Genomic DNA, 124,790 nt, shown 5'->3' on the forward strand with positions numbered 1-124,790 from the left:
GCCCTCTTCTCTTTTCTTCCCTCGGTGCTCTGATCTCTTCCCATGGCTTTAGGCTGAGAGGTCCAAGATCTCCATCTCTGCACCAGAAATGTCACCACAAATCTAGTCTCAAATCTCAGACTGCGTATCTGGCCTTGCTGCCTGGATGTCTTGCCATCACCTTAAACTTTATATGGCTAAGAGAGGACTTCTTATTCCCCACAAAAACCTGATTCCCTCTTTTCTGTCTCTGTGGATTATACGCTTATTCTCACTGTTCCCTCAAACCAGAACCTTAGGGGTCATCTTTGATGCCTCTCTCTCTCTCTCTCTCTCCTGCACACTCATCCAAAACACTGCTAAAGCATGTTAGTTCTTCCTCTATAGCATGGGTCCTCAATCCTGTCCTTGGGACACACCTAGCCAGGCAGGTTTTCAGGGTATCCACAATGAATATACATGAGACAGATTTGCATACAATGGAGGCAGTGCATTCCAATCTGTCTTATACTGTATATATTGACTGTGAACATCCAGAAAACGTGGCTGGCACGGCCGAGGACTGGGTTGAGAGTTCAGCTCTATAAATTACTAAAATCCATTCCATCCTTTCCGAGCATGCTACCAAAGTACTCATCCACTCTCTTATCACCTCCTACACTGACTACTACCAACTTGTTCTTTGTTGGCCTCTTTTATTTATATCTTCTATTTATCAATCACTCCATTTAGGGGTGCTCAAACTGGTCCTCAAGCACCTCCCCCAGCCAGTTGGGTTTTCAGGATATCCCTAATGAATATGCATGAGAAATATTTGTATACATAGGAGGTAGAGCATTCAAATACATCTCAAGAATATTCATTAGAGACATCCTGAAAACCTGGCTGGTTGGGGCAGGGGAGAGGGGGAGGTGCCGAGGACCAGTTGCACCCCTGGCCCCTTTCACAAAGCCTTGAAGCAATGTACAAATTCAACATATATATACTCAGGGGCAGATTGGCCTATTGGGGGATCGGGCATCCCCCGGTGGGCCGATCGCTCCATGGTCTGCCGTACATGGCCGTGAAAGAGCTACGCTCGGCAGACCACGTGATGTGTCCTGGGCCGTCCTGGGCAGCGAATACCCCGGGCTGGTCCGACATCGTGCATCTGCAGCTGTATACACTGTCAAAACACAGAACAAGCCATAAAATTTAACAAAACAAAATAAAACAATATGTCTTCAGTGCAATCTATTCAAGTTCAGCTGCACAAGTTCTCTTTCTTCAGAGAGACCCCTCTTCTCAAACCACTACATTGGCTCCCTGTCTGCTTCTGCACACAGTTCAAGCTTCTTGTACTCGCCTATAAATGCATTCACGCTGCCGCTCCTCATTACCTATTTTCTCCTCTCTTTCACTGCACCCTTCCTTGTGGATTCCGTTCGTAGAGCATATCGCTCTTATCTGCGCCCTTCTCCACCACCAGCTTCCGACTTGCTGCACCGTATGCCTGGAATAGACTTCTGAGTTGGTGCGTCATGCGTCCTTTCACCCCATATTCAGATCCAGTTCAAAAACAAATCCTTTTGAAGCTGCTTTTAAATCCTAAGCACTTCTCTAGAATAAATACCCTTCCCATAGAATCTTCTTTGTCTTGACTGAATTGTAAGCTCCTCGGAGCAGGGACTTTCTCTTTTGTGTGTGTTCAGCACTGTGAATGTTTAGTAGCACTTTATAAATGGTAAACAGTAGAAGTAGCAGCAGAATGCATTGGTAGGCAAGTAAGAGAAGAGAAAGGCAGTTAGAAACTGCATTTGCTCATTTTTATTGCCACTGTACAGGGCTAATGCACGCAACGTTAAGCACCCCTCATTTTCATAAACTCTATCCAAACTCCCCCCTTTTGACTAAAATTTGAAAATCTGCATTTGCATCTCGCCATTGCGTTATTTATCACACGTGTTATGGCGTTATCGCGGGCCCGAACGTATTTCGATAAATGACCCTGTTAGATTGTGAGCCAAGTGGGATCGGGGAAATACCTACAGTACCTGAATGCAGTCCGCTTTGATGTTCCTGAAAAGCGGACTAGAAATCAAATAAGGACTATGAACCAGGAGACCAGGGTTCGAGTCCTGCTGTCGCTCCTTGTGACCTTGGGCAAATCACTTTACCCTCCATTGCCTCAGGTACAAACTTAGATTGTGAGCCCTCTGGGGATAGAAAAATACCTACAGTACCTGAATGTAAACCGGTGTGATATCTCGATTGAGATCGAATGTCGGTATATAAAAATAATAAATAAATAATAATAAAAATAAATAAATAAATAAATGGTACCCCCCCCCCCCCCCCAAAAAAAAAAGAAATACACAGAACTTGAGATCTTATTTTTGGAGGTTTTAAAACATTTTTTGGGGGGGATTAAGAAAATGCCCAACAACTTGAGAATAAAATGAATGGATGTCACGGTCTGCACGCCTTACAAGTCTGAACTGGGTTTAAACTGTTGGCTAAGAGTTCAAACGCTGTGCACAGGAATGGACTCCCAGTCTCCATTAAAACTGCAATTACATGCTTGCATTTAATAAGTATGTATAGTGCCGTCGTTTCAGATGACTACTCCCTTTTTCTCTTTCTCCTCCACCCTTCCTCCCAAATTCCATGATTGCAGCAAGCCTCATGGCCATGTGTGCAATCCCTGAAAGTTCCAGCGAGGTCAGATTGGAGAACTCTGCCGGGCCAGTTTTTCCCCTGCAGACAGAAGATGTACGGAGATTACATCAGTGGCGCGTACCCTAACTTCAAAACACGCTTCAAATTTTCCAAGGCTTTAAGAAAAAATGTTCAAAGACTCCAGGTAAAAATAGAGTTAACCTTAGGGCTGGTGGAAGCATTAGGTGACGTAGGCTGTGGCCTAGGGTGTCAGAAGTGGGCAGGGCAGTGGTAAGGCCGGCAGTTTTGGAAAGACGGATGAGAGGAGATGTGGCACTGGTGAGGCACGGAGCTGGAGGGCATTTTCCTTTTCTGGGTATGTATTTCCTTGAGGAGCTGGGATTGTTGTGGTGTGTGATTTGAGAGAGAGAGAGAGAGATCATGTGACGACATCACTGCCTAGGGCAGCTGGACACCCTTCCACCGGCATTGGTTAACCTCCCTAAATTAGCCATGTCCGACTAAGTAGACATTTGGCCACTGGAGAACATACGCTTTGTTTCATATTGAGTGCAGTTTTGGCTGCATAGAAGGGAGGTGTTCCGGGTTGGTAAGTGCCTGTGTTTGAAAACTATAGGCCTTGCATTTTATTTATATAGATTTACATGTATAGTAGGTGTGCCACTAACATGCTTATTTTACTCCATCGTTCGACACTGTGTAAGTGTGCGTGTTCACTTTTAGCTGCTCATGTTACTTTCAAAAATCCATGTTTGTGAAAAATTGCCTCCCCCATCCCAGAATGGGCGCTGGTTCACAGAACTTTTTTCTGTACTCTACTAGTGGCTGACAAACAGAAGGACTGGGGTTTAAATCCCCTGCCAGTATTTGCATGAGATTTGGCAAGCTTACTTTACCTAACTAGAGGAGGACATTCAGAATCAGGAAGCTGCTATGTAGGTCTGAGAGGCTACGCACTTGCTGTACCTTTGACTACTTTTCCCGCTGGGGATCTGAACCCACAACTTGCTGGCTCTAGAACAAGGACACCACCGCTGAGCTAAAGAAGTGGTTCCCCCAGTGCAGGGGTAAGAGAAGTGCATGATCAAGGAGGAAAGGAAGACTGAAAACATCGGGACAAGCTGCTGGGAGGGAAAAGCATGAAAAACAACGATTATTTGTATTTGTAGAAAACTCTACAATAGCTAACAAGTTGAAAAGGCTGAAATCCCGAGGGGGAGTCCAAGGCCTTCTTTGCACCTGGAACTTTGCCTTCCATGTGAGCAGCGTCTTGCCTCTCGCCTTCTCTCTCCACGCGGCCTTTCATCATGTGCTGGGATATATGGGCGGCTCCTGTCTGCCGTTACATTGAGGCGCACCAGCTTCAGTGACCTCCTTCTGCCAGCATGGCGCCTTCTTCAGGCCACTGTCCCATTGCTCTCCGGCGCTTCTATACCTCTGCTGTAGCAATTGCACACCCATAACATGGCAATGCCTGCACCCAGAAAACTTCCCTTTCCTACTGGGGGGGGGGGGGGGATGTCCTCCCTGCCTGTTGCAACAACCCACCAAGGTCTATGGGAATCAGCCAAGACATTCTTGCACATGGTGGGGGAGGGGATGTGGTCACAAAAAGACAGACGGATGGTCATAACCTCCACTTAGCGTGTCCTTCTCACTTGCAGGCCGATTCAGTAAAGTCTGCGGGAGAGCGGACGAACGCCCGCTCTCCCGGCGCGTGCACAGGCCACTCGCCTGTGCGCGCGATTCTCTATTTAAATTAGGCCCGGCGGTAGAAACGGGCAAAAGGAGGTGCCAGGGACACTAGCACATCCCTAGCGCCTCCTTTTTGACAGGAGAGGCGGCTGTCAGCGAGTTTGACAGCCGACACTCAATTTTGCTGGTGTTGGTTCTCGAGCCCGCTGACAGCCACGGGCTCGGAAACCGGACGCCAGCAAAATTGAGCGTCTGGTTTTAGACCCGGCAGCCGCCGGCCCATTTTAAATTTTTTTTTCTTTTTTTTACCTTTCAGGACCTCCGACTTAATATCACCATGATATTAAGTTGGAGGGTGCACAGAAAAGCAGTTTTTACTGCTTTTCTGTGCACTTTCCCAGTGCCGGCAGAAACTAGTGCCTACCTTTGGGTAGGCGCTAATTTCTTAAAGTAAAATGTGCGGCTTGGCTGCACATTTTACCTTCTGTATCGCGCGGGAATACCTAATAGGGCCATGCATTTGCATGTTGAGGGTGCTATTAGGTTCCGCGGGTTGGTCGCGCGTTTTCCGCCCCTTACTGAATAAGGGGTAAGGGAAAATGCGCGTCCAAGGGCAGGTTAACAGTGCGCTCCGTCGAAGCGCACTGTACTGTATCGGCCTGCTGCTTTGTAAAGAATGCCTAAAGGAGCAGGAAGCTTGGCCTTGATGAATTGTTAAGTTTGTGGTATCAGATTCTGAGCTGAATTCCATTCTCTCGATGACTACTACAACTTAGCATAGGTAACAGAAACTCAGTCCTGTATGAGGCTCTTGCTCCTTTCCCAAGTCATTCAGTGATGTCACAAATGAGTGAAAAAGAAAAAAAAACCCCAAAACCCAAACAAAGCAGCCTGCTCCTTACCAGGGCAGAGACACTGATTCACCGGTAGGAGAGTATGACATCATGGGATGAATCAGGAAAAACGATGCTAGGAGTTTCTATCCAGTATGGAGAGACTTAGAAAAAATGACAGCAGAAACGATGGATAAAGAAAACAAAAGCATGGAGGCTTGTGAGCCATCGTGAGTGTGCATGGAACAGCCAGATTAGAATGAAGTCCGGTTCAGAGTTTTCAGTATTGCAAAACTAGGTGGAAAGGAGATGCTGCAGAGCTAGCAAATGCTTCCAATCAAGCCTGGGCAAAAAATATTTAATTTTACTGAATGTTTGTGAAACTCTTTGCTAATGAGACTTCAATAGGCCAGATATTGGACAAGTTATCTGGCAAAGTAAGCTAGTGGATAACTTGTCCCATATTGTCAGCAGGAGAAATATCTTGCTGTATATATACTTGCAGAAGGATAACTTAGAGGTCCATATTCAAACACATGGCTATAAACAGCCTGTATCCGGCTACATTCTAACCGGGTAATTAGTTAAATGGCTAAAATTCAACCAGATAAATCAGGGGCGTTCCAGGGAAGAGTGGAGTTAGCCAGATAAGTTAACTGGCTAATTCAGATATTTGGAGGTAGCCAGTTAACTTATCTGGCTAACTCTGGTCGGACTGTAGGGCTAACTTAAAATTAGCCAGTTATACCTAACTGACTAACTTTAAGACAGCCTGGTATATTCAGCAGTGCCTGCGCCACTAAATTTACATCGCTAGTTAGCCAGATAGGTATAACCGACTAACTAGCTCAGCCGCACAGCGGTTGAATATGGACCCCTTAAAAACCTAACCGGCTATGGTTCAATATAATTGTTTAGTTTTTAAGTTAACTGGCCTCATGTGGCCCGATAGCTTGCTACTTACCTGGATATCTTCAAAAGATGTGCAGGTAAGTAGCAGTTTGACATTTTTAAAAAAAAAGGAAGTAAAGGGACCTGTGGCTTGATCTATTCCTCCCCCCCTACCAAATTTCATCAATGGTTTGTTCTGTCGAGCTATGCACCCCCCACCCCACATATCCTCCCGAATGTCCAAAATGCTCCAGGGTCTACAGATCGGATCCCCTCTCCCACATTTACCCATTCTCTTTTTAGAAAAATCTCTTTTTCACCCTGATCACTGCCCACACCCATTTGTTGGGTATTAATAGTGAGCTGGCGACCCCTCACCCCCACCGCCTGGACCTGTTCGCAGACCTGCTATCACATACAAAATCCTGCTGGGAGGAAGCTACAGTAGTTATGCTTCTAGTGCTTCCCTCTCAGCTTATGGTAGAAGCGGCACTGTAAGCATGTATGTGTATATGTATAGGTGGGGGGGGGGGGGGGGAGAGAAACATGTATGTGTGTTTGTGTGAGTGTATGTGTATGGGGGAGTAAGAGAGCACATGTGTGGGTGTGTGTATGGGGGAGAGATAGCATGTATGTGTATGGTGGAGACAGAGCATGTATGAATGTGTGTGAATGTGTATGGGGAGAGAGAGAGCACATGTGTGGGTGTGTGTATGGGGGAGAGATAGCATGTATGAATGTGTGTGAGTGTGTATGGGGAGAGAGAGAGCATATATGTGCATTTGTGTATGAGAGAGAGGTGTGTTTGTGTATGGGGAGAGAGAAAGTGCACGCACGTGTGTTTGTCAATGGGGAGAGAGAAAGCACATGTGTGCGTGTGTTTGTGTATGTGTCATGGTCAGGCATGCTGGAATCAGGAAGCACCCCTGCAGAAGCAGTGCACAACGGTAGGGCTAGACTAAGGCTGGTCTTCTGCCTAACCAACCTTCTCCCCCGCAAGTTGATCCTTTGAGGTCGGTGGGCAGGTAGAACATCATGGTGCAGGCTGGTAGCAGAAGTCAGGCACTGGCTGAAGGCTGAGAGCAGGCACAGGCTGGACACAGGTATTGGCTTGGAGTTGGATACAGGTACTGGCTGAGAGCTGGGTACAGAGCATTGACTGGGGTCGTGCACAGAGCACAGACTGGGGCTGGATACAATGCACAGTGTCATGCTGGCTGGGGTTGGGGGACACCCTCTCAGGAGCAGGACAGAACTGCAGGGGTGGATTGGGGTTTATCTTCTGCCTAGCCAGCCCCCTCCCCCGCAGGATGAGCCCTTGGGTACTGGGGGCCAGTTGGGCTTGGCTTTGGCAGCAGAGCATCATGGTAAGGTAGGCTGGACAAGGTAGAGCAGGCACAGATAGGAACTGAGGTCAGACACAGGCTAGATGTTGTAGCAGGGACAGGCTAGAAGCTGAGGGCTGGATACTGGAGCAGGCTGGACAAACATAGGCTGGAACTGAGGGCTGGATACTGGGCATGGGCTAGGACTGTGTAACCATTTGTCCGGGGTTCAGACATTCCCTAAGGGCCATAAAATGCTTATTTACTGGGTCAGTTTCACCAATCATCTTTCCCCTTCTCTCCAGTTCCCAAAGAGTGAGTTCTTTCTATGGGGTTTGAAGGCAGTCCTTCTTGGCCCAGACGGTGATGAACAATTTGACAAGTGTGTGTATTACGCTCTGATCTCAAAAGGTTTGATGCTGGGTGTTCAAAATAAAGTTTACTGTTTTTCTCAAATTTAAATCAATGTCCAATCAATCCAAAATTGTGAGGTTATAGCTGTGTTGCTTACAGGTGTTGCCTCTTCTCTCTGGTTATGTATCCCTTCTCTCAGGTCCCTAGGACAGAATTTACCACTTCTTCAATCAGTGTATAATCTGCCCCAGAAGTTCTGGGAATCCTATGAGTGATGATATCCCCTTCGTTACCAAAAAAATCCTACCCGAGTCCAATATCTCCGTCTCTCAAACCCAGCCTGTGTCCTGGTCCCTTTGGGGTGGAGATCCTGTAGAAGGCCTCCAGATCTTGATTCTTCTTCCCACACTTCCTATTCGTTCAAGGTGACTTCTCAGAAGGAAAAGTCTAGTGTCTAAACTCTAGAACTGTGTTCTCAATTTCCTGGCTCCTGTTTGTGGGGAGGGGTGGAAAACAACACACTACAAAAATATTAGTCCAAAAATCCCATGCAGGATAATGATCTCACTGGTCTTGTTTCCTCTAGGTTTTAGAAGGATAGCTCACAGGTCTCCAGCAGCTGTTTCTGGACTGGGGCTTGTCCTCTCCAAAGGGTACATGGTGTTCCCCAGAACAAGAAAAAAACTAATCCAAAGCCTGATCAAAATTCCCCCCAAAATCTCTCTCTCTTCCCTAAAATGAGGCAGACCCTTTCAGATAGGGAATGTACTGATGAGGAATCTCCTCTAAATGGAAACAAAAACACCAAGTTGGGTTAATGGGCCCAACTCAACAGGGGAAAAGAAAAACAGCTTCTTCAAGAGCCAATTCAAAATGACTACACACTCTCTATACCACTATCTCCCCCAAGTGCCCTAAGATATAACCAATTGTGAAAATCTCAACAGGAGAGCCTATAATGGAATGGAAAATACTGCTAAGCTGCTAATGGACAGGAATCTAGGGCCATCTAGTGGCTGATCAGGGGATCTGCCACAACTGGATACAGACAGGCTGGCAGGATACTGAACAGAGACTGGGACTAGGTACAGACTGCTGCAAGACAAGGTAATGGTAAGGCAGAGAATGGATAGTAGGAACTGGGCTGGGCAGGGCAGAACCAGACAAGATAGACAAGGACAAGACCAGACAAGGACTAGACAAAACCAACACAGAACAGAGAACACTGTGGCCCGAAGGCAGCAAAATAGAAGGCCCATAGGCCACTAGGCATAAGGCCCGAAGGCCACTAGGCAAGGAAAGGCCTGGAAAGGCTGCAAGGCAAGGCACAAGATGAGAGGAGGCCCAGAGACCACAAGGCAAGGAAAGGCCTGAGTAGGCCACAAGACTAGGTACAAAGCAAGAGCAGACCTGGAGGCCAGAAGGCAAGGAAAGGCCTGAATAGGCCACAAGACAAGGTACAAGTCAAAAGCAGATCCGGAGATCTCAAGCCATAAAACAAGGTAAGCATGGTCAGGTCAGAAAGCCAAGGTATTGATGGACTGGACAGGTTGGCTTAAGTAGTGCAGAAACTGCTGAGTCAGATGGTCAGTGAGGAGGTGGCATGGATAGCTGGGAACAGAGCTCACTGGAGCCTCTGCTGGTGGGGAGGCATCATTGAAGGTAGAAGCAGGGCACAGTAAGGTTGCTCGGCAGTTGAAACCATGACACAAGGGCAGGGAGGTACTGAGGGCAGGAAGGGACTGTATACATATGGCGCTGGACCAGGGACAAGGGCAAGAACTAGGAAACACACAAGGAAATGGACAGGGCGGTGCAAGACAGAATAAGCACTGGACAAGGACAGAACTTAGACAAAGACTGGACTGGACTGGACTAGAGAGAACAGGGCCCAAGGCTGGTTAGGAGAACCTAGTGGGCCCAGAGGCCATAAGATAAGGCAGAGAGGCCTAGGGGGCCATAGAGCAAGGCAAGAAGCCATGAGAGACCATAGAGTAAGGCAGGAGGCCAAGAGAGGGAACAAGACAAGGCAGGAGGAAGTTCAGATAGGCCACAAGGCAAGGCAGAAGGCCTGAATAGGCTGCAAGGCAAGACAGGGTAGTGAGAAGGTGACCAGGTCAAGGAGCCAAGGTGACTCGATGAATAGGCACTGAGGCATTGAGCAGGTTGTGTTAAGTAAGGCTGAGGCTGAGGTTTGGTGTGACTACTGAGGAGTACTCTCATACACATGCTCACTGATTTACATGTGCTCAAAAATTAAAGTGAACGAATAGCTAAGTATTTTAAATATTCGTTCACTTTAATTTTTGATTGATCCTAGGATAAGGCTACTTTTTAAGTATAACTTTTTTTTTTTAAAAAGAACTTCTAAAAAATAAATTAAAGTGGACTTAAGCTTAAGAGCAGCCCTGATGTTATGAATTGACTCAGTGTCGGTCCCACATATTTTAATAATATCAAATCATTGGATCTATTGGTAATTAGAATTTTGAAACAGATGACCAGTGAACCATAACTTGTGTATTATTTTGAACTTGCTTGTTAACCAGAACTGTCAGTGCTGTAAAGAATTAATGAATTTATTAATTAGTTAACTGACCAAGTGACACATATTGTTGCAAACTTCAGTTTGATTCCTAAATCTGTCCTGAAAAAAATGGATCCATTTAGCAACCCTGTGCAAAAGAAGATCGCATGCATTTGGGGGGGTTCATATTCAAAAGTTATCCGTCTAAATGGGAAGTCTGGCATGTGGCTCTGCGGGCGTTCTGGGCTGTGATAAACGTATCTTTTTGAAACCCCTTTTATCCCCCTTAACCTTGTAACCTTGTATTTTTGTTAATCGTTATGATGGCGTTGTCATGATGAAACCGAATGACGGTATATAAAACCCGATAAATAAATATCCAGATAACTCGTCCGATTTTCAGAATAACCGGCTATGTTAGCTGGATAGCAAAGATAGCCGGCTTTGTGGGGCCGGATAATTGTACACTTAACCAGTTATATTCAGCAAAATATAGCCGGTTAAGTAACTTTCCTGGTTTAAAAAAAAAAAAAGTTTTGGGCCTACACCTGCCCAAATCTGTCGCCTGCCTCCCACCCACCCAAATTCCAAAAGGACCTCCAAGTCCGAACCTGCTGTCCCTGCCCAATCTCTAAAAAACTCTTAGTGCCATGAGTCATGGGAATTTCATCCCCCCTTCCCCCACCCCTTCCTTCCGATTCTTGTTTTGTTTTTAAATTCCATACTTTGCAGATGCCCCCCCCCCAAACCTTCCACCTACCCCAGCATTGCCCCCTCCCAATGGGAGCGAACCCATCATAGTAGCCTAGCAATGGCAGAACCGCCGGGCCTGGATCGCGGTAGGACGTTACCATGCAAACACACTTAGGTACCGGGTCATGGGTACGGGTGATGGATGTGAAATGGTTGGGGCGGGTGGAAGACGAGGGGCATCTGCAGAGCAGGGAAATGTTATGAAAGAGAAGGTCTTTGAGGGAAAGGAGAACCTGCCCAGAGTACCCTGGGCAGCCCTATCATACCATCCAAGGGAAAAAGATAAAGGGACCAGTTTATTGTCTTGCTTATGGATGTGACAAGAAGATAATTAATTGTTGCCAATTAATTCCCATTGACCCAGATGAACAGTGAACTTTACTTTTATGTCCAGCCAGCTTATTAGCACTTAGCAGTACAGAGGCAGATTGTGAGTTTATACCCTTTCGGATAATCCAGGGTTTTGATGCCCCTTCCTTCATAGCTACCTTAGAAGAGGGGCTACACATATATTTGAAAATGTATTATACTTGCATATTTACCACGTCTTCCAACCCAACAATGTCCGAGGGAATGTTTATTTTCTGAGTGGCTAAATATAACTCCCTAGTGCACTGATCAGTTAAATTTAGCCATTCAGATACGGTAGATTTTTCACTCCGAGGGTCTAGCCAGCTAGCTAAAGAGTTAGCAGTCCAGATCTCTCTTAAAATCTATCCTAGGTACATTGTCTGTATGCAGTTAGGATGATTAGGGATGGGCTGTCATTTTTAAATGACAGAGCAATAGCATTTGTTCTTTTGCTTTGTGTCATTCCCCTTCTGAAATTATGCAAAAAATACCAAAATGTTGCATTGCTTGGTTTGTGCAGTTACAGCATGTCGAACCCTGCATTCTGTCTATGACTGTGGCCAATATGGGTGATACGTAACCAGCAGGATCCCAAAATATATCCATTCCTTGTTGCTCACTTCCTGGGATAATTGGTGGCTTCCCCAAGTCTACCTGGCTGCTAATGATGGTTGGTATATGGACATTTCCAGTAACTGGCCCATACCTATTTAAACCTTGATGGCATCCTTCAACAACAAATTCCACAACGAGATTGTGCAATTTGTTCAAAGTCTGCCACCTGTTTGTTTCATGGAGTGTCTCCCCTAGTCCTAGTATTATTTGAAAGGGTAAAATAACTGTTCCCTATTTACCTGTCGTATCCCGATTAGAGATGTGAATCGTGTCCTCGATCGTCTTAACGATCGATTTCGGCTGGGAGGGGGAGGGAATCGTATTGTTGCCGTTTGGGGGGGTAAAATATCGTGAAAAATCGTAAAACCGTGAGCCGGCACATTAAAACCCCCTAAAACCCACCCCCGACCCTTTAAATTAAATCCCCCACCCTCCCGAACCCCCCCCAAATGACTTAAATAACCTGGGGGTCCAGCGGCGGTCCGGAATGGCAGTGGTCCGGAACGGGCTCCTGCTATTGAATCTTGTTGTCTTCAGCCGGCGCCATTTTCCAAAATGGCGCCGAAAAATGGCGGCGGCCACAGACCAACACGATTCCACGGCAGAAGGTCCTTCCGGACCCTCGCTGGACTTTTGGCAAGTCTTGTGGGGGTCAGGAGGCCCCCCCCAAGCTGGCCAAAAGTTCCTGGAGGTCCAGCGGGGGTCAGGGAGCGATTTCCCGCCGCGAATCGTTTTCCGTACGGAAAATGGCGCCGGCAGGAGATCGACTGCAGGAGGTCGTTCAGCGAGGGTTCCGGCGCCATTTTCCGTATGGAAAATGGCGCCGGCAGGAGATCGACTGCAGGAGGTCGTTCAGCGAGGGTTCCGGCACCTCGCTGAACGACCTCCTGCAGTCGATCTCCTGCCGGCGCCATTTTCCGTACGGAAAACGATTCGCAGCGGGAAATCGCTCCCTGACCCCCGCTGGACCTCCAGGAACTTTTGGCCAGCTTGGGGGGGCCTCCTGACCCCCACAAGACTTGCCAAAAGTCCAGCGGGGGTCCGGAAGGACCTCCTGCCGTGGAATCGTGTTGGTCTATGGCCGCCGCCATTTTTCGGCACCATTTTGGAAAATGGCGCCGGCTGAAGACAACAAGATTCAATAGCAGGAGCCCGTTCCGGACCGCCGCCGTTCCGGACCGCCGCTGGACCCCCAGGTTATTTAAGTCATTTGGGGGGGGTTTGGGAGGGTGGGGGATTTAATTTAAAGGGTCGCGGGTGGGTTTTAGGGGGTTTTAGTGTGCCGGCTCACGATTCTAACGATTTATAACGATAAATCGTTAGAATCTCTATTGTATTGTGTTCCATAACGGTTTAAGACGATATTAAAATTATCGGACGATAATTTTAATCGTCGAAAAACGATTCACATCCCTAATCCCGATTTGTAGGATTGTACTGTTTTCTGAGGATACACAGAAGAGAGAAGAATGTATTACTGGGGCTGACTCCACTGGCATACTCCCCCCTTAGCTTCATGTCCCAAGGTCTGGGTCCTTTCTGTGGAGGTGGGGGGAAGGCTGGCCTTCTTGGCCCAGGCAGTGGTGTGATTTTCCTTCCTCTGTGTATGCTGCAATATCTCTGTCTTTATGTGATGCTCTTCTGATGGGACCAGTTGGGGCACAGTGTTTGGGTGTTGAAAATACATTTTACTGTGATTTTTTTCAGAATAAATAATCAAGTAGAAAAACTATGTCCAAATGGGTGGTTTCTGTCCTTTGGGTGGTTTCTGTCCTTTGTCTCTTTCTGAATAGGTGATCTTTTTCTCAGGTTCCTGGGAGGAGGCTTATCACTCCCGTGCTGAGTGCACAAACTGATCCCCTAATACTATGAGTAGGAGATCCCCTAAATCCCATTAAAAAAATCCTACTTAAGTCCTCAACTTTCAGTCTTCTCTTCCCAGCCTATGTCCTATAGGGTGGAGATCCAGTGATGGGCCTCAAGATTTTTATCCCTCTCTCCAATCTCCTGATGACTATGACCTCTTTGGAGGAAAGGTCTGATGTTAACCAGGAAACAGGTTATCACAGTCCAGCTCCCCAGTGAGGAGGGGTGGTTCTAAACCTCCTTACGGAACCCAAAAGGGCAAACACTATCAGACAGGTAAGGAGTCATTGAAAGCCAGGGCCAGTGCAAGAATGCCCTAGGTGAACCTTCGGTCATGCACCCCTTCCCAATTTACCTCTAGCATAGCGCTCCTTCTCCTGGGAGCAGTGGCTCCAGAATAGTGCTCCATTTTTTGGCAGTATTTGCTCTGGCATAGCAACCCTTTGGGCCTCATGTTGCAGGATTTTGCTGCCCCAAAAACTCTGGCATTCTAGGTGAGGCACTGGCCTTCCTACAACCCCTTCCTTGTCCGGGCAAGGAGCACCCAGCTCTTCTCACCCCTAGCCACAGGCATTGAGGCTTGTCCCTCTCCACATGGCCAAGGTCTCACCAGAGGAAAATTCCAAAAGCCTCCTTTCAAACAACAGTCTACATAAAGAGGCAGATCCTTACAGGCAGGGCATGCACTGACAGGAATCTCCTCTTTACAAAAATGTCCAGTTAGGATGATAGGCCCTAACCAAGCAGAGAAACCAAAAAGAACTCCTCACTCCTCCAAAAGCGAAACCAAAAGACCATATAGTCTAAGGGCCTGATCACCCTACCTCTGACAAGGATCAACCTACCTCTGAAAACCTTAGAGAGAGGTGCTGTAGGGAATGGTCAATCCCTATTCAAACTAACTAAAGAGCAGGATTCTAGGGCCATGTAGTAAAGACCTGGAGGCCTCTACACCTTTTTCACTCTACTCATGGTTTATTAGGTTTAATAAACATATATCCTATTCCCTGTCTGTTGAATCCTTTTCAAGCTGAAAAGCTTTAACCTGTTTCACCTTTCTTCATAAGAGAGCCATCCCATAATGTCAACAATCAATTATTTAATTTTTTCGAATTTTCAATTTTCAAAACGAAGAACCCATTATTGATATATCGGGTGCTATGTTTTAAAGACTTTCATACCATCCCACGGTTTTTTTTTTGGCATCTCTGCTCTTTGCTTAAACCGCTTGTGGGATCCTCTTTAATCATTGGTCTTTGCTTCATCCATATCAAAATATTTTTCCGTTTTTTTCAAAAAATTGTTGTTTATGTTAAAATGTGCTGTTTGCTTTTTCAAAGCCAGCTATAGAATCCTCTCTTATCGTTTTGCTCTATGAAGAGGTAAAGTCAAAATACTTTCCTTTAGATGGTAACAGAGTGCAGTTCGACGTGATCACGTTTCGCGTCCAAAGCTGCCTCAGGTCGTCCCTGATATCGGGTTTACTCTCCGTGGTTGAATGGGACGTGCTTAATTACGTTTTAAATCATTAAACCGCGAGCGTATACATTGGAAATTCGACAAAATTAAATAATTGATTGTTGACGTTGTGGTTACATTCGTTTCGAAACAATCGGCAATTTTGGAAAAAAAAGGAGTATTCACAATATGAACATATACATATAATGGGGGACACCAACGCCATCTACAGAAACTGCTAAGAAAGGTCACAAGCAAAAGAATAACAAAGGAACCAGTAATTAGTTATCCTAAGCCTAATAGGGATGTGCTGTCCAAAAAAAATGGTTCAGTTTGGTTTTTGTTTTTTCATTTTCCATTTTTTGGTTACATATTTTTCAAACCGAAATAAATGTTTAAAAACCTCAAAACAAAAAAAATGAAAAGAAGGCCTGCCTGGGCCCTCTGAAATCTCCTCCCCACCCCCTCATGCCAAGAAACCTGCATGGCCAGGGCCTACCCAAATGGGCTGAGCCAAGCCCAGCTGGGGCTTCCCTAGACCTCCCCCCCGCAACCTCCCTTCTGAAACGTTTGCCATGACTGAGGACCTCCTCAGCCTCTACTTATCTCTTCCATGGAGAAAGAAAAGGGCCGGAGCGATGCCCACTGTTTCCTGTGCCATACTGCGATCCTTTTAAAAATGGACTCAGGCAACCTTGAGACCCACGCCAAAGTGACATATGAGGCCTCCTGGCACCATTATGTTGTACAGCCATGCATTTGTACAGCTATGCAATATTTATTTATTTTTATAAAAAGGAAAAATAATACAAGCCAAAATGCTTGGTAGCAAAAAATACCATAAGGGTGCTGGATGGCCCTACGACCAGTGCCAAAATGATTACTTTGGCTCTGGTCTCAGGGCCGCCTGAGTCATTTTTAAAAGGATCGAGGTGGGGCTGGAGCAAGTGGTATAACCCCTGCCCTTTTTTTTCTCAGAAGTGGTAAGTGGGGGGGAGGGGGGGGGGCTGGAAGGTGCCTGGGCCAAGCTATTTCTTTTTGGAGAGGGCAGGAGAGAGTTTAGAGGAGCCCAGGCTGGGCTTGGCTCAGTTCAACCTGATAGGCCTGAACCCTGCTGGTTTCATGGGCAGGGGTGCAGGAAGGGGATTGAAAGGGCTCAGGAGGCCCCAGGAAAGCCTTGGAAATCAGTGGCAGAACCTATGGGAATCCACGGAAGCCAGGATATATTTGGACAAGCTATTTTTTGTTCTATTCCATTTTGGAATGAACCAAAAATGGCTATTTTCAGTTCAGATGTACAATTCGTTTAAAATGAATGCACATCCCTAGTTGCTATTCCAGCAGTTCAGTGACCTCACAGCCAGTTGGGTTTTCAGAATATCCACACTGAATGCGTTATGAGATAAATTTGCCTTCATCGGAGACCCCATATATGCTGATACTACATCAGCTCATATATTCATCAGCGGGTCGGCTTTGGCCGATACTGTGATCGGTGGAGCAGTTTTCCTGGAGGATCTGGGTGCCATGACTGAGACTGCTAAGAAAGAGATCATACTGATTGCCACTGGGGTAGGAAAGTGAGTGGTTTGAGGACCCCTCTCTAGTAGTACCTTGGAGGAAATCTGGAAATCCATTTGCAAATCAGAGCTGGTTTCATGCGTTAAGAGTTCCCAATTTAACTGCTTCCAAGAAAGACGTGTACACTAGAATCTCCAGTCAGGCATCCAACTTGGAGGAGCATTCTGCTAAGCTATTAGAGGTGGACGATCAACTCGCTACCCTACAAACCTGTGATACAATTATTGTTAAGAACTAAATTCTGAATTCAGGGGTCAACTTCAGCTGAAATTACTTCTGAATGGTTTATGGATTTAACTCAGGTTCCAGAGTCTTCTGAAGAGAAAATTCTGGGAGAAGCTAAAATGCTGATAAGTTTTCTTCTCTATCCAGACAGGAACTGGGTTCAGAGACTTTCTTTTTTATTTTTTGTAAAAATGAACTCTTCGTATCTGAGTCAGAAAATTATTGTTTTCTGACGTCTCCTAAACTATCAAATTTGACTTAAAATGTTTCTACACCAAGAGATATTTTCTATAGGAGTTCTCTTTGAAGTATCCATGCAAATGTTGGATGAGCTACAGGGAGAATAATTATATTTTCTTCTTCCTGGATCAGCTTTTGTTTTTGAAAGATAAGATCCAAAGTGCCTTTAGTGAGCACTCCCAGTTTTCTCTCCCTGTCAGCGGTAATGTTTAAAAGGGAAAGTTTCAGAGCCATTTATGCACACAAAATCTGGTTTTATGCTTGTTGAACATGGCTGTACTAAACTAGCCTGGGGCTCTGAGCATGTGAAAGGGCCTGCATGCATTTTAAAGCAAATTGCAGACCAGGGTTCTTGAAGGTGGAGTTAGAACTTATATGCATATTTTTCTATTTTAAAAAGTATAGAGGTAAAACTGGGGCTTACACATGTAAATGCACTTTAAGTGGGCTTTTAAAAATTGCTGGGATAGCATTTTATATTTACGAACGTTAACTTCTTTGACCTCCAAAGAGAAGGTGTAACTTTATGCCAGGTTGTTTGTGTGTATTCTCGGCCAATTACCCAAGGATTTTCAAAGCAAAACGTGTGCGCAGAAGTTTGCTTTGAAAATCCTCAGTAACGGCAGTGTGCTCAAAGTACACCCAGACTTCACCTATGTTGCGAACTGTAAAATTACCCTCTACGTTGCACTGATTTCTCTTTCTCATCACATGCTGCCACTAATTGGTCTTAGGGTCTGCAAGTCCTGTTCAGACTGGGATGTTCATTTTGTTTTTAAATAAAATGACAAAATGTGATGAAACTGCCACATGTCCTTTTCTTTAGAAATTAAATAAAAAAAACCCTTAACAATTTTTTTGTTTCAGAAAGTCAACAAAAAAAAATATAGATCCACCTAATCAGCAATCGTACTCCCCCCGGACCTTCTTCATAAGCCCCCCCTTACTTCATTATACAATGGCTACATTATAGTCTATGGGATACCTTTATCTGTGCTGATTTTTATAGCCTTTGAATAGGGAGGTTGGCCCATGATTACTGTGTTCAATTTTAGGTTCTGAGGGTCCTATGGGGTCTGATTTTCTCCTGCTTTTTTCTAGTACTTCCTGTATTGGGGGGTGGGTAGTGGTTGGGCCCCATGGCAATTTACACGTGGTTTCTCCTAGTTGGAAATGTGGGGATGACAGGGGAGATGGGAGAGTACACTGTGGGTTGGGCTAGGGAATGGGGATGTGGATTGGTACATGGTTCTGTTGATTAGGTTATATGAAACAGGGGTACATATTTCTTGGTTCTGTGATGGACATTGGCGGTTTGGGGGTTCAAGTGGGAATCTGATCATAGGGTGGGGGGTTCCTTCTAGGCTTGCCGAGGTATTGGATATTAGGGATGTGAATCGGGCTTCGGATGATTGAAAATATCAGACGATATTTTCAAAATCGTCAGAAATCGGGGGCTCCCCCAAAACGATAGGAAAACCCCACGATATTGATCATGGGGGGTTCTCATCATTTTGGGGGAGGGCGGGAAAAACGGCACGCAAAAATAACCCCTAAACCCACCCCAACCCTTTAAAACTAATCCCTTAGCTTCCCCCACCCTCTCGACCCCCCCAAAATTTTTTTACAGGTACCTGGTGGTCCAGTGGGGGGTCCCTGGAGCGATCTCCCGCTCCCGGGCCATCGGCTGCCACTAATAAAAATGGCGCCGATGGCCTTTGCCCTTACCATGTGACAGGGTATCCGTGCCATTGGCTGGACCCTGTCACATGGTAGGAGCACTGGATGGCCCGCCCCATTTTTAAAGATGGCGCCGGCCATCCAGTGCTCCCTCCATGTGACAGGGGCCGGCCAATGGCACGGATACCCTGTCACATGGTAAGGGCAAAGGCCATCGGCGCCATTTTTATTAGTGGCAGCCGACGGCCCGGGAGCGGGAGATCGCTCCAGGGACCCCCACTGGACCACCAGGTACCTGTAAAATGTTTTTGGGGGGGTCGGGAGGGTGGGGGAAGCTAAGGGATTAGTTTTAAAGGGTCGGGGTGGGTTTTTTGTTTATCGGATCGGGCGCAGCCGATAAACAAAACTGCGATCGGGCCAGACGAAAAAAATCAGGATGTGAATCGGAACCAGAATCCGAACCGATTCCGGTTCTGATTCACATCTCTATTGGATATTTTTCTTCATGTTCTTCTGTTTAAGGATGGATGTTTGATCATTGCTGTTCAGGAATTCTGAAGAACAGAGGCCTGAGGGCACTAAATGTTGGAAGCAGAGTTTTCCAAGCATTAGTAGATAAGAACATAAGAACATAAGAACATGCCATACTGGGTCAGACCAAGGGTCCATCAAGCCCAGCATCCTGTTTCCAACAGTGGCCAATCCAGGCCATAAGAACCTGGCAAGTACCCCAAAAACTAAGTCTATTCCATGTTACAGTTGCTAGTAATAGTGGTGGTTATTATCTAAGTCAACTTAATTAATAGCAGGTAATGGACTTCTCCTCCAAGAACTTATCCAATCCTTTTTTAAGCACAGCCATACTAACTGCACTAACCATATCCTCTGGCAACAAATTCCAGAATTTAATTGTGCTTTGAGTAAAAAAGAACTTTCTCCGATTAGTTTTAAATGTGCCACATGCTAACTTCATGGAGTGCCCCCTAGTCTTTCTATTATCCGAAAGAGTAAATAACCGATTCACATCTACCCATTCTAGACCTCTCATGATTTTAAACACCTCTATCATATCCCCCCTCAGCCGTCTCTTCTCCAAGCTGAAAAGTCCTAACCTCTTTAGTCTTTCCTCATAGGGGAGCTGTTCCATTCCCCTTATCATTTTGGTAGCCCTTCTCTGTACCTTCTCCATCGCAATTATATCTTTTTTGAGATGCAGCGACCAGAATTGTACACTGTATTCAAGGTGTAGTCTCACCATGGAGCGATACAGATGAAGATCACAGGTTGGAAACTCTATGACTGGGAGTCCTCGTTTACTCTTTGCCACACTGAGTGCCCCGAGAAATCGAAATAATAGTGCTACTGCATGTGAATCCTGGGGTTGCAAATTTCTTACCATCTACTCAATCTACGAATCTCATATATTCTATGACCTCTACAGCAGACAGTGGAGCTCAGTGCAGGCAAGAGGAAAGTGTCACAATGCAACCCTTTGCAGTGGGCAGTCAGCATAGAAGAGGGCAGGAGGGCTTTTCTAGTCGGAGGCTGGAGTAACAATGATGGTGCACTTTCAGCAGCACCAAATATGAAGCTTAAAGGGATTATTTGTGCCCCTTAGAATTGAGTAAGGAGACAGGAAAATGAAATATGCGATGGATGAAAGGTTTGAAAATGTGCTTACAGTTTGCATGGAACAAAACTAATTCATCAATGTTAAAGTAAACTCCCTTGTTCAACAGTAACAATTCTTATTTCAGTGGGTGGTGTAGCTGCTTTCAGCAGCTGCGCAATTTGGTTATTGCAAGTAGGCACTTTGAACTGTTGCATTTGGGGAAACTCAGTCATCACTCACCTGCCACTCCATGGTTGCTTGGGGCACAGCCTACGTTTTGGCGGAAACCTCTGTGAGAACTGGGAGCAGTGCCCTCAGCTGGCAACGAGAATGATACCTTTGCGCCTTTCTTAGCAGTCGGATGGAACTCACTCCTAGCCCTCAGGGTATATTAGGTGAAGGTAAGGTATCGTGTGATGCATTGTGACAGACCTTCCCATCTCAAGTGACCAAAACCCATTGTTTCTTTTGTAAATGACCACATGACTTCCCTTAATGTGGGAAGATGGGAGAGGAAATGGAGATGAGGCCCAGGTTCAAACATTTTCATCATGTAAAGCATTTCCAAACTTCAGGATTGCAGCAGTCAATCTCTGGATTAATGATGTAATCTCTCAGGGGCTTTATAATGTCTTTCCATGCAACACATACATATCTGATGGCTCTGGTATCAGAAGCAATGCAGTTCCAAAGAAGACGCAGCCATGGATTTGTCAATAGGCAACCATTATGTCTGCGCCTAGGATGGCAAATATTTAGTGGCAGCAGGCTAGCTAAGATTTGCTACCCTGTAACAGAGCCCTTCAGAAGACAGAGGGATGAAAATATCGAAAGTGCTCAAAATGGCTTCCCCTGTCAGTTTCACTTGTCCTGCACAAAGATGTCTAGTGTTCTCAAAATTGAGAGAGAGAGCTTTTAGGGACTGTGATCATTTGCCACAATGAATACTTAGAATTTAAAAAAAATGTTCTGTGACACATTTCTACTAAGGTTTCCTGTTGTCCTTTTGTGCAGATACGCTGAACAGGAATTTACTTATGTCCTGTCAACCCTGATGTAGATTTCTCTGAGATTTTGAAACACTGCCAGTGGCAGGTGATACTTGCAGGAAAAGGACATTCTTTAGACCCTGAAAAAAAATGTTTTGTTCACATATTCTTTAAAAACATGCTTAAAAAATAAGACTGCATTGACCAAAAATTGTAACCATTTACGCCATATGGATCACTGCAATTTCTATTTGCAGCATTTGGTGTTTATATCAGTGGTTCACAACAGGTGTGTCACAAGGTCCCAGGAGGTGTCACAGAGCCAGCAGAAACTGATCTTTCCTCATCAGTCTGGGCAGGAGTTGGCTGACTTCTCTTTTATAGGGTATGACTGGAAGCTGCTCTTGCTTCCTTCTCCTCTTCCTGGCCAGTGGGAGGTTGTTCCCTCCTCCTTCACCCAGATCAGAGCGGGATATCACCATCTCCTGTTCATATGGGCCCGGCAGGACATCAACTTTATCTTCCTCTGCCTGGCCTGGCAGTGAGGCTGCTGATGTCCTCTTTACCCTATGGTCCTGGATGTGAAAGCAGGGAGGCGTGGGAAGATAGGAGTTTGAGTCTGCTGGGCAGGAAGGGGTGGGGGAAAGGAGGTTGGGGTTGCTGGGTAGGGAGAGGTGGAGAAGGGAGGGGTTGGGGGCTGCTGGGCAGGGAAGAAAGATGGAAGTGGAGAGAGATGGAAGTGGGGGGCTGCTGGTTTGGGAGAGAGGGGAGCGAGGAGTGGGGGATGCTGAGCAGGAAGGGGTAGAAAAGAGGTGGTCAGAGGTATTCAGGGTAGAGAAAGGGAGAAGGAAGAAAGAGTTGAGCTGGGAGAGAGGAGGCACTGAGAAGAGGATGTGGGGTGGGGGGTATTGGGAATGTTGCAGGGGTATGAGCATGTGAAGGGATGACTGAGTAGTTGGGAGACATGATGAGGCATGGAGGGGACTGGCTGGGTACAAGGTCCATACTACATCAAAAAAGGTTTGGATAAGTTCTTGGAGGAGAAGTCCATTAACGGCTATTAATCAAGTTTACTCAGGGAATAGCCACTGCTATTAATTGCATCAGTAGCATGGGTTCTTCTTAGTGTTTGGGTAATTGCCAGGTTCTTGTGGCCTGGTTTTGGCCTCTGTTGGAAACAGGATGCTGGGCTTGATGGACCCTTGGTCTGACCCAGCATGGAAACTTCTTATATTCTTATGTCTCGAGGACCTGTACTTGGACCAATGCATTTTAATATATTTATAAATGATCTGGAGAGAGGTATGATGAGTGAGGTTATCAAATTTGCGGACAATACAAAATTATTCAGAGTAGTTAAATCACAAACGGATTGTGATACATTACAGGAGGACCTTGCAAGACTGGAAGATTGGGCATCCAAATGGCAGATGAAATTTAATATGGACAAGTGCAAGGTGTTGCACATAGGGAAAAATAACCCTTGCTGTAGTTACACGATGTTAGGTTCCATATTAGGAGCTACCACCCAGGAAAAAGATCTAGGCATCATAGTGGATAATACTTTAAAATTGTCGGCTCAGTGTGCTGCAGGAGTCAAAAAAAGTAAACAATGTTAGGAATTATTAGGAAGGGAATGGTTAATAAAACGGAAAATGTCATAATGCCTCTATATCGCTCCATGGTGAGACCGCACCTTGAATACTGTGTACAATTCTGGTCGCCGCATCTCAAAAAAGATATAGTTGCGATGGAGAAGGTACAGAGAAGGGCAACCAAAATGATAAAGGGGATGGAACAGCTTCCCTATGAGGAAAGGCTGAAGAGGTTAGGGCTGTTCAGCTTGGAGAAGAGATGGCTGAGGGGGGATATGATAGAGGTCTTTAAGATCATGAGAGGTCTTGAACGAGTAGATGTGAATCGGTTATTTACACTTTCGAATAATAGGACTAGGGTGCATTCCATGAAGTTAGCAAGTAGCACATTTAAGACTAATCGGAGAAAATTCTTTTTCACTCAACTCACAATAAAGCTCTGGAATTTGTTGCCAGAGGATGTGGTTAGTGCAGTTAGTGTAGCTGGGTTTAAAAAAGGTTTGGATAAGTTCTTGGAGTAGTCCATTAACGGCTATTAATCAAGTTTACTCAGGGAATAGCCACTGCTATTAATTGCATCAGTAGCATGGGATCTTTTTAGTGTTTGGGTAATTGCCAGGTTCTTATGGCCTGGTTTGGCCTATGTTGGAAACAGGATGTTGGGCTTGATGGACTCTTGGTCAGATCCAGCATAGCAGTTTCTTATGTTCTTATGTCAGTTTTGAGAATATGTATTTCTTCTCTCTCTGAACTTTGCTTAGTGTAGGAGGAAATATATTTTTGTTTCTAGTCTCCTGTTTTGCACTGCATACAGAAAGTGATCTTGGCGTTTCCATTCCAGATTTTGTTTCCACATTTGTAATTTGTGATATTTTATTCTATATTTGCTGAAGGCAGGTCTGTCTATGTTCTGTGTGCATGTGACTGAGGTGAGGTACTCTCTGAGAGGTTTGTATCAGCCTTGTGTGTTGTATTTTCTCAATATTGCACTGGTGGTGAATTGCTGCATTTTCAGGGTAGGACTATTGCTGTTTCATTTTTTGGAGTTAGTGCTACTGAGGTATGGCAGGTATGAAAGACGTATACAGAGTGGGGTCTGTTTGTATTATTTTACAATGCACCTGGTAATTGAGGGAGTTTGTGATGCTATTATTGAGATGGCACCAGAATCAGAATATCTTTTTTTGTATGGTGAGTTGTACAGGGAAATGTCTTAGTTCTGCTCTGCACCCATTGTTAAGAAGCGGGGGACTCCTGTTTGATTTTTTTGATCACCACAGCACACTGAGCTGACAATTTCAAACCAGTATCAAATAGGACGCTCAGATCTTTTTCTTGGGTGGTAGCTCCTAAAATGGAATCTAACATCATGTAGATACAGCATGGGTTATTTTTCCCTATATGCATCACCTTGCACTTGTCCAACTTAAATTTCATCTGCTATTTTGATGCCCAATTTTCCAGTCTCACAAGGTCTTCCTGCAATTTATCACAATCTGCTTGTGATTTAACTACTCTGAATAATTTGGTGTCATCTGCAAATTTGATAACCTCACTCGTCGTATTCCTTTCCAGATCATTTATAAATATATTAAAAAGCAACGGTCCAAGTACAAACCCCTGAGCCACTCCACTGTTTACCTTTTTCCATTGTGAAAACTAAATCGCTTCTCTGCCTTTTGGCTAAGATCAAGTATAGTATAGTAGTGTAGTAACCATTTAATCCTACTCTCTGTTTTCTGGCTTTTAACCAGTTTGCAATCCACGAAAGGACATCGCCTCCTATTCTATAACTTTTTAGTTTTCCGGGAAACCTCTCATGAGGGACTTTGTCAAACGCCTTCTGAAAATCCAAATACACCACATCTACCGATTCACCTTTATCAACATTCTTATTCACCCCTTCAAAAAATGTTGCAGATTTATGAGGCAAGACTTCCCTTGGGTAAATCCATACTGGTTACATCCCTTTAAATCCTATCTATCTATATGTTCTGTGATTTTATTTTTTTATAATTGTTTCCACAATTTTCCCCAGCACTGAAGTCAGGCTCACTGGTCTATAGATTTGGGACTGGGAGAGCAAAAAAGAGAATTTAGAGGTGTGTTAGGATGGCCATGTCCTCCTACGCTGAACCCCTGTGAGGAAAACCCCTCCAAGCCAATGCAAGTGGATGTGATTCCCTCCGGGGATCTGGACTTGGGGAAGGGAACGGAATGGCCATGAACCTCTTGTCTGTGACTTTGCATTCTTGGACATTTCATGGCAGGATGCTAGGGGTGTGCATTTGTTTGCAACATATTTGTAATCCGCAACATATATGCTATATTTGTTGTATTCGTGGGGGTCGCGAAACGTATGGCGAACCCCCATGAATACAACGTATCACTAACGAATAAACCCCCCACCCTCCTGACCCCCCTAAGACTTGCCAAAGGTCTGTGGTGGTCCAGTGGGAGTCCTGGAGCGATCTCCTGCACTCGGGCTGTCGGCTGCCGGTATTCAAAATGGCGCTGATAGCCTTTGCCCTTACTATGTCACAGGGCTACCGGTGCCATTGGTCGGCCCATGTCACAATTAACTACAACCCCCCCTCCTGACCCCTGCAAGACTTTTGGCAAGTCTTGGGGGGGGGGAGGGGTTAGGAGGGGAGGGGTTGTAGTTAATTAAATTTAAAGGGTTGGGATGGGTGTTTTTTTTGGGAAATGAATACATCCTACAGGATGCTGCCCTCAGCAAGGAGTTGTATCATCTGGGGCAGAGGGATCTTGAACCCCCAAATAAAGAAGAACTGGGCTGCCTCAGAGGAGTGAGGAGACAGAATAGGAAGAACTGCCACTTATGGCTGAGGCCTGCATGTTGGAGGCGGAGGGAGAAGCTCTGTTGCTGCAGGGTGGGCCTGGACTCTGAACTGGAATACTGGTGAAACAACCTAGTATGATCAGACTTGGACTAACCATTCACAGTGAATAATGGATGGGGTCAACACCGGTTTTAAATAAACTCATGTCCTGTAATAAAAACCCTTGCATACAAGTACACAGGAGTACTGTGTTGTGTCCAGGGAGCCCTAACCTGACAGTTCTGCATATTTCTGCTGATTAGGGGTTATAGTGCCATTCCATAAAGTAGTTATACTACAGTCTGCTTACTGTCAACTCTGTTGAAGTCACGTCCCAAATGTTAAAATGCTTTCCTTAAATCCCAAACCACTAATACACCTGAGAAGTTAGCCCTGCTTGTATTAACTTATGACATCAACTTCTATTTGTGTTATATAAAGCTGAAATAATTTTTGTTTAAATAAAGTATTTGATCTAAATTAATTTCCCAGTATTGTCTGAAAAACAGAACTAAGTACATACTGTAGCTTGAGTATTATTTTGCATTTCTAATTTTGTTCTTACATATATGTATACTCAGTATCCTTATATTGCATTTAAGAACATAAGAAGTGCCATACTGGGACAGATTAAAGGTCCATCAAGTTCAACATCCTATCTTCGAAAATGGCCAATCCAGTCACAAGTACTTGTTAGGATCCCAAAGAAAAGATTCAATCCTTCTTGCCTATAACCAGGATAAACAGTGGCTTCTCCATGTCTACATGGCTAATAGTGATTTATGGGCTTTTCCTCCAGGAACTTGTCCAAACCCTTTTTTAAACCCATCTTTGCTAACTGCTTTCACCACTTCCTCTGGCAACAAATTCCACAGTTTAGTGGTTGGTAAATTTTGGCATCCAATCACATTGCAGGGATTCTTTTCCTACTATTTTGCAGTACAAAATACTAAAAAGAATGGAAATGTAAATAAAAGTGATGAAAAAAAGCAGCAGGCCATACCTTCTTATAGGATTTACTTGGTACTTTTGTGATTAGCTTTCGAGAGCTGCGCTCTCTTCATCAAGCCGGTGTGTAATTAGGTCGGGATGAGGTGGCTTGAAAATTGAGGTAAACTATAGGGTGGAGTACAGTAGATGTGATGGTTCAAAGCTGCAAAGAGCTGTATGGTAGAAGGATGGGGAGAGAGGGGTGCAAGGGATGTGTTTGGAGAGGGGTGAGAAAGGTGCGAGAGACAGCAGAAATAGTTCCTCTTTAGTCTTTCGGCCATGAAATGCCAGGCCTGTGAAGGTCATACTTTATTCACAGATGCGTCACAGATTTATTGTGCATCAAAATATTGGATTTCATAATGGACTGGGTCCCTTTTCTCAGGTGATGAAAGGGAAGACGGGGAGTCTCTACTTCTTTGATTGTTTTTCTTGAACGTTTGGTCTCCAATTTCGATAATAAGCACATAGACACTAATTTGAAACTGATAATGTGGCTGATAGCACAGTAAACATTCACAACTTGCTTGTGGCTCTGTTTCTTCTAATTTTTTCTTTCTTTCACATATTTTGTAAACATCCCCAGTGTAAGAATAAACCCTATTCCTTTGTAGACGGGATATGTCAGAGAACGCCGCAGGGTGGTTTCCTTTATTCAAATTCATTTCCACAAATACATCAGGCAAGTTCCTTCCAAACTTCTTTATTGCATTTGCAACGTCTATGAAAGCATTTTTCGCAGCAATAGAAAGGTAATGTGGCAAGTGATTTGACCCTGCTCTATTTTGCTGAGTAGAGGGGAAGGGAAGAGGGTCAGAGGTGGCGGGGATAGGTCTGATTTGCCAAAAAGTCAAATATTGATTGCTAGACTGCAACTGATCTGATTAACATAAGCAGTGATCACAAAATCAGGACTATGATGCTTACCAGTGACTTTGAAAAAGAAACAGAAACAAATGCTGTAGCCAATCATGCCATAAAATATAGTGGTATATTGGACCTAGAATAGCAAGGTTTACACAGACGTAGTTCTCGCATGACTTGCTGCTGTTAAGGTGCTGCCACCTGAATGGTCTTGAATCCCTTAATATTGGGGATCCTGCTGCATCTGAGACTGACCTGCAGCTGCTTGCTCCCTTTCTTGGAGGGAGTGAGTTCAAGCTGAACAGCGGTGCTTTCATTGGGCTTCAGAGCTGGCAGCCTAAAAAACACGAGGGAGCCAAACACAAATCAGACATTCATGCATTTAGGAAAGAAATATCCAGAACTGCAGTTTCACATTGGTGGCGACCCAGAATCTCATCCAGGTGAAGAGTGCTTACTTTTGGTTGAGCTGCCCTTTAATCAGGCCACTGCCCTCTGCCACCAGTTCGCAGTCTTCTACCTCCGTGGCGAGAGGATTGGTAAACGTGACTTCCACGGGTAGCCGCTTCTCTACAATGGCTTCTCCAAGAACCTGTGGCAAGAGAGAAAAGAAAGTTACCGATCGTTAGGGATGTGCACTTGTTTTACCAGAATGGGTTAAAATGCACTGAATGAGTTGAATTTTGGTTCAATTTGTTGGAACCAACCAAACTATTGAGCCCATCTGAAAATCCTTCAGGTATTTTTTTTCATTTAGCAAACAGCATACGTGATTTGCAAAAGGGGCAGAACTGATCACCAATCACTCCTGCTGGGGCAGTCCCAGCTTCAAAATGGCACTGCCAGAGTTTAGACAGCACCGTCTTGTTTTACAGCGGTGATATGCTTCACAGTCATAAAACAAACTGGTACCGCTCTCAGGGCTGGCTGGCGGGGCTGTGGAACCAGGAGCCGCTGGGTCAGGAGTGACTGGAACTCCTGCCCCTTTCTCCTTCGGAGACCCCCATTGAAAGGGTAAGTGTGGGCTAGTCAAAGGCAAGCATGGGAGGCTTTTCTGTTTTTTTTCTTCCTTTTTGTAATGAGGAGAGCAATTTTCCGCAGCCGCACTATTGAATACACAGGCATCTTGAAGTTATCCGGGTAACTTTAAAACAGCTCTTTGGACCAGCCAGATTTAGCCAGATAAGTTAGACTGCTAACTTTGAATATTGGAGTCAGCCAGATAATTTAGCTGGCTAACTCCTTCCAGTTACGCCCCTGGAATGCTCCTAACTTAGGCCTAGAGGCAATAAGCCGTGATTTTTTTTTTTTTTTTTTTGCAGGAGGGATCTCACTATCACAAGTGGGGGGGGGGGGGGGGGTTGTCACCACAATAGTGGGGCCCCCTCCCCCCCAAAAAAATATTGCAGCTCTAATGTGCAAGATAATTGCGGCCAAACACAGTGGGACAAAAAAAACCGTGGCTAGCGGCCCTTTAACCTGATAGGGGCTCCAACCAGAAGGGACCCTGCCAAAACAAAAACAAGTGCTGTGGCAAAATGGAGAAGCTGAGCAGGGATCAGGATTGTCCTGTGGCCTCAAGTGTGGCCCTGATACCCCAAAAGGTAAAAAAATAGAACAAGTGCCATGCATAGTGACAGCCCCCCCAACCATGTCAGTAATAAAGGGACAACCCCCAACCCCTTCCATTGAACTAATGCATGCAAGGACCCCCTCCCACCATAAAAGCACCTGAAATATTTGGGGATACAGTGATCCCTTCCCCCCTTCTCCCCAGCCCCAAAAAAGGTATATGAAAAATGATTGGGGTTAGTGTTCCCCTCCTGCACCCCCACCCTCCTGCATTCCCAATGCCCTCCCCCCCCCCCCATCCCAGAACCTTAAAAACCGGTTGTGGATACCTGAAAGGGGCTCTGGGTGCCTCCTAGCCCCAGGACCAGTCGGCACCATTTTTCAAAATGACGCCAATCTGACCTTGCCCCAGCCATGTGACTGGGGCAAGGATCGGGGATTGGACCTCGGCCACGTGGTGGGGTACTCTTGCGGTTGGAGGTTGGGGATGGGTCTTTGCCTACATTAATTCAATGGGAAGGAGGGGTTGGGGGATTGCACTTTATTGCCGACAGGGTTGGGGGATGGGGCTGTCGCTGCATTTGGCCCTTATTCTATTTTTTTACCTTTAGGGGTGTTGGGGCCGCTTCTAGTGGCAGTCCTTGGATTGAGCTGGGGGTCAGCCCTGACCCCTGGCTCAACTTCCCAATTTTGCCGCAGCCCTTGTTTTGATTTGCATTGCCCAGTAAATGTAATACAGGAGCTTCGGGATCCGCGTTAGGATCCAGGGGCTTTAACGTTACATTTACCAAAAATTGAAAAGATTTTATTTTATTGTGGCTGACCAATTTCTCGGTTGGCCGTGGAAAAATATTTGCATTGAATATGCAAATCACATGCAAAGCAGGTCATTGTAATTGGGGAGGGTACCTGGGCTGGACCATGCAGATTATCGAGAATATTGTGCAATATACGCTGTTTAACGTGTTAGAGCATTACTGCGGCTTGATTCATCGCCTAGTTAGCCAGATAAATTCTTGATGCATCACCTAGTTAGCTAGCTAGAATTTAGCCAGATAAGTTCCCAAATCTTCATTTACCTGGCTAACTTCTGATTTATCTGGCTAAATGCTAAATGCTTTTGAATATAGATCTCAACATGCGTAATTGAGTTACAAGCATATTTTTCTCCTCACAGCCCACAGGCTAATATTCAAAAGCTGATTTACAATTGGGGTCTAGGTGTGTAAATCCTTTTGAAAATAACCCCTTAATGTATTTGTTTTGATTCAAGAAATGAACCAAAGCAAAATAAACATTAAAGAAACCTAAACTCGAAGAATAAAAAAATCCATTATGGAAAAAACCCCCAAATCAAACCACACATTTTTCCCATGTACATCTCTACCAATTCATTCAGAATGCCTCCCGTCTCAGGCCAGCCCAGTGGCACTGCTGGGTACTGCCATACGGAGGGACCTGGGTTTGTTCCTGGTTTCAATCTTCTGCTCCCTGGGTCTGCTGGGACTTGGGATGCAAAAGGGCAGAAGGAAACTGCTGGGCTAATATTAACAATAATAAAAACGGACTGTACAGGAATTGTGAAATAAAATCATAGGGAGCTGTGGAAATATTTTCTGAGCTCTAATACACAAGCTAGATCAAATTTCTTCTCAACCACCTTCTTTTTGGCAGTATTAAGGATTCTTGAACTCATTCCATGTTAATTTAAATGCAAATTGGACTGTATTTGCTCATTAGAATTAATTAATGTGTTGCTCAAACCTTTCCAGCCTGCACCTATTTCTTGCCTAGAGGGAAGATAAGAGTAGTGGGAGGGAGGATAGATGAGGTGGTAATGAAGAGGATACATGGGTCAACAGCTTGGAGATTACTCAGAGCGTTGGTGGTGACTGGACAATGCTGTAGGGGAGGGTGGTTCAGTGTGAAAGTTATCAGATGATGGACGTAGACAGGAGGAATTGAAATGTAGAAGTCTGAGAGATATCAGTAGGCAGTGGCCATGCATGTGAGCAGGGTGATAGAGCAGAGTTGGAGATCAAATGAGGAGGTTAAGAGAAGGAATTTTGAGCCATAAGAGGTTAATGTCCCCAAGAATAAGGGAAGGGGAAGATGATTCAGGGAAGGAGGAAACCAGGAATCAAAGTCACTGAGAAAGAAGGAGGGGACTTTATCAGGGGATCAATAAATCACAGCTATTGAGAAAGTTAGTGAGGAGAATAGGTGGATGAAGTGGGCTTCAAAGGAAGAAAAAGAGTAGGATTGGGATGGAAGAAGGGGTTGAAACCTACAGGAGGGGGAGAGCAGAAGTCCAACAGCACCACCACCATGGCCTACTGTGCAAAGTGTATGGGAGAAAAGATAACCTCTATGACAGCAGCAACTGAAACAGAGTCCTGAGGGAAAGCCAAGTCTTGGTCAAAGCAAGAAGATGAAAAGTATGAGAAATAAAGAGGTCATGAGCTTGCTGGAAATAGAGCAGGCATTCCACAGGGAGCATGAGAAAGGAAGGGAAGGAGGAGAGGAATAGGAATAAGATTGGAGGGGTAAAGGTTTGATATGAACAGATGGGTGAAAGTTGCCTTGGAGGTCCAGGAGTGTGATTAATATCCACAATCTAGAGTAGGAGCAGGAGAATACGGAGAACAGAGGTGGAGGTGTGATGACAGTGATGAGGATGCAATGCTGTCAAGGAGAGTGGAAATGGCTGGATGAGAGAAGGAAACTTTGAATCTCAGGAGCAGTGGACAGAGCAGAAGACAAAATAGCAGGCAAGGTAAAGAATGGGAACAATAGACGTGGGGTTAGCAGTAGTTTGTAGCAGGAAATCAGATTGAGGAGGATGAGTATCAGGAAGAGTAGATGTAGTAGAGCTATTTGAGATAAAGAGGGGAAAAAAATCTACTGATTAGAGGTAATGCAATGGCATGTACCTTCTAGCCATCTATTGGAAACTCAAGGGGGTTGGACTATTCTTCAAGTTGGGAGAGGTATGCAGATATGCAGTAACCTCCCTAGTTCTTGGCCAACTGATTGAAAAGCACAGGATGGGAGCAGCTCAGACCTAAGGTGGGTTGTGGTGACTTCTGGAGTCGACCACCAGTGCAGTTGGGAGAAGTATGTAGGTGGGCTGCAACCTCCACAGTACCTCTTCAGCACTGGAATTCTACTGTTCTTTTGTCTTTGCTCAAGAAAGCAGACCCTCCATGGTAATATTTGGTTTCAGGAAATATGCCTTCCAATGAATCTCTGCCTTTGTCCACAATGACATGGGTTCTTTACCTTGATTCTGAGAGCAGGTGTCTCCAACACGATGTTCTGTGTCACCAACATTTTCATCCCCTCATCAATCTCACACAGGGCAGTCATTTCAATCGCATTATCTTCAGTCAAACATTTTTCATATTGAGCATAAGGTATCTGCACCGGAATCTGTCTCGCTGGCAAGTGAAGTACATACGGAAAGCTTACCATTAGAGATGATCAATGTTTTAACTTGTGTCAGTAAAAAGAAAGATGCTATGTTTCCATTTCCCTTTCTTTGCAGTGGTTTCTGCTGGATTAAATTCATATGTATGCCTCTCTCTTTAGAAGTCTGGAAATGATACCACTTTCTGCAGTTGAGAGTTCAGCAGAGGGTCCCCCTCATGTGTGAAATATAAGCTGAACTTCATATTTTTTGTTTGTTTGAAAAAATTGTGAGAATTTGCATTTATTTTCTAGGAAAAGGTATTATGAAATTTTAGCAAATCCATTTTATACATCCAGATCAAGCTCATCCTAAAATTCACAACCCTTGCCGAGCACTGCCAGATTATCTTTGCTTTCACATGCACAGCCCTGTATTGCATACCCTGCAGTGTACTTCACTGGCTAGGTTAGATATGCTTGCATTCTCCCTTTACTACTCTAAAAAGGCATAACGAGATCAATTTTCCGAGTCATTTATGCCGCTAAATAGCAATTTCTGCACACAAATTAGCCTTCCTGAAAATTTGACCTCCGTCTTTACGTCTAAAAGCTGTGCAGGGATCCACAACATGTACATGCATTAAGCCTCATTCAGTGGATGCCTTCAAAGGGGTGTGTGAGTGAGATCGGAGAATAATGCACGCCGATTGTGTTCTCAAATCTATGTATGTTATTTGCAATAGGAAATCCCCCTGCACAAAAAACAGAGGCAAACGTCTATGGGTACTTTTTTTTTTCTTTACCTGCATCTAGTTTAAAAATGAAAGTACTGTCACTACTGTGCATAATACTTTCTCTTCGTAACTTTGTGCAACGTCCATGAGTACAAAGTACACATGGACTTAGTCTCTTCCCTCCCAAAGTGATCTAATTCTTGCATATGTGTGTGTATGAGAATAGATACCTAAGAATGCATTTGATTAAACAGAGAGAACGTGCATGAGGCATTTCTTGTGCATTCATAAGGAATTCCTACTTTTGTTTGGTCCCAGAGTAAGAGCCTTGGCATCTTTCATAATCTCTTGCATCCGTTTCCGGGTGTAGAGGGTAGCAACAGCGTTCATATTCACGTTCACAGTCTGGACATCGGAGGTCATATTTGTGAGATTCAAAGTCAGGTTGATGTCCTGGCCAAGCACAGGGGGTTTGATGTCACTGAATTTTCCAGAGATTTCTGGCTTTCTTGCCGGCGTTTCTTCAGCCATTGTCATTCTTCGGCTATTTGCTGCGTACATAATAGGCCCAAATAGAATCTGGAAAGCTTTGCTATATATCTGTCTTTCTTCATCACTGCCTGGCAAAGGGAGAAATGTAAAAGTAAATTTCATACTTCTGTCTTAAAGTAACCACTCTTCTGGTATGTGTTCGATATCATATAGTAAGACTGTTTCAAATTAGCAATACCAAGTAATTATTTATTTAAAAATTTCTATTCTGCTTAAGTACTATTCTAAATGGATTACAACAATACATTCATAATAGAAGTAGTCAAAGAATAACAGCTAATTGCTCTTTATTATGAGGGAGAATCCTATACTAAGTTCCTCTAAGTTTGTGCATATACAACAGAAATATAGGCAAGTTTGTCAACTCGTTTGATTTTTTTCAAGAAGCTGGTGTTCTGTCCCCAGCAGTGGGTACATGTTGGCATCTGTATATACATTGCAGATTAACTGTGTCTAGTGCAGTCCTTACCTTGTAACCCATGATAAAAGCCTTTGAGCCTTGCCTTTAGGGGGAACTTTGCCCTTAAGAGATGTTCTCTCCCCCTTTGCCTTCTCTCTCTGGGAAGAGCTTGTATGCCCTGTCAATCTAACTTGAGTCTTGAGTGCCTTATTGGCTCAAGGGACTGCCCTTCATGCTCCCCCCTGTGTCACATGGATCCTAGGCTCACTACCATTGGATCTCACCCTCTAGCCCCAGCTTGTGGGGACGTTTCCTGTAATCACTCTCCAAGACTGTTAGTCTAAGCCATGCTGCTTCAAAGCTAGAAGTGCCTTCGACGTCTGTAATACAATTAGCTTTTTTACATTTCTTCTTACCGCTTTAATTCTAAAGATTAATCAGCTTCAGAACCGTTTGTCTTCTCACCCTGAATCCAAAGAAACTCCATCTCCCTTCTCCTGCCTATCTCCAGCTACAAAGATCTCTGCCTGGGGCATATATACGTTTGGAAGTAACGATTGTAAGTAATGGAAAATTATCTGTACAATAAATAATTTCAAACTTAAAAGATCTTTGTCTGAAGACTGATTGGGAAGAAAAGTTAGCTGTGTGGAAGAGGGAAACCCGGGTGTTTCTTACTGAGCCAGCACACCTGGTTTTACTTCACTCCATACATAGACTTGTAGTTATTGATTTCCATAAGAAAGGCAAGTCCATGCAAGCCATGGGGTAAAACCAGGACTGGATCAGTATGTCCTGAGAAACTGGAGCCAATTGGCAACCCTAAATGTAGGGCATGATTCACTAAGGCTTTTCTCCCATTCTGTATCTGTGGGGAAAAGGTTTAATGACTCCATAATAGTTATTGGGGGAAATATGGACCTTTTTCATTGGACAACTCACTGAATTTACTTGCTTCATGCAACCTGCTCTGTCACTGCAGACCCTACTTGAGCTCCAGGGCTCTCTCCACCTTGTCCTCATTGGTCTCTGTATCTGAGTCAAGCGTGATTGAATTCTGTCCTTGCATTGGTTATTACCACCTCTTTCGATTAAACAAGTAAATATGAGAAATAGAACTTGCATGTGTGGGCATAAAAGCAGATTTAAAGTGAGCCAGGCTTACTGCATGTTACAAGAGGAGATATACGTGAGCTACTTGTAAGTACAAAAAAGGAACACGTTTTTAATATAAACTTTCTGGCAAAAAATAAGTTTTTATTATATTATGAGCAGGCAAACATATAGAAAGTCCAGTGATGTGCTGGTTGAGGGCATCTTGAGGAACTGCTTATTAAATTACTTATGAAAGAAAAGTGTGCATAAGAACATAAGAAATTGCCATGCTGGGTCAGATGAAGGGTCCAACAAGCCCAGCATCCTGTTTCCAACAGAGGCCAAACCAGGCCACAAGTACCTGGCAAGTACCCCAACACTAATTAGATCCCATGCTGCTGATGTCAGTAATAACATTGGCTATTCCCTAAAGGCCCGATTTTAAAAGGGCCGCGCGCATAAAAATGGAGGGTTACACGTGTGCCAGGGCCTTGCACGCGCCACGTGCATTTTACAAAGGCCCGGCCACGCGTGTAACCCCCGTTACGCGCCAAAGTGCTGGGCCCAAAGAAAGGAGCGGGCCGGGGGTGTGGTCTGGACAGGGAGGGATGGGGCGGGCCAGGACAGCGCCATTCAACGCTGTCCCGGGGAAGCGCATGCTGGCAGGAGCTGAACTGGTGAAAGCTCCTCGATAAAAAAAAACCATTGATAACACAGCAAAAAAAGTCCCAGCATTCTCAATGGGAACTTGCTTTTCCAAATGTTCTGGCAAATTCTTATTGACCCCTCACCATCATTTCCTGACTTATTACTGGTGCAGAGAGTGTGGAGGATGCATAAGAATCACAACAAAATAACCCACATCCACTGTAATCCAGTGTACCGAATAGTTTACCAACAATATCAAAAACAAGAGGTATCACCAGTATATTTTTTATCGCTTAACAATACATGCAAAAGCCCAAATGTATGTAGGCCCCTTACTTACAGAGTCTGTATTATGTGACAGACACTATTTTTGTATAGGGTCACCTTGCTTTAATTTAAATTAATCATCAATAGTCCATTTTTTGTTAGAAATTTTTCATTATAATAAAAACTAATGTCACACACTCCAAGAAAGGGGACACAAATACTCATCTACTCCGTAGTAGTAGTTCACCCTACTACTACGGAGTACTACTACGGAGTAGATGAGTATTTGTGTCCCCTTTCTTGGAGTGTGTGACATTAGTTTTTATTATAATGAAAAATTTCTAACAAAAAATGGACTATTGATGATTAATTTAAATTAAAGCAAGGTGACCCTATACAAAAATAGTGTCTGTCACATAATACAGACTCTGTAAGTAAGGGGCCTACATACATTTGGGCTTTTGCATGTATTGTTAAGCGATAAAAAATATACTGGGGATGCATAAGAATGACATTCCCCTGCAGTTTATCAGGAATATTGTAACTGTAAAAAGAAGAAGGCTTGTCCACATTTTTTGAGGCAGTTTATAATAAAGTTGATTAATGATACTGAATTCCAAGATCAGAATCAACAGAATGATCAGACTTTCTCCCCAGTCCCCTAAATCTTGCCACTCCTCAGAAGAAGAGGGTTCATAGCACAGCTCTCCTCATGGCCTCATGATTTAAGTATGCCTGCATGCTTTATTTTAACAATTCTGTTTTGCTTTGCAATAGAATAATATATTAAAATTAAATGATTCTTGTGGCACATTGTTTTTTTTTAAATTAGTAGTGTGCTTGTGAAAAATGTTCTTCATTGTGGTTTGTTTGCTGTTTATTGAGATGGTTCCTCATCTCAATAGTTAAGCCCCATGTCAGCTGGGATTTATTTTCCCTACCTTCTACAAAGAGATAAAAAATACGCCTTCCTAACTCGCAGGGACGGCAGGAGCATTAGGTGGATTAGGCGCAGCCTAGGGCACCAGAAGTGGGTGGGGCACCGTAGTCGGATGTGAGGGCGGCTTTTCTGAAAACAGTGAATGAGGGTGGAGAGGCATGGAGCTGGGAAAGTTCATGCGGTTTGTGGTGTGCGATCTGCAGGGGAGAGATCACATGATACTGTTATGACATCACCGTCTAGGGCCTTGCACCAGCATTGCAGATTCTGAACACCCTATTGGCCATCCCAGAAATCTGTAGCTTTTCATTATACTATTTTGGTACTCACAAGAACAAAGCTTGTTAGGAAATATATTTAAAAAATGGTAATCCATTGGAGGGTTTAGTTTAACTTACTGTAGACCTCCCCACCAATGGGAGGCTCCACATAAATAACTCCAGCTTTCAGTTGTTTGATTTACAGTGAGCATGTAAGCACGTCTACACAGCTAAAAGTTCTCCCAGGGGTTGGGAGGAGAGGCTGTAGCAGAAAATAAAAGTAACGTAAAATAAACACACAACATTACTATTGCAAGTAATACAAGCAAAATCAGTACATGTACATTTGCATAACACATTTAGGGGTCTATTTATTAAGCCATGATATTTTCTCACAGTAGTGGCAAACATATCACGGAGGGTGGTCCTGCAATATTATGCCCCTTCCTAGCAAAATATTGTGGTGATATTACTACATAATTGTTTATATTGGAAAAACTGTAGAAAAGCAATAACGTGGCTGGGGGAGGGGGGAGAACATGATGATGGACCCCATTGCCCAGAGCTGCTATCAACATAGTAGGCCAAGAGCCCCAAATTCCCCCCTCCATAGTGCAATAATGATCCCCAGGGGTCAGTTTAGACCCCTGCTAACCCACTGATGCCTAGAAAAAAAATCCCCCAATATAAAAAAGTTTTAAAAACACACAGCGATACCTTGTCCCCTTATCCTAACCCCTCCCATTTGTCCAGAAATTGCCTCTACAGTGAAAGCCAAGCCCCCCATTCCAATAAAAGCCTCCATCCCATGTTCCATGCCCCCTGGCCCCTGCCCTACAACAAAGGGTAAACACCTTGGGGTCTAGTGGACCTTATGCACCCCCATGCACTCTTTAGCTTGAAATAAAACAAATTCAGGAAATATCTAAAGTCACATTATTTTCCCTTGCTAGAAACAGCAAACAATTGTCCTAGTACCCCTGAGTAAGTAATTTTCTTCAAGACGATAACTACAAGAAAACTCCCAAATATCTGAGCTGCTTTTCCTTTATTATTAGCAGCCAGCTGCAGGATGCAAATAGACCTACCCCATGATTACATACCTGTGTCTCTTCCCCCCTCTCTTTCTCTCTCTCTCAACAAAAGCAGCCATCTTTTATACTTAATTATTAGCATTTAATCACTTGTCTGTCATTGGCGCAAAGATATACCATTCATCAGTTCAAATATAAATGTGTATTTCATAGAAAGTTAATTATAATAAATGTTAGTATCCTCCTTTTCTGGTGATGCCCATTTGGTGTCAGTGTAGTCTAGGGATTAATACAGCACTGACTTCCAGCCAAAGCTGACCCCTGCTGACATCAAAAGAATGCAATAACCATCACAAGGATGTGTTAATGACCTTCCAGCTTTCAAAAGGAACATTTTGCATTTACATTCCTTTGTACACAAAAAAAAGAAAGTGGCCAGGATTGTTTTCTTTGAAATGTAATTTAGACTAGCCAGGAAGGAAAAACAATCTAAATAAGCCATTTGTTTATATTACTTTATTTTATTTATATAGGACTTTGAACCAAAACAACATGGAAATGGTAGATTAGAAATAATACAGACGTGGGTTTTAAAGCAATAATAATAATAATAATAATAATAATAATAAATGCAGGCAATGCTAATCAGGAAATGTGAGACATAATAAAATACATGATATGAAAAACAAGTATGATCTGAACAGAATGGGGATGTAATTTGGCCGAACCTTTTGGTTCGGCCTTCGTTATTGGCCCGCCGTGGGAAATTTCATTTTTCCACGGTTTGAGCCGATTGTATTTCGGCTGCCCCTGAAACGATACCCAAAACCCACCTCAACCTTTCAAATTTAATTAATTACAACGGGGTTGTAAAAAAAAAAAACAAAAAACAAAAAACCCCCAATCCCACCCAATCCTTCAAATTTAATTAATTGCAACCCCCCAAAAACTTTCCGAAATTCCCTGGTGATCCAGCGGGGGTCCTGGCAGTGATCTCCCGCTCTCGGGCCGTCGGTTGCTAATAATCAAAATGGCGCTGATGGCCCTTTGCCCTTACCATGTGACAGGGGTTATTGGTGCCATTGGCCGGCCTCTGTCACATGGTAGGAGCAATGGGCAGCCAGCATCATCTTAAAAAAATGGTGCGGGCCATCCATTGCTCCTACCATGTGACGGGCCGAGCAATGGCACCAATAACCCCTGTCACATGGTAAGGGCAAAGGGCCATCGGCACCATTTTGATTAGTGGCAGCCGACAGCCCAAGAGGGGGAGATCACTCCCTGGACCCCGCTGGACCGCCAGGGACTTCCGGTAAGTCTTGGGAGGGGGGGTCATTCAAGTCTTGGGGGGTCAGGAGGGAGGGGGGTTGCAATTAATTAAATTTGAAGGGTTAGGGTGGGTTTGGGGGTTTGTGTGTTTTTAATGTGCCCTTTCTCCCTCCCCAAAAAATGATAAGAAAACCACACAAAATTTCATGGGTTTTCTTATCGTTTTGTCCATCCCCCCGAAACGCGATGAAATAGGAACTGGTAATAAGTTGTAAGTGAAGGAAATAGTGGAAAGTTTGCCAGGAGGGAAAAATGGAAGTCGAGGGTGGACAGGATCTCAGAATGAAAGAGGATCCTTGTAGCATGAAAAGCAAGAAATGAGTGAATATGTTAAAGTCAAACAGGTAGTAAAGCTGTATGACAGATATGGAAAAGGGGAGAAAGAGACTGAAGGTAACACCAGTTATACATATTAAGGAAAAAACATAGCTAGCAGAAGAGGTGTTTCAGGTAAAAGGGAAAGAAAGACTCTGATCTTGTTCACAAGTGTCACTACAGGCTGGCAAGAAGTGACAAATGCCACTTCAAAAAATAGCTTGCCACCTCTTTACCACCCCAGTTTCATACATCGGATTGGGCAGGGATAAACCAAACCTCTGCCTGACCTGATGCTGAGAGGCACTGCTGTCAAAGTAGTGGAGCAGCACAGTGCAATCCTCCTCCTTAAATCCACAGGCTTCCTCCCTCCCCCCCCCCCCCCCTCCCTTCAGCCTTGCCTCGTCCAAGCTTTGCCTTCAGCCTTGCCTGGTCTGGTTCCAGCCTATATGGGCTCACCATATGTATTGCTGCCACAGAAACTTACCGGCCCCCAGAACTCCCAGAACTCTGCGGGGGAGGGGGCTGGCTAGGCGGAAAATTGGCCCTTGTCATGTCCAGAGTCCTGCCTCGCAGTCCCGTGCCGCTCTCCTGGTGGGTTTCCCAGACACCAGAAACCCTGACAAGAATGAGAGGAAAAATCTAGCTATGAGGGGATAGAGAGGCAGTGAGAGAGAGGGAAATGGAGACAAAGAAGAAAGGAAAAGGTCAGAGTCAGAGCTGGAAGTAGAGAAGGATGGAGAGAGAAGAGATTTCAAAAGAAAGAAGAAATTAGGAGTCCAACAGCAGGAAAGTGGGAAAGTGCAAAAGAGCAGAAAAAATGCCCAGGGAACAAAGCCAGAAAAGAAAACATTTTAGAATTGGAATATGTCGGTTTAGGTAAATTTGAAAAGTGCAGGGCGAAATGCATTTCTGCTTCTCATTCTTCAGCACCGCGTGACTCATAAACTCTGGCTTCTTGGGTTTTCCGTTTCAGGTTTTGGCCCTCTAATCTGTATTAGGTGAGGGCCAGGGCTGGTGCTTCCATTAGGAAAATTAGGCAGTTAACTAGAGGAGCAAGATTTTGGGGGCAGCAAAATCCTGCCAGCGTGAGGTCCAAGGGGCACCATGCTAAGTGCCAAAATAGAAACATAGAAGTGACGGCAGAAGAAGACCAAACGGCCCAGCATCCAGTCTGCCCAGCAAGCTTTCACACCTATTTGTTTTCATACTTATCTGTTACTCTTACCGCTGAGGTCAGGGCCCTTATTGGTAACTTTTTGGTTCCAATTCCCTTCCACCCCCATCATCAATGCAGACAGCAGTGCTGGAGCTACATCTAAGTGAAGTATCTAGCTAATTGGTTTGGGGTAGTAACCGCCGTAATAAGCAAGCTACTCCCATTTGTTTACCCTGCCTGTGCAATTCAGTCCTTGTTGGTTGTCTGGATATAAATCCTCTTTACTTCATTCCCCCCTGTCGTTGAAGCAGTGAGCTACGCTGGATATGTATTCTAAGTGAAGTATCATGCTTAATTGATTTGGGGTAGTAACCACCGTAACAAGCATTCCAAGTGAAGTATCAGGCTTAATTGTTTTGGGTAGTAACCGTCGTAACAAGCAAGCTACACCCATGCTTATTTGTTTACCCAGACTATGTAATTCATTCCTTGTTGGTTGATGCTGAACATAAATCATCTTTTCTTCATTCTCCCTGCCGTTGAAGCAGAGAGCTATGCTGGATGTGCATTGAAATTGAAGTATCATGCTTATTTGGCTTGGGGTAGTAACCGCCGTAACAAGCAAGCTACACCCATGTTTATTTGTTTACCCAGACTATGTAATTCATTTCTTGTTGGTTGAGGCTGAACATAAATCATCTTTTCTTCATTCTCCCTGCCGTTGAAGCAGAGAGCTATGCTGGATGTGCATTGAACCGCCGTAACAAGCAAGCTACTCCCCGCTTTTTTGTGAATGCAAATCCTTTTTTCCTCATTTCCTCTTGCCGTTGAAGCTTAGAGCAATGTTGGAGTCGCATTAACTGTGTGTGTTTATTGAATAAGGGTATTATCTCCAGGTAGTAGCCGTCATTCCCGCGAGCCACCCACTCTTCATTCACGTCCTCTAGACTTTATGGATCCACAGTGTTTATCCCACGCCCCTTTGAAGTCCTTCACAGTTCTGGTCTTCACCACTTCCTCCGGAAGGGCATTCCAGGCATCCACCACCCTCTCTGTGAAGAAATACTTCCTGACATTGGTTCTGAATCTTCCTCCCTGGAGCTTCAAATCGTAACCCCTGGTTCTGTTGATTTTTTTCGGGCGGAAAAGGTTTGTCATTTCTTTGGATCATTAAAACCTTTCAAGTATCTGAAAGTCTATATCATATCATCTCTGCTCCTCCTTTCCTCCAGGGTGTACATATCTTCCTCCAGGATGTACAATAGCAAGGAAAGGGAGCAGTGGGCTGGAACCACTGCCACCAATAAAGCTGGGGGGGTGCGGCGTGAATGATGACAGGTTTGCCCAGGGCACCAAATATGCTTGCACCGGCCCTGGCGAGGGTCTGTCCATGTTCTGCGTGTGTGAATAAGCTGACCAATTCTACTAACCTGCAGTTTCTTTGTAGGGATCTGTAGCAATTTGTTTTGCTTTGTTTACTCAGTAGGAGGAGGTGTATTGGTGTTTCAGGGCCTGGTGTAATATTTACAATGCTGCTTTTTTTTTTTTTTTTAATAGGAATAGTTGTTGATGTTTGAGTTTCGGGAGGTGGTACTGTTAGGGTGTGATAGGTTTACTCTGCGGGTTCTTAGTGCCTTTTTGCAGAGTTTTGTGCTATTTCACAAGGTGTGCGACAGTGGAAGGTGTTTGCTGTTTCTGAGATGATATCAGAATTTGAATACATTTTTTTTTGTCTGCTAAGGGTTAACCTCTAGGTCCATTGTTGTGAGAATGTCTGTGGTTGCAGAGGGAGTGGCAGAACTGGAGGTGCAGGATTTATTTTTTAAATTCTGTCCCTTCCTGTACAGATACTAGAATTGGTTGAATGAGGCTATTTGAATTGGTTGAATGAGGCTATTTGAATTGGTTGAATGAGGCTATTTGGCCGTGTTTTTAAAATTGCACAAAATGACCTTGGGACGTTTTCCTTATTGCATCTTTTATAGCAAATTTAAGGGCAGGGGGCTGTGCTGTTGGGGTGAGCATGTTGTGTGGAAATGTCACTTTGGCTTTCCTTCCCCCTCCACACTTAGCTTGTACCCCCCTCTCCCCCCCATACTTCTATCTAGAGACTTGTTGAGGTTAGCTTTTATGGTGTGTAACCAGAGAAAAACTTCTCACCTTAATTTTTTCATTTTTTGTATTTCCATTCCATTGGCATTTTATTCATCATGTACCTTAATTCATGCACTAAGCATAACAAAGCATAACTCAATAAACGCCTCCTAGCTTTGACTATTGAACCTGCTAAATATATATGATGTATCTACTTAGGGAATAGTGATTTTTTTAAATTTACATGCAAAATATTTTAACATTTGCATCATATTCAGTCTCTTGATTCTATTATTGGTAGACAAATTCTGGCATTCAGTTAATGGGGGAAATTAGAAGGATGTTAAGAATAGCCACAATGTTTTAAAAGACTTTTAATGCTGAATAAATGATACTTAGGAACTATAAAGCATTTTTCTTTACCTTCTGGATACTTGCAATCATGAGTGACATCTTTACGGGTATCCATACCCACTTCCTTTGTACTTGTGTGCTGGCCGATAGAAGTGCTCTCAGATGCCACTCTTTCTAAGGTTTCATCGCTGTGATATATCCAAGCAATACGGTCTGCATTCAACTCGGAATACACAAAGGCAGTATCGTACGACAGATTCACATCTCCTTCCTTAACGGCTTTAAGTGATGCAGGACCCAGCTGATATTTTCCTAGAGCATCAAGACAAGACAACTACAAATGGCGCAATAGCTTACTAGAGCAGGCCCCCCTACATTTAATTTAACCATGATTTGTTTTTAGCTGAACCTGAAGCTCTGTGTTACCTTCACTCTTCTCCTGAGGAGTGGCGTCGAGAATCTGCCATCCATCATATTCTGGCCCAAGGTCAGATCGTTTGAACCAGCATTCATTCCATACGTGGAAGTTCCTTTGGGAAAGAATAAACAGATACTGCGTCTGTGAATCTGCTAGGAAACGTATCGAAGCATTGACAAAACATACAAGCGCCTCCTTCTGTGTGAATAGGAGTACAGTGCCTAACAGCAAAGTCGCGTACATAATTTTAAGCATGCCCCAAACAATCCGATTTTTAAAAACATAAACCACATAAACTGGGTTTGAATCCTGAGGCACTTCACTGTTTACCTTTCTCCACTGTGAAAACTGACCATTTAATCCTACTCTCTTCCTGTTTTTTTTTTTTTAACCAGTTTGCAATCCACAAAAGGACATCGCCTCCTATCCTATGACTTTTTAGTTTTCTTAGAAGCCTCTCATGAGGGACTTTGTGGAACGCCTTCTGAAAATCCCAATACACCACATCTACCGGTTCACCTTTGTCAACATTTTTATTCACTCCTTCAAAAAAATGTAGGAGATTTGTGAGGCAAGACTTCCCTTGGGTAAATCCATGCTGGCTGTGTCCCATTAAGCCATGTCTATCTAAATGTTTTGTGATTTTATTCTTTATAACAGTTTCCACAATATTTCCCGGCACTGAAGTCAGGCTCATTGGTCTATAATTTCCCAGATCACCCCTGGAGTCCTTTTTAAATTTCAGAGTTACACTGGCCGCCTTCTAGTCTGCAGGTACAAAGGATGATTTTAATGATAGGTTACAAATTAATTGTAATAGGTCTGAAATTTCATTTTTGAGTTCTTTCAGAACCCTGAGCTGTATACCTTCTTGTCCAGGTGGTTTACTACTCTTCACTTTGTTAATCTGGCCTACCACATCTTCCAGGTTCACCGTGTTTTGGTTCAGTTCATCTGAATTGTCACCTTTGAAAATCATCTCTGGAATAGGTATCTCCCCAACATCCTCTTCAGTAAACAACGAAGCAAAGAATTTGTTTAGTCTTTCCGCAATGGCCTTATCTTCCTTAAGTGCCCCTTTAACCTCTTGAGCATCTAATGGTCCAACTGACTCCCTCGCAGGCTTTCTGCTTCGAATACATTTAAAAAAGTTTGTATTATGATTTTTTGCTTCTATGGCCACCTTCTTTTCAAATTCTCTCTTAGTCTGTCCTATCAATGTCTTACATTTAACTTGCCAATGCTTCTGCTTTAACCTATTTTCTTCAGTTGGATCCTTCTTCCAACTTTTGAATGAAGATCTTTTGGCTAAATTAACCTCTTTCTCCTCACATTTTAGCCATGCCAGCAATCATATGACCTTTCTTCCACCTTTCTTAATGCATGGAATACATCTGGACTGCACTTCTAAGATGGTATTTTTTAACAATGTCCACACCTGTTGCACACTCTTAACCTTTGTAGCTGCACCTTTTATATGGTTTTTTTAAACTAATTTTCTCATTTTATCAAAGTTTCCCTTTTTAAAATTTAGTGCTACAGACACAGATTTACTTACTGACCCCCTTCCAGTTGTTAATTCAAATTTGTTCATAGTATGATTGCTATTGTCAAGTGGCTCCACCACCGTTACCTCTCTTACCAAATCCTGTGCTCCACTGAGAATTAGATCTAAATTTGCTTCCTCTCTTTTTGGTTTCTGAACTAATTGTTCCATAAAACTGTTGTTTATTCCATCCAGGAACTTTATCTCTCTAGCATGTTCTGATATTACATTTACCCAGTCAATAATGAGGTAATTGAAATCTCCCATTATTACTGCACTACCAACTAAGTTGATTAGCTTCCCTAATTTCTCTTAGCATCTCACTGTCCATCTCATCATTTTGGCCAGGTGGACAGTAGTATAATCCTATCGCTATACTCTTTCCCAATATTTATTTATTTATTTATAACTTTTTTTATACCGAAGTTCAGGTAACAGAATTACTTATCACTCCTGTTTACATTATAACAAGTAGAAAACAATGACAACATATGTCTTACAATGAACAAGGGAGTGAACAACTTGGATAATATAACATAACATAACTAGGAACAGTAGCAGTATGCACTATTAGAGCAAAACTAGCGCATGGGGAGGGAGGTTTGCTAATGGGGGGGAGGGGGAAGGAAGGTTGTTCGTGGAGGGGGGGAGGAGGGAGAAATTTCTTATTGATGAGTAAAAACATGAGCATAGGTTCTGGACGTCAACAGTATGAAAACAGTCTATGGGAGCTGTGGAAGACTAAGTAAGTTAAGGGAATGCTTGACCGAATAGCCATGTCTTGAGTCTTTTTTTGAACGTGTTGGGGCAATGTATCAGCCTTAGCTCCGGAGGAAGCAGATTCCACAATACACAGACTTCTACCCATAAAGGTTTGCTTGTGCATTTAGTCTCTTGCAGGATCTTTCTCCTGTTGGACTCTGCCATCCCAGACATAAAACGCCACCCCGCCACCAAGTTGTTCCTCTCTATCATTGTGATATAATAATTTGTACCCCGGTATAGCACTATCCCATTGGTTATCCTCTTTCCACCATGTCTCTGAGATGCCAATTAAGTCTATGTCATCATTCACTGCTATACACTAACTCTCTCATTTTATTTCTTAGTATCCTTCAAAGATACCTCCCTCAGAACCATGCGCTGCTGAGCAACTGTTGGCTTTCCCCTTTGATTTAGTTTAAAAGCTGCTCTATCTCCTTTCTAAAGGTTAGTGCCAGCAGCCTGGTTCTACCTTGGTTAAGGTGGAGCCCATCCCTTTGGAAAAGACTCCTCCTTCCCCAAAAGGTTCCCCAGTTCCTTACAAAACTGAATCCCTCTTCCTTGCCCCATTGTCTCATCCACGCATTGAGACTTCAGAGCTCTGCCTATCTCTGGGGACCTGTGCATGGAACAGGAAGCATTTCAGAGAATGTTACTCTAAAAGTTCTGGATTTCAGCTTTCTACCTAAGAGACTAAATTTGGCTTCCAGAATCTCCCTCCCACATTTTCCTATGTCATTGTTGCCCACAAGTACCATGACAGCTGGCTCCTCCTCAGCACTGTCTAAAATCTTAACTAGGTGATGCGTGAGGTTTGCCACTTTCCACCAGGTACGCATGTTGCCAGAAAATCCTCAAACCCACACAAACTCCTGGTTTTTGCCTGCCCTCTGACTAGCTATTTAATACAAAACACACAAACTCCTGGTTTTTGCCTGCCCTCTGACTAGCTATTTAATACAAAACACACAAACTCCTGGTTTGTGCCTACATTCTGACTAGCTATTTAATACACTCAAAACTCCTGGTTTATCCCTGCCTTCTCATTAGCTATTTTAATACAGACAAACACACTAAAGAATATACCCCAATAGTTTGCTTCTCCCCAAAACTTTTCAATTTTCAAATTTCCCCAAGCAGTACTTATCTATTCTCTTTAGCCACCAGCAAAGTGATCCTCTCCTCTCAGTGCTCCCACTGGATTATGGGTTACTGAGCTCTTCCCCTGCAATATATCTTGTGCTGGTATGTTGATACTCACCATATACTGTCATTTCTGCCCAGGCTCCTTCCATTAATGTCATAATATTCATCAATACTCAGATTTTCATCTGTGTCATGGCCAGAGTTAAAGTTTGTGATCACACGAGTCGGAATCCCCAAACATCTTAAAACTAAAATGAAAAAAAGAAATCCCAACAATGTAATATGTGTTACGGTTCTGGCCGCGAGCGCCGCGACCAGACCCTTACCTCCGAGTTCCTGGACCTGTTCCCGCTTCTGGTGGCCTAGTTCGCGGCCTGTTTGGCGGCGTCCCCGTGAGGGCCGCGCCGCCGGGAAGCCTCCCATGGACGCCCTGCTCCTAGGCGAGCACGCGCGCCGCTGGGCGCTTTTCTAGGCCATTTCCCGCCAGTGGTGACTCCACCCAATTCCTGATGTCAGACGCCGTGGCCTTGATAAACCGCACTCAGTCTTTACCTTGCAATGGCTTACCTACCGGATCCCTGTTGCTTCGTGCCCCGGAGTGAGCTGCCTTGGAACTCGCTCCATTCCTGCTTTCCTGCTACAGTACCTGCTTGGTTCCTGCTTGCCAGCCACAGTTCCTGCCTGGTTCCAGTACCCGAGTCTTGCTACAGTTCCTGCCTGGTTCCAGTTCCCGAGTCTTGCTACAGTTCCTGCCTAGTTCCAGTACCCGAGTCTTGCTACAGTTCCTGCCTGGTGCCAGTACCCGAGTCCTGCTACAGTTCCTGTCTACTGTTCTAGTCTGGTTCCAGTTCCCAGCCCTGCTCATCAGCCAGCCTGCTTCAGCCTCAAGATCATCAACCTGCCTAAGTCCCAGTGGCTGGGCTCCTATGGGCTCCTCCCGGGGGGCCTCGGCTTCCAAGGGTGAAGCCTTACCTAAGTCCCAGCGGCTGGGCTCCTACGAGCTCCTCCCGGGGGAGTACCAGCTTCCAGGGTGAAGAGCATCTCTACGTCCAGCCTGAGCATCTGCCTCCCGGCCTGTGGGGTACTAGAGACTTTAGAATACCTTTCCCAGTCTCCTGCAGGTCGGCCCAAGGGTCCACTAAACAATTTGTAGTTTATATATTATTTTCAATACAAATGAGGTGAAGCAATCTCACTCATAGAAATTAGCTTCAAAACAGCTCTCTTCTATTAGTGTGTGGGAATACAAATAACAGCTACATGATTTCAGTTTCTGTGTGTATTTTTGAAACTCTACTGCATCTAAGAAGGGCTTGTGCTTTCCGGTTATAGAAGCACCTTTACTAAAAGGCATTAATATGCATTAATTTGTATCGGTATGCATTTGAGAACATAAGACTATAGGGATTGCCATGCTGAGAAAGATAAAGGTTCATCGAGCCCAGCATGCTGTCTCCGATGGTGGCCAATCCAGGTCACAAGTACCTGGCAGACCTATAAAGCAGGTATAATTCCTGTTACTCACTCACAAGGATAGAAATAGCTTTCTTTAGTCTACCTGGCTAATAACGTGTTATGGACTTTTCCTCCCGGAGCTTGCCTAAACTTCTTTTAAACCCCACTATATTAGGTGCCTTGATCACATCCTCTGGTAACAGATTCCTCAGCTTAATTGTGCGCTGAGTGAAAAAGTACTTTCTACAATTTGTTTTGAATCTGCTGGTTGTTAGTTTCATGTAGTCTCACCTTGTTTTAGTATTATTTGAAAGGGTAAATAACCATCTTTTATCTACCTGTTCTACCCCACTCATGATTTTTTAAAATGTTTATCTTGTCTCCTCTCAGTCTTAAGCTGAGGAGCCCGAGCCTGCATAGCCTTTCATCATAAGAGAGATGGTCCATCCCCTTTATCATTTTTGTTGCCCTCCTCTGCATCTTTTCTAGTTTCGCTATGCCTGGGGCAACCAGAATGGTACATAACACTCAATGTGCAGTTGCTCTGTGGCTCAATACAAGGGCACTATGATAATTTCCATGTTAATCTCCATTCCTTTTCAGATTATTCCTATCATTCTTTTTGTTTTTTTTTGACCACTGCTGAGCTGAAGATTTCAATGTATTGTCCACATGGACACCAAGGTCCTTTTCCTGGTTAGTGATTCCCAATACAGAGCCCTGCAGTGTGTACCTTGTAGTTGTGATTATTTTTCACTATGTCCATCACTTTGCACTTTTTTAACATTAAATTTCATCTGCCATTTAGTTGCCCAGATTCTTAGTCTCTCAAGGTTCTTCTGCAGTTCCATGCAATTCACTGCTGTTTTAAAAAATGTGAATACTTTTGAGTCAACTGCATATTTGATCATCTCACTTGTTCCTTTTTCCACATCATTTATGAACATGTTAATCAGCGCAGGTCCCAGTACTGATCCCTGTGATACTTCACTAACGAACGTTCTCCATTTGGAAACATGACTATTTAGTCCTACCTTCTGTTTCTGGCCATTTAACCAATTACCAATCCACAATAGAACATTGCCTCCTGTCCCATGACTTAGTAATTTCCTGAGGAGTCGCTCATGGGCACTTTGTCAAATGCCTTCTGAAAATCCAAATATAATATATCAATTGGCTCGCCTTTATCTACATATTTATTTACACCTTCAAAAAAATCTAAAAGATTGGTAAGACAAGACTTCTTTCTAAAACCATATTGACTCTTCTCTGTTAAGCAATGAATATCTATATGGCCAGTGATTTTGTTTTTTAAGAATGGCTTCTACCAGTTTTCCTGGTTCCAACATCAGGCTCACCCCTAGAGCCCTGTTTCGCCAGAAGGGCTGTGTCGGGAGGGTCAACGACTCAGAAATGTAACTAGTTATATTGTGTCCCAGCGAGTTACCATGCAGTCAGATCCATGCACGCGCAAAGGAAATGCTACAGCGTAGTTGATGGTGGAGCCTTGCGGGGTATCTCATCAGCGGTGATCCAAGGACATAAGTGAGCTCAATAAAGTGGTGAATAGCCATCTAAAAGAAGCAATTTGCTGTGTGGAGGCATTCAAAAGAGAAGCATTTCCCGAGCGTATGCAAGAGAGGCCGCCCAGAGCATTGGCATTAAAATCACCTTTAGATGTTAAATGGACCACCGTGATAGCATGTATGCAAAGTGACCGACATGGTCTATGTCGGGGAACCGAGATGCTTTCCCGTACTCTGTGACTAAATGTCGGAAATGCTTGAAATCTATCTCCAATAACTGACTGATTCATACATCCTTATAAGGCTCCTAGAACCTTTAGCGCTATACCATTTCTATTTAGTACATTACTAAATAGGTTTCATTGAGATTAATGGGGCCTTTTGATAAAAAGAGCATATTAAAGTGCCTTAATAAGCATTAGCATGTTTTAGCATGTTGTGCTATTTTAGTAAATGTAGCCCATAGTTTGTGTGTAGGTTACCTGTACAAAGTACTCCTGCAAAAACCCAGCACTGTCCATATTTGACCGGTCCTGAATTGCTCCATTGTTGTAAAATGGCAACGCTCCCGGTCCAGTCTGTTGGCCTGGACCCGTCATAATAATTTCCGCTCCAGTTTCCCACCAGTACCCCATTGTCATCCTGACTGTTAATCTGAAGGGGTAAAGAAAAGGTCCATTTCATAAGACTAGTAAAATATGCACAGAAAAATTCAAACAGACGAGCTATGGAGACATATTATTTCATTATTTCCTTTGTGGAAGTAATAATAAGCCTGATTCACTAAGCTTTTGTTCCCATAGACCCAGAATGGGAGAAAAACCATAGGGAATCAGTGCCAAAGAGCCTTATCTTATTTTATCTTACCTTATGTTTTTATATGCTTTTTATATAAAAACAAGCAAAGTTCATCCTTTATATACAGCACCTACCTTTCTCTCCACCCACCCCATCCCTACTCCCTTACCTCTCCACCCACTGCCCTTACCTCCATCTACCTCCCTTATACCCTCCTCATAACCTGACCCCCATCAACCTTCCACCTTAAACTCTAAGAGAGCCGGCTACAGACAGCTAACTGATAGTTTAAGGTACAGTTCCAACACCAGGATCTTAAACCTCCCCCAACCCCAGATATTATCCAAAAATCTGCTTAAACAACAACCAGAATTATACAATGTGCACTTAAAAATCTGTGTTTGTAAACATTGCTCTCTGCACTAAGTCCACTAAACCTTTGGTCATGTATTGGTGCTTTATAATTAAACTGCTTGCACTGGTTCAAACTCCACAGGTAGTTTTCACTCATACAAAAAGAGCTCACTGTTGTGTTCCACGGCCGCGGACGGCCACGACTGTGGTCCCCTATCTTGCCCGGGGCGGCGACCCACCGTGGCAGCTTCTGGGGAAACCCCTGAGTCTGTGCCTGTTGCTCCGGCACTGGTCCCCAGGATGGCCGCTGGATGGGGAGCCGTCCCTGCTCCTCCCTCATGGCATCTGGCAGTCTTTCCTCCACGGAGGAAATCCAAGATGGCCACCACTATCTTTAGGTGCGAGGCCAAGCCTCCTCTCTAGATTTAAAGGGGCCAGGCCCCTTTAACTACTTACAGCTGTTTTCGATGAGCCTGAGTAGAGGAAATATAAAGGGAGGCTTCCTCTGCTCATTCCTTGACTTGGCAACGTCTCTTGTTTAAGTCTGCTTGCTTCGGTGAGTCTTCTTGCGCTTTGGATCCTTGTTCCTGGTTTGTCTTGGTGTTCCTGGTTCCTGATTTCGGATCGGCTAGCAGTGATTCCTGGTGTTTGACTTCAGATTGGCAAGCGGTGATTCCTGGTGTGTGACTTCGGAATGGCAAGCGGTGCTTCCTGGTGTGTGACTTCGGAATGGCAAGCAGTGATTCCTGGTGTAAGACTTCGGACTGCTAAGCGACGACCCTCTGGCACTTGACCTCAGACTTCCTCTAGACCATCATCTCCAAGGGCCCACCTAAGTCCCAGTGGCCCGGGTCCTTATGGGATCCTCCCGGGGGGACCGTGGGCTTCCAGGTGTGAAGCTCCAGTTAGCCCTTGCACCGACCTCGACCTCTCAAAGATCCACCTAAGTCCCAGCGGTCCGGGTCCCTACAGGCTCCTCCCGGGGGGACCGCGGGCCTCCAGTGGCAAAGACTCCATTTCTCTCCTTGACGTCACAACTCTCGCCTGCTTCCATTGTCTCCTCAGTCTCCAGTGCCGAGGGTCAGCTGGCCGCATCTTCTGCTCTGCCTCGCCACCCGACGGGAGAACCTACGGACTCACCTCCTCAGGTATACCATCCTCCCGTCGGTCCAAGGGTTCACAAGCCTGAGCATAACACTCACAGGCTTTGTGCCTGCTTTTTCTGGCCAAAACAATTAACCATAAATAATAGCCCTGGTTAAATCATGTAAACCTATTAGCCATAATTTTATTGTGTTATCACTTCTGGGTATATCATAAACTATACTTTAGAATAAGCATTTACAATTAAAGCTTAATCTGAGCTGTTATTTCAACTGTAGACAAATGTGACCCTTTTCTCACCATTGCACTGCATGTTCTGGTCACATATATAAGATCATTCCGCCGGGAGTGGTCTGTGGTTGAGTTTTTATCCAGTATTTCAAAGCAGATATCCAAAATGCCATCTTCAAACTAAACAAATAAAATAAAATAAAGAATCATTTTATCATATAGGGAAGATTTCCTAATACCCTTTCTTAAAATAAAATTATTGATTAGTTCAGCCTCTCAAGAAGCCTTGCAAGTTAACGAATGTTAATCTTAAATCATAAATGGGGTCCATATTCAAAGGCATTTAGCCGGATAACTTGAGAGAGTTGATAAGCAGGGTGCAAAGGTTTATGCACGACTTCAGTGATATGTACGCATCTCTCTCTTATATAACGGCAGCTACCGCGCACATTTCCGAATCCTGTCCCGGAGCGCCCCTAGCCCACCCCATTTTTTTCCACCGGTAAAAAGTGCATGCGGAATGGAAATCCGTGCATGCCCTTGATATTTATGAAATAGTGTATACTCTCATGCATGCTGTACGAGAACATGCTGTGTTTACATGCAAAACTCCTTTGAAAATTGACTCTGTAGGGTGTCCATCACATGTAATATTGCAGGTGCGTCTTTTTTTACTCTTCCCTTTGGTGTCCTTTAATCCATATTTCTCTTCTTAACTGTGCTCTGCTATGCCTTGCTTCTTTAATTACACTAGTTTTATCTCAACAGCCTCTGTTTTGAACACTTTGTATTCCTCTGGCTCCTTTCTTATTTTTCCCTTCTCACCTATAAATCACTAGTTTGCACTTTATATGGTTTTATTTTTCTCTAATTTTTCAGTATTTGTACTTGGCAATTATGGGGGTCATTTTGTAACAGTCTACATAAATTTTCAATCAAACCCATGCATAAGTTGCATCGATTTTTGTACCATGAACTACATTTGCTTCTCTTTTTTTTGTGATTTTTTTTTTTTTCGAAGTTGAGGCATTAGGGCTCAGTTTGATATATCTGATCAGGTTTTCAGTTATTCAGCTGCCCATTCACAGGAATTATTGACTGCTCATCTTTATTTTCTTTGGATACCAACCAGCCAATATGCCCAATAATGATTATTGTAATCTGATTGTACAGCTTAATAAGAGGATAATTAGGACAGAATCACATGCTAAAACTCTAATAGAATATTGTCGTGTTCCAAGAATTCCATGAGAATGCTGTGTGTTGGAGATTTGTTCACTTCTGTAATTATGGTATCTTTATCTTATGTACAGTGAACTAGGTTTCCTTCTCTCTTTTTTGTGATTGTTTTCATTATATATTTACATGCAATCATCAATCAATCAAGCAGATGACTCTGTATCACCTTGCGTAAGACACTAATACCACAATTTGAGAACAGAGGTAAAGGAACTGATATATCATTTTTTTTCTTAGCACATAAATATCAAAAGCTTCTTCTTCTTCTCCTCTCATTGATCCTACAGGGGACAAGTTTTAAAGGGATTCCCCATGGGTAAATGGCTAACTGATATTCCCATGCCATAGGGAAAACAGCTTTCTACCAGTCCACAGGGAAAAGAGGTGGGGGTCATCCTTTTGCTCGTTTGCCCCTTATCCTTTGCAAGCTGGAGTTGTAGAAATCTGAGAGGAGCAGATTTCACTGTCGGGGCAAAGCTTGTTGGGCATCTGCTCTGGGGAGTAAATTAGGAAACTAGATAAGGAATGAAAAGAAAAACAGGGCCATTAACTGAACCAGCTCTGTCATAAGCCTGTCCCAGGAGCGTCTCTGGAGCCACCCATTTTTTGAACCAGATACATTTGTTTTATCTGTGGTGGCCGATTCAACCAGAAAGTTTTTAAAGACAGGGATTTAACTGGCTAGCTCTTAGAGTTAGTCAGGCAAACCTTTTGCAAATTGACCCCCCAAAAGGTCTGTGTCCAATTTACCTGCCCAAGGTTCCATCCTGCATCCTTGATGTTGTCTGAAGTATATATGTGTATATATATATATGTGTATAATATGGAATGTGTATATATGTATATATGTGTATATGTTCCATGTGTGTATATGTTCCATGTATATATATTTCCATGTATATTTCCGCTGATTATAATCCATGTTTTCTGTATTATTAATTTATTGTTTTATGTTAATTTATAGTTTGTAATTTTGTTAACTTATTGTTCAATTACTTAATTCTGTCCTATCTTCCGACATCCATGTTTTTACTCTCCCTGTTTTAATGTAACTTCTCTTTTCCACTTATACGTTAATTGATTTTTCCCCTTGTTCTAATGTAAACCGGTACGATAAGACCTGGTCTTGAGTGTCGGTATAGTAAAAGAAGTTAAATAAATAAATAAATAAATAAGAACCATAGTAGAACATGCCAAAGTCATTAATAACGTACTCCTCCCTTTCATCATCTCCAGCCATGTACACATCATCTCCTGGAAACCAAAAGTCAAAAGCCGTTACGCTTAAACATTGTGAATAATGAGGAGGCCTGAAGAGCATTTTGCTTAATCTTTGTCTCTCTCTTTCTTAGGGGTGTGAATCGTATGATCGATCGTCTTAACGAACGATTTTGGCTGGGGGGGAGGGAAATCTGATCGTCGTGTTTTGTTTTGTTTTTGTTAAATTGTTAAAAATCGTAAATCGGGGGAGGGCGGGAAAACCGGCACACCAAAACAACCCTAAAACCCACGTTTTAGGGTTGTTTTAGCGTGCAGGAGATCGCTCCCGGACCACGTATGACATAGTGAGGGCAAAGGTAGCGCCGGCGCCATTTTGAAGATTGGCAATACGGCCCGCGTGCAGGAGGTCGCTCCCGGACCCCCGCTGGACTTTTGGCAAGTCTTGTGGGGGTCAGGAGGCCCCCCCAAGCTGGCCAAAAGTCCCTGGGGGTCCAGCGGGGGTCCGGGAGCGATCTCCTATGCTCGTGACGTCGGGGGACAGGAACCAAAATGGCGCCGGCGCTACCTTTGCCCTGTCACATGATAAGGGCAAAGGGCCACCGGCGCCATTTCTCAACGCAGCCGTGGCCCGAGAGCGGGAGATTGTGGGAGATCACGCTGGGACCCCCCCCCCCCCCACTGGACCCCCAGGTAATTTAAAACATTTTGGGGGGGTTCAGGAGGGTGGGGGATTTGTTTTAAAGGTTCGGGGTGGGTTTTAGGGGTTGTTTTGGTGTGCCAGTTTTCCCGCGCCCTATTAACGATACAATACAAATGCCCCTGACGATAATTCGGGGGCATTTGTATTGTATCGTGCACTCTAACGATTTTGGACGATTTTAAAATTATCTGACGATAATTTTAATCGTTCAAAAATGATTCACATCCCCCTCTGTGACTCTTTGTTTCATTTACAGAGTCTTCCTTGATCAACTGTTCAAGGTAAACCTATTCTAGGATATCATTTAATACAAAATTCAAGAAGCATTAATTTGATGAGTTTGGTGTTCTCTTTATCAGAAAGAAGTTTCTCACTAAAAGGTCAATTGAATTTATTTTGTGTATGCTGAGTACACTTCGGTGTTCCATGAGCTTTTCCAGCTGAAACACACAAACCATCAAGAGAAGCAATGTAAAAGTCCATTTACCTGATGCCCAGGGATTAAAGAGCAGAATTAATTTTCCCAAAGGATGGGAGGAAAGGCTGCTCCCAGAAGCGATCTGAATGCTCAGACTGTAACGTCCAATGGGAGCCTGGGCAGGGCTGGAGATGGAGACCTTCAAGGAGTTGGAGGTGCTGGATCTTGCCACTGCCCTCCAGGAGCTGCCGCTCTCAGAATCAGAGAGAAGGAAAGTAGCCTTTGTATTTTCTGACTCCACAGGGTTTGGCCCTTTGAAAAAGAGCAGACAACCATAATGTTCATTCAGCACTTTCTAAAGGAAAGTCAAATTGCAAACTGAGGCATCAGTTGTCAGTAGTCTGGGCAGTTGCAAAATATGCGCACATTTTTACTCTGTAGGGATGTGCAAGGAACCATTTTTCATTTTGATTTTTTAAGACTTTTTCATTTCATTTGTGATTTATTTTTGTTTTGTTTTGTTTATCTTAAATGAAATAAACATAAAAACAAACAAACAAACAAATAATGGTGTTGGAGATGGGCTCCTCTCCCCCCCCCCCCCATGATCTTACCCTATATCTGGAGGTCCAGCTCCAAATGTGGAGGAGCGATCCCCACTACGACCTAAAGCCAGCATCATTTCAGAGTACGGCCGTCTGCAACGTGCGCCGTCCTCGGGCTGGCTGGTGTCATTTTGAAATCCTGCACTGGTGAGGCAGGAACGACTAGGGAGCGGGTCCACCCCCACTTGGAGCTGGACCCCGGTGGGCACGACCAGAGGGGCCTGGGGGGGGAGAAAGATTTCAGACCATTCAGTATTTGGGCGGGGGAGTGGTTGATTTGTAAATGAAGCAAAATAAGAAACAAACAAAAATGTTGTTTTACTTGTTTTGTTTTCAAACTGAAACTAAAACAAAACTGGAAATGTTGTCTGGCATCTGCTGTGTTGTTTCAAACAAGAGCACACGCAGAGCTGTTTGTAGCCAATTTTCAAAGAAAATGCTTTCTCTCTTGTAAGTCGCCTAGGTCTGTACAGAATGGGCATCACCTAAATTCTGGACAAGAACAAATAAATAAAAACTACTGCAACCGCTTCTCTGTGAAAGCGCTTGCTTTAAAAGTGACCGTGCACTCTTGCACCTGCTACATGTGCGGGTGGTGGTGAGGGGAATGGAGAATGGGTGTAAAATAGGTTGTGTACTTTTGAAAATGGAAAGCATGTGAATTGTGCAGCGGGGCCCCCCCGTTTGGCTGTTGTGCTGCATCCGGGGAGTTACAATGCCAGAGTCCATCCGGCGAGGGAGGGGGCGGGGTGCTTAACCTCCTGGGCCTTTGGCACGCTCATGTCCACCTTAGACTGCCTTTGTTCCCAAACCCCTGGAATCAGATGCGGTGCAGGAGGTTCTTCAATATGAGCCAAGATAAATGACCTGCAAAAATGAATGGAGAAAAACACCCCACAAACACTCTCTCCACTCTCCTTCCCACTGCTCAATCTAGCTGATTGTCAAATTTATTTGAGTTTACAAATTAAAATCCAAGCAAAAAAATTGAAAAACTAAGGAGCAGCTTTAAGAAAATCAAGGTCAGAAAAACCATGGTCTCCTTATCCATCACACTCCTCCTCTCCACTGCACCAGCATCCGTACCCAATATTCCTTCCCCTTGCAGGGTAGGATAGTCACGTTGTAGTTCCAGCATATAAAATAGCCAGGGAAAGGTGACAAAACCCCTTAGTGCAAAACTAGCCTTCAGAATGAAATGCATTCAACAACTTGCTGGAAAAATCCAAAAATCCTCTACTAGTACTCTCTCTTCACCCTTGATGTTGACTGTGAGGACAGGCGAAAAGCAAATTGAACCCAGCCCTTTGCAGATAAGCAGGGGTTTCCCTTCCTTCAGGAAGTAATCAGAATCCAAAAATCCAAGAGCAGCAAAAATCTTCCAGTCTCCAAAATCCACTCCCTGGGTCAGCTCTCCTGAAGCAGAGAAAACCCCTCTCCTCTCGGTCAGTCCACCTGGGGGGACCGCAAAAGACCCAAATCGCATGCTCTGGGGGATTTTTAGAATCCCTTGAGGCCTCCCACAAAACGGTGGGGACAAACCAAGGTGGAGGAGTCCAAAAAGTGCACAACCCCCTCCCCCTGCTTATGATGGAAACAATTTAGGAGAATCTTAGAGGCAGGCAAAGCCAGGTCATGCATAATGTATTATTTCTGCCTCACCCAGTTAAAGGTACACTGTCTGAGGAACGTAACTTCAGGTGGCTAGAGGAGAACAATTTTCAGCCAGGAGAATTTATCCAGGTAGATCACTATTTATCTGGGTAAATGGTTTTGAAATTTGGCTTCTTTATACTTGTAAGCAAATAACAACAATGATCAGAGCCTACACCAGATATGTGTTGTTCCAACTTACTATGCCAATATATGTTCAGGCAATGAAATGTGGTGCATTATAGGATGTTTATCAGTGTTGATTAAATGCAAACCTCATCCTTTACTAGGAGTGAGGTATTTCCATTATACACCTTGAAGCCAGAATCGTCAATGAACTGCTTGAAATGTTCATTTCCCAACTCAGTTCTGGAGGTGCACTTAACCAGTCAGGTTTTTAGGACAGCCACAAGGAATATGCATGAAATGGATTTGCAGACCCTGGGTCTCCAATAAATACAAATTTATCTCATGTATATTCCTTGTGGCTGTCCTGCTGGTTGGGTGTACCCCAGAACAGGGTGTAGAAATGGTGTTTCGGAGAACTGAGTCATTTGTGGTTCAGCTTGGATAAAGCTGGCCCATTTGCAGCGCATGCCAAATTTTCTTATTTGCCAGGTTTGGCAAATTGGATACATAAAGAAATATTCATGCATATGTGCAACAGATTACTTTGTCAGTTAATTATGAGTGATAGGCATAGATATTACCTGTCTGTGAGGAATGAATGTGTTGGAGCAATTACCTGTCGGTAGGGGTATGCATGGAAAATCTTTTGTTTTATTTTCTATTTTGTTTTTTTTGTTTTTAATTATTATTATTATTATTTATTTTGTATCTTTTTTATTTGTTCCTATCATTTTAGCATGTGCTGAATCATTTTACTGCATAGTTTAAATGCATGCTACAATGACAGAAAAAAATTAAGTTGACATTTTGTTGTTTAAGAGATGATTCGAATAGGAAATACCACAACACAAAGCAACACATGTCATTATTTCCCCGTCATTTTATAACGACACATGAGCCTTGACTGTATGGGAAATATGTCAGAAAACACTTTGAGCTAGATGGGATGAGATTACCTAGTCCCACAGTGAATGCAATGACATCTTTGGGCATCACCATTCTGTTGAAACTCAGGATAATGTCAAAGTCCTGATCTCTCCTGACAATCAGAGCACTGCTGGTGTAGTTATCAGTGTGGTGTGCAATCTTGTTTGAGGCAAGTTTGAAGTTCACACCTGTCAGCTGTAATGCTGTAAAAAAAAAAAGACAAGAAAAAATATGCTACTCCAGAAGAAACACATTCAAAGTGGGACAGAATAATTATGGGCTAAAAATTACAATATCCTCTATTACAATTAGATCTTACTGAAAAGTGTTCTTTCTTCTTTCTTCTGTAGATAGAAAAAATGTGACTGTAGGCTTGTGCTTATGTTTATACTTCAGAAAATAATAGTAGTACTGTTAAAATATTGTTCTGCAGAAATATTTTTCTCTTGTATCAATGACATTTAAAAAATCCACTTCAAAAAGACATGCTTGTCACATCAATTTCTAATTCAAATTTATTTTAACTGTTTTATATCTATGTGTATATATATATATGTATACATGTATATAAAAGACTTTTGTCGGTCGGTCGTCACACTGTGGTGTCTGTCTGTGGCCACCAGGTGGAGCCTGGAAAGTATAAGGTGCACTGTGCAAAAACAATATGCTCTGTTTGCAAAGCCCAGACACATGCACACACATACTGGCACACAGATGCACACATAGACACACACACACACACACAGAGTATCACAGGCAGGCACACACATACTCACAGGCTCATACACGCAAGCAGACACATACAGACACACACACACGCACAGGCAGACACACAAAGACAGACAGGCAGACACATACTCGCACAGGCTCCCATATATATATATATATATATATATATATATATATAACACCACAGGCCCCCATATATATATATATATATTTCATATGTATTTATTTACTTATATACCGTCATTCTGGATTAACAATCATGGTGGTTTACAATAAAACACTATTTAAAACATAAAATCAATAGCATTCATGAACAGAAATAAATCAATCACATTTCAAACAATATAAATACAATAAAATGCGTATTATATCGTCAGTATTCTATGACCCAGCATTTCATGTTTATCTTAATTAGCATACGCTGTGCTGAATAACCATGTCTTTAGATCTTTTTTAAACTGCTTACTGTCTTTCTGAGTGCATAAGTTGGCCGGCATTGTAATCCCTTTCTCTCAATTCGCTTAAATGTGCGGAATGCAGTGATGGAACTTGGCAGATCTCAGATTTCTAGAAGTACGCACTTTGTATTGTTTTCTAAATTTAACTGGTAACCAGTGCAGTGATTTCAATACTGGTGTTATATGGTCATATTTCCTATTACCTGATAGTATTCTGGCTGTTGCATTTTGTAATAACTGTAGTGGGCACGTTGCACTGGCAGGAAAACCCAAGAATAAGGCATTACAGTAATCAAATTCATTAAAAATTAAGGGCCAGATTTTAAAAGCCCTATGCATATAAATCCATAGGATTTACGGGCGTGAGTGGGGTTATGCACACCGGGGCCTATTTTATAAAGGCCAGGCGACGAGCGTAAAGCCCTGGGACGCGCCTACGTCCCGGGGCTTCAAAAAAGGGGCGGGGAGGGGGCAGGGCGGGGCCAGAGGCCTCCAGCACAGCAGCCATTTGCCGAAGGCAGGCTCAAGAGGTAAAACAAAAGTCTGGGGGGGGAGTTAGGATAGGGCTAGGGGGTGGGAGGGTTAGGGGAAGGGAGGGTAGGTTAGGGGCCACTCTGAAATCTGTGCGCGCATGTTATAAAATTGGGCATCCATGTGTGCGCACCGGGTGGCGCGCGCACATGGACACCCGTGCATATGTATTAAAATCTACCCCTAAGATTTGTAATACTGTTCTAAAATCATCACAAGAGAGGAGAGGCTTTAAGCATTTGAAAATATTCAGTTTGTAATAACCGCTTTTTATTTTTTGACTAATACGTTTTTTTTTCATTAGCAAGTTACTGTCAATTAAAACACCAAGATCACGGCCATGATCGGTTAATTCTATTTTTGTTTGATCATTCATGGTAGTTACTGGGGATGTGATTGGAATTTTTCTATTTAATAGTATAATTTCTGTCTTTTGTGTATTTAGAACTAACCTCACGTGCTTCAATAATTGTTTAATCAATGAGAAATAGAGATCAAGCAATTTTAACGAATGATCAACTGAGATGTCTATTGGAATGAGAAACTATACATCGTCTGCATATACATTATAGCTGGAACCCATCCCTGATAGTAATCGTCATAATGGTAATATGTATATGTTAAAAAGAGTAGCAGACAATGCTGAGCCCTGAGGCAGTCCTGTATCCATATTAATTGTCTCAGATAAGCATTCGCCCAGTCTTACTTGGTATGAGCGATCTGATAAGAAGGATTTAAACCATTTCAATACTTCCCCCCCAATGCCAATCTCAATCAATATTTGAGTCAATCGTGTCAAATGCAGCTGAGAGGCCCAGTAAGACCAAAAATATGAGCAGCTGGTGTTGAATCCTTGAAGCACTGTATTATTCATTGCCAACAATAAAGTTTCTGTACTATAATTCTTTCTAATACACATACAGGCACAGGCACAGGTACCACACATACACACATACACACAGAGGCTGTTATTGCTTGTGCAATCTTGCACAAGCATACACAAGCATGCACAAGTGTGCTCAAGTTTAGCTTGCACAAGCATGCATAGGCTCACAAATGTGCACACACTGATTTGCACATGCAGGCAGGCTTACACACACTCAGGCACAGGCAGAGACACATACACACACAGGCACTGGTGCCCACAGACACAGGCACTCCCCACACACAAGTAGAGGTAGCCACATTCAGGCAAACACACAGAGGTAACACACACACATGCACACACACAGGCATGCACAGGAACATACAAGCACATGCATAGATGCAGACAGACACACAGAGACAAACACACAGGCAAAAGCAGACACACATACAGCTATACCCCCCTCCCACACATATATACATGCACACACAGGCAGACATGCACAAGCAGGCTTATGCGCAAATACATGCAATTGAAATACATGCATTGAAAACATATAATTTTCTTACCTATTTTAAAAATATACGTGCATATATTTAACCCACAAAAATAAAATAGAACTTACTCTTGTAAATCAGAATATTAATGTTTAAATCGATATATTTGAAAACATGCGCACGTCAGTGAAATTATCAATTTTACCAGTTTGTCCCAGTTTTACCAGGTCATCCAGTCCTTCTCCAAGTCATTGAGACCCTCCTGGTTCTTCAGCTTGAACTCCCCTCAGTTCACCCAGACCTCCCACCCAGCCAATAGTACACAATAAACATGTTTAGTATCACTTAAGACAGAAGGGAGTTCCATAACTTGGGACTCGCTATGAAAAACATGCGGTCTCTTATTTGCGTTAGGTGTGTGTTCCTAGTGGACGGCAGCGTTAGAAGTCCTTTGTTTTGTGATCTTAGGGTTCTCTGTGGTGAGCAATGTGGAAGTGTAATAGTCATGGGTCAGAATTGTTGATGATATTGAAAATTAGAGTTAATACTTTATATTGAATTCTGGATTGTACAGGAAGTCAGTGCAGCGCCATCAGTGAGGGGCTGATGTGGTCAAAATTTCATGTCCCTAGTAAAAGTCTAGCAGCGGTGTTTTAGAGTCACTGTAGTGGTTTTAGTAAGCTTGAAGCCTAGTAATAGGGAGTTGTAGTAGTCTAAGGGGTGGATTTATCAAAATGTGGTAAGTACCACATGTGATAGCAGAAGGGGCGTGTTTTATGCTAATATAGCATTTATCACAATTTGCACTAATTACCTGTGTGAAGAGCTAAGTTAGTGCAAAATGTGATACCATTTCAGATTTGTGCCAGACCTGTTGTATGTCTGTCATTCACCACCAGGGGACCATTGTTTTGAGAGAGAGAGAGAGAGAGAGAGAGAGAGAGAGAGAGAGAGAGAGAGGCCATAATGTCATGGCCCATAGGCAGGTATTTGTATCCCTATGGTAGGCCCACCTAGTAACTCGAGGTGGGGTTTAGGTAAGAGTGTAGGGGGTTAGGGGCCACTTTGACATTCTACGTGACACCTACGAACAGAACAGTGGTCTCTTGGGAAGATTTGCTGGCCTTCGGAGTGAGGAAACTCACTCCAAGATGAGATTTGGGCAATGTTCTCTCAACCTAGCTTGATGGACTCTCTACCTGGGTAACATCAAGCTAGGTTGAGAGAACATTGCCCAAATCTCATCTTGGAGTGAGTTTCCTCACTCCAAAGGCCAGCAAATTTTCACAAGAGACCACTGTTCTGTTCGTAGGTGTCTCGTAGAATGTCAAAGTGGCCCCTAATCCCTTACACTCTTACCTAAACCCCACCTCGAGTTACTAGGTGGGCCTACCATAAGGATACAAATACCTGCCTATGGGCCATAATATCATGGCCAGTCTCTCTCTCTCTCTCTCTCTCTCTCTCTCTCTCTCTCTCTCTCTCTCTCTCTCACTCTCACTCTCACTCTCACTCTCATATATCCATTCACCTGACATTGGACTTACAGGAGATGACAGCCTAACACAATCCAAAGAGGTATAGTTAACATCAGTGTTATGGCTTTGCAAACAGGCTAACCCAGCCCACACTCCTCCTATTTTCTGAATTTGCATCGCACCATATGATATGGTGCAATCGCATGCGAAAACACCTTATCGCATTTTGATAAATGACCCCCTAAGTTTGAAAATACTAGTGTTTGTAGAACAGTGAGGAAATCCTGGATTGTTAGTAGAGGTTTCAGCCAGTGTAATATTCTCAGCTTAGTGTATCCTGTTTTTATTAATTTGCTTATATGCTTTTTCATAGTGAAGTTCTCATCTATCTGTGTTCCTAGGTCTCGTACTTGATTGGATGGAGTAACATTAATAATTCCTAGGTCTAGTGTTGGCGGTTTGATTATCGTTGTATCTCTCCTTAACCACACAATTTCAGGTTCTTTTGGGTTTCAGCTGAGAGTTTTTGTTGTATTTCCTTCATGCATGTTGACAGAGACAACGCAGTTTTTCAAATGTTTTGTCAACAGGGATGTAGAATTGAATGTTGTCTGCATATAGGAAGAAGTTGATTCCTAGATTTGCCAGAAATGTGCATATAGGCAACAAATGTTGAATAGTGTGGCTGATAGAGCTGAATCCTTGGGGACACCTGTATCAATTGGGAAGGTGTCAGATATTTGTCCAGTTTGCCTTGAAATGTCCTATCTTTTAGGAAAGAAGAGAACCATTTGTTAACATTTCCATTTATTCCAATTTCTCTTGGTGGCATAACAGGGTGTGGTCAACTATGTCAAATGTTACTGTAAGATTGATTAGTACCACGATATAGGACTCATTGTTGTCAAAGCCCTGAGGTACAGGGCTGGCTAAGGAAATGAGTAGAATTTCCGTTGAGTGATTTTTTCTGAATCCGAATTGGTTTGGGTATAGTATATTATTGTCTTCTGGGTAGTTCTCTAATTGTGTAAACACTGCTTTTTCTAGGACTTTACCGATGAAAGGCAGGTTGGATATTGATCAGTAATTGTCCCAATTGTCTATTCTGCCAGTTTTATTTTTTGTATTGGTTTCATTACAGCTTATTTTGCCCTATCAGGGACCAGTCCTTCTGCTAGCCATGCGCTCCGGCGGAGCGCACTGTTAACCCGCGTTTGGACGCGCTAGCTTTACCCCTTATTCAGTAAGGGGTAATAGCGCTTCAAAAATGCGTGTCCAAACCCCCCGAAACTAATAGAACCCGCAACATGCAAATGCAAGTTGATTGTCCTATTAGTCATTCCCACGTGATACAGAAAGCAAAATGTGCAGCAAAGCCGCACATTTTACTTTCAGAAATTAGCGCCTACCCAAAGGTAGGCGTTAATTTCTGCCGGCACCGGGAAAGTGTACAGAAAAACAGTAAAAACTGCTTTTCTGTGCACCCGCTGACATAATATCATTGCGATATTAAGTCTTAGGTCCCAAAAGCTAAAAATAATTAAAAAAAAAAATAAATTTAAAATTGGCCCGCGGCTCACAGGTTGAAAACCTGAGCTCAATTTTGCCGGCATCCGGTTTCCGAACCCGTGGCTGTCAGCGGGTTTGAGAACTGACGCCGGCAAAATTGAGCTTTGGCTGTCAAACTCGCTGACAGCTGCCGCTCCTGTCAAAAAAGAGGTGCTAGGGACACGCTACTGTCCCTAGCGCCTCTTTTTCCCGCAGGCCCTAATTTGAATAATTTTTTTTTCTGAATCGCGCGCATAGGAGAGTGTCCTGTGTGCGCGCAATTTTTACTGTATCGGCCTATATGTTTGCAGTTTTTAGGGCACTTGCAGGGATAGGGTTCAGTGAGTGGGTGGCCGGCTTCATTTTAGTGATGATTTGGTTTAATTCAAAATTTGATACTGGGTCGAATGAATTCCATTTCACTTGACCGGATTTTCCTTCAGGCTCTATTGTTGATGAGCTGGTGGAGAATTGTGTCTTTAGATTTTTAATTTAGTTCAGCAGTGATTTGGCATATTCATTGCATGAGTTCTTTGAGAACTGATAGTTATTAGAGTTGGAAAAGGTTTTTAACTGTTTCAAAGAGTAATTTGGAATTGAATATTACACCATCAATCTGTTTTACATAGTATTCTTTTTTTGTTTTATTGATTTGTTCATAGTATTTATGCACTTAAATCCTTTTGAAAATTACCCCACACATATTGGGTCTCAGCTTCATGTGTGTATAAGTAAATCTATATGTAACCTCAAGGACAGGGTGCATATAATGTGAGTGGATCTGGCACTCAATGTGGCTAATGGCCAGTCTCTTGGAGAGAGTTCAAGAATGAAAAAATGGTCAAACAAATGGTATAATGGAATTATCCAGAGGCAGTAAGGGAGATTTACATCTTCTTGAACTGAATGGGGGGGGGGGGGGGGAGAGAGAGAGAACCTTTTACCTGTCATGCACGCACGCGCACACACACGCGCACACACACACACATATATATATATATATATAATATCAAATTTTGTGGAGAAATAATGTGGTTCAGGTACTCAGAGTAGGATCAGAAGTGGCCACAAATGAACTCAGATAAAAATGACCTATCTGAGGCACAGATGCAATGTCTGCTTGTTCAGTTTGATTTTTTTTTTTTTTACCTAGTTCACGTTTACAGATGCATTTGAAGACTTACATTGTCTTCATATATTTCAAGTACTTGTTATTAGAGTTGGAGAAGGTTTTTAACTGTTTCAAAGAGTAATTTGGAATTGAATATTACAGTACTTCTAGTCTGGAAAAAATTTTTTTTACTTTAGCTGCAGCTGATTCTGATTATCTGAGTAAACTAGCTTCAGATCTGAAGCCGAACAGGATCAAATGGTTTTCGTGCATCCTTACAGTGAATGTTGAAGAGGTTGCAAAGTCTATAATTCTGGCCTAGGCATACAGATTTATCACAGAATCTCATTAGATAATCAAGAATGTTAATTTCAAAACAAGAGGCAGAACAGTGCTACATCTTATGTTTTAATAAAGCACTTCCTCTTATTGATGTGGTGCCTTATCTGTTGGTAATCCACTAGGGCTAGAATTTTGCAACATCAAACTGTAATACATTTTCCTTACAGCTGAAAAAAAAGATTATGAAATGGGCAGGATCAATACAGTTCATGAACTGCTGTGTGGTTTGCTCTTGTTCATTACGTAAGTGCTTGGCCCACTATGACACCTGTTGAAGCAGTGTAATTTAGCCTCTGTTCGAATTTCTCCACTCCCAAGACAAGCAATCAGTGAATTAGCACTGTACAGTAAGTAGATATAGTAATCATCTTTATTTTGTTATGATAAGAAATCACTGAAGTAGTAGCGGAGCATCTTTTTTTCTGGAATGGTTGAGATCAGGCTTGGATCTAGAGAACAGATTCTTTTTTCTAGTTTTCTGCTAAAAAATATAATCGGACTGTGCAAGCTTTTCTGGTTAACGCAACATAAGAAGCCAACCAATTTTCGGATGACAGAAATTTTTTTTCCAGATAATGGAACACGGCCCATTTTATGCGTATAATAGGAGTTTGCAGATGTAAGGTGTGCTACTGTATGACTGACAGTTGCTACTCTGATACAGAATGGAGTCAGGAAGAACGGCGTTGGATGTTGTTATTATTGTAAGTGTCAATTAACAGAAATTAGATTTCTACAGAAGGCTGGAAATGGAGGTTTTGTAGCCTTCAAATCCTAGCATGTTTCAAACCCAGTCCAGAATGGCAGAGGAAAATCTAATTTGTTTATAGGCACATGACTGAACTATGGTTGGCTATGGCTATTGCCATAAACCTTTCTATAGATACATTTACTTAACCACCGTGGTTAAATGTAGTTGGCTTTGTTTATAAAATCTCAGTCATAGTCCTTGATTCTCATTGTCCCTAACTACTGTGAGGTATGGATTACTATGTAAAACCAGACACAACCAAAATAAATGTAAACTTTACGTATTTAGAACAGGTTTCTATCTACTCATTATTTTCCATTTGAATCCACTTCCAGAATGCTCAGTTAATTCATGTACAGTTAGCACTTACCAGCCAAGCACTTACATCACTATATGATACACAGTTCCCATGGAGAGGTCAATATTTAGCCGCTGTGCTAACTTTAGGACTTGTTTATGGGGCGACCAGAGGTGGCCAGAAACTTATCTGGCTAACTCAACTCCTCTCTGTTACGTCCATTCCCCTCCCAGCACGTAGCCAGATAAATACTTATCCTTTTAAATAGCGGCCGCTCACTGTGGCTGAATATTTAAAATGTGCCACTTAGCTGTATGAGAGTGCATCGGTGTGAGTGTGGCCAGTGAGCATGTGTCTGTGAGCATATTTATCTGCAAGCATGCATGCAAGTGAACATGTGTGTCTGTGAGTGAGAGTGCGCGTGAATGGATGTCAGTGAGAATATTTGTGAGCATATGTGTGAGCGAGCGTATGTGTCCGTGAGGAAGAGTGAACATTTGAGGATGTGTGGTTGTAAGCGAACGTCAGTGTCAGTGAATGTGTGTGTGTGTGTGTGTGTGTGTGTGGGTGTGTGCACGCATGAGAGGGAGAAATTACACCACCTCAGGCCCCATTTCCCCCGCCTTAACTGATCCACAACAATCTCAGGATAGGAAGCGTGGATGATTTTTAAATCCTTATTCATTTTAATTATTGATTGTTTTATGATATATCTGATTTTTGAAAAATGTTATTGCTGTTTGGGAAATTTAAAAATAAAATACAAGTTTTTAATGATTGAACATTCTTTTTGTCAGTTATTTGAATTATGCTATATATCAGTTTTGTTTTACTGTTAAGAATGAATTATATTTCTTGATTTTATTCTTTGGTGTTATGAAGAAACATGACATTTCAGTTTTTCCATCGTTGCACTGCATAATACAATACAGTTTGGCTTGTTGCAGTTTCCAATTCATTTTAATGTCTGAGTGTTTCTATTTATACCTATGGTCACTTTATTCAGTATTTGGTGAGGATCTGTCCGTGTTCTGCATGTGTGGCCAAGATGAAGTATTCTGCCAGCATGTAGGTTCGGGATAGGGATCTATAGCAGTTTGACTTGTTCTGTTCTTATTGGAAGTGTATTCATGTTTCAGGGCTGGTGTAATGTTTTCCATATTGTCTTTTCATAGATGAGGTTGCTACAATTTGAGTGCTGGCAATTAGTAGGAGAGGTTATTCTGTAATTGTAATTCAGCTTACACATGGCTTTGAAGGCTTCTGTGTGGCTGGACTGAGCTCTGAGACGGGCAGCTGGCAGTGAAACCACCAATCTCCTGGGGAGTTGGCGTGCCAAGAGAGGGTGGGGATGGGACATGGAGTGGACGGCTGCAAGCTGCAGGAGGGCTGACAGCAAGCGAGGGCTTAAACTTTTCACAATGATATGGCAGTGCTGGTTTGGGGGGCACTCACTAAGGGGTCGATTTTAGGACCCGTGCGATTCCCGGCACGCGCGCGCATGGACGCACCAATTTTATAACATGCGTGTGCTGGAGCGCGCATGTTATAAAAGCCAATGACTCACTCACGTGTGGGGGAAATTTTACCAAGCAACGTGCGGCGACACGAGTAGGGCTTCCCCGGTTCCCTCCCAGTCCATTCCAATTAGGGAGCAGACTGGGAGTGAAATTCTCTATACCCCTATCTAACCTTCCTACTTTTTCCGCTCTCCTCCCCAACTTCTACCCCCTACCTATTTTTTTTTTCTACTTACTTCAACTTCCGAGTAATGGCCTTGTCCTGGCCTGTCCCAGCCCAGATCACGCCCCTCCAGCCTGCCTCTTTGGAGAGGCCCAGCACATCTGTGCTTACCGGGGTTTATGCGCGTGGTTGGATCTGTTGTAAAATGCGCGCAGCTCGTGCAAGGCCCAGCCACACGCATAAGCCCCAAAATTTACACACGTAGCCTTTTTAAAATCTAGGCTTGAGTAAGCACATGAGCAGCAGAACAGCAGTATGTTTGTTTGGGATAGATTGTGTGTCTGTGTCTGGGAGAAAGAGTGAGAGAGAGTGTGTGTGTCTGGAGAGAAAGAAAGGGAGAAAGGGTCTGTGAGAGAGAGAAGGGTGGGTGTTTGTGTCTGGGAGTGACAGAGGGAGGGAAGGTGTGTGTGTGTGTCTGGGAGAGAAAGAGAGGGAGGATGTATGTTTGTATGTCTGGGAGAGAAAGAGAGGGAGGAAGAGGCGTGTGTCTGTCTGGGAAAGAGCGCGAGGGGTTGTATGTACGAAGAAGAGTGGGAGGAAGGGTAGGGTGTGCGTCTGGGGGAGAGAGAGGGAGCGAGAGTGTGCGAGTCTGGGAGAGAGATGGTTGACCTTTTCTTTCATAGGGGAGACGGGGACAGCTTCACTCCCCTACCCCCCTCATTCGTGAAAGGTATGGTGACTCTCTGCTACTGTGCGTTCTGGTTTTGTGAAAGATTGGGCACCCCTGTTCTATGCATTCCAATTTGATGCTTAATTAGGTTCCTACTGTTCTGATAATTTAGGGCACCCTGGACCGCAAGTTTCCCGCTCAGCAGACATAGACTGAGACGTGTTGGTGCCCAGGGCAGGCTACTGCAGCACATCACGACATGAGGGCTCACACAATTTCACATGAGTTCTCGCCACTAAGGGCAGTTTTTCCAGCATTTTCTACATGCATTGATCACCATCTCTACTGTGACATATAATTCCAGAGGGTAATTGATTTTGCAAACCACTTGGTTTGTTTCATACAAGCAGTATATCAAGGTTAATAAATACAAATAATTTCGATGGATTGCAGAATTGAGCTGAGCTAGGAGAAAAACAAGCCTAGGGCCAAGTGTACTAAGTGTATTTTTCCTATAGACACAAAGTGGGGAAAACCCTCAAGTACACCCTTATCTGCTCCCTGCCTCGCTTAGATCTAGGACAAGCATTAAATAATAAATATCTGGTTTTACTGCATGATTTTTGTACCAGAAATGCAGACATATTTTCCCCTGAAACCAAAGTTCACATCCTCCGAAAGAACATTTAACGTGAAAACGATTCCAGATACTCTCGCTATTCTGAATACTCCACATTCAGTTCTGATTGATCATCTGCTGCCTTATGTCACAGCCAATCAAATCACAATATTGCATGTACTTCCAATATCATTCAGATGATCTCTTTACTAGCCAGGTTCTACCTCTCATTCCCACAATCGCATTCTCCGGCTTTCCTTCCATCTTCTTTCCATGCATTGTTTGCGTTCCCTTCGTTCATCCTATCTGTGCTGCATTTTCAGTGTGCGCTTTTGTTTTGTCCCTTTCTATCTGGTGTGTATAAAAGACAGTTCATCTCCACCACTGATGAGGTTAAACGGCAGCAAAGGGAAGTTATTTTTCTGATTCACGCACAATTCCTCGAACACATAAACTGCAGTGCACATCAGGTGATCCAAAACCACAGGAAGTAATGTCAGATAAAGCGGAAAAACAGAATTTAATTCAAAGAGTTTTAGCTAAAAAAGAGAGAAAAAAGCCAACTCTAGGTGAGTAGCGTGCCATAATATTAGCAGCTAGAACGTTCCTCATTGTTTAGGACAGCTAACCTCTGTATGCTCGTAGTGGCTTTACTGCCCCTGGTTTTCTGATACCCATCTGGTAGGGTACAGCCTGTTCCCTTCAGCCAGGGAAGCTTTAAAGAAAATGAGAGAGAACAAGGGAGAGACCGGGTGCCCGGAGAAGCAGGGCAGAAAGAAGCTTTATTAGGGAAGTTTCTCCATCCTGAGATTTAACTTATTTATTTTATTTTATTATTTTTTTATTATTTTTAATTACTTTTGTAAACCGTTTTGGTCAGTTACATACTGTTAAGACAGTATAGAAATATTTTAAATAAATAACTAAATAACTTAACAAAAGGCTTTGTTGGTTGCACCAGGGGCTGGAACAAGACAAGCAATCTGGTACTCGTCAAAGGGCATCCAGGTACTTTAGGCCGTGGTTATGGGATTCGATGCTGCTGGATTTGCGAATGGAACTGAATTATATGACTTTTCACAAAAACTTTGAAATCATGGCTCTTTACGGAAGCATTTGGAGAATGATGGAGTCAGTTAAGTGTGCGGTTTTAAGAAAGAACTGAATAGTGGGAAAGTGGAGTTTGGTGAAATGATGCTGGGGAGAGTAATGTCAGAGAGTTGCGATTCAAGGGATGGGTAGGGGCGATAGGCGAAGAAATAGTTTGGGGAGGTAAGGGTGTGGCCAGGATTTTTTGGGAGTTATTATTATTGTTGTTATTATAGTTATTTGAATGTAACTAATTTGTTTTATTAAATATGGCATGACACTGCCATTTTGATGATTTATGTTTTATGTAACGTGGTCGGAGATGAAAGATTGAACGTTCAATCAAATGAAACTAAGCAAATAAATACATAAATAAGTAGACTGGCCTGACAAGCGTGTGTATTAAACTTTTAGGAACAATTTGTTTTTGGTGCTTTTCATAAACATCAGATGTAGAACAATATTATTAAAACAGATATATTTCACTATTTATTCAATGATACAGTGAAAAACAGTAGTCTGAATTGCTACAACAATAAACACATTAATCAGGGCTTTGGTTATGATGCTATAATCATAATCATCATCGTAGATAATAAGGCTCCTGGGACGCATGGTACGGCCTGTCTGTGGAGTTTCGTTCCGTCAGGTGCGACAAAGTGGCAGTATCCTATGATTACAATAGACAGTATGGACACCTACTAGAGCTACAGCCTATCATATTTCCGGAATGGAATCAAGAGTGTTAGCATAATAGATACTCATCCTGTGCATATGTTTACAGTGAAGCTGTCTACAGTGACAGGACTTGTTTATTTCGTAGCCTCAGCTTATTAGTGAAAGAGGAGGAGAGCAGCAAGACGATAGAGACTGAGGCTGGCCACATCTACTGGTAGCAGGTTAGCTGCACCTGAACGCTCCCAAACATTGCACAGAAAAGCAGAAAAAACTGCTTTTCTGTACATCCTGCTATTTAATATCATTGTGATATTAAGTGGCAGGAGAAACAGATCTTTAAAAAAATAAAAAAAAAAAAAGTTGGAAAAAAAGCGCCAAAGTCAGGTTCAGAAAATGGACACTCGGTTAATAAGCATCCGTTTCCTGAGCCCCTGCCTGTGCGCCATTTAGGGAAATGGACGCCGATAAATTTGGCATCTATTTTCCTAACTGGTGGACGGCCGAAGCTCACGGGCTCCCGTTCTCAAGGAGGCGCTAGGGGCAGGCAAGCCACCCTGACACCTCCTTGGTAACGCGACCCCTAATTTTCCAGGGTGGTCCCAAGGAGGGGGCACCTGGGGACCACGTTAGGAAAGCAGGCACTGACTGTTCAGGATCCATCAGCAGCACGGGCCACCCTCGCGGAGAGAATGATGGCAAAAGCAGGAGGCTGTAAGTACAGCACGGACAGGCAACCTGAGGCTGAAGAGAGAGAAAGGGAAGAGGGGTGAAATGGAAAGAGGTGAGGGGGAGGGAGAAGGGAGAAGAGAAGTAAATGGGGAAAAAAGTTAAGGGGGAAGTGCAAATTGAAGGGGAGGGGGTGTTTCATTAATTAGTCCTTTATGAATACTGTAAAGGCTTCTTAATGAAGTGGGAAGCCTGGCTTATGTGGGAAAGAACCATCCACTTTACTCACCTTCCATGGCCTCCGTCTGCTCTGCTATCCCTTTCAAAAACGTCAGGAAATCTTCTGTAATATTGCAAACAGAGTCTTGTATTTATAACCCCAAGTCATGCATTCCTGCCAACACCCCCATCCAATTCACTGACATGAGATAGGTGAGATGCTGTTTGTTTGTTTTTTATTGGGGAACTGCATTTCCCACAGCAACTTGTGCAATCCTGAAACTGTGTCACTTGCGCAAGAAGATCCGAGGACGGCAATGCTGCAATCCAAAAATTCTCCAGAGCTTATCCTGCGGGCAAGACTAGAGCTGAAAATGCCTGAGGTGAAAAGTGTGCTTTTCTTTCTACTAAGATAGTGTGTTTTAAAAATTTAGATAAACTGTGCATGATGGGGGCGATTTATCGATAAAAGGCTCCAGTTGTTATTCCTTCAGCTTTGCCAATGGTTGTTACATCATTGTCATTGTATCCCCAATGGAGTCAGGCTGCATGACATTATCCACCCCCCCCCCCCCTCCCCAGTATTGTACAGGTTCTCTGTCTCAGCCAAAAAGCCAAGAAGGATCCATTGTCAGCTCATAGCACAAATCCTTTTCTTGTACCTTAATATTATTAACTCAATTTTTGTTACATAAAATATAACTGGGGCTTCTGCTCTGGGTTTATAAATTGCAAATTTAGGTGCTTATTTTTTTTAGGCAATTACATACATTTGGTGGGTACTAAAAACATGTTTATCAGTGTTTTCTTATCACGAACTACAATTTTAGGAACATTTTTAAGGTGATTCAATGTAATAAGGTGTAAATCAATTTATCTCCAATGATTTGCATATTATGAGGCTAATTTTATAACAGTGCACATAGGAATTAAATCTGCATGTATAAGGTACACACAGACTTCAGCCCAAAGTGTGAAAGCAGATTTATACACGTAAGTCCGCCTAGAAAATTAAATAGGCCGCACAAACCTTAGCATAGTATAAATGCGCACATTTAAACTTGCTAGGGAGCAGATGTAAATGTTAACACAAATCTTTATGAGCAAATGTTAACACAAACCGTTACGTGCATTCTTTTGAAAATCAAAAGTACATACATAAATGATTTCCCTGCCCTAACGTCGCCTCCGCTGGAATATCTTTTTACAGTGTGCATAAAAGTAAGCATGGAATCTCTTCCGCATGTTCTTTACAAACCCCAGGTCAATTTTCAAAAGTCAATTTGCATGCAGAAACCTGGGTTTTATGCATCTAAATGCTTTTGAAAATTAGCCCTATATAACTATTTGTTGGTAAAAGGAGTCCAAACCTTTTAGTGGTTACATGCCTATGGAGTTTTCAGCAAACGAGTTTGCATTCGTTGTAGTGCCCTACAGCCAAAGTGCTTCCTCTACTGGGGAGGGGCATGCAAATCCCCTCTCTGGATGGCAGGCTCCTCTTCTTCCAAGCAGGCACTGGACTCCTCAACAGAGTAAATATTAATCCTCCTGCATCACCCACCTTGCTCAAACCTACTCCCTGGGAATAGTTGGTTAGGTGGTACCATTGTGACAAATTCATTAAATCAAATACAAAACAGGATAGACAACCAACTCTCAAGTCCCATAGGAGCCACAGTAAAGTTCACAGACAATGGTTTAACTACAAAGATAAAGAGTATGCAACAGACATGGACATTGTTTAAAAATACCATCTTAGAAGTGCAATCCAGATGTATTCCACACATCAAGAAAGGTTGAAGGAAGGCCGAACAATTGCTGGCATGGTTAAAAAGTGAGGTGAAAGAGGCTATTTTAACTAAAAGATCTTCATTCAAATATGAAATAGCATAAGCACTGGCAAATTAAATGTAAGACATTGATAAGGCAGGCTAAAAGAGAATTTGAAAAGAAGTTGGCTGTAGAGGCAAAAACTCATTAAAAAAACCTTTTTAAAATATATCCAAAGCAGAAAGCCTGTGAGGGAGTCAGTTGGACCGTTAGATGATCGAGGAGTTAAAGGGGCACTTAGGGAAAATAAAGCCATTGCTGACAATTATATCACAGAATATTTAGATAGACATGGCTTAATGGGACACAGCCAGCATGAATTTCCCAAGAGAAATCTTGCCTTACAAATCTCTTACAATTCAAATCAGATGATTATTGGTGCGTATTGGCTTGGGCTGGATTTGAATTAATGACTTGGGATGAAGGGCTCGCGTAAACCACGGAATATACCTGTTTGTGGGCAATTCTTACTCGCTGCAAAGACCATCTTTGTGCTTGATGAATATATAATGGGTGTGTGTGCAAGCTATCATAGGAGAGAATGCATGATGTAAATATTTGTAGGTGGATTTCATTATCTTTCATTAAAGACTGCATTTTTATGTGACATAGAAGATCTCAGGGATATATAATAAAGGTAGAATGACAGATAGTGGTGAGTGTATATTGGTGAGATTTTGAATCCATATTTTAAAATAAGGCATTTGGAGGCTTTACTAGAACTTGAATTGTGATGCTATATTGTGGCCGAGGGCACAATCTGTCTGCTGCAGCATAGTTCAGCATCTCCCATCTCCCAGAACTCCTTAAAATGGCAGCCTGACATCTGACATAAACCAAGGCCCAAAGTACAAGATCAGAAGAAATCAGGTCAATAGATGCACTGGGGGTTGGGGTGGTTGGGGCAGGCATCCCATATCCCAGCAGCCTTATAGAGGCTGAATATGGACTGGCTCTGTCTCTTTTCCTGCCCTCATCCACTGGCTTGCTTTCCTGGCCCATTCCTAATGAGGTGTGTCTGGCCCTTAGCTGAATTAGATTCTTTTAGTTTATAAGGACAAAGGGTAAGGTAGACAGAAGGAAAGAGGGGAAAGGGTGGATTTAGGGGTATCCTTGTCACAGCATAGTGACTGATGAATTCAAGGGATCCATCTGGGCATATATTATAGTTAACATATGATTTAGCAATGTTTATTTTTACCTTATTTCAATGGAGCTTTGTTTATGTTCACTTATGATGGCAGTAGGGCAGGAGCAGTTTGCTCATGCACTTCTATTATTTGGGTGAGCCCTTTGTTTGCTATTCAATGAAAATAAAAGTCAGAGGGGGAATTCTGGTCTGTGCATTTATGGCTCAGATGGGGCCTTCTTAGCCTTTTGAGTTGGGTAGGTCTAGCTCTTCCTTGCCTTTATGACTTGGATGGGGCCTTCTTACCTTTGCCATGAAATAAGGGGAGATTGAGCCATCCCAAGGTCCTCAGCAGACAGGAAGATGATTATCACCTTGGGTCTTTGACCAGCAAAAATTTGTATAGCGAAGCAAATTATTGCAAAATTATGCCTACAGATGAACCCAGTGGTAAAGGAAGTAATAAATAGAAAATAATAAAAGTAAATAATACATAATCAATTAATAATAAATGATAAATATAAATGTTACAAAAATGACAATATCAATATAAAACCTTTTAATATACACGTTCAAATAATACAATGTGGTATACAACAAAAATATATCATTAAAATAGACAACCCAACATGACCACGTTTCAGCAACAACACTTGCATCAAGAATAAATTACATTGAAACTACAAATATAATATGGAGTTCAAAGAGCTGGTACACCTGAAAAATCATAAAATCAGAGTGTGTGGATGTTATATCAATGCCCTAAGGAATCTCTCTGATGGATTTCATTTTCAGTAGCTTTTTTTTACCTTCAATTGAAAAAATATGAAACAAGGCTCATTCTAATACAAATAGGAAGATTGAAAGATAATGATGACCGGTGTGGTTTCTCTTTTTTTTTCAGGTGATGATCTCATCTTAATTTTCATATAAAGCAAATTTTTGATGATGCCTTTAGCAATCAGTCTTTTTTTTTAAATTATTGTAACAACAAATAGGGGTGGTAGCTGCTTTTCTATCTTTTAGATAAACATATATATGTATATATATTAGAGATGTGCATTCGTTTTTTCCGAATTGGAAAATTGCAATGAAATTGTCCAATTCGGCATGTTTCAGGGAGCCCGAAAAAAATCAGGATTTTCCCGTTTTTTCGCAAAAATTTGTTTTTCCGATTAGTGCGCACTAACGGGAGTCAGTGCGTGCTAACTCCCCGTTAGTGCGCGCTAACTCCCCGTTAGCGCGCACTAACAAAAAGTAACAAAAAGTAACAAAATCTAACGGTTTTTGTTAGTGCGCGCTAACAGGAGTTAGCGCGCACTAACTAAAAATTGATTTTTCATGAAAAAAAAGACCCGAACCGAAAAAAAATGACAATTTCCATGGCGGCCAAAAAACGAAGAACGACACGAACACAAAAAACGATGCACATCTCATATATATATATATATATATATATATATATATATATGTATATGTATCTTTATAAAACAGATGGAGGCTGATTAAGAAGAAATGAAGGTTGACTATGAGGGAGCATATATTGCCAAATGAAAAGTCAATTTCCTCTAGCAGCCTGCCACTAGGGTACTCACTAGTGACCTAACAGACTTGCTGAGTAATTCTCCCCAATCAGAAGGAGACCTGGTATGCAAGACAGACCAGAAAGAGGAGGTTATAGCAGTCCGGGAAAAAGGAGATGAGGAGTTAAGAAGGAATGTAGAGAATCCTCTGGTAAGATTTAATCATTGTCATTGTTTTGGGTTATTTCAAGGGCTAATAGGCTTATTCTGTCCCCAAGCAGTGAGGTAACTGCAATTGTTTGTTTAGTCAGATTTTAGACTATGGCTAATCTAGAGATTTATATTTGTTTATCAGAATTTCAGTTGTACACTGTATTCCATTTCAGTTGTGACACACTATATTCTTTTCTTCTACAAACAATTGCTATGATTAGTAACCACATTAGTTTGACCTTGATGTAAACTGATGCAGAAAAAGGTGATGCTGAATCCAACAGGTTGTGGGATCTGAGGCTACGTGATTTTACCAAAGAGAGAGAGAGAGAGATTGTGTTGAACAAATCTGATTAATTTCATTGACTGGATGACCTTAAGACTAGATTAGAGACATACACTAGATGGATTTCAGCAAAGCTTTTAATACTGTCCTATATAGGAGGTGGCCTAGGGGTGAGTTTCAAGGTGGTTGACTGGGTTAGAAACTGGTGAAGTGGTAAACAAAGTAGGGATGTGCATTCATTTTTAACGAATGCCTAAAATGCAATGAATGAGATCATTTTCTGTTTGTTCCAAATGGAACGAACTGAAAATGGCTGTAAACTAAAAATACTCAGAAATTTTGGGGTATTTTTGTATTCATTGCCAAAAAAACACTGGAAATGTACAGCTCTGGAATTACCTTCCCGCCCTGCTAAAACTGAACCCAGTTCCAAGCTTGCTTAGCTGGGCCTCTCCAAGCCCAGCAGGAGGTTCCCCAGGCCTCTCTGACCACCCACTCCTGCCACTGCAATAAAAATGAGCCTGGGATGGGGCCTACCCAAATGGGCATCCCAGGGCCCAGCTGGGGCCTCTCTGTGATCCTCCTGCCCCTGTTAAAATCTGCTGGGGCAGTCCTCTGTAAAATCCTAAGGGTAGGATCAAAGTCCATTTATTCCTGCCCCTAGTACAGGTGCTTTAAAAATGGTGACAGCTGCACCAGAGACAGGCACTGAAGTGATGGCACTTCTGAGCTGTCCACCAAGTGCATGGTTCCATTTTTAAAGCACCTGTAGCTTTGGAAGGAGCGAGTGGACTTCACTCCAGCCCTTAAGAATTTTATTTATTTACAATATTTATTTAAAATTACTTGCATCCCATGCCCTTCAAAGTTCAGGGCGGGTTACAGAAAATCACAGGAAGGGGGTAATTTGGAGCCAGGGAGAGAGCTCTCCAGTCCTGGCAGATATTAACAGAGAGTGGGAGGATCATAAAGAGGTCCTAGCTGGGATATCCAGTTGGGTAGGCCCAAGCCATGGGCTTGCTTTTATTGTAATGACAGAAGTGGGAATCGGGGGGGGGGAGATCGATTGGCCCCACCTAGGCCCAGCCAGGCAGGCCAGACTCCAGGTTCAGTTTTAGCTGGACAGGAGAATAATTCAGCTACTGTGACCCTTAGGCTCTGACCCTGACCAGGCAATCTCAAACCTGAACAATTGCCTGAATTCAATAGCAAGCTGACTTCACTTAAACAAGCTTAAAGCTAAACCCCCAAAGGACTAAAGTCTTTGGATTTGGAAAACTGACTACACTTAAATTCACTCTAGAGTAACTCCTTTCAACCACCAATTCCAAAGCCTAGGCTTCGTCCTACACTCAAAACTCTCGTGTGAAGCTCAACTTATTTATTTAAACATTTTATATACCGTCCTTCCATGAACAGATCACAGCGATTTACAAAGTGACATTCATAGTTATAACTCAACAAACAAACAATTGGTTACAAAGGTGGTATTCATAGATAGGCATTAATATTTATCATTAACTTTTCTAGTACATCTTCTTAATTAATCTAGTACTTAAGGCAAAGAGTATTGAAAATTAAAATGAGGTGATAGTTTTCACATTTTAGTGGATTGTTTTGAGATTCTTACATTCTCTTGATTGATTTATTTTTCATGATTAGATTATTATCTTTTGTCCTTGTCTCTGTGGCTCTGTATTTTCAGATGTTTTTAAGTTATATTATAAGAGGTTTTGAATAGTCATGTTTTTAGCTCAGATTTACATTTCTTTCTATCTAGTAAAATATGTAACGTCTCAGGCATAGCATTCCAGAGTTTTGGACCTGCTAAAAGAATATATAATCTCTTATTTGTGTTAGATGTGTGCTCCATATTGTCGGAATAGTCAATAGTCCTTTATTTTGAGATCTTAGTGTTCACTGTGGATTGTATGGTTGTAGTGTCACTCTTAACAGGCTGGTATTATTTGAGTGAATGATGTTGGATATTATTGTTAATGCTTTATAGTAGATTCTGGATTGTACTGATAACCAATGCAGTGAGATCAGTGAGAGTGTAATGTGATCATGTTTCCTAGATCCTAATAAGAGTCTTGCCGAGGCATTTTGTAATAGTTATAGTGGTTTTAAGTTACAACCTGGAAGGCCTAGTATATGTAGTAAGGAGTTGCAGTAGTCTAGGTTTCAGAAGATTAGAGTTTGCACTACAGTACGGAAGTTCTGAAAAGTTAATAATGGTTTACATCGATGTAGTATCCGCAACTTGGCGTAACCTGACTTGGTTGATTTACTGATGGACATTTTCATTGTGAGGTTCTCATCTAGCTATATACCTAAATCATATACTTGATTTGAGGGATTAATTTGAAAGTTACCCAGGTTTAAGGCAGATGATTTCACTACTGATAAGTTTCTGCTCAGCCAAATGATTTCAGTCATTTAAGGGTTTAGTGTTAGCTTAAGTTGCGAAAGTCCTTGTTGTATTGCTTTCATGTAGGTAGAAAGTAATGAAGCTGTATTTTCAAATGATTTGGAGAATAGGATGTAAAACTGTATGTCATTGGCATACAAGAAGAAAGTTATTCCTAGATTCATCAGTAATTTGCACAGTAGGAGCATGTAAATATTGAATAATGTTGAGAGGGCTGAGCCTTGAGAGACACCTGTATCACTCTGGAAAATGTAAGATATATGGTTGCCCAGTTTGACTTGGCATGTTCTGTTAGAAATGAGAAGAACCATCTGAGAACCCTGCCAACTATCCCAATGTTTCTCATCTGATGGCATATCAGGTTATGGTCCACTGTGTCAAAGGCAGCCGTTAAGTCAATTAGCACAAGACAATAACATTCATCTTCGTCAAGCCCTCATAAAACCGAGTCCATTAATGAGAGGAGTAATGTCTCAGTTGAGTGATGTTTCCTGAATTCAAATTTATTTGGGGAGAGGATATTTTGATCTTTGAGGTGATTTAAAAGCTGGGACAACACTGCTTTCTCAAGAACTTTTGCTAGAAAAGACAAGTTGGATATTGGGCGATAATTGTCCCAATCGTCAGTTCTACCCTTCTTATTTTTTAGGATTGGCTTTATCACTGCTTGTTTTAACTCATTTGGAACAGTTTCTTCTGAGAGAGACAGGTTAAATTAATGTTGTGATTGTCTGAGTGACAACCCTGTGTACTTGTTTCAAGAAACTGGCTGGAAATGGGTCACGTGGGTGAATAGCAGGATTAATTTTAGTAATGATTTGACTTGCAGTGACAAAGTCTGCCTACCATCAACTACGTAAACTTCACCATCTTTGTCTACTGTTTGACAACTCAGCCTTCTTCATAGTTGTTCACCTGGACTACAGAAATTCCCTGTATGCCAACCTCCTGAAAAAGCTAAATCACTGCTTACAACATATACAAAAATGCAGCAGCATGGTGCCTCCTTAAGACCAGCAAATTCGCATGGCTCACCCTGCTGCTAAAAACACTATATTGGCTTCCAATCTCTTACTGCATCATTTTCAAGGTCCTAGTCCTGGTTTCAAAGCACTAAAGGGCCTAGCACCTCCCTACTTAAAAGACAAACTGTCCCTGTACACCCCCTCTCACCCTCTGTGCACGTTGCCTCACACTCGAGTGGTGATACTGTAGTGTTTTCCAAGGAAATGATGCTCTCCATCACAAGAGAATATTTTCACAGGATGAGCCCCAACCCTTGAAACTCATTACCACTGGACATCATGCTTGCACCTGACCTCCTCATTTTCAGGAAGAGATTAAAACCTGGCTGTTTATTGGTGCCTTTGGACCATAAACTGACCCCCATTGGTCAGACTCTTCCCCTTCCCAATTAGAGCTTCATGGATCCTCACGCTAGCTCTCTCCGAGCAATGCCTGAAAATCCCCCTGACCCTGATCCACTTCTTGTTCCTTTAACACAATCGTGTACTCCCTCAGTCACCTTCTCCACTATGGTACGGACAATCCTACGCTGTTTGCTCCCCCTCCCCTTGCATTGAATTCAAACATTCTCTAGAGTCACTGATCTGGTACAGAAGCCCTAGTAACTACCTCACCACTCCATGTCACCTAAGCTCTGTCTACCAGATAGCACCTTAGGAAGCTTTCCCTAAACTGACTCAGACTTGCTCCCCCCAGCACCCCTCACCCCTTTTGCCTTCTATCAGTAGTTTGCTACCTACTTTGATGCTTTACTATGTCAAATATAAACATCTTATTTTAAAAATGGTTGTCTATTATACTGCTTGTTGTTCAAAATTTGTGTCCAGCAGAGTGCTTGGTTCTTCCAAGACTAACCTCCTCTTTTTATAACATGCTTTGAATTCTTTCTCGCTGGAAGATCGTGTAATAAATAAATGAGGAGGAGGAGAAGTTCCATGATCATGGGAGGGGGGCCCTTTTTAAAATGATTTGTTTGGGGGGGGGTATTTGGTTCTTTCTTTTTTTTTTTTTTTTTGCATTTCAGTGTTTTTCTTTGCTTTGGAAAATGAACTGAACAACAACAAAAAAATCCCCCAAACATTTAAAGAACCAAAAAATTACACAACCCCACCCCCCACCCCTGCCTGAAATGAGAAAATGAACCAAACTTAAAATTTGGGGGCTGCACATCTCTACAACAGAGCAGTGATAAATGGAGTACACTCAGACAAAGGAGGGGCCATCAGTGGTGTATCTCAGGGATCTGTCTTGGGGCCAGTTCTGCTCACTAGTTTCATGAGCAATACCAGAAACGGGTTAGTAGGAAAAGTTTGTGTGTTTGCAAATGATTCCAAAATCCACCATGGAGTGGACAGCCCTGAGGGAGGAGACAAAAGAAGTGATCAAAGAAATCCCGAGGCGTGCTTGAGTAACTGACAGCTAAAATTCAGTGCAATAAAAAAAAGCAGGATCATGCATTTGGGGTACAGATATATACAAGGGGAGTAACACTTGATGGCTAAAATACCAGTAATCAGGAGAGACGTTTCAGGGTGATCCTAGCAGACCATCTCAAGGTAGTGAAACCGAGTAGCGAGGCAGTGGCTTGAGTTGGTAGAAGACTAGGGTGCATAACTAGTAAGTAAAAGGCGATAATGCCTCTGTATAGATCAACAGTGAGACCACATTTTTTTTGTTTACTTTTGTTTTTTTAATGTTTCGGTTTGTTTTGTTTTTTGGTCCATTGCATTTTATGAAATAGTACACGCCATTTCAAATAAAGGAAAACAAAAATGAAGTTTCGGGGAGGGGAACGGGGTTGTATCACTTGGTTTCAGAAACTGACTGAGAGTGCATCTGTGTTCAGTTCGTCAATCAGAGAAGACGTAGCACAGTTGCGCTGGGTTTCAATGGTACAGAATCAGCGCTCTGCTAGAGGCTAATGGAGTAATCTCAGAACTCTCTGTTCTAGCCATGTGAAATAACCAAAGAACAGAGAAGTTGTAAGAGCTGTGGGGAAAGATTGGCTAGGCTTTTCAACACAAGCCTGCAAAGATCACTTTACCTTAAAAGCGGATGCAGGAAATCTTGTGACATCTTCAGTACAGTAATAATGCATTATAATATAATATTCAGTTTCCTCATTCATCTGTTAGCATTTTTTACTCAAGTGCTGATTTAACACAAAGGAGTCAAGACTGTCAAATTCAGGGGTTTGCGAGCGAGGACTCCTATGGATGTCCAGGAGGCCCTGTGATTAAAAGTCACCTTCTGAGTTCAAGACTAGGGCTGAAGGATTAGTGTATATCTCAGCAGAAGTGCCTAACTGGGTGTTACGCATCTCATAAATCCCATCTCCTGAACACGATTGCCTTCGGTTCATTTTCTCGCTCTCATATTATTCCTTTTTCGATACGTATGTGTCTCCACTAGATGGCATTATGTGCCTAAGGGATAGGATTGGAGAGATGAGCTTGAACCTGCCCCATGGCTGAGGTTGCTACAGAGGAGTGGAGGAAAGCCAGAAAAACTCGCCACCAATCAGGCTGCACGTTTGGCCGCATGTTTTCGACGCACTATTTTTACCCCTTATAAAGTAAGGGGTAATAGCGTGTCAAACGCTCTGCCAACCCCCCCAAAACTAATAGCGCCCGCAACATGCAAATGCATGTTGATGGGCCTATTAGTTATTCCCTTGCAATTCAGAAAGTAAAATGTGCAGCCAAGCCGCACATTTTACTTTCAGAAATTAACGCCTGCCCAAAGGCAGGCGTTAATTTTGGCCGACACCGGGGAAGTGTACAGAGAAGCAGAAAAATCTACTTTTCTGTACACCCTCTGACTTAATATCATAGCGATATTAAGTCGGAGGCCCCCCCCCCCCAAAAAAATTAAAAATTAAAAAAAAAAAATTAAAAATCGGCCAGTGGCCTGCAGGTTGGAAGATGGATGCTCAATTATGCTGGCGTCCATTTTCCGAACCAGTCGCTGTCAGCGGGTTCGAGAACCGACGCCGGTAAAATTGATCGTCGGCTGACAAACCCGTTGACAGCCGCCGCTCCTGTCAAAAAGGAGGCGCTAGGGATGCTCTAGAGTCCCTAGCACCTACTTTTACCGTGGGCTCTTATTTGCATGCGGGCCGATACTAAATCTCGCGCACAGGAGAGTGGCCTGGTCACGTGTCAGGAGAGCGGGCGCTCACCGGCTCTCCCGCACTTTTTTCTGTATCGGAATGTTTGCCAGCACCAAAGGTCTGAAAGTAAAGCTTCCCCACATCCCACACACACATATATGTCCTCTCCCACATTATCTTTGCAAAAAATATGGAACATAAGAGTTAGTAAATTAGAAATCGTCTCACTGATTCTGCTCCATTTTGAGCCAACCTTTGTAATTTAGTGCTAAAGAATCCTTGCATGCCTCAGATTAGCTCAAATGCGAAGCAATATCTTTGATAACAGCTTTGAATATAATATACGGGTATCTGGATTTGTTAATTGTATAGGCAATACCCGTTTTACCTTCTTTTTGTACATATTACCATTGTGGATGCCTGATATTAGCTCATCCTCTCTCTTACCCTTTCTCTAGCGTTGCTGGCACTTCTCATTTTTGTACAGGAGGGAGGGAGAGGGGCGGAGGGCAAGCTGGATCTCTGGCAGACACTTTGCCTGTTTTGATCCCCGGCAGGAGAGCAGAAAGTGTGAAGATTGGGCTGCGGGACCTTTTTGCAAATATTTAATACAGTCGGAAAGCAGGAAGGAAGGGAGATCAGACAAATTTCAGTCTACTATGGCCATTCGTGTATTTAGAAGGCCAACGTAGGTGACATCCATTTACGGTAACTTTCTTGCTTTCCCCTCCTCCCCTGACTGCTCAGAATTTAAGTGTCTAAATTTAGTATCACAGCCATAACCTTGCTGCTCCTCGGGTGCAGTGAGCCAGTCGGCCTTTCTCCACTCTGTGGTGGCTCCGGAAGGTGAAAGGGGCTGTGAAGGCAGTGGAAACTAATTTTGGAGTGTGTGTGACAGACCGAGGGTTTCGACAGCTGTCTCTTTGTACCTGAGGGTAATATGCATTGCCTCTTGACATATGCATTCATTTTGCATGGCATGCATAAAGTCAGTCCAGTTACATTGTGACGCGCCCTCCATGTTGATATTTTGACTGTTTATGGATACGCCATGGTTTAAGTTGTCTGGGTCCCTGCAAACTGGCGGTTGTCAATGGCTGCGTATGTGCACACCTGGAATGATCTTTTGTTTGTGCACGTAGCTTATATCTTTTCAGTATTAGCTCAAGGTGAATTACATTTGAGTGCTGCAGGTAGTTTCCTGACTGCAGAGGACTTAAAACGTAAGTCCTATTTACTAAGTATTTTTCTCATCAGCACACACTGGAAGAAAACGTTTAGTAAATAGGTCCCTGAGTTTGTACCTGAGAGAATTGGGTGGGGAGAAAGTGGCTTGTCCAAGGAACGTAATAGATTTGAATCCTGGCTACCCTGGCTCTCTGCTCGCTGCTGTGACCACTAGGCCACAACTTCATCCCTCATGTATTACTTGCTGACCTTGTTGGTTTGCTGATACCGATGCTTGAGTCCTCTGAGTGCAGTGTTTGTGTTGGTATTGGTGTTGACAGATACAAAACTGCAACAAAAAGGGACACTCTCACCTAATTTTATTAAGATCTCAATATACCAGTACATTCTGCCTTGAAAGCACCAGTATCTCCTAGAGGCACAGCCAAAAATGTTAAGCCATTTTTCTTCATTCCAAAAAAAGGTTTTCTACCTTTCCTGTAATTTTATTTATTTTTATTTTTTGCTTGTCAGAGCTACTGAGTCTGTGGCCCAGGATTTTCAGTATTTATAGTTCTCTGACTACGAGAAATGCCTCTTCTCTAACCCTCATTGCAAAGTGAGGACCAATGTTCCCTCTAAGCTGCAAGGGGACCACCAACACCTACTAGGGGTGCTCCAGTTGTTTCATAGTTTGAATGGGACGCATAGCCTGTGTGACCTGCTGCTGGTCCAGTGCCGTTCAAACTGTGAAACAGGTGAAGCATCTCTGGCAGGGAGAAAGTTGCCTATGGTGCCCCAGGTAACTTACAGAAATGCATTGGCGATGACCCATCTCTACTCTATAACGTTCCTGACTCAACCAGGGGAGAATGCAGCCATGTGACAAAGCTGCTGTAGAGATAGTAAAGGAAAAAATACAATATAATAAAAGATATACTTTACAACCTTTTTACAGTGGATAGTATCGTGAAAATTCTTTACAATTAAGAAAAATGTTTTTAACAAGGTTACTGTATATATATATTTTTTAAAAAACAGTTTTTCTTAACATATGAAATACTGACGCAGACCAGTCTGGTGGCTCAGAAGCAGTGCTGCACACTGCCATGTGGAAGGTCCCTGGTTCGGCATTGGGGTCGGCAGGGGCTAGGGATAGTGCAGAGGCAGTGTTCACGGCACCTTGGAGGGGCGGGGATAGGGGGTGGGGGAAGGTAATTGTTGAGCCCTTCTGGAAGAAGCCCTGATACATGGCTTGTAGACGCAGGACTGTTGTTGTGGTGACCAGGCTAGGAAGAGTGGGAAGATGGGTCCGATAACAATAGGGGGAAAATCCAAGGTTCATTGAGGCTAGCATCCTCTCTCTGACAGTGACTTCTTCTTTTTTTTTTTTTTTTTTACTCACTTCCAAGGATATTAATGGTTTTCCTTAGTCTATCTGGCCAATAATGTTCCATGAACCTTTTCTCCAACGACTTGTCTTAACCTCCTTTAAGTCTCGCCATCCCAGCCGCCCCATCTACGTCGTCTGGCAACAGATTCCAGCCCAACAGCACAGTGAATGAGAGTTTTTTTTACGATTTGTTTTACATAAATTATCCTTTTGTATGAGAAGTTTTTGAATGGTGAATAACCATCCCCTATTACCCATTCCACCCCACACATGCTTTTACAAACGTTTATCATATCCACTCTCAGTTGTCTCTTCTCCACCCTGAAGCATCCTCCTAGCCTGTTTAGCCTTTCTTCACAAGGGAACTGTGAGATCCCCTTTATTATTTGTATTGCTCTCCTCTGCTCCTTTTCCGGTTCTGCTATGTCTTTTTTTTTAGATGGGGCAACGAGAACTGCACAAAATGCTCGCGATGCACTAGCACCATGGAGTACTTTATCACTTGGTAAACGAGCACATCACGCAATCTGTCACCAGAGGACACAGTCAAGGCGACCAACACAGCTGGCGCTGAAAAGAAACCCAGATAAAAGTCCACAAAAAACATCACAAGCCAGGCACCTAGTGTTACTCATGAGGCGGTCTCAGTGGTCCCTATGTTCTCAGTAGAGTCAGTATTCCCAAAGTATCAGTCACCAGATTTCATAATTGATCTGTCCAGGTATACCTTCTTGGTTTACATGGGATGCATTTCTAATTAAAGCACCTTTTTATTTAAAAAAAAAATTCATATGATAATGACAGAACTGCAGAGAGTCATTTTTTTTACTCCACAAAGTAGGTCCCCACATCCAAGAAAACCCTTTGATTAGAATGGAATATTTAATAAAATATAATAGGATACTTGGACATATCTTGTGTTTCCTGAACCCTGCCTCTGATAACATGAATTGTTGTGAGCTGAAATTGACTTAGTTGGAGAATATAGCGCCTCCCAGTGTCGTGTAACATGAAGTGATTAGTACCCTTCTTCCACCTCGATGCTCTGGAATCCTTTAATATCTGAAAATTTTCTAGAAGTGAAGTCAGCCAGCAGTTGCCTGGCCCCGCTCCTGTGGGGGATTATTTCAAATGTGACACAGGTGCTCTCCTTTGGTTTGAGTGATGGCACCCTAAGACAGAAAAAAAACCCAGGATGAGTTAGCAGTCATCAGTTAGGTTCAGGACAGGTTGATTCAAATAAAAGCCTAAAAACAGAATAAGCGCCACCCTGGGGCAGACCAATGGTGCATCAGGCCCAGCATCCAGTCTCCAACAGCGGCCAGGCTGAGTCTTTTAGAAGCACCTGGCAGATCCAAATAGGAAAATCCATTTCATTTCTTCCGCTTCCTCCTTTGGAAAGTGAATATGTCGCAACTATTTCCGGCAACTCACTAGAAGCTCCACCCACAACAAAAGCAGCCTACTTTCTGGGTTGCACTCATGCCCTCGTCCACAGTTCATAGATACCCATGGATCAAACCCCCACCCCCGTTAGGGTCCTTATGTGCCCCCTGACATGTCCTGAATATTTGGTATGGATAGCACATGAAACAAACAAGTTATCAGGAACACAAGCACCCTCACGCAGGAAGCTCATAATCCCTCTTTCCCTTGGGAAAGTATGCCAAAAATGAAACAATGCATTGTTATTGCAATGGGTTTGAACTATTGAAGTGAAGCTCTAATGTCATTGTCCATGCAACCATCCCGATTCCATAACTGTTAATAAATGACTCGGTGTTAACTAGACTGCACACAGGGAAGGCAATTTTGTAATATCTCAGGTGACTTACGCAGCAGCTACCCGCATTAAGTTACACCAGTTTTCAAAGCAAACTTATTCCCAAGCTCACCTGCACAAAGTCACATGTGCTGTGTGCAGTGCATAACTTTCCATGTGTATTTTTTAAAAATAATAGTTAATCCAAATTCTGCTCCCACGTCTCCCCACCCTGCAACACCTTTTCACCTTTTTGTTTTGCGCACATAAGTATTTGTTAAATCGCCTGCATACTCTTGTGCACGCAAACCCCCCACCAATTTTATAAGTCATTTTCATGCATAAACCTATATTTTATGTGTGCAAATGCCTTTGAAAATTCACCCCTAACATGACACATACACTTCTGAAAAACTAAAAAAAACCCAAAAAACATTTCAATTTATGTACCACGCAACTTGAAATGATCAGGGTTAACCTTTTTAGAAGATTTCTCATGCTGAGAATGTGAGGAAACCTAAATAACTCTCCTTGAGCTCTCAAATCTGAGTAAATAAATATTGTCCCGTGAGATGAGTCCTCAGTCAATTCAACAGCATGGTCTAGACCCAAATGGATTATGAGCTTTGCTTTTGCTGGAGGACGCAGTCATTACTTAGTGGCATCTACTAAACGCTCAGTGACGTCAGCACTGCTCAGCTCATGCAGCACAAAATGGATGCTCCCCGCAACTTCGGAAAGCCCACGTCAAGGTAAGCTAGCTCACAACTTGCATAGATCGAAGTAAGCAAGTTTACCGGGCTGGACAATAAGCCACCTTGGATTTTGAGAATGAGGATTTACTTCTAAGCAATTTCTTCAATTCATTAAAGCAAATATATTGGAATTCAGCAATCTAATATGGTGTTGATACGAATCCAGTTTGGGGATCATTTTGTTAACAGCCGGTCTTAGGAAGTTGGCAGATAGGACCATAAGTAGCAAAAAATTTTCAAAACAAATTTGTATGAATAGGTTGGCTTTGAAAATTATCCCAAATACAATTAGGCCTGCTGATTTGTGTGCAGGAATCCAAAAGTATACGCGTAAGTACAAACCCCTCCTCGTCTCTTCCCCGGGAATCTCCCCACTCAAGACTGGGTAAACGCATGGATACAGACATACACACGTAAATTTACCTGGATATCGGGTGGGCCGTTTTATAATGAGCTATTTCAGGGAAATGCCTTTGAGAATTACCCTTCCTACGATGCAGTCCCTCAGCTCCACTCATGGAATGCAGGAAGGGGCATTTAATACAAAGGAGCCAATGCAATAAATGTGCGTAGAAAGCAGGCACTGAACAGTCAGCGCCTGCTTTCTTAATGCGTCCCAGGTGCCCCCAAGGGGGGCACCTGGGACGCATTATATTGCATGGTGCCCCCCCAAGGGGGGCACCATGCAATATTTTAATTAGGGGGATCGCGTTAGCAAGGAGGCACTAGGGTCGCTTGCGCGCCCCTAGCACCTCCTTGCTAATGAGAACCCGATCGGTTTTCCTAACTCGGCCATCTGCTGGTTAGGAAAACAGACACCAGGGTTCAGGAATCGGACACTTGTCAGTTGGGCGTCCGTTTCCTGCACCTGACTTTTTTTTTTTTTAAACTTGTTTTTTTAAGTTTTTCCTCCTACCTTAACGATATTAAGTAGGAGGCAGTACAGAAAAGCAGTTTTATTCAGCTTTTCTGTACTTGTTTTAAATGCGCTCAGCTATTAATGTTTGCCCCAGGCAGGCGTTAATTTCTGATCACTAAATGTGAGTCCAAGACACACATATTTTTTTTTGCATCGGAGAGAATGCCTTTACATGTGATGAGCGCTATTAGGTTCACTGCATGTTGGATGTGCATTGTATAGGCGCTAATCCCCTTATTGCATTAGGGGATTGATTAGCGCCTATTCAACCCGCGTCCACCTGCAGGTTATACAGTGCGCTCAGCTGAGCGCACTGTATTGCATCAGCTCCAAAATGTCCCTCTTAATTGTACCACGGCATTGCCTTGTTGGCATATCTCAGAAGTGCCAAGATGAACGTTTTCTCTCTTTACTTACTGTTTCCTGAGTTGCCCTTCAATCAAGCCACTGCCTTCGACCACCAAGACACCATCTTTCACCCACTCTGAGAGAGGATTGGTTAACGTGACCTCTACTTCAACCACTTCATCAACCACAGCATCTCCAAGCAGCTGTGAACAGAGGGAAAAAAAATCATCATCTGGATTCTGACTCATAATGTAATGAATTCGAGCTCTTTCCTATCATGACCACACTTTGTGACAATCTCTGAAATCAGATTTAATGAATGTGTAATCTTACTTCCCAGGGATAATGAAATGTTTAGAGTTTACAATGAATATCTGAAGCAACATTTCAGTGCTGATATGGAACCATCCTGGCCCGTTCTGAAATTTCATGCTTATTACAATCAAAAATATTACAATACTACAAAAGAGATCTTCCATTTGTTGATTTAATTCTACTTTATTATAGAAGAATCATTTGCTCCAAGACATAAAGGCATCCACAGAATTGGGACTGGAGTAAAATTCAACTCGGCTTTCTTCGAATTCTGACTCTTTGTGGTCTGCAGTGCACTAGATGTAAGCACTCTGGTCATATTTAAATTTTTTATTGTTGACCATTATTTTCTGGAAGACCACTGAACATTCTTTTTTTTTTTTAAACCTTTATTTATAATTTTTCACAATTATGTAACAGACAACAGCATTCTGTATAACGTTATCAGTAGCAACAAGCCCCCCCATGAGGGTGGGTATGGAAAACACAGCATCATATCTAGGGTTCATGATAGCACATATGATACATCAAACCACTTTTTCAAATGGATGTGGATAATATGCCATCGTCCACCCTTCCCACCGTCCCCTTGTCTCCACCCCCCCCCCCTAACTCCCCTTAGCGCTATCTAGTGTAAACAGAAAAAAAGAAAAAAAAAGAGAAAATCACATCAGTCTATGTAGGCTTCTATCCTGGGTGATTGTAGGCATCAATCCCGGTAGAGCTAAGGTGAAAAAGATTGACAGTATCGGTGAGAATGCTCCTAGGCCAAGACTGTAGTCCATGTTGTTAGCTTGGAGGGATGTGTCCCAGAGCATACCGGTGGCATGGTGTTGTTACACTGTCGAGTCCAGGATTTTGCTGCAAGCCCGAGGGTTAAGAGAAAGCAAGTGCGGATTCAAAATGGCCAAATACTGGTCGTATCTTTTTGTAGATGGTGAGGTCTTTGCTGATAGGTGCTCATAAATGGCTAATCGGTGTATTTTGAGGTGCCATTGGGTCAGCGACGGAGGTTCTGTAGCTACCTACTGAGTAAGAATTGTCTGCGTCGCCAACAAAAAGGCTTTGCTCAGTAAACTACATTGAGAGTGTTTGTGTAGGTCGGGCACTACTTCTCTGATAAGATGTAACAGACAAAGTTTCGGATCAATAGGTAAAGTTAACACCAAGAGGCCTCTTAGGTAGCGGAGAACTTGGGTCCAAAATTGTCTAATAGGTGCACACTCCCAGAAATTGTGAAGTAGTGAGGTTTTCTCCATGGTGCATTTAAGGCAGGCCGGTGACGTTATCAACTTCCACTTATAAGCCAAGAGAGGTGTACTGAGTTTCTCTTAGTTGCACATTTTCTACACAGGTAGCTATAGCTTTGAAACATATGGTAATATGAGAGGATGAGATCTGGCTGTTCAGATCTTGAGTCCATAGGTCCGTCAGTGTTTCTGTCCTATTGGAAGTGCTCAAGAGAAAGAGTTTCTTTACCATATTAGCACATGTTCTACATTGCGAAGTTGAGGTAAGAAAACTGTATAATTCCTGAATGTGGACAATAGGGATGTGAATCGTTTTTTGACGATTTAAAATATCGTCCGATATATTTTAAATCGTCAAAAATCGTTAGGGCCACGATACAATACCAATTCCCCCGATTTATCGTCAAAAAATCGTAAATCGGGGGAAGGGGAGGGCAGGAAAACCGGCACACTAAAACCCCCTAAAACCCACCCCCGACCCTTTAAATTAAATCCCCCACCCTCCCGAACCCCCCCCCAAATGCTTTAAATTACCTGGGGAACCAGCGGCGGTCCGGAACGGTGGCGGTCCGGAACGGCCCCCTCAATTGAATCGTGTTGTCTTCAGCCGGCGCCATTTTGCAAAATGGCCGCCGCAAAATGGCGGCGGCCATAGACCAAAACGATTCGACTGCAGGAGGTCCTTCCGGACCCCCGCTGGACTTTTGGCAAGTCTTGTGGGGGTCAGGAGGCCCCCCCAAGCTGGCCAAAAGTTCCTGGGGGTCCAGCGGGGTTCCGGGAGCGATTTCCTGCCGCGAATCGTTTTCCGTACGGAAAATGGCGCCGGCAGGAGATCGACTGCAGGAGGTCGTTCAGTGGCGGTCCGGAACCCCCGCTGAACGACCTCCTGCAGTCGATCTCCTGCCGGCGCCATTTTCCGTACGGAAAACGATTCGCGGCGGAAATCGCTCCCAGAACCCCGCTGGACCCCCAGGAACTTTTGGCCAGCTTGGGGGGGCCTCCTGACCCCCACAAGACTTGCCAAAAGTCCAGCGGGGGTCCGGAAGGACCTCCTGCAGTCGAATCATTTTGGTCTATGGCCGCCGCCATTTTGCGGTGGCCATTTTGCAAAATGGCGCCGGCTGAAGACAACACGATTCAATTGAGGGGGCCGTTCCGGACCGCCGCCGTTCCGGACCGCCGCTGGATCCCCAGGTAATTTAAAGCATTTGGGGGGGGGTTCGGGAGGGTGGGGGATTTAATTTAAAGGGTCGGGGGTGGGTTTTAGGGGGTTTTAGGGTGCCGGCTCACGATTTTAACGATTTTCACGATACTTTACACACCCAAACGGCAACAATACGATTCCCTCCCCCTCCCAGCCGAAATCGATCGTTAAGACGATCGAGGACACGATTCACATCTGTAGTGGACAATGGCATACTGTCCGTCCCAGGTCTGTAAAAAATGCCAGATTTAGAGATAGGCAAAGAAACAAGTAGTGGAAAATCCATATTTCATTTGTAACTCCGTAAAAGATTGAAGGTGGTTCCCCGTGAGGCCTACTAGCTGTGAAAGTGTACTAGGCCCACCAATTTCCATTGAAGAAAAACAGAGTTCTCCCAACTGGTGGTAAAGACTGGCAGGCCAACAATGGTTGCGAATGTCAATGTCTGCCACGAAACTTGGAACTGAGAACACAAGCATTTCCACGTAGCGCGGCATGCCCAAAAGTATGGAAATTCGCTTAAATGAGGTGGTAGTTTCGACTGTGGGACTACAAAGAGGTTGCATAATTCAAAAGGCTGGCACCAGGCCTGGAATAGATCCCTGGGTTTCAAAACATCCGTGTCACTGATCCAATCTTGAAGGTAGCACAGCAAGTTGGCGACATTGTACAGGTGGATATTCGGGCACATCAAACCCCCCTCAGATAACGGACGCATTAACAATGTCAGGCCTATTCGTGCTTTTTTATTTCTCCAAAGAAATCCTCGAAGCGCCTTGTGATATGCGGACGCTGTATCCATATCAGTAGCATTTGCATGACATACAGCCACTTGGGCGGTTCAATCATTTTAAAGAGCAGTATTCTGCCAGATAAGGATAATGGTAAGTCCATCCAGTCTTTCAACTTCTGTTGGTCTTGGTAAGCAGAAGAGCAATATTAACAGTATATTATATTACTAATATCTATTGGAATATGTATCCCCAAATACTTAATTGTGGTAGTAACCCATCGCAAAGGAAAGACTCCCGGCCAGATCCCACGTACCTGGCCAGTAACGTCTATGGCTTCTGATTTGTCCATATTAATCTTTAAGCCTGAAAACTGGCCAAATAGGACCTGCAGCTCTAAGACGCTATGCAATTAAGTAGGGGTTTGTCACAAATATGAGCACGTCATTGGCAAATGAAGCCACTTTAAAACACGTTTTCCCCAATGTTAGACCTTCAATACCCACATCTGCATTAATAGCCTGTAAGAGCGGGTCGAGCATGAGGATGTATAACAACGGGGAAAGGGGGCAGCCTTGCCGGACTACTCTCTGTATAGCAAAGGGGGAGGACATCAGGCTATTGGCTACAATAATGGATTGTGGTTGTTAGTACAATTGGGAGATATTCTGAAGGATCGTCCCTTGATCCTTCAGAATAGCATGGAGAACATATAATCCCAGGCCACCCGATCAAATGCTTTTTCTGCATCAAAACCGATTGCCAGTGCTGGGATGGACTTGGATTTGCAATGCATCATAGCCACCCATAAACTAAGTAAGTGTTTGCAAGCTTTCCTGCCCTTCACAAACCCAACTTGGCTGCCCGATATCAAATGGGGTAAAATCCCACTCATTCTTGTGGCTAGTGTCCATGCGAACAATTTGACATCATAATTTAACAGTGAGATGGGTCTATAGGATGCCGGATTTAGTGGGTCCTTGCCTCTTTTCTGGAGGACGGTAGTGTATGCTGTAGTGGGTTCTTTAGTGAACCCTCCCTGGGAGACTGCAGCAAAATAAAGCGTCAGAGGATCGCCAAGTTCCGATTTCAACAGCTTAAAATAATCAGCATTCAAACCATCTGGACCGGGCGCTTTATGAGACTGGCTTGACCCTATCCCATCCCAAATTTCTTGTGTGGTAATTGGGGCATTAAGGATTTGTAGTTGATTAGCAGTAAGGGTAGGCAAAGCAAGGGAGCTGAAAAAATTATGCTCAACCACAGTTGCCTGGGGTTTTGACTCAGCCGCATAGAGGGTTTCATAAAACTGCCGGAAAAGTTCACAATGTGAGTGCCAGAAGTATGCTGTACCCCATGTCTATCTCAGAGAGCTACAATAAATACTGAACCCCGTTGTACACGTACTTGGTTCGCTATCAACTTCCCCATTTTGTTTCCAAATCTATAAAGTTTATGCGAATGGTAGAGTATATGGATATAGCAATTTAGTGTGTTCAGTAAATCACGATAATGTTTCGCTTGGGGAGTGGGTCGCGTTATCAGTTTTTGTTTTGCCACCTGGACTTCTTTTTCCAGATCAATCAACTGCTTACTAGCTAGTTTCTGCTGCCGAATTACATAAGCAATGATTCCCCCCCCCCCCCCCCCCTCATGGTAGCTTTACCAGCCTCCCAGAATAAGGTCGGGTTGTCCTGATGTTGCGAATTGTGGTGCCTGTAATTTTCCCATTTTTCTTGAAGGAAAGCTTTAAAAGCTTTGTCTTCAGAAAGGTGCGCCGGGAAGCGCCACCTTGGTTGAGGTTGTTTCGGGCCCCCCAGATTCGCATCTATCCATATCATGGCATGGTCTGAACATTCTTCGGGTGTGGAGACTAACATATAGTCTATTCTAGACATTGAGTTATGGGCTCAGGCTACATGCGTGTAATCTCTCTGTTCAAGATGTAGTATTCTCCAAGGATCCACCAGTTGTGCTAAATCTGTAAAAAAAAAAACTGTGCAGGTATGAGTTTGGGGCGTATACACTGCAAAGTGTCACCTTAACTCCAAATAATTTCCCTGTAACTAAAACATAGAGTCCCTCCTTATCAGCAGTGGTATGGGCTTCCTCGAAGACCGTCTGTTTCCCTACCAAGATTGCAGTTCCCGCTTTCCTATGCTGTGCAGGGGAATAAAACACCTTCCCCACCCAGTCTCGGGACAGCTTTTGACTCTCCACAGCCGTTAGATGTGTCTCTTGCAAAAATGCAATTTAAGCTTTATGCCGTCTCAGCGATTGCAGAATTTTTGCCCTCTTTACAGGGGAGCCTAGACCTGCTACATTCCATGATATACATCTAAGCTTTTGTCAGCCATCTACCTGGCGGTGTATGGTAATGAAATGTGCAATAAATCCACATACAAGAAACCATGAGGCACACCCCTCCCAGCCTAGAGGTGTCGCCCTAAACACTATCATGTGAGGCAATTGTATAAAAATCCATTCTAAACATCGATAATTGTATTCCCAGGAGTGGAAAAGACACCTACTCAGAAAAACCCCAGCGCTACCACATGCCCCCTCCCTGTACCCTCAACCCCAGCATCTTATCACCACCAGTAACGGAGGCAGGAGATCACTAAGTAACCTTACCAGCTCCCCCATCAGTATCCAAATATTACGAAACTGGAATCAAATCTTACAACAAAAAGTAAACAGTGCATCCAACTGAACAATGTGAATAAGATAGACCTGAGCAGAGCAAGATATACTGGGATTCTCCAATTACAAAAGGAGAAGAAAAAAACAACAACAGAGTATTGCTTCCATATAATGCCATATGATTCACCTGGTGTCCAAAGTTTCAGTGATAAATTATCGTGCTGCTTCCACAGAGTCCAAACTACGCCAGGCGCCATTATGCTCCACCCGGAGCCTGGCTGGGTATTGCAGCATGAATTTTATTTTTCTCTTGAGCAAATCAGCACAAACAGGGGAGAACTCCTTGCGTTTTGCAGACAACGCAGCCGAGTAATCTTGAAATCGCCAAAAAGCTTGAAGTATTGCTGTCTTGTGACAGAAATTCAAGAACCTTGCGCTAACCACCCTGGGCCTTGCCGCCTCCAATTTTCTGATCCCCAATCTGTGTGCTCTTTCAACTATTACGCTGCCTGCAAGCTCCACTAAGCCAAGCCAAGCTCCTGTATTAACCCCGTTTCAAGGATCTTTGCTAGCTCCTTCTCAGGGATGGATTCCGGGATCCCCACAAATCGCAAATTGTTCCTCCTTGACCTGTTCTCCAGATCCTCTACCTTGTATTCAAGTGTGTGTACTTGCTTAACGAGTTGTTCTTGTTTCTGCAGGAGATTTTGGGTCTCTGTCTCTACATCTGCAATATGTTGTTGTGTGTCAGCCACTTGGTTTTTAATTTCCTGTAAAGTTTCATTACCTGCGCTGATTTTGTGGGCTAAGTCGGTGAATCGCGGTTCCAGCGCCTGCACCACTGCTTGAGTGACGTCCCCAACGAGGTCTGTTTTCTCTGCCGGCGTGCTGGGGCTCGGAGGCCCGGCGGCCTTTTTCCATTAGTGTTGCCCACCGGCCAGTTTCTCTCTTCTCTGCGGCTTAGCCGCCATCCCAGTCTCATCGGATATAAAAAAAACGATTCGATCGTCTTTTGGTGGGGGCTTGTTTCGGTGGGGGCCGCCACGATTCGCGCAGTTAATGCTGGTAGTGTGGGCTTTTTGGCGGGGGAGCCAGAAGTGCAGTTAGCCTGCTGTCTACCCGCTCATCAGGTCACGTGATCTCCGAACATTTCTTTTTAAAAGATTAGCACCGTGAATGAGTTAAACTGTTCACTAGTTCCACAGAAGTCAACAGAGGAGTAAATAATTCACTGCTTTAAAATAAGTCCAAATACAATTGATAAGATCATCTCAATTCAGTACAGAATAAGGTTATAGCCACTCATCTCCAGAGGCTATGACCTGGGAATGAACGGCTACAGTTATGGTAGGGGCATAGCCTATATACAAAATATTGTATTTGCATTTCACTTGATTTCATACCTTATCATTGCTGCCCAGGGCATAATAATTTATCTCCCATATATCATAACATAAACATAGTTACAACAAAATTACAATATCACACATCAAACTAACCTTGCCTGGTTTTTGCACAAATGTCTGAATGGTAAATTTATTGCAAGTGAAATAGTGTTTGTGGTAGAAAAGGAATGAGCAGAGCAAATAAGGTACTGGTTCCTGTCTCTAGCTGGTAAAAGTTACGGGTATGCCAGGTATCTCTCACTGAGGGAGAGGGACTAATTTGAGCAAACTTTCAGAAAGTCCACTTTGAGTGCAAAAATGGCAAATAGTGCACGCTATCTGTGATAGTGTGTTCCATTTTCCCTTTCAATGTGCTAAACTGATTTAGCAAATTTTTTAGGCTTTGCTAAGAGTAATATTTTATGTGTAGTTTTATGCTTATAAAATTCTGTTTAAATTACTAGCTAATGAGTTGCTGCGACGCAAAATCATCAAGGCAAGAGGTTCTTGAAGCCAAATTTAGATTTTAGGTAGAAAGCTAAAATCCAGAACTTCCAGGGTGGCATTATCTGAAATGCTTCCTGTTCCACGTACAGGTTCCCAGAGGCAGGCAGAGCTCCAGAGTTTCAATGCGTGGATGAGACAATGGTGCAGGGAAGAGGGATTCAGTTTTTTAAGGAACTGGAGAAACCTTTGGGAAAGGGGAGACTTTTCCGAAAGGATGGGCTCCATCTTAATCAGAGTGGAACCAAGCTGCTGGCACTACCTTTCAAAAAGGAGATAGAGCAGCTTTTAAACTAGAACAAGGGGGAAAGCCGACAGTCACTCAGCAGTGCATGGTTCGGAGAAATGTATCCTTGGAGGATACTAATGAAGAAAGAGAGTTAGGGCATCCCAACAGAGAGGTTCCATTAAAAGCAAACATAGTCCATGTGCCTATATGTAAAATGTCACTGAAGCTCCGAAGCTAATGATTTCCAAACAACTGAAAAGCAGGTTGTAAATACAAACAAAAAACACACTTTGAAATGTCTGTATGCCAATGCCAGAAGTCTAAGTAGTAAGCTGGGAGAGTTAGAGTGTATAGCAGTACATGATGAGATTGACATAATTGGCATCACAGAGAATTGGTGGAAGGAGGATAACCAATGGGACAGTGCTATATCAGGGTACAAATTATACTGCAATGATAGGGAGGATCAACTTAGTGGGGGTGTGGCACTTTATGTCTGGGAGGGTATAGAGTCCAACAGGACTAAATGCTCAGTAGAATCTATATGGATAGAAATCCCATGTGGGTTGGGTAAGAGTATAGTGATAGGAGTATACTACCGTCCACCTGGACAAAATGATCAGACAGATGATGAAATGCTAAGAGAAATCAGGGAAGCTAACCAATTTGGCAGTGTAATAATAATTGGAGATTTCAATTACCCCAATAATGACTGGGTAAATGTAACATCAGGACTTGCTAGAGACATAAAGTTCCTGGATGTAATAAATGACTGCTTCATGGAGCAATTGGTTCAGGGAGCAACAAGAGAGGGAGCAATAAGAGAGGGAGCTATTTTAGATTTAATTCTTAGTGGAACACAGGATTTGGTGAGAGAGGTAATGATGGTGGGGCTACTTGGGAATAGTGATCATAACATGATCAAATTTAAACTAATAACTGGAAGGGGGACAATAAGTAAATATACAGCTCTAACACTAAATTTTTAAAGGGGAAACTTTGATAAAATGAGGAAAATAGAAAAATACTGAAAGGTGAAGCTGCAAAGGTTAAGTGTTCAACAGGCATGGACATTGTTTAAAAATACAATCCTAGAGGCGCAGTCCAGATGCATTCCACGCATTAAAGGTGGAAGGAAGGCAAAATGATTACCGTCATGGTTAAAAGGTGAAGTGAAAGAGGCTATTTTATACAAAAAAAATCCTTTAAAAATTGGAAGAAGGATCCATCTGAAGAAAATAGGATAAAACATAAGCATTGTCAAGGTAAGTGTAAAACATTGATAAGACAAGCGAAGAGAGAATTTGAAATGAAATTGGCCATAGAGGCAAAAATTCGTAATAAATTTTTTTAAACTATATCCGAAGCAAGAAACCTGTGAGGGAGTTGGTTGGACTATTAGATGACTGAAGGGTTAAAGGGGCTCTTAAGGAAGATAAGGCCATTGCAGAAAGACTAAATGGATTCTTTGCTTCTGTGTTCTAATGAGGATATTGGGGAGATACCAGTTCCGGAGATGTATAAAGTGAGCGACGCCTTCCATTCTCACTTTATACATGGGACAAGCCGTTAAGCCCGTTAAAACGGGCTACATCCCTCTGTCTCTCACCTCCCCCTCTTTCTCTCTCCCCTCACTCTTCACCACCCCCTACCTCCCTCCCTCCCCCACTCCTCCCCACCCTCCCTCTCCTCTCACTCAGTCCCTCCCTCCCACTCAGTCTCACTCACTCCCTCCCCCTCTCTCTCACTCAGTCCCACTCACTCTGTCCCCACTCCCTCCGTCCCCTCCCTCAGTCCCACTCCCTCCCTCCCTCTCTCTCCCTCAGTCCCACTCCCTCCCTCAGTCCCACTCCCTCCCTCTCACTCAGTCCCCCCTCCCTCCCACTCAGTCCCTCCCTCTCACTCAGTCCCTCCCTCCCACTCAGTCCGTCCCTCCCTCTCTCTCTTCTCCCTCCCTCGCTACTGGCCGCTACCGCCGCCCGCTACCGCCGTCACCGCTACCGCCGTCGCCGCCGCTCGCTACCGCCGTCGCTGCTCGCTGCCGCCCGCTGCTGGTACCGCCGCCGCCGCCCGCTGCTGCCACTGGACGCCGCCATTTTTTCTTTCTGACGCTTGCTCAGAGCGACGTGCTCGCCCGCACATGCGCGGTAGAGCTGGTCTCTACTGCGCATTTGCGGCACGTCGGTCAGGCTTCGTTTATCTAGTAAGATATTAAAAAAAGTGATATTGACACTGTGAACCCGGTTTGGACACAGTAGATTATTCTCCCGCAGTCCCTGAAGCAGGCACATGGTGCCGAAACATGGCCAATGTCGGGCGGGCAGATCCGAACCCATAAGAAGTGACAAGGGAGCGGCCTGGATAAGTATAAAATAACAAGAACAAACAGTGGGTCGGATAAGTGACCGGGGGAGAAGGGATTTTATAAGCAAAGAATAAAAGAGAAATAGTATAAAAGAAAAAAGCAAAAAGAATTATAAATAATAAAGAATAATAGACGGGACAAACAAAAAGGATAACAGAAAATTGGTTTTCCTTGCATAAAGCCACCGTACAAAAAACCACCGAGCAAGGTTTTCCCTTGTAATTAGTAGATGTTGGAGAATTAATTGCATCAGTAGCATGGGATCTTCTTAGTGTTTGTGTAATTATCAGGTTGTTGTGGCCTGGTTTGGCCTCTGTTGGAAACAGGATGCTGGGCTTGATGGACCCTTGGTCTGACCCAGCATGGCAATTTCTTATGTTCTTATGTTCTTATTAACTACAAGGGGGAGCCAGTAAAAGGCTCTGCTTATATTCACCTTATTTACTGATTTCACCTCATTATTATTATTATTAGCTTAGTTGGCACTTAATAAAACTATGCACAAAATTTGCTTTGCAGAGCTGATTTAATAGTGTAGTTAAAGTTTTTGTGCAATTTCCTGTCAAAAAAATATGCAAACTATTTTTCCAGTAGAAAAATAGCCCATGCTATACTGCCAGTTTTTCTCTTCTTAGTACATCAGCCTCATTGTGGTATACCACTCTTCATCTTATGTACTCCCTACTTTCCAAGTCACAGATACCCATACAAACCTCATCCTCCAAGTGTGCCAGCAATGGCCGAGCAAATCGGATACAAATCCAAGCCAACTTGGCCGGATCTGGTCGGAGTGGTTACCAGTTCATTCATCCAAATCACATTTCCCTTCAAGGCTACTGGTTGGAGAATTCTTTACCGTGATTGTGATGGGAGGTTTCTCCAGCGAGACGACCTTCCTCACTAGCAGCTTCCTTCCTTGTTTCACATTGCACAGGGCAGACACCTCTATCATGTAGTCTTTAGTTAAATGTGTTTCATACAGGGAGTTATGTATTTCTAATGGAATCTGTTTTTCTGGAAAGTTAAAACGTATTTAGAAACAATTAGGTACATTAAGTCCTTTGCCTAAGTGGCCCACAGAGATTATGCTAGCATTTTATAAACTGTAAATATTACATGGCGGAAGCCATGTAATAACTGTCAATTATACATGGAAGCAGGTATTTTAGAAAGTGTGCATGTATTCTGCTTCTAAAAACACCTACTCATGTGTACTTGGAATCACCAGTTCACCAATACCTTCACCAATTCACTTAGATCATCCAGGTCTTTATTTACACTGAACCCCCCCACCAGTTCACCCAGACCTCTAATCCAAAAACTACTGACAAAAGACAAGTGTGATTTCAATTGTACAAGTCCATTAGCAGGTGTAAAAGCGTACGGACAAATTTGGTAATGTGGCAAAATAGCCTACATTACCTACAAAATAGCCCCAAAATGCCCATTAACTTTATGCAGGATACTGCTAGTACACACACACTTCAGGTTTTTGCAAAATACTTCTTCTGACCGTGCATGCAACATCCAATCAGAAAATTCACCCCAGAAGGTTCAAAAACTTTAAAATATAAATTAGAACACTGGTCTGCTTGTGTGATAATATTTTGTAAAGTTATATCTTAATAATAATGAAAAATTTTAGGATATAGTGGGCCTTATTCAAAAAGGACTTTTTTTTCCATTCTATGCCTATCCTTAATAAGGCTCCTGGTTTGCAGCTTTTGGCCTTAGCAAGAGTTTATTTATATTCTGCCTTTTCTCATGGGTCCACCACTTCAAAGTAAATCACATTCAGGTACCATTTGTATTTCCCTGTCTCCAGAGGGCTCAGGATCACTAGGAGCAGCAGCAAGATTTGAACCCTGGTTCTCAGCCTGCTGCTCTAACCCATAGGCTACTTCTCCACTCCAAGAAAACAGTATAATCCTAGAAAACAGGTTTTTCAGCCAAACACATTTATATTTATTGTTTTTAAGTAGTTTGCATCAGGTGCAATTGTCATCTCTGATTCTTTACTTGAAATAGTCCCCTCGTGAAGGCGACAGGTCAGCTGTATTCTGACACGCATTCCCCATGTATAATTCAGGAGATTGCCACATTTAAGAGACCCTGGCTCCTCAGCAATGCTACTTTAGTCTCATACCCGGAGGGAGTTTCTACATTTAGTCTATGAGCCTTCGCAGTATTCTCTGGGGACATCTCTGGTTATTATTGGGGTTTTGTATTTCTTTTTGCTGGATAATAATAAACAGAAATGAATCAGCTTCTGTACAGTCTTCTGCTCATTTCAGCTTGGGCTTAGCAGGCTTAGAGGCCTGTGAACTGTTAAGTCGATTTTAAAAGCGTTGCTCGCGCAAAAATGCCCACATACACGCGTATATCTGCGTAACTTTACTGCTGCTCCTGATGAGGAGGGAGTCAGTAGATCTTGAGTTTTAGGGCTTACAAAACAGGGTGAGGCGTCCGGGTCAATTGGGTGAGGGAAGTATGTAGGATGAAGGACCAGAGGGATCCGAAAGGCCTTTGCTATTAACTGGACAAATCGGTGGGTCAATTGTAAAACTGGGAAAGTGCGTCATGTGAGCATATTTTGAAATTTGCTGACATACGTGCATAAAAGCGGACAAGGTCCTATGGAAGACACACGCGTGCTAGCTGTGCTTGAGTGACCTCTTAAAATTAGGCGTGGTTGGTGCATTTTAAAACGTGCGTGCATGCACAGTTACAAATTCCAGCGAATCCTCGCTTCCGCACCAATAAGTGTGTGATTGGGCGCAAGCGCGCTCGATTTAAAATCAACCTCTAATGGGTGAATTTTCAAGCTGCCTGCATTGGTGCAAAGTCTATATGTACTTTTTACCCACACTGTTTTCAAACCGAAGGTGCACGTGCTCTTTTGCCTTCAAATCTGGTGACGGGATGAAGCACCTGCAGAGATTTGCTCCTGTGTGGTCACTTTTTCCATCCAGAACATTGGGCATAGCGGGTAACTTTGAAAAGCACTTTGCTCTACTTCCGTAAAACTTCTTTTCACAAAATAATTTAAAGGGGCAGTGCCCTCCAGCACATCCCAGCCTTGGTTTCCCCTTCCTAACTGCAGTATTTTCATGAAACAGGAAAAAGGAAAATTAGTGAAGTTTGCTGTACGTGAGAACTTACCTCCTTTTGGATCAATAGTTGCAGAAAGTGAGTCCTTCAAGAGCTCATATATTGGCACTCCAGTGTACATGATCGCTGAGGAACTAATTTTAACCCTTACACTCTTGCTCTCCGAAGTCAAATTTTTGAGAATCAGAACAAGGTGGATGTCGTCACCAAATGCAGGAGACTCCTGCAGCTGGAACTTTCCAGAGATGTCAGGCACGGCTGGGTCTTCGGGAGTTTCACTGGAGGCTTCAGTTGTGGTGCTAGGACGTTTTTTTATTGGTTTTTTTCTTCCAATGGTGACTCTTCCTGTATCCTTTTTGTTTATTATGCCAGCTTTCTGTAGCTTTTTGCATGCTTTTATGTAAATTCTTCGTTCTTTAGCAGATCCTGATGGACAGAGGAATATGGTAATATAAAATATAAAAAGCCAAAAGTCTATAGTAGATCACAAAAAATGGCAATACAGACAAAATAAGTAATCTATAAAAATCTGAAGTGCATCATAAAACATGTTATATAAATTAGAATTCCTTCACATTATAATTAATTTATATTTTTAAATGCATGAATAAAAATGCAATCAAGGAAATTACAAGAATCAGTGTCATACTTTACAATTATTGATCTAAAAAGAAAAATGTACACACGGAGGCTTTTCCCCAAGATATTTCCAAGGGTAAAATGGTGCAGAAATAGCTTGTTATAAAATTGTCCAACATGCAGGTAAATTTATGACCCTGTGCTATACGTTTGCCTGGACAAAGTGGATGCATTCCTGAGGGAGGGGTCGGGAAGGGGTTTGGACTGTGATTCAAAGGCTAGGCATCAATTCCAGAAAAGCACAGGAATACATTTTTACATTGCCTGACTCCATTGTGTGGTGGCAGGTTTGCCTATATTTGGGGATTCTTAAGGTATAGGCTTTCTCACCTCATATGAAATTGCCACAGAAGTAACAATCAAAAATAACTCCGCTGGGTGAATAACCAGGACTGAGGTGTATTAGCCATTGACGATATTTACATCCATTTTTTCTTGATGATTTTTTTTTTGCACTTTAATAAAATGTGTGCATGCTTGGAATTGTAAAAATTATTCTTTTTTGGCTGATGATTATAGCCATGTAGTACTCAGTCTTATGACTGGTGCGTAGGACTACATTTTCATGTAAACGCACTTATAAATATGTAAATAAAGTAAATATTTTCCCCAGCCTCAGCGGTGTCTGCTGTCTCCCTGGGCTGCTCCTGCCTATGGGGAAGGGAGGAGGAGGACTGGGTCTGGTGAGGGCGGTGGTGAGATTTAGAAAGAGATTATTGTGGTGAGGGGAAGGGAGGATAAAAGAGAACCCTTCTCGATAACCATGGCTGGTAGATGAAGAACAGTAGGGGATGTGGGGTGGGGGCTTCTGGAAATAATCCATGATAATTTATGGCTCACATATCCTTAAGAGGAGGTGTGCTGTAGGACATGTGGCGTGCATAATTTTACATATTTTGTAGTAAATATGAACTATTTCTTTCTTGCTATTCTTAGTTGGGGGTGTGCCGTTAAAAAAAAAAAAAAGCATAAAACAAAAAACTAAAACAAAAAGGGAATATAAAACCAAATGAAACAATTCCTCTCACACCTCAAAAGAATAATAATGACATGAAAAAGTGACACAAAAAAACAATTTTCACTGCACACCTCTAATTCTTAAGATAAATTCTGTTCAGTTTGCTGGAAAGATCACTTTTTTGACCAATAAGATCACACTGGGTTCCAGACTCTCTTTACCTTCTGGGTATTTGTAATTTGCTGTGATGTCTACACGGTCATCACTGCCAACCGCCTTGGTACTGATGTTTTGTCCGACTACCTTAGTATCACAGTAAACTCTCTCTCTTATTTTCTTGTCATAGTAGATCCAGGTGCAGCGGTTTGCGTTCACTGCGGCAAACACAAAAGCAGTGTCATAGTCCAGGTCCACGTCTCCTTCTTTAATGGCTTGGACAGAGGCAGGGCCACAGCAATACCTTCCTGGAACATGGAGACAAATGAAGAGCACTGAGAGACTGCCCACGCTGCACGCACTTATCAACGCAAAACATTTACGAGGGCGCTACACTTCCATTTCTTTATGGTTTGTTTTATTTTCATCTGTCTGTGGGTTATAAAATAAATTAACAAAACCAAACCACTCAAACATAAAATGAAAGAAAGGCACTCTGGTCTCCCTTTCCCCCTGCCGAACGACAACAGTGCCGACAAGATTTAAAAACTGAAGCTTCCCCAATCCTTCCCCATCCCATCTGCCACCCCTTCCAGATCCAACTTGCCCCATTTGTTGAGTCTAAATGGGGCAGAGGCGATACCCAGTTGTTCTTGCCCTGCCAGTGATGCTGGCAGGCCCAGAGGATGGTGCCATTTTGTTCTATGGAGGTAAAGCTGGTGAGTGGAGAGTGGGAGGTGGGGTAGGGGAAGGTCTGGGAAGGCTTCAGTGTAAAAATCCTTTAGGTTTTCTACCAGGAGTATTTGGTTATCTTCTAAATTGGGGGGGGGGGGGGGGGGGCAGCAGCCCCATGTGAGAACCTAACAAGGTGGGTTCCTGGCAAATAAAAATCAACTGCCACCATTTTAAGGTGTGGAAGTTGACCCTTGTGGGGCAGTATGCATCTTGCTGTTCCCAATCTTTCTTTTATTTTAGCTGAGAAAGGACTTGGGCGAGTTTTCAGATTTAGCCATTTAGTGTGATATTCTGCGATTACAGGCTAAATTTAGCTGGGTAATCCCAGCCGCACATATATGTAAGAAGACCCCAACTGTTGAGTCATTATTTGGTTTCTAGTACTACAAGATATTCTGGGTGGGGGAGAATTGGAGCCTATTATATATTAAATCACTGAGAAATATGTTGAATGTTGAACTTGTAGTTATAACAAATGGCCACTGGGTGGCATTTTATAGAGTGAGCAATGCAAGGTATTGAGTTAACACTGTTTGGGTAAGGGGCATACCTGGGAACTTCTGATTTCTTAACACCCTGAGATTGTCGTGCGGGGGGGGGGGGGGGGCATAGCGGTAGCAGCATGCACACAAATTCTCTCTTCCCACACTAGCACACTCACATGTTCACTCTCCTTCTCACTCACTTTTCTCTCTCGTCTACAACACACTTCTCTCCCTCTATCACACACATTCATGCACTCTCACACACACATACACACTCACTCCTCTCCCTTTTCCACACACCAGCACACTTACTCGTCTCCCTTTTTCATACACACCCACATTCTCTCTCTCTTCCACTTACTCTCACACACATATATGCAATCACTCACTTCTCTCCCTCTTCCACACACCCAATCATGCACACACATGCACACTCATTCCCTTCTCGCCCTCTTTCACACACACACACACACACACACACACACACACACACTTTCAATCTCTCTTCTCACCTCAATCCTCATTTCCCCAGGCCTGCAGGACAAGCTCTCCACTTCCACCTCCTTCTGCAGCTTTGGCCCGCTATGCCCTTCTTTCAATTTCTGTGCATGGCCCGACACTGCTGCTTGCATCTGCAGTTCCTTGTTCCTTGTGGGGGGGGGGGAGGGACTGTGCTCCTGCTCGTCTCACTCCTGTTTCATGGCCCCATGCTTCTCCTTGTCCTCCTGCAGCATGACTACTGATGCTCCTCCTCCTTCGGGTCTGCACTGCTCCAGCTGTTTTTCCTTCCAGCCTTCTGCAGCAGGGCACTCGGAATTTTCAGGTGTTAGCCTGGAGACCCGGCAATTCAGTCAGAATTCCTGAGTCTCCAGGCCAAATCCGGAGAGTTCCCAGTTATGGTAAAGGTGGTGGTTATCTTAAAAACTGAGATTTATGTGATTGGTGGAGGAGTGTAAAGTAGGAGTATGACAGAGCATGTACCCAAGAGCTCCAGAACACCTTGAGGACTGACTACAAGTATCTGGCCTGGTTTACATAAAAAATGAGTGTAGCTGCAGCAAGGGATTATGGTTCCAGAGAGGATCCCATACCTGGGGATAAAAGTCAAGGTCTAGAAGACTTAGGCAGACCCCAGCACTCCAGGAGAAGGTTGCTCCTGAAACATCGCTGACCTGAGTGAGCGTTTGTGAAGTGAAGTGAAACTACATTGAGTACAGAGAGATTAGGCAGCCCATGAGAATAGCTGGCCTGAGTTATGTTTGGAAGTTGTGAAGCTAAAGAATGAGAGTAAGTAGGGTAAGGCAGCCCCTTGAAATATAGCTAGCCTGTTTTATAGATTAATGATGAAATGCTGAATATTGATGTTTTGCCACTGCAAATAAAAGCACTTAAAAGGGGAAAGCCCTGACTGCTCATATTTATGCCACAGGGTGGTATAGAAGTGGGAGAATTTTGGTGGGTTTCACTCATTTGTTCCTATCCTTTCTGGGATGGGGCTAGCATATGAAAGAATCTTCAGGATGTAGTGGCCTGCAGTAACCAGCCTGCAGGTCGGTGGACTTGGGGATCCTCCCAGTATGGGAGTAGAGCCCTTCAGGGATTCTTCATCTCAAGGGGAAAGGCCCGAGGCCATGAAGTAGAAAGATATTTTCCTCTTCCTGAGGAACTGACCAGAACAGGGGTGAAGAAGCAATTGTTACTCCCTTTGAGGAATGAGTCCAGGAGAACATGGAATCAGGGGGATAATGAAATGAAGAGTTCCTGAAGAGGACCATTGTGTGGAAGATGCCAAGGAACCTTGCATGCTAAGGGAATGGAGAAGTGTGGAAAGAGTGGGAGATTGTGTGACCAAGGATTCATGAGTAGATTGGGGAAATGGCATTTTCATGTCTCTTTTGGATGTGATTTTTGGTATGGTAGACCAAGGGAGAGAAGATGAGTGCATGAGGGGTTGTGAGTTAAGTCTAAGGGAATGAATCTCGTTCCTTTATAGAGTGTGAAACTGTGGTAAACTTGAAGAGGAATCTGGGATTTGAGGCCATCCTTGGTAGTTTGGGTGGATTAACAGAGGATGAAAGAATACCTATGGAAATAGGGGAATGTAATCCTTGTTCCTGAGAGAGAGAGAGAGAGAGAGAGAGAGAGAGAGTGTGTGTGTGTGTGTGTGTGTGTGTGTGTGTGTGTATCTATCAAATAGATATTCATGTGAAGGCTGAGAGGCCTTCACATTATATTTTAAAAGTACAGGAGGTATTGGGAGAAGATGTAATACTGATTATTGTATCCCATGAATTTTGATCATTCAGTATTGATGGTTTTACTCTATGCTAAATGTTGCTGGCCGGAAAACCCAGAAATAAAGTTCAAGTATTGGTATTTTGAAAGTGGTGTCTAACATGCCTTATTTGGTCAGCACTAATGTAGGGCATGGGCCGATGTTAATAGAGGGGAGTTGGGTGGTGTTCTCCCTGTCCAGTCAGTAGAAGCATAGGAGCCAGCTCTGTGGATGCAGTGGGTGCTTGAGCACCCTCAGTATTTAGCAAGCTCCTTCATTGTGTCCAGGGAGGGATAATTTGGGTTCAGTTTAGCAGCCCCAATCATTTTTGGAAAGTTGGCTCCTAAGTTGCCTCCTATGAGTAGAAGAATGTAGGTCACCCCTGCTCTCTCTATACACTTCACGTCACCATCTGCATGACCAACATATTGAACTCACTAAATAAATATGGGAGGATAGCCCTTCTACAAACAGGGAAATCCATTCCATCATTTTATGTACCCGAGACGAGGGTTATATATGGCAGGCCTAAATCTATCTGTTTAAATTTTGAGCCGGTATATTTAGTCAAGATATTCAACCACACAAATAGCCAGGTAAATGCGACAGAATATCTATGTAAAGATAACCGGGCATATTTACCCGGTTATCTTATCCTCTCAACAGGTGTATGAATATCAGCTCCCAAATGGCTTTATCTGTTACCGTCGCTTATCTCCTGGGGAGTTGCATCCACAACTTGCCATCCACTGTAGGATGATTTCAGATCATTCCTTTTGAACCAGCTCTCATTCCACACATGGTAATTCCTGCAGATAAGAATAAACAGGAATGATCTGACTGGGGGCTTCTGTACTTAGCCAGAGCTGATGCCGACAATCTCTCTGTCAGACTTTCAAGCAGCTCGGAAGTCAGGGCGATGGGAAAAGGGTTGAAATGACATATATACAGGAAAATGCATGGGGTGACATTGAATATAATTTGCCAGGTACCACAAGCCGTCGCTTTTCTTCAGGGCCTTTCCGGAACTGTCATAATATTCATCAATACAGAGGTTTCGATTCTTATCATGAGCAGAGGCAAAGTTGGTCACATTGCGCGTCGGGATTCCCAAACACCTCAAGACTAAAGTAGGCAGAAAGAATCAGAAAGAAATATACCAACGTATAACTCTCAAGCAATTTAAAGGAAATTCAACAATACATCAGCTTTCCCAGCTAGAATTTCCGTGTGATACAATAGTTGATGGTCACATCCTGTCAGGTTATCCTCTGGTTTTAGTAACTGAATACAAATGCACGACAGCTATGCAGTGCATATATGACTGTACAAGAGTCCTATGTGACCTCAAAGGTTCTTGGGCATCACCACCCACCTTAAATATTTGATACATTGGTCCATTATGGAATGAGAGTGAAAGGTGTTTCTTGCTGACAGAATAATGCAACTTGGATACTGAACAGTAGAGATGTGAATCGTGTCCTCGATCGTCTTAACGATCGATTTCGGCTGGGAGGGGGAGGGAATCGTATTGTTGCCGTTTGGGGGGGTAAAATATCGTGAAAAATCGTGAAAAAATCGAAAAATCGTAAAACAGGCACATTAAAACCCCCTAAAACCCACCCCCGACCCTTTAAATTAAATCCCCCACCCTCCCGAACCCCCCCCAAATGACTTAAATAACCTGCGGGTCCAGCGGCGGTCCGGAACGGCAGCGGTCCGGAACGGGCTCCTGCTCCTGAATCTTGTTGTCTTCAGCCGGCGCCATTTTCCAAAATGGCGCCGAAAAATGGCGGCGGCCATAGACGAACACGATTGGACGGCAGGAGGTCGTTCCGGACCCCCGCTGGACTTTTGGCAAGTCTCGTGGGGGTCAGGAGGCCCCCCACAAGCTGGCCAAAAGTTCCTGGAGGTCCAGCGGGGGTCAGGGAGCGATTTCCCGCCGCTAATCGTTTTCGTACGGAAAATGGCGCCGGCAGGAGATCGACTGCAGGAGGTCGTTCAGCGAGGGTTCGGCGCCTCGCTGAACGACCTCCTGCAGTCGATCTCCTGCCGGCGCCATTTTCCGTACGAAAACGATTCGCGGCGGGAAATCGCTCCCTGACCCCCGCTGGACCTCCAGGAACTTTTGGCAGCTTGTGGGGGGCCTCCTGACCCCCACGAGACTTGCCAAAAGTCCAGCGGGGGTCCGGAAGGACCTCCTGCCGTCCAATCGTGTTCGTCTATGGCCGCTGCCATTTTTCGGCGCCATTTTGGAAAATGGCGCCGGCTGAAGACAACAAGATTCAGGAGCAGGAGCCCGTTCCGGACCGCTGCCGTTCCGGACCGCCGCTGGACTCGCAGGTTATTTAAGTCATTTGGGGGGGGGGTTCGGGACGGTGGGGGATTTAATTTAAAGGGTTGGGGGTGGGTTTTAGGGGGTTTTAGTGTGCCGGCTCACGATTCTAACGATTTATAACGATAAATCGTTAGAATCTCTATTGTATTGTGTTCCATAACGGTTTAAGACGATATTAAAATTATCGGACGATAATTTTAATCGTCCTAAAACGATTCACATCCCTACTGAACAGTCCAACTTCAATTTGTCTGAAACCTTTCAGGTTTCTCTATGAAGAATTATTCTGACAACAAAAGTGATGCCTTTTGCTGGCCACAATAATATGTAGAAGGCCAGAATTCTGTATCCTTGTCCATATTCCTTCTCTAGTAGACCTACTTGTCAATATTTACTTCATGAATATTAAATAGCATATATATGAAAAAACAGTTTTATGCAGTTCTTTCACCCAAAAAAGATCAGCGGTATTGTATTATGCAAAGGGTGCCAGATATTCTGATTTCAACTTGTTTACAGCCAATTAGAAGAAAAATTGGTAATGATTAATCAAACTCAATGTTTTAATGTTTGTCTTCTTTTGTATGCTTTGAGTAAATGCTGTAACTATGGGGCACCAAGAGAGGAAAAACAATAACGTTTAAAGAAACTAAAAAGCACAATAGCATACCTACAGTACCTGAATGTAAACCGGTGTGATATGTTTCATTGTAAAGCCATGTTGGCCAGTTTTATGTTACATGGAAACCGATGTGATGCTTGCCTAACGAATGTCGGTATACAAAAATTTCAAATAAAATAAATAAAATAAATGTTTGTCTTCTTTTGTATGCTTTGTATGCTTTGAGTAAATGCTGTAACTATGGGGCACCAAGAGAGGAAAAACAATAACGTTTAAAGAAACTAAAAAGCACAATAGCATACCTACAGTACCTGAATGTAAACCGGTGTGATATCTCAATTGAGATCAAATGTCGGTATATAAAAATAATAAATAAATACTTATTAGGTGAATAATAGAGTGCCCCAGGGATCAGTGCTGGGACCAACATTGTTTTGCTTGTTCATTAAAAATTTGGAAACGAGAGCAATGAGTGAGCAAATTGAATCTGCAGATAATGCAAAATTATTTAAAGTAGTTAAAACATGAACACATTGTGGGTAATTGCAGTCAGACATTGTGAACTGAGTGAGCATCTAAATTACAGCTGAAATTTAATGTTGCCAAGCGCAAAGAGTTGTACATAGGGAAAAATAATCCCAGCTGTTGTGAAGAGTGCTGGGAGTAAGCAATCTGTTAGAATCATCTTACTGGAGATAGCAAACTATAGTGGAGTTGCTAGAGGAGTAGCAATCTGATGGTAGAGTGGGTGGATGCTTGGGCTGGTGGCAGATGACCATGCCCTCAGGGGAAGATCCCGAGAGGGCCACTGGTTAGGCTTAGAGTATGGAGAAAGACACACTAGTTCTTTTATTAAACAGGATTTGAAACAACCAGAAGTGGCAATAGTGAGCTGAAGTGCCCGGCTGAGCTGTAGACCCTCAGATACTGGAACAGCGATCCCTGGATGGCAGAGCTATTGAGAAACTGTAGATAGTGAGTAGGCAGGGTATGCAGAGTTCATGATCAGAACTTAGAAATACACTCACATAATGGGCTCAGGGAAGCTCAGGTGCTGGAATGGATTAGGCCCTCGAGGAGCGAGTACCTGGTTCCAGGAAAAGCTCTGAGAGAGCAGTGGTAACTCACAGAGATGGTAGGCAGCGATAGCTTCCAGGCAGAAGTGAATCAGCAGAGAGTTCAGGAACGATGGCCCTCGAGGAGCGAGTACCGGTTCCCATCTGTAACCTGAAAGCAAAGAGAGAGCGAGGCCCCCGAGGAGCGGGTACCCCTGGTAAGTCCAAGGAGGCAGAGTAGCTTAGGTAGCTTAGCGAGTCCTTAGCAAATCCCTTGCTAACTCAAATCGTTAGCGAAATATTGGATATTTAATATTGAAATATTAAATATTGGATGCAGATGACATTATCTCAGAGGGATGCCCCTGAGGTTTGCGCCCTTGCTGGTACTTCAGTCGGAGCGCATGCGCCCCCTAAGCTTCAGGCAACATGACGGATTTGCAGCATCGAGCCAGTCCGGGGATGCCGGAGAGGGTCGGCAGGGAGACGCCGTGGCGGCCAGCTGTCCTTCAAACCCGGAGGGAGTCACCACAGAGGTAAAGAGGGCAGAGTGAAGACGTCGGGCAGCGACGGTCGCAACAGTACCCCCCTTCAAAGGGTGATCTCCTCTTCGGGTACCAGGCTTGAGTTTTTGAAGGTTGAGCGAGATGAAACTGACGAAGCATCTCTTTGTCCAAGATATTGGTCCGAGGCTCCCAAGAGTTTATTTCAGGGCCGAAACCTTCCATTTTAGAATGTATTCAAAAGTCTTGCCTCTATTACGAACATCCAGAATCTCCTTGATTTTAATTTCTAAGTCGTCTTCTGCATTGATGACAGGTGGTTCTTGAGATTTGGAAGAAATTCGCTGAGTGTTTTTATAGATATCAGCAGCAATGGATTGAGCTGCTGGGGACGTCACTAAGAGCTTCAGTGGAAGTGGCAGTGTTGGGGAACATCCAAAACCCACTTCAAAAGATGACTTTCCAGTAGATCTTGCTGGATGAGAGTTGATGGCTTGCCAGCAGATACAGACTGGGTGGTTGGCAAGGGTATCTTCTTCGAGTCTATTATGTGCTGTGGCTCATCAGGCACATCTTCCAACATCGCTTTCTTTTCAAGAACTAAGAGAGGATACACCCATTCTTCTGGTAGCTCAGTATTGGTCCCCTTGCGCATGGCACCATCACAAGGCCCATGTGGAGGAAGGACATCATCCACCTCTTCGGAGGATACATCTCCGAAGGATGCATCTTGGGGCGGCAGTCCTGGCATCGCTGGAGTCGTAGGCATGCAAATGATAGGTGAGATTTCCTTAAGGCACTTCTCATGACATTCTGGGCCCCAGTGGGAGAGATCCAGGGATGCCCAGTCAAACTGGAGTTGGTGCACTTGCAGCCAGGGTAACCCTAGAACGATAGGGTGCATAGCCTTCTCCAGAACAAAGAAGGAAATTGATTCCGTATGGAGTGCTCCGGTGCGAAGAGTAACTGGTACTGTTTTGTAAGTCACGTTGCCTGGTAAGGGCTCCCCGTGAATGGAGGATAACAGTAGTGGATTTTGAAGTTGCCTCCTGCCCTTGAGTCCACCAGGGCAGGGTTCTGAACCATGACTGGTCCGTAGGTCAAGGAGACTGGGAGAGAGAGTGGAGGAGAAGACGCGATAAGGCCTAAGAACAGTCCTCCTGCAGGACTTAGGCCCGTCCGTTTCCCAGACGAATAGAGCATGTACAGGCATCATGGCCAGGCTAATTACAGTACATGCATAGGCCGTGCTTCTTCCGAAATCTTCTCTCCTTGGAGGTCAAGCATCCATGACCAAGTTGCATAGGTTCATCTGTATCAGCAGCAGGCATTACTGGAACCTTTCGAGGTGCAGGTATAGTACTAGCCTGATTCAACCCAGGTGACATCTTAGGCCAGAGTTCCTTCACCTTGTCCTGGAGCCGGTGAACAATCCGAGTGGCCAAGGCTATTAATTCGTCCAGTGAGTTAGGTGTCTGGTGAGCAGCCAGCTCGTCCTTTAAGCGGGTATCCAGGCCTCCGCAGAAGAGAGTCTTGAGACATTTGGGGTCCCAGCGAAGTTCTGCTGCAAGAGTTTTAAACTCTATGGCAAATTCAGCCAATGATCTGTTGCCTTGCTTCAATTTCACGAAAGCAGAACCGGCTACAGAAGTACGAGCAGGGTCATCAAAAATGGATTTAAACAAGTCCATAAATCCTTCTATGTCCTGCAAAATGGGGTCCTTGCATTCCCACAAGGTGGATGCCCAAGACAAGGCCCTACCATCCAGATATGAAAAGATGTAGGTGGTCTTGGAGAGAGCTGTAGGAAATAAAGATGGCTGTAAAACAAAGTGCATGCAGCACTGGTTCAAAAAGCCCCGGATCTTCTGGATTTCTCTGGAAAAGCAGATTGGAGCTGTCAGTGGTACGTAGTCTTTAAAGTTACCTCCTGTAACTGACCTTCTTGGTTGGACGCTCTGCTTTGAACCTTCTGTGTGTGTAGCTGATGAAAAGCTGCAGTAAGTTTCTCTAAAGCGTCTTGCTGCTCCAAGATGCGCAGGGCCAGGCCTGGTATGGCCTGCAAGGCGCTGAGTTGTGCTGGATCCATGGAGTTACTGGAACCCTAGAGTCTAGCTGGAACCCTGGAGTCAAGAGGGAACCCTGGAGTTTAAGCCAGATCCTTGGAGTTTAAGCTGGATCCATGGAGTTAGCAATCTGATGTGAAGAGTGCTGGGAGTAAGCAATCTGTTAGAATCATCTTGCTGGAGATAGCAAACTATAGTGGAGTTGCTAGATGAGTAGCAATCTGATGGTAGAGTGGGTGGATCCTTGGGCCGGTGGCAGATGACCATGCCCCCGGAGGAAGATCCCGAGAGGGACCACTGGCTAGGCTTAGAGTATGGAGACAGACACACACTAGTTCTTTTATTAAACAGGATTTGAAACCACCAGAGGTGGCAGTAGTGAGCTGAAGTGCCCGGTTGAGCTGTAGTCCCTCAGATACTGGAACAGCAATCCCTGGATGGCAGAGCTGTTGAGAAACTGTAGATAGTGAGTAGGCAGGGTATGCAGAGTTCATGAACAGAACTTAGAAATACACTCACATAATGGTCTCAGGGAAGCTCAGGTGCTGGAATGGATTAGGCCCTCGAGGAGCGAGTACCCTGGTTCCAGGGAAAGCTCTGAGAGAGCGGTGGTAACTCACAGAGATGATAGGCAGCGATAGCTTCCAGACAGAAGTGAATCAGCAGAGAGTTCAGGAACGAAGGCCCTCGAGGAGCGCGTACCGGTTCCCGTCTGTAACCTGAAAGCAAAGAGAGAGCGAGGGCCCCCCGAGGAGCGGGTACCCCTGGTAAGTCCAAGGAGGCAGAGTAGCTTAGGTAGCTTAGCGAGTCCTTAGCGAATCCCTTGCTAATTCAAATCGTTGGCGAAATCAGAGACCTTAAATATTGGACGCAGATGACGTCATCTCAGGGGGACACCCCTGAGGTTCGCGCCCTTGCTGGTACTTCTAGTCGGAGCGCGTGCGCCCCTAGGCTTCAGGCAACATGGCGGATTTGCAGGCGTCGAGCTGGTCCGGGGATGCCAGAGAAAGTCGGCAGGGAGACACCGTGGCGGCCAGCTGTCCTTCAAACCCGGAGGGAGTCGCCACAGAGGTAAATAGGGCAGAGTGAAGACGGGCAGCGACGGTCGCAACACCAGCTATGTATACACAATGCTGGGTTCCATATTAGGAAGCTGCTAATCTGTGAAAAGACCTTGGAGTCATTGTGGAAAATGTGTTGAAACCTTCAGCTCGGTGTGTGATGGTGGTCAATGAAACAAACAGAATATTAGAAATTATTTGGAAAGGAATAGAAAACAAAACTGTGACTACATCTTGAGAATTATATGCAGTTCTGGTCACCTCATCTCAAAAAAAATAAAACAGAACAAAACGTACTAGGGCTAGGCACACTCTGTGAAACTACTGGTAGCAGATTTAAAACAAATTTAAGAACTTTTTAGTCAATGCACAATTATGGAGTATGGATAGGATAAGTGCCACACCCATTTTTTTTCCGTTTTGTTTCATCAATTCATTTTTGAGGACTATTTTTTTAGTTCAATTTTCATTTTTGGAATTTTTATTTTTTAAAACATTTTTCATGTTATTGTTTTAATGTTTGGCAATAGTGCACACTATTGCCGAAAACAAAAAATACACAAAATTTAGTTTATTACTTATTTTGTTTGAATGCAAAATGAAAATTGGTTCATTTGTCCTCTTTTACACTTTGTTTCAAACAAATGCACATCCCTACCATGGAATGTGGTAAGTGTTATAGCTGAGTTTTAAAAAGGTTTGGGCAGTTTCTGAGAGCCAGGTCTATAAATAATCATTAGCTTGAAAGACTTGGGTGGCCTCTTCCTCATATTTCTGGAGTGAGCGACATAGAACAAGCTTTCCTATTGGGATCCACTGGTGCTTCTGAGTGACTCAGATTGGTCACTGTAGGCAGGCCCGGCGGAAGCACTAGGCGAGCTAGGCCAAGGCCTAGGGCACCAACCATTAGGGGCCACCGCTGCCGCTTGCGAGCCAATGAGGCAGGGTGAGGCGGTCGCTTCAGGCAACAGAATTTTGAAGCATCAAAAAGTGTGCCCCTTCAAAATTCTGCCCAGCCCCTGCATCACCCTGCCTTCCCCCCTCATCAACGCCACCCTCTCGACCCCCCCCAAGACTCACGAAAACCGCTGGTAGTCCAGCAGGGGCCCGAGAGCATCTGGCACTCCGGGTCATTGGCTGCCAACTAAACCAAAATGGTGCCTGTGGCTATTAGCCCCTACCATGTGACAAGGGCTGCCAGGTGGAGGGGTTATTCTATTTAAATTTGGGGGGGTTGGCACAGGGGTGGGGGAGCGGTGGCATTGGGTCCCCCGCCCCTGGAGGTAGGAGCCGGGGCTGCGACCGGGGGCAGGGCGGGGGGTGGGGGTGGGGGGGTGCAAGGTATAATGTGCCTAGGGTGTTTAATCCCCTTGCACCGGCCCTGACTGTAGGAGTAGGTTGCTGGGTTTGATGGACTATTGGTCTGATCCAGCCCTTTTTATGTGCTTAAACAACTAAAGCCCCCTAGTTTCTGATACTGTGGTGCAATTCTCTAACTCAAGGAAACACTGAAATAACAAAGGTCCACCATAAGATGACTGCCATCCATAGTTGGAGATTTACAATGAACTTACTTGTGCACGTTACTCCTGCAAAGACCCAAGCACTGGCCGTATTTAACAGTGTGTATCCTCTTTTGTGCCATTTCCAAAGGATTTCCACACTTCCATGCCAGTCAGCAGGATTAACCCGCCGCCTGAAAATCGATCATCCCAGTTTCCTTCCAGTACCCCTTTATCATCGTAACCGTTGACCTGGGGTAGGGGGGAATAAAATACCACCAACTGAACGAAATGAAAATGTATTTTAAAAGGAGAGAGAAGGAATCTGCTGTTACAAATGTTGTTCTTTGTACTTAGGCTAGAGGATAATCTGTGGTGCCCGCAAACCTAAATACCTTTATCAGCAACCAGTCATGGGGCAAACCTTCTAGAGCTTCTGATGCATTTCTACCATCCTACATGCTGATTGCAAGGTGAACTGCAAGCATGACACAATATGTCATGGAGGAGAGTTCTTGCAGTTAAATTGGTTCTGGATAAAACTGGAATATTTGTAGGTTATCATAACTTTTATTTGCCAGTAAAAAAAGAGGAGCTGGGTGCTCCGTGGCCAGACCAACAGACATTTGCAATTGCTTTTTTTGCCAGGACGTTTTCAATGGAAAATAATCCATGTAGATTTGCAAAATGCGATCTACAGGTGAACTAATCACACACTTCTCCCTAATTGGCTGAAAGTGCACCCACGGTTTATCCTCGCACATGCTTTTTGCCGGGTTAAGGATGGGCAATTTCCCAGACATCCCTTTTACCCAGGTAGATCGGTACGTGCCCAGGTAAATAGCTCCCAGAGGCCTAAAGAGCAGTGAGATTAATTAAGTTCTCCCCAGCGTACCCTGTAGTCTGAATGCCCCCCACCCTGATTGTCCTAGACAGCATATTACAGACCCTAAGTGCCTCCCATTAGTGGTCAGAGTCTGTTCTTACCATGGCGCTGACCACCCTGCTCACATAGAGAGGCATCTTCCTGCAGGAACAGTCTAGGGCTGGATCTTCAAGGTACATCAGGTTCCTATCCAGCAGAGCAAGGCAGATATTCAAAATCTTTTCTTCAAACTTGAAAAAAATATAATTAATAGCAACGCCCTCGTTTTCAAAAGTTGCTAGCAGACATAGACATAGAGTATCATGTTCCCATTAATTACCCTCCCTCTGACAAAATGGAAAGATCCGTCCCTTTTCATACCGTACATCCGCACATGCCGTACATAAGACACATACAGGAAGCCCTTGCACTTTTGTCTCAATTGGTTCCTGAAAACTGTCATAAGTTGAAACTGATTTTTCCCTAGAAACAATGTTTACATAGGGGATTGGTTCAAACATTAAGGCCATGACCCCACTTTCCTTTAAAAATAGAGAGGCTGATATGGCTATCTGGCTAACTTACAGCTCGATCCAGTATCGTCCGCTCGAGGATTGCCCGTCTGTAACGTGCTCGTAGCGCACAATTCGGGCGCGCAAGGCAGTTCAGCGATACAGTCTCCAGTTTCACGCGTCCGTATCGCTTCTGAAAACAGACGCATAACCCTTTCCGCACCCGGCATGTAAATGAACGAAAAAGCTGTATAATGAAGGAATTATCTATTCCCCTGCGATACTGTAACGGGCGTGATATTATCTCCTCCCTAACCCGCTGTTTTTGCCGCGGCCTTAACCTGCTTGTTTACCGCCTCCCCCTAGTAGGAGTTAGTGTAGTGTAGTGTAGGGTAAAAACATTGCTTACCGGCCCTGGTCCCGTCCGGTCTTCCTGCAGCCCGTCCGGACCGGACGGGCTGCAGGAGACCGGACGGGACCAGGGCAAAAAAAAACAAACGAAAAGTAGCAAGGCTCGGGCCTGCTATGTAAGTGTAAAAGTGTAAAAAACAAAAAAACCTGTGTGTTATATAAAAAATAAAACAATTTAAATACCTGTCGGAGGGCCGTGGGTCCAGGCGGCCGGTGGGCGGCGGGCAGCCATCAGCGGCATCCGTAGTCCCTCTCCCTTCCTCCTCCCTCCCCTGCCTGGATGAGCGCCAAAATCGCACGGGCGGGTCGGCAGCGGGGGGGGGCGGCAGCAGGATCCGGGAGCGGCGGGTAGGCAGCAGCGGGGTCCGGGGGGGCAGCGGCAGCGGGGGGGCGGGGCAGCAGGATCTGGGAGCGGCGGGTAGGCAGCAGCGGGGTCCGGGGGTGGCAGCGAGATCCGGGGAGCCAGCAGCGGCAGCATGATCGATCGCGCAGGCAGGTAGGTGGCAAAGTAAGATGGCCCGCCTGCACGGGAAAATCGTGCAATTGGCCGCTGAAGACGTGACGTCACGACGTTTGGCATCACGGGGTGTGACGTCACGTCTTCAGCGGCCAATTGCACGATTTTCCCGTGCAGGCGGCCATCTTTACTTTGCCACCTACCTGCCTGCGCGATCGATCATGCTGCCGCTGCTGGCTCCCCGGATCTCGCTGCCACCCCCGGACCCCGCTGCCGCCTACCCTACCCAATTGCACGACTGTATCGCTGGAGACTGTATCGCTGAACGCTGAACAGGCGCGCATTCATTCATTCACTGCCGGTGGGGGCTGCCGGAGAGGCAACCCCCACCGGCAGTGAATGAATTCATTCATCCAGGCGGAGGAGCCGGCTGCTTTCGCCACCGGCTCCTCCGCCTGGATGAATGAATGCGCGCCTGTGCGACCCCTGCGTTTCGGGGATATTCAGTGGTGTGGCTGTAGTGCTGAAAATCCCTGGATATCTTAAAGTTAGTCTAACTGGCTACTTTGGGACAGCCCTATGGGCCAACCAGAGTTAGCCATATAGGATAAGCGGCTAACTTCGAATATCAGAATTAGCTGCATAACTTATGTGGCTAACTCTGCTCCGCCCAGAAATGTCTCGCTCCCGCCCCTGGAACGCCTCTGACTTATATTCCTAAATTCAAGGCGCACATCTCTTTGTGCACCTAGAATTTAGGCGCATATGACCCTGATTACCGCTGGCTAGCCATTTAGACGGATAACTAGCTGGCTTGAAGAAATGCTGCACAATGTTGTTTTGTGCCTCTTGTTGGGGGTTTAATACATCTAGGTGCCTCTGTGTTCTGCTGGGAGGCGGCGGGTGGGGATGGTGCAATGACTTGCCACTCTCTGCTGCAGCTGGCTGGCGCAGGGTGCAACCTCTGGCCCAATGGCGAGATCAGGGAGTTGGAGAGAGAGGAGGGATAGACAGTTTTTGGGTACTTGCCAGGTTCTTATGGCCTGGATTGGCCTCTGTTGGAAACAGGATGCTGGGCTTGCTGGACCCTTGGTCTGACCCAGTATGGCGTGTTCTTATGTTCTTATGTTCTTAGGAGAAGGCTTCCTCCAGGTTTTCATTTCTGCTGGGGCCTTGCATTCAGAAGGGGCCCAGGGCAGATTGCAAAGTGGGGGGCAAGGATGACAGCAGGAGCACTGTAGAATGGCTCCAGTTGTAGAAGAGAGATGTGGCAGGAGTGCCTAGGGATGAGCCCGGTAGCTTGAGAGCAGGCCCATGAACCCATAGGTGAGTCGGGTCACAACAGACTCAAGCCGGCAGGAGAGGGGAGGGAAACGGAGGCGATAGAGAACTCCTTACATTGCCGCACGCTTTCTTGGGGGGGGGGAGGGGAGGAGACTGAAGGAGAACAATGCCTCTTTCACGCTCGGCAGCGGGAGCTGGGTTGGGATACGCTGATGTCAGCACGCCAGCCACACAAAACGTCGGGAGGCAAAACAGAGTGTCACAGGTCCGGAGTGGAATGCACGTCCGCAAAGACTTAAGGCTGGAACGTCGCATGTAAAGGTGAGAACTTGTTGTGCAGGCCAGGCTACCAAAAGAAATCATGGACTTTGAAGCAAATCAGCGGGCAGCTCCTTGTAGACAAAGACATATCTCGTGGATGCTCAGGGAATCCTAAAACCCTTTAACAGCTCGCACTGCATAATAATCGATAAACTCCCAAACAAAACTCTCTCTCTCCTTTATTATGTAGACTTCAGTTGTTTTACTGAAGGAATATTCCTGGTCTCTTAGAGCAGGCTCTGGCTGCTTCTTGGAAAAGCTTTGACATTCACTCCTTTTCCCATTCCATCCTCCATTCACACCAGCAGTTTTGGCTCTACTGACCCTATCTGCGTTATACAGACACTGTTTACATTTTATGG

At 43.8% G+C, this 124,790-nt stretch overlaps 2 protein-coding genes and 1 pseudogene across 2 annotated transcripts; 1 reads left to right on the forward strand and 2 right to left on the reverse strand.

The window, feature by feature from the left end:
• Positions 1–24,890: 24,890 nt before the first annotated feature.
• LOC115098405 lies at positions 24,891–25,046 on the forward strand (annotated as a pseudogene).
• A 2,850-nt stretch (positions 25,047–27,896) lies between these two features.
• LOC115096359 (protein-glutamine gamma-glutamyltransferase 6-like) lies at positions 27,897–74,742 on the reverse strand. The gene is made up of 9 exons (XM_029610834.1): positions 74,623–74,742; positions 60,350–60,523; positions 48,076–48,208; positions 44,515–44,618; positions 44,158–44,400; positions 33,944–34,261; positions 32,779–32,936; positions 28,383–28,516; positions 27,897–28,261 (listed from the first exon to the last, which is right to left on the reverse strand). Exons 1-9 carry the CDS (start codon positions 74,627–74,629, stop codon positions 28,111–28,113), a joined length of 1,422 nt encoding a protein of 473 aa, XP_029466694.1. The 5' UTR covers positions 74,630–74,742; the 3' UTR covers positions 27,897–28,110.
• A 14,428-nt stretch (positions 74,743–89,170) lies between these two features.
• On the reverse strand, positions 89,171–121,694 carry LOC115096357 (protein-glutamine gamma-glutamyltransferase 6-like; the record flags this gene model as incomplete). Its single annotated transcript, XM_029610828.1, is given in 10 exon segments — positions 89,171–89,834; positions 92,516–92,649; positions 103,929–104,086; positions 106,235–106,609; positions 108,002–108,244; positions 112,137–112,240; positions 112,424–112,556; positions 120,651–120,765; positions 120,768–120,830; positions 121,566–121,694. Coding segments are annotated over 10 exon segments (1,608 nt in total), but the record flags the coding sequence as incomplete, so codon positions are not given.
• Positions 121,695–124,790: the final 3,096 nt, after the last annotated feature.

The sequence above is a fragment of the Rhinatrema bivittatum genome, chromosome 8 (genome assembly GCF_901001135.1).
Source record: "Rhinatrema bivittatum chromosome 8, aRhiBiv1.1, whole genome shotgun sequence".
NCBI classification, from domain to species: Eukaryota; Metazoa; Chordata; class Amphibia; order Gymnophiona; family Rhinatrematidae; genus Rhinatrema; species Rhinatrema bivittatum.

What these genes read in the sequence shown, in the direction of transcription:
- LOC115096359 (XM_029610834.1), bottom strand. An exon ending in GGCAGAAATGACAGTATATG is followed by an intron (nt 44,619 to 48,075) that starts GTGAGTATCAAC and finishes TCTTTCCCAAAG; the next exon opens with GAACTTCCACGTATGGAATG. An exon ending in TACTCTGGGACCAAACAAAA is followed by an intron (nt 32,937 to 33,943) that starts GTAGGAATTCCT and finishes TTCACTTGCCAG; the next exon opens with CGAGACAGATTCCGGTGCAG.